At 40.4% G+C, this 144,179-nt stretch overlaps 2 protein-coding genes across 9 annotated transcripts in view; both read left to right on the top strand.

Annotated features, from left to right (window-relative positions):
* BROX (BRO1 domain and CAAX motif containing) overlaps positions 1 to 16,279 on the top strand; it is a 16,747-nt gene extending 468 nt beyond the window's left edge. For 2 of the 3 annotated variants that reach the window (XM_042051553.1, XM_042051554.1), the window contains exons 2-13: positions 1,533 to 1,663; positions 2,324 to 2,430; positions 3,927 to 4,023; positions 5,336 to 5,431; positions 6,086 to 6,158; positions 6,485 to 6,590; positions 7,151 to 7,240; positions 7,995 to 8,080; positions 9,375 to 9,456; positions 10,472 to 10,622; positions 11,275 to 11,434; positions 11,908 to 16,279. In XM_042051553.1, coding sequence (XP_041907487.1) covers positions 1,563 to 1,663; positions 2,324 to 2,430; positions 3,927 to 4,023; positions 5,336 to 5,431; positions 6,086 to 6,158; positions 6,485 to 6,590; positions 7,151 to 7,240; positions 7,995 to 8,080; positions 9,375 to 9,456; positions 10,472 to 10,622; positions 11,275 to 11,434; positions 11,908 to 11,994 — 1,236 coding nt within the window. In that variant the 5' untranslated portion in view covers positions 1,533 to 1,562 and the 3' untranslated portion in view covers positions 11,995 to 16,279. Of the gene's footprint in view, positions 97 to 1,532; positions 1,664 to 2,323; positions 2,431 to 3,926; positions 4,024 to 5,335; positions 5,432 to 6,085; positions 6,159 to 6,484; positions 6,591 to 7,150; positions 7,241 to 7,994; positions 8,081 to 9,374; positions 9,457 to 10,471; positions 10,623 to 11,274; positions 11,435 to 11,907 lie in introns of all 3 variants that reach the window. The other variant, XM_042051552.1, reaches the window with a different exon arrangement.
* A 12,075-nt stretch (positions 16,280 to 28,354) lies between these two features.
* DISP1 (dispatched RND transporter family member 1) lies at positions 28,355 to 115,589 on the top strand. 6 transcript variants are annotated; one of them, XM_042051636.1, is made up of 8 exons: positions 28,355 to 28,416; positions 82,587 to 83,123; positions 99,726 to 99,755; positions 103,325 to 103,448; positions 104,497 to 104,624; positions 105,055 to 105,152; positions 107,199 to 107,296; positions 111,934 to 115,589. In XM_042051636.1, exons 2-8 carry the CDS (start codon positions 82,618 to 82,620, stop codon positions 115,576 to 115,578), a joined length of 4,629 nt encoding a protein of 1,542 aa, XP_041907570.1. In that variant the 5' UTR covers positions 28,355 to 28,416; positions 82,587 to 82,617; the 3' UTR covers positions 115,579 to 115,589. The 6 variants fall into 6 exon arrangements, with proteins under 6 accessions (XP_041907570.1, XP_041907575.1, XP_041907571.1 ...); XM_042051641.1 differs by lacking the exon at positions 28,355 to 28,416 and adding an exon at positions 57,464 to 57,671; XM_042051637.1 differs by lacking the exon at positions 28,355 to 28,416 and adding an exon at positions 75,165 to 75,355.
* Positions 115,590 to 144,179: the final 28,590 nt, after the last annotated feature.

Raw genomic sequence — 144,179 nt, 5'->3', positions numbered from 1 at the left:
GGCCGGGCCGGGGTCCCGCGGCCTCGGGAGCCTTCAGGGAGCGCCCCGGGCCGGGCCGGGGTCCCGCGGCACAGCGGGGACGGCAGCGCCGCGCAGGTGGGTGCGCACGGCGCGACAGGCGCTGCCCGATGGACCGGCCCCGAGAGGTGCCGGCGCGATGAACAAGCCCCCTGCTCGGGCAGGAGGATCTGGACAGTGCCGGCGGGTTGCGGGCAGATCTTCTTGGTTTGTTTTTGGTTTTTTGTTTCAGCAAAGGTCCAGAGTGTTTTATGAGGATGAACTTAAGGGATTCCAAAAGGACCACGAGGTGATGGAGGTCCTGGGGGGTCTCCAGTCCAGCGTCCTGCTCAGAGCAGGGACAGCTCCGAGGTCACACCAGGGGGCTCAGGGCTTTGTCCGGCGAGGTTTGGAAAACTTTTGAGGATGGAGAGCACACAACTTGTTCCTCAGTTTTTTTGTCTTCATGGTGAAGGAGTTTCTCCCTTTATCCAGTAGGGCCTTCCCATGTTGAGGATGTGCCCATTATGTTCCATCACCATACACTGCTGTTGTAAAGCTCACTGCAATGCTTGTGTTATATTTATTTGCTGAAATTGAAGTAAAAGAAAAGAGATGGTCGGGTTTATCTCTGCTCTCCCAGCCTTCCAGGTCAGATACACTTATGTAAATAGATCCCTGTTTTCAGTCAGGGTTTGTGGTTGCAGGTTCATTTGTGCCAAAGGCCCCCAAATACGAGCTGTTCACAGATTGGCCAGACACAGTGTAATGGTCTCAATGAATTAAGATTTAGAGGAAAAGAGGAGGGAGGCTCAGGGATGACCTTACCACTCTCTACAACTCCCTGAAAGGTTGTGGCAAGTTGGGGATAGGCCTCTCCTCCCAGGTAACAAGTGACAGGAGGAGAGGAAAGAGCCTCAAGCTGTGCCAGGGGAGGTTCAGGTTGGACATTAGGAAGAATCTCTTCACAGAAGGGGTTGTTAAATGTTGGAACAGGTTGCCTAGGGAGGCGGTGGAGCTACCATCCCTGGAGGTGTTTAAGGAAAGCCTGGACATGGTGCTCAGTGCCATGGTCTAGTTGACATGGGGGTGTTCTGTCAAAGGCTGGGCTCAGTGATCTCAGGGATCTTTTCCAACCTAATTGATTCTGTGATTCTGAGATATTTCTCATGTAATTTACGGGTATATTCAGCCTTGTGCAGGAGGTAACAAATGTGGTTTTTTTCCTATGAATGTGTGTGCTCACATAGAGCTACCACAAAGTAGGTGGTAGCTTTTGCCCTAACTTGAAATAGTTGCCTCAGAAAGCATTTGTATCTCAAGAGAGTGCAAGTCTCACACTGAGCACATGGATGATGAGCACAAAGCACATGGAAGCTTGGCATTTCAAATGGGGAAAAAAAGAAGTTAATTTCAAATTAATTTCTTGCCTAGTTGGTTACATTTGGAATATCTTTTTGTGAGCAGAGGAGCATGATGTGCAGCACCTCAATTGTACCTGTTCCTGCAGCTGATCTTTCCTTTCCCCTCCTTAGATTTGGCATAAACAACATTACAGGAAGAAAATGACCCACTGGTTCCATCGCAACCCTCTGAAGGCTACAGCTCCTGTTTCATTTAATTATTATGGGGTAGCCACCACTCCAGCTGCAACAAAGGTTTGCAAGTAAGTGTACTTGGGACTGACTTCGATCTGCCTCTTACAGTTTGAGGGACATCCTTAAAAGTCATGGTTGCTCTTTGGTTTTTGAGCTCAAGGTGGCTGCAGATGTGTAGGCAGGGAGGCAGTAAGACATTGCTAACACTGAACATTTGCTTACAGACAACAAATTCTCCAGTTTTTGACTCTCTGAGTGCTCAGCAAGGCCAATTACAACAATGCAGAGGCAAAAGATGAAAACCACTTCATTGTCTTTCTGATGACTGTGCATTCCTCTGCAAAAGATTGCTTCATTTCCATAAGTGGATAAGGCCTGACTGTTCTGTTGTGGATAGGAATGTAATGAAAAGGGATCTCAGCTTATTTTGCAGATCTGTTCTTACCTCTTTATCCCATCATCCCATTCTAATGTCAAAGAATGTTCCTGTTGTTACTTCCCTTTCCTCTCTGTGCACCCAGCCTCTTGGTAGGTAAAGGCATAGTAATTTTAGTGTTAGAACAATAGATTGAGTACTGATTATCCACTGCTGTGTGTCCAGAATGGATCATACTAAAGAGTCAATTATATGTATCCAGAGGAGAAGGGAAGAATCTTCTGTATTAGTACATTTTTGAGTAGAATTTCTTAGGGTTTTTTTTGGGGTTTTTTTCTCTTCTTTCATTCAGTGACTTGAGGTTATCTCGAGCACGGCTACTGGAGCTGTTCACAGACTCGAGCTGTAATCCAGAAATGATGAAGAATGCAGCTGACTTGTACTTCTCACTCCTGCAAGGTAGGATAATTTATTAGCAGTACTACTAATTCACCAAGAGAAGCATCAGCTGAATTTTAATGGCACTTCTCAGAATGTGCATTGTGCTGATCTCCTGTAAAGAAGCTTTGCAGTTCTCAGGAAGGAGAGTGTCTTCATGGGTTCTGTGCTTGATACCAGTGGTGGCTGCTCACCAGGCCCCTTCTCCAAGTTTTCAGTGTCCTTTGTGACCCTGCCAGTACTAAGTGCTGGCAGTCCTGCCCTCCTGCTTTTAACCTCATTCTGGTGGAGGAGAAAATGTCTATTTGTCTTATGTGTTTGGTGGTGAGTTTCTCCTCAAGTATAAATTGAGTCAATTAATTAGTTGATATCATTTACAATTCAGTATAAACTGCTGGTTTGGGTAATACTAGACCATAGACTTCTGGCAAGTTTACCTTCTACTGCTGCTTGTCTTAGGTGCTCATTAGCATGGTATCTTCATTTTCAGTAGATGGTTCACCTGTGATGACACATTCCTGTTGAAACTTTCCTTCTGCCAATATTTTGATAACGCTGTCGTAGCAGTTGGGTGCTCAGCCAGGTTTCTTAGGACTGGGTTTTCAGGAATCAGCTGATTTGTGGAAAGTGGGATCTTTCAGTCTGTGGGAAGTAAACATTGGTTTAGTGAGGCCCTGGGAGAGTGTAGGCTAATGCCACATCTAGATAAAGGCAAGATAAAAATACCTGTTGCTACAGCCGAGATTTGGAGAGTTTCTCTAGGAAAATATCATGCTTGGCCACTAAAATCATCTGCATGTGAAAGGAACAAGTATTTTCTGTGCTTATAAAAATGTGACGCACCGAAAGCTGTAGCCGCAGCCGCTGCTATGGCAAGCTCTTGGCCTCTTAAAATCTGTAAGACCTGATCAGACTAAGGCCCTTCTCAAGCCTCCCTAAAAAATTCCTGGGCCTGCATATGCTAGAATTTGAACATTCCATAGCATTAGCTTCATCCCACTGACTGCTGTTTTCTGGGCTTCTGGACAAAAAGAGCCAATTTCCTGTGGCCCTGGAGATAGATGATGACTAGGTTAGTCCATGCTTAGAAGCCCTTTTCCCTCTCACTGTTGACCAGGCAAGTTCCCTGGAATTTCCAGGTTGCCACTGTGGTGGCAGAGATAGCCACTCACCTTGAACAACCTCAGCCATCCTGTACCTGGGCCAGTCCCACTCCCAACTTGTCACCATATGGGACTAGCAGACATCTGCCAGGTTTTCCTTGAGCAGTCAGGATTCTCAGGGTTGAGTTGGTAATGTGCTGGGCAAGTTGTTTCCTGGAGTAGCCAGTTGGTTTTTTCCACATTTTGTTCTCAAGATACTGAGGAATAAACACCTCAGGAAGTAACATGGGGTTTTGAGGGGTTCAGCAAGAAACATTCCTTTATCTATATCTGTATTCTTACTGATCCCTCTCCTTCATTACTCGTTTGTTTCCTACTTGAGATTGCCTTTTGGTACATTTGTTTATTCCATAGGTTTCATCCTTTCACTGGATGACTCTTCCCAAGAGTGCAAGTTGAGATATATCCAGAATTTCAAGTGGACAGACACATTACAAGGACAAGTCCCGAGGTGCGTGTGCTTCTCTGGGTGCGGGGTATGCAGCTGCTGTCTGCTGCTCTGTTACACACATGCACCTGTGCCACCCATTTGAGGGGAAACAGAAATGTAGCAAAGTCTTGAACACAAAGTAGTTTCTAAAAAGGTGTTGCTGTGTTTTTGGTAACTGCCCTACTGTGTTAGGTGTTCTGAAGTGTACGTGGCCTTTATGTAAAGCTGTGAGAATGCACAATAATTGTAGAAGGGTCTTAGTTGATCTACAAACTGAACCTGCAGTTGGCTACAGCACTACAAGGAAGAGCCTTGAGGGTATTGGTGAGTTGAGCATGGTAACAAAGCTCACTGCAGTTTAAAGCTTCTTCCTTTGGCACTATGGCCTGACCAGCAACTTCTGTGTGTTTTGGGGTTCCAGTGTTGCTGAAGATCTGATTTTGTTCTTGTCCTCTGAAGCTCTGAGTACATGTACTCTTGGTTCAAACAAACAAATCTTCTGTTCCAGTAGGAATACAGATCTGTAACCTTCTGAATTACTCACTTGTCTCTTGCTATTGGAGGTGATTGTGTTGTATAACCACACCTACCAATTTGTCAAGCTTTAGCTAGGAGTGCTTGACCTCCTCAAAGCTTTTACTCCCCTTGGAAAAAAATCTGTTGATTAGGACTTTCTTCTAATTTTCTCACGGTCACACACACTTGTACTTGTGCCAACATTACTCTTCCCTCTCCCACATCTTTCTTTTTAAAAGGTTTGCTAGTTCCTAAGCTATACTGAGCTTGTGATTGCAAGTTCAGTCTTTTCAAAGACTGTTTTTAGCTTCTGAAATATGCTGCTATTTGCACATGCTGTTTGTCTGCAGTTACATAAATACTTGAAATAACATTCATTTGAGAGAGTTGTAACAGACTCTGATTTATTAACTTAGCAGTACAACTTTAAAGTGGACATTCCAGGGCAAGGCTTTCCACAAAATGTGCCATTGAAAAAAAAAAAAAAAAAAGAGATGGAAAAATGTCAGCCACACCCAAAGCTAAACAAATCTCAAGTTACAGTTTTAAAATAAAAGTTCCCAAAAGGGAAGGGTGGGCATCTGAATGTGGGAGATTCTAATTATGAGCTCTTAAAGGGAACAAATAAAAAAATTGAAGTCTCTCTTAGGCAGTTCAGCAGCTAGGAAGTTCTGAAGTGCAGGTTGTTGACATCTTAAATGAAAAATGTTTTATAGAAAGAAATGTTGACTTCTGCTACATGAACTATCAGCAGAGAGAGATTGTCAGAACAAAACTGAATGCATTAAGATTTTGGGGGGTTTTTGTCTTTCTTCAGTGCCCAGCAGGATGCAGTGTTTGAACTGGTTTCTATGGGATTTAATGTAGCTCTATGGTACACAAAATATGCATCAAGACTCGCTGGAAAAGAAGAGTAAGTGGTTTTCTTTTCTTAATAATTCTACTCCAGCAATACTCCACCAAAGATTTAGCAGGTTCTGGGGTTTGCCTGCTGTGAGGCATGTCCAGCGGAGACAGAGGAGTTCCAGGAGGCCTTTATACACAAGCACTTCAATCCCTTCTTGCCTCTGTAAACCAAGTGGATTAGTACCACGTGATGGTGATACAGAGAAAGTGTCAGTTGTGAATAAACCCTTCATCGCCCCGCTCCAGGTACCAAACTGAGGTTCTCAAAATCACAGGTCTGCTGTCTTTTAGCCCTACAGACTTCTAAATCCTTGGCTTTTGACACTGAGGTTGCCTTTTACTTGAGAGTCATCATAGGATCTTACGCGTTTGGGTTTTTTTCACGCAAGTTCTATTTGATTCTTTAATGATGGGACACTGTAAGAACACTGTAAGAACATTGTACCCTCCTTTACTCTGAGGGTAGCACAGCAGTGGGATAGGTCACTTAGGGAATCAGTGGACTCTTGATTCTTGAAGGATTTATGATTCATCTAGACAAAGCCATAACTGACCTGATCTACTGTTGCAAATTGTGGTGCTCCAAAGCAGGAGGTGGGACTGAATGACACCTAGAGGCCCTTTCTAACTATAATTTTACTGATTCATTCTGTTTTCTCAGTATCACAGAAGATGAAGCAAAAGATGTTCACCGCAGCCTGAAAATAGCAGCTGGGATTTTTAAACACCTGAAGGTAGAAGGACTTTCTTTGCTGTCTGTTCTTCGAGGTGTCTCCAAATACTTGACTTTTTGTCTTAGAAAAGCCTTTGCTATACTCACACACCTGAGACCTCCTGAATGATACAGGAAAAAGAAGGATGTTAATATGTTTTGGTGCCTCTCAATCCCTGCAACTCGTTCCCAATGGCAGTGGAACAGTAATTTGTCTTTCTGCCCATATTGTGCTCTAGTGTGGGCAGCTGCCTTGGGACCTTCACTGAGTGTGCCAGTTAGGAACGAGGCACTTGTTTTGCACTAGTATTAAGCCTAAAGTAACTCTGAGACTTGCTTTGTATTTAGGAAAGTCACATTCCAAGATTGATTACACCTGTAGAAAAGGGAAGAGATTTAGAAGCTCGACTTATAGACTCCTACATCATACAGTGTCAAGCTGAAGCTCAAGAAGGTACCCTCAAATATACATTGGTTGGGTGTGGGAAATGACTCTTTGTGGGTCACTGATGTCTCATGAATTCTGCTTGCCAGCAGGATTTTTTATACTCCTGAAGTACTGTGGCTTAGTGGGGCAGGTTGCTTTTAAAGAAACTTAAGTTACAATTTTAGAAGGAAAATGCCAAAAATCAGTCTGGTATTACATATATAATATGGAATATCTTTCACTTTGGCAGAATTGTGTGTGGCACTCCTCCCTTTTTCTTGTTTTTTCCTTTCTTGCAACCCTTTCACTACCATGCTTGCCTAACATAAATTCCCAGTTCCTTTACTTTAAAATGTGTGCAGCTTCTGTTTATTAGCTAATCTTAAGGCTAACATTCCTTCAGTTTTTCTATTAAACTGGAATCATTATATCCAAGAAACAATCTGTCTTTATTCTGCTGTTTGCTTGACTGCACAACATCTATTTTCTGTTCATGCCGGGGTTTTAAAACCCTAAACGCCTCTGCTGATTTGATGTGATGGGACATTTCAATTAAATTTAAACTGTGGTGTGGAACTTTTTTTCAGTGACAATTGCTCGGGCTATTGAGCTGAAACACAATCCAGGCCTAATAGCTGCTCTTGCTTATGAAACAGCCAACTTCTACCAAAAAGCTGGTGAGTGTCTTGTTTTATATCCTTAGTGACTTGGTTTATGCATTCTTGCCAGCAGACATGCTTTACCCATCCATAAATTGAATATTAACACTGTTCTTGGTGGATATGGAGTGTGTATTTAGCTTCTATTTAGCACATTTAAGGCTTCAGTTATCAGCATGTATCTTGATAAGGCCTTTTGGTTTTGTGGGAATCTTTTTCTGTAGCTGATGGTAGGAAATGTTAATGACAGAAGACAGACTAGCAGCAGACAAATGGCCTGATGTAAATAGAGCATGTTCCAGCTGCCTTTGGGCAGCAGATCATGATGCAGAGCATGGAGAGTGCAGTGGGTTAATTATGTACCACCTTCCAGATGAGTAAGATGATCTTTGGGCTTACTGAGCCAAGAGGGAGGAGTGCAGAAGTATGGGGGTCAGGAGAACATTGTAACATGTGTCTCATTGTAGGTCACTCCTGGAACTTGAACTAGGAACAAGCTTTGAAATGCTGCCTAAAAATACTTAGGAGAATTAGCCATCCAAACTTAGTGGACGGTAGTTTCAGGGATTCTAGGGACAACTGCATGATAGCTGCGTATTTCTGGGGTTTTTCTCATAGTTTCTCTGTGCTTTTGCAGGAGTAATTTTTGTCCCTTGTTTCTGGATACTTTGTAGTTAGGATCTTTTGCTAAGTTTAAGAATTCTGGTCTTTTAATGTGTTTGGGGTTCTTTCTGGAGATGTGTTAAGAATAACTTTACATATCTATTCATAGATCAAACATTATCCAGTTTGGATCCAACCTATGCAGGTAAATGGAGGAAGTACTTAAACTTGAAGAGCTGTTTCTATATGGCCTACGTAAGTACTTTGGGTGGCAGTAGTCACAGCTTGTTGTCTGGCTGCCAAGGGCTGGATAGGGAATGGGGGCTAAGTACTGCCTTGGCTTTCTTTCCATCATGTGAAGAGGGATTGTGCAGTGTCAGTGGCATTTGACGTGTTTTCTTGGAGCCAAATGAAATTGCAGCAGTGTGGATTTATTGTGATCACGGATCTTTAATTGAGGCCATTCAGGCTGAGCATAATGGTCATCTCTGTTATCTTCATCACAGTCTGATCCTAGGCACAGTTCAGAGCTGAGCATCTTTTGGAAGGCTCTGAATGAAACTGCATCAAGTACCAGTAGGTACCATTCCAAGAGCTGTCCCTATTTGCCTGATGGATCTCCTAGCAAGTGCAGTGGGGCCCTTGGGATCCTCAGCTGCTTCATTTGCTGTGTATTTCTTGTAGCCTGCTACAGCCTATAATTTGTCTTTTTTATACTGTACAAAAGGCCCAAACTAAGCAGGTAACAGCATTGTCTTTCTCTTAGGGTGAATGTCTAGCTAAAAGCTGCTTGCCTTATTAGCAAGTGTGAGAGGTGAGGGAGGGTCAGAGTTGTGGTACTTCTCCTTTTTTTAATTTGTGTGATCTGGGCAATGGTAGATTTAGATAGAGTCGTACTGTGGCAACAGGCACTAAAGGAAGGGAGGCAAGGTAGGCAGTAGTTGGTAGGATTGTTCCTTTGCCTATTGTATTTACTATTTAAACTCAACTCCTGATAATAGATAACAGTTCTCACTGGAATGCAATACCACCTTCAAGCATAGATATGAAAGAATGGGACTTTTTGGGGTGGAAAAGTTATTGGAACTATGACAAAATATCTCAGACAGCAGAATACCTCATTTTTTCCAGATTCAGTGATGTTTGTCGCAGGTGGAGTTTTTGAGTGTTCACGTGGTTTTAGTTATCAGTCTTAGCTTTGCAAACTTACCTGGGGTTCATTCTGTTTCTATGCTGGTGCTTTCTATGCTACAGTGAGAGCTTGAACTGGCCTGTGTGCCAGTGCTTTTGGTCAAACACCGTTGTGCAGCTCAGTTAGACCTGAGACAGCTCGGTTCATACCAAGCGTTTATGGGTCTGGTTCATAGTGTCCATGCTGAGCTGCATCAATGGTTCAGTGAATGCTGCTTTGACTTGCATTCCCTGGCTGTCACCTACCTGCAGGGAATGGCAGCTTCAAAGAGCTGCAGCTGGTGTAGGGAGCAGGAGAAGGGAATTGGTGCAGGAAGTGCCCAGTGACGTTGGTAATGATTTTGTCCTCTCCCATCAGGCATACTGTTACCATGGCCAGACTTTGCTGGCGAGTGATAAGTGTGGGGAAGCAATCAGATCTCTGCAGGAATCAGAAAAATGTAAGTGTGGTTGAGACTGGATTACAGGGTCTGATGATGCCATGCCTGTTCTGTTTTGCTGGATCGTGTTCATTTGCTCTCCCATAAAGCTTTTATCTGCCACCTGATGGAAATTCAGCACACCTTTAAATAGAGACAGTGTATTTTTTTTTTGTCTTATCAAAGACTGTCTTTCATAACAGTGCTGCAGAAAATTTCGTCTTCACTTCTCAGCCTGGCTTAAAAAGTGGCTTTGAACTGCCTGCAATATACACTGTAAAAACCAATGGTCTGGTCATCCTGTTTTTTGGTTTCTAGAGTAGTGCAGCCATTTCTGCTTTGGAGGTTAAATAGTAAATCTAGACATGCTTGTTTATTTTTAAACAGGTTTCAGTAACTTATTTCCTTTCTCTTCATTTGAAAGGTAGATTCAGGCAAGTTTGCAGCAGTTCAAGGTCTTCTTCCCAGTCTTCTCTCTTCAAAGCTATTGCTACCACAACAGCCTGCATTGCATAACTTTACTGCAATGTATAGAAATGCTCAAATCTTCAAATTGGGAACATCAGTATTAATTGTAAAAAGAAATAAAAAATTTATTAAGAACAAACTAAGTTGGATTAGTTGGAGTAAAACAAATACTGTTCTGCTGTTCAGAGAAGAGTCCTTCTCCCACTCCATGTTGTTTATTGTTGTTTGGTTTGGGACATCAGCTGTGTGTGGACACCTTCATACCCTGTTTTTCCCTACCACATGGCACAGTTCTTGGGCTTATTGTTGCATTTGGCACCACACATAAGAATGCTTTCCTGCATCTGCCCACCCAAAAAGCTATCTTTTTCTTTTCCTGTTCCTAGTCACTTGTTGGATGCAGTAAATCTTGGCTGAAGTGCTGCCTTTGAACTAGTTTGGTTTTGTTTCTAAGAAGAAAGAGGCCTGAATGGATTCTGGTGTCTTCTAAGACTGAAGCACTGTAGAGCAGAGCCATGATTTAAGAGGGTCATGTAAATAATTTTTACTTCCTTTCTTTCTTGCGAAGTTTTTGCCAAGGCCGAAGCATTGTGCAAAGAATATGGAGAAACCAAAGGGCCTGGGACTACTGCCAAACCTTCTGGACATCTTTTCTTTAGGAAATTAGGAAGTTTGATTAAGAACACACTAGAAAAATGCCAGAGAGAGAATGGATTTATGTAAGTAATTCATGGCTGGTACAGCACTCTGTATGAAGTGTTACTACCTCCTTTGCCTTTATTTCAGAATGGGATGGTAAATTTTACTCTCCAATTGTTACATTACTTTAGGGCATGGCATGTAACTTACAGATAAATTTGAGATTCTCTAATTTTCTCTCAGCAGATTTGCAGTGGGTCTGTGCTGTCCCACTCTGTGTCCTGTTCCAGTTCAGCAGGGTGGGTTGCCCTGTAGCCAGTCTTTGGGGGGGCTGCTGTGTTGTTGCCATTATCCACTGTGGCACATTAAGACTGTTTAGGAGAAGAACTGTCCTTTTCATCTTTGGGAAGTATTTTAAATCCTCATTTGTATTTTGAAGGGGTTTTTTTTCAACAAAAGATGCTCTTCTCATTGAAGCACTGGGAATAATGGTTATTAAGTAGGAGAAAACCCACCACACTATTAGGGAACAAACAATAATACTAAGAAGGAGTTGCTTTTGTTCTTGTGAATCTTGCTGGCAAAATGCATGTTAGGCAGTGCCTTAATGAAATGGAAGAGAGCAGCAGTGATTGCCATTGTGAAAACCCAGATTGCTTAGTTTAAAATTGCAGACAAGACTTGCAGAGATGGTGCATTGTATTTTAAGTACTTTTCTGTATTCTGTTCCAGCTATTTCCAGAAGGTGCCAGCAGAGGCTCCCCAGCTGGAACTGAAAGCAAACTATGGCTTAGTAGAGCCTGTTCCTTTTGAGTTTCCTGCCTTGAACACACACTGGACTCCTGAAACAGTTGCAGCATTTGATCTCACCAAGAGGCCAAAGGATGACACTGTAAGATAATCCCATGTGCTGTTCTTTCCACTAGCTTTATTCTGTGTATCATACAGTTAGCTTTATTCTGTGTATCATACATATACATATAACACTCCCCAGCTCAGTGTAGGAAGCAGACACAAGGCTACCACTTAAGCTCATCCTTCTGCTGTGCCAGGGGCAAGTCAATTAACCTCTGCCACACTGCCAGCATCTAGAAATTCAGGTCATTTTTTACTAAGTCCTGTAACATTACAAGAGTGAATGCTAGAGAAAGATTCTTTTTTAGAAAAGGATTCATTTAAGGATGCTGAAACAGAGAATAGTTAGCTTTTCCCCCTTGCTTGAGGCTTACTCAAAGTCTTCAGCCTTGAAAAGAGAGGGGACTGTTAGATTATAACATGTCAAGTTAGCTGTGCATAAATACTGTGCAGATACAGTGGTTTGTACTTGTGGTATTAAGTTGGGGGTTTTTTTCTTCTTGTTTGCAGGCTAAACCAAAACCAGATGAAGAAGTAAAACCTCTGAAGGAACCAGATATAAAGCCTCAAAGAGACAGTGGATGCCAGATTTCTTAAATGCCATAAGTGCTTTGAATTCACTTTGAAACTCCTATTCATGGGACTCTGGGGCTTTAGTTCTGATCTCCCTTTTTTGATTCTCCTTTTTTCATTTAGAAGACTAATTTAATTTACCTTTGTTAATATGTGTCTATCTTCCTTAAGAATGTGGTAGATTTTTAGGAGGTTATTTATATCTGAATTATTTTTGGTCTTAGTGGGATATCATAGAATGAATGGGCTTAAATGTTCCTATTGTGCCTCTAGGGAGTTTCTTTTTGTGGGTTTAGTTTTACACACAAATAGCAAAGGAAGTATCATGATTGTAATGCTTGAGGATTTTTCCATTACCTTATATGCTGTATCATGTCCAGTTCTGCAAACAGAAGTTTGCATGAACAGTTATATTTATTCAAGTTTTGTCATTCAGACTTAGCACCCTGTTGTGTTCCAATTCACCTAACTGTAGTGAGGGAAGAAAATCTGGGTTTGGTTTGTAACACTCCTATGGTATTTCACAGGACTTTCACAGAACCTGGGAATCCTCAAGTTCTGCATAACTGGAGCACAATTTATGTTCTGAAACTATTAGTCTCCGTTCTTTTCTCTACAGATTAGGGTTTTTATATCAGAATTTGTAGTAAGGTACCTTAGCTTGTCTGTTCTTTAATCAAAATTCTTGAGTATCAAAGTGTATCTGAAAGTGATGCAGCAAGTAATATGAAAGTGCTTAAAAGCAATGCATCACTGTGACATTTGTTCAGAGTTTTTGAATCTTCAAAGCTTTGTTAAGTTTGGAGGCTGCAGACAGTTCAGATCTCCTGGCGCTGGAGTTCCTGAAGCTGTCATGCTAAGGTAATGGATTTGTAAGCTGTGTTTCCATCTGGGTGGTGTCTATAAGAAGCTGTCAGGAGAACAGGGAGGAAAGATGAGCTGAAGAGCTGATGGCATAACTGGGAAGCCAAGCTCTAGATTTCCTTTATGCCCTGTGTAAACAGTGCTGCTTCTCAGCTTGTGCAGTATTTCACTGAAATCAGCTCTTTCTGAAGAAAACTTGCCAAAAGCCAAGCCCAGTCAAGGCTGAGAAAGAAAGGATTTTGTAGAACTTGCTGCTTCCATTTCTGCCTGCTGTGGAAAATGTGACAGCATTCTTCAGTGCTGAGCACTGCAAAACACCCATGACAACAAAAACATCTTTCTGATTTGCTGCAAATGCAAAGGAATATGATGCATATGTTGAAGTGAGAGCCTTGCAATCCCCAGCTGCTGCACTTCTCTTTGCCTGAGAAAGAAGCTGGGCAGCCTGACAAGGTTCACCCTTTTCAGCAAATGTGATGGCATCGGCACTTACCATGATGTAAACTGTAAACACATTCCTCACTTTGTACTCTTTGTTCACCTTCCACTGTGCTGTAATTCAGTGCTTCTAAAATCTTTCATGGTGCTTGGAGTCACTTAGCTTAGAGAGCAGGTGTGTATCTCCTTGAAGGTCTGTGGCACAGAAGCTGTTGAGGATGTTAATAGGAAGCTCAAGACTCTTCCTGAGATACTAGAGCAAGCTACAGAATTTGTTGCTACAAAAGGCAAAGAGGTTTTTAATGCTGGCTGTTGTGGGTTGATCAAATGCAGACCTCCTTGCTTCCCGTGCTGGATTTTTCCTTCTGTCAGTCCTGCACATAAAAATAAGTGTAAAGTGAGCTGAATTTCTTTGGAAGAAGTTTCTGTTCCGCAGGGGCCTAGAGGATAATGAGTATCAAGAAGAATACATATCTAAAATGGCTCCATTTCTTCTGGTGCTGCACAGGGACCTGGGCTATGTTTCATGAAGAGTTACTCAAATCTGTTCATAACTTGATCAGTTGACTCAATAGACTTCTTGCATTGTTAAAAGACCAGCCTAGGTTTTGCCAGAGTGGAGTGTGGAGTTAGTTTTCTTATATAGATTTTAATTCTAAAAATGTATTCCAGCTGTAGTCATCAACATTTGCTCAGCCTGCTCCCTTTAAGGATTGAGATACAGTTAACTCCGTTTCATAATCACAATTTTTTAGTTAGTCATTGTTTCTCAGAATTCTTTGTCAATATGTACACTTCTCAACTGAATTAGTTTTCTTTCTGTAGATCCTGTTTTCCTTCCCCTCATTTTCCCTTCCATCTGCTACAAACCGTGGCACAGACTTAGCCTTGCTTGCTAGTGCACGTGTAGATCCTGGGACTCATTTCCAATGCAGCTTTTACCCATGGGTGGGTTCCAGTATAGGAATATCTTAAAATCAAATTAACAAATCATGACTAAATCGTTCCCAAACAACTTGGTAGGAGAGATTATTTTACGGACTTGGAATTCTTTGGACGCTTTCTCAAACCAAGTGGTTTGTCTGAATCAAGTTCACTGTAAATAGTTTGGGGCATAACCAAGTGAATTGTGTCAGATGATGACATTGCTTAAGCCTAGCCGTGTAACCTCTTATGCCATAGCTGTTTCAGTAAATATGATGTAGTAGTTTAAAAATAGACTAATGGAACAAACTAATTCACTTAACATGTGTTGCTTTTCAAGACAAACTTTGTTTACTTGTAGCTAAAATCCTGTGGCAAACATTGGATGGTTTTGCCAAAAAAGAAGAAACTGGAGACTGTTTAGTTTGCAAAGTAGAGAGAGCTGTGAGGCAATGAGCAGCTTTCTCTTCTGGTTTTGTTGGGTAGTAGGAATTACTGTAAATAGGATATAGATTAACTGATCAATATGCTTAAGAATGTGGGTGAATGAACTGGGAGTTTCAGTCAATCTGGAAACCCAGCAGCCATGTTCCTTCTATTATAGTTCCCTTTAGTAATTTTTAAGAGTGAGGTATTTTGAATGGTGACTTTTTAATATTCTAATGCTGCAAGAGCCTGATTTTGTGGCCTCTCTCTGGTTTTAGAGGTTCTCATGGCTAAGCCTGCAAATCTTATTGGTGTAAATAGTCTTTAAAATTCTGTGCCCCATCTGAAGCAGGACAGAACTGCAGCTGAATGAAATACAGAGTGCTGGGCCCTCTGTTTTGTGCTTTAAGAAAAGCAGTGATTGTCTTTAGTCTACTATAAACCAAACCATTAAGCTCTTTGTAGGATTTCTATTCGAATACACTTTCTCCATGTATTTAAATACACTTCCTCCATGTTCCGTGTTCCTGGGTTTTCAGTAGTTACTCTCCATCCAGCATGTGACAGCTGAGGGACTAAACCTGGCCCTTGGATGCTGATGTCTGCCTCCTGGATTTGATAGAGGAGTTTTGCCTGTCAGCCCAGGGATGGAGTTTGGTCACTTGGATGTTCAGCATGGATACGTGGTGTGTCTGTAAAGATGGTAGTGGTTCATACAATGAGCAGGAAAATGGATCCCTGTGTCTGTGTAGAATAGAGACAACTTTGCACTTTAGAATTTTCTTGTCTTGCAAATTTGGTACAATACAGTATGGTTGTAAATACTCCTTCATTTTGTTGCACTGATTTCAGTACTGTGCTATGGGTGAGGTTTTAATGGGAAACATTGCTAAAATGTATTTTTAATTGTGTATAAAACAAACTCATGAAGCATATCTCTGCCATTAGTATTGGGGAGCACAAGAGGAGGCAGTAGTTCATCTGTTTTCCATGGGAATTCCAAGAAGTGAAGACTTTCTGTCTGTTGGCTGCAGGGTGAAACATTTCATCCTACCCCTGTGTCTGGTATCTAAACTGAAGTTTCAGCATTAACATAAATCCTGTTCATGCCTATTAATTATTCCTGAAAATATTCTGTCTCTAAAGATCACTGTTAAATCACTATAGTAGTGTAAGCTGCTTTTTCCCCCCTTTTTCTGTGTTTTTTTCCTGTCACTGGCCCAGCTGAGTGAGGAATAAAGCACAGTGAGTAAGACTGGCATAGAAAAGCCCCTGCAGTGTGTACCTGTCTCCAGATTGTGAGTGCAGTGTAAAGGCCTTTCCACAGGGACCATTGGTTTCACTCAGACCTTTCCCCACTGGTGATGTTCTCAAATTCAACAAAGGTCCCATGGCAACCAAGGGCACCCTCGATTAGCTTTTTATGTAGGAAGGCCTCCCTCCTTTGGTATTGGTGCCTTCATGGATAACAACCTTCCTGAAGTCATCCTGTACTCCGAGTAATCACACTTCAATGGAATCAGCTCTGAGATCACTGACCGAGCAGCCTTACTTTGTGAAGACAGTCACCATGCAGTCTTAAGCTTCATAGTTGGAAAATTTGTATATAACCACAAATTTCAGAATACCATTTAAAATAAACAATCTTAGAGTATCACGTTTTGTTTCATTATTTAAAATTTTAGCTATAGTAGCAAGGAAAAGGCTCTGTCTTGAATGTTACTTTCTGCAATTTAATGCAACTTTATTAATTATAGGGAATGCTTAATCCTTGCTTAAAGGAGGACTTAAATAAGGAAGATACTTATGTGAAGTGGGTGCATGTGGAAGTAGTAGCTACAATGAAGCATGTCAAGTCCTGGGGCAGGAAGAGAGGAGATGGACTTCCCAAACTCCTGTTCAGAAAAAAGAAAGTAATTAGGTAGGATTTCTTATGGCTATACAAAATCCAGTACTTGCCAAGGTCTGTGATATTGTGGGATATTCTGTATACAATGTGAGGGGGGTTATTTGGGAATAACTTCTCTAATATTCTAGATGAAGCCTCACTAGCACAGTTAGTTCAGTCTTCCCTATCTGAACCAGACAAGCATCTGCTGGTGCCTCCAGGAGTCCCATCTGTCTCTCAGAGCCACGTGGTGGTCTTTAATAATTTTGCTTTGTGCCTCCAATCTTTCTGTCTGGCTTTTCCAAAGAAGGACTCACCTTCAGTTTGCAGTGTCCATATTGATGGCCTCTGGATGTAAGGCTGCCTTTGCTTTGTTGAGTTGCTGTCAAATCTGAATGTCTGAAACAGGTACCTTGTTCTCTGTGATATCTGGACTCTCTTTTGTGCTGGCCGTGCTTCCCCAATTTCTGCCAGCACAGCTTAGTCAATACCTTCTCCCCAAACATTGTCAAAAACTGCATAACAGCACAAGCAGAGCCCTCTCAAATGTATAAAAAATTCCCACTGGACTCTGCTGGAGTGATGGCCACCAAGAGTTCGTGTTTTTCCTGCAGTTTTTCCACACAGCTGCCCAGCACAGTGCACCCAGGAGTGGCACCACAGCTTTAAAGTGGGAAGAAGTGTTACAAGTTACACCTTCTACATCATTTTATGTAGGACATCTCTGTAAGGACCAGCAGGGTGGCATCCAGGAGCCCAGGTGTGCTCTGTGACCAGGAGAGCAGCTATGCCTCCATCGAGGACACTGCCAAGGCCATGGAGCAGGAGCACTGACAAACACAGACAATCCCTTGCTCTGTGTCCCAGCAGCTGCTCTGTCCCAGGGCCTGGCAGCCTCTCCAGGGCATCTGCCCTTTGGGAAGAGAGTGGTGTGATGCTGTGTACATCTGTGTGGGGTTTCTCTGGCATCATGGGCTGGGTTTCTGTGGCAAGGATTGCAGGGGAAAGGCTGCAGGGGCAGCTTCTGTGAGCAGCACCAGCAGCTGCCCCCATGTTGGCCGGAGCCCATTCCAGCCAGCCCCAAGCCAGAGCCTCTGCTGGCCAAAGCTGTGCCCATCAGCCGCCTGCTCGTGGCTGTGGGGAAAAGGCCGTGAGGTGGACAATGAGGCCCTGGGCAGCTGGAAATGTGAACCAAGGGCTTCTCTCCTCTGCACACTGCCCTGCCAGTGTGCCTCAGCGGGCTGGGGGTGCACAGGAGGCTGTGAGGGGACACAGCGGGGACAGCTGAGCCCCAGTGACCAGAAGGATTTCCCACAGCATATGATGCCATGCTCAGCAGTCAAACCACAGGGATGGAGGTTGGCAGGGGCTCCACTTGCTCAGAAACTGGCTGGGCATCAGTTTGTTGTTTTTCTTGGGTTTGGAGTTTTTCTCCCTCTCCCTCTTCCTTTTTCTTTTTTAAATTTAGTTAAACTGCCTCTATCTCAACCCACCAGTGTTTTGCCCTTCCAATTCTCTCCTCCAGGGCTAGGAAGTGAGTGAGTGGCTGTGTGGTGCTGAGCTGCCAACTGGGGATAAATCATGACAGTCCTCTGTAAAACCATAACAGCAGCACCCTGTGCACACATCATCTGAATGATGGGATACAAGGAGCATCTGCATATCAGGATTGCAGCAGGAAACAGGAACTTTAGCCTGTTTAGAAAAAATCACAAGTATGACAAGAAATCTCCACCCAGCAAAACATGAGTATTAAAAATGGAGAAAGTCACAAATACAGGAATTGTGGTATTTACAAAGACCACCAAGTGAGTCTTCCAATAGCCACATTAAGTATGACACAACTGAGGCTGATGTGAACCTTTCCTCTGGAGAGCTCAGTCATGGAGTTATGAATGTGGGGGATAAAACATGCAACTTTGCCATTTTTGTCTTGTTTGGTTTGACAGACTGGCAAACAGGATACAGGTGATGTATCTCCAAGACTTTGTTCTTTCCAAATTCAGATCTCTGTATGGCTGTTGCATACACTAACTATTCTAGCAAAACCTGCTACTCATGGTAGAATTACTTAAAGCAAATAATATATTAGCTGAATCTGGCCAGTGTGAGGAGATCAATTAGAAGAGGCTGCAGGCTTTCTTCTTTGCAAAGTAGCAGATCATACTGCAAGCTGAATGGTACAGAACTGTGTTTGGTGCAACTTCACAGATTAACTTGGTTTTATGCTCAAAATTAAAGCTTTCTTCTTGTTTCCATAGTTCACAGTATCCTTGGAGGCTGTATCTCTGGTTTGGGGCAGTTTGAGTTGCAACCACTTAATTCCTTAGCAAATTAAAGTTTTTTCTTCCCTTTTATTTTTTAATTTTAATATGATTGATTAACTTACTTGAAGGATGGATTAACTGGAATGCAATCACTACTCAAGCAACAAAGCTGGCACTTTGATATTTTTTCTCCTTCTTTTAATACTGACTGTTGTTGTCTCAAGGGATTATTACCAGGATTTAAAACCCTTGATGATTTTTAAAATTAGCTATTTTTTTTTTGTTCAAATGATATAAATTCTATCAATACAGTTCAGACTACACTGCTTAGTATAAGCCCATCAGCTTTTTCCAAAGGGTACATTTTACAATACCCACAAAGGAGCTTTTGCATGCCCAGATGCAGCCATAGTGGATGAAAACAGTAGAAAACCTTGGTTATCACAGAGGTAGACAACAATCAGTGCATGGTATGTTAGATATGGTATGAATTTTGTGCAAACTTCACAGTTAGACCCCTGTGGCAGAAAGCACTTGCAGGAAAATCAGAATAGGATGATTCTAATCAAGGGTGGACCAAGGAAGATCAAGTAATTCTTGACAGGTTTGTTAAATTTGAGCCATGTATCACTAGATTTAGTCAGCCTGACTAAGGACTTCCTTGCTCCTGTATTTCAAACTGCAGAAACTTTTACGTATTTAAGTATGAATTGACCAGAAAAAGAATCCACATAAAGCTTAAAATCAGATTACATGAATTCCTGTGAAAAGTACTGTAATACGTGGTAGATCCTTAGGAATATAAGAGGAAATTAATGAACAGAGAAAGGGGAAAATGTTGAACTCAAAGCCACATTAAAATTCAAACGATTTGCTTTTGGCAACACAGCTTTAAAAACCCCCATGCTGTAACTATCAATGGAAAATCCTTTTTACTGGCGAGGCAGATACAAAGTCTCTCTGCAGATTCCACAATGTCTTCTGTCTCCTGCTGAAAGAAAAAATCTTCTTGGTAAGAAAACACTTTCTGGACAGAATTTCAGGTAAATATGACAGAGTTACCAAGTGATTGACATGTCCAAAATGAGCCATCAAGGGCTGTCACCTCATCCCCTCCACCAGCTCAGAGAATGTCCTGACCAACTGCACATGGGCAGCACAGCCTGTGGAGGTAACCAAGGGCATCCACCTACAGCAGGAAGTCAGAGCCAGAAATAATTGTGTGTCCCTATGCTCGTGCACTTGTAGGGAGATATCATTTACAATTTACACACACTTGGCTCTTTCTACCCAACGAAAGCACTTTGCCTGTTTTTAATATCATCGGGGATAACTACAACTGACATAAGGATCAAGTAAGAGATGGGGGTTTAGGTACTTTAAGAAACAAATAGACATTGCACTTGTGGCCATGGAGGTATTGATATTCCATAGCTACAGCAATAAACTTCAGATTGCTCTTCACTGCCACATGAAGTTGGGATGTATGTGCAGGCAGGTTTCAAGGAAAAATGGTGCATCAGATTGAAATCTGCACTGGGGCTGCAGTTTTAAATGATGCTATGGGAGGAAACCTTCCCTAGGATTTTGTATGTCCATCTTTTCTTTTGGATAAGGTAAATAATGCATAGTCAGGGTGCAGGAACAACTGATTTTGCAAATTGTTAATAAATAAATACTAATAAAACATGGAAATTTTTACAGATTCTCGAATGCCAATGAAAAGCTGTTCTGAACCCAGTGCTGGGCATGAATGGAACTGCTGAGGGACCTGGCCTGAAAAAGCTCCCCCTGCATGTTGCAAAAACCAGCCTCAAACATGACTGATTTTAATCCAAATGAGCTGGTATAAATAAAGCAGATCTTTTTCTTTTCTCTTCCCTCATAATTTTATTTTTCTCACTTACAGTTAGTCCAGAACTCAGATCTAGAAGAGCATGAAAAATTTACCACTGAATGAAAAAAAAAGGTTTAAATGGAACATTTGATTCTTCCTGGCCTGATTACCAGAATACAAGTAAGAAATGATTCCATGGAAATCAATGTAGCTGTAGGAAAGTAATCTCAGTATAACCATGAAAATCTATCAGCCTGCAAGTTACAAGCTTGCCATAAATAAATGTTTGTCTATCCCACTTGTTTCCACTTTCCATGAACAACACTGAAATGTGAGGTTAGACTTGGTGTGTTCTAACCCTGCATTGCAAATAAGGCCTTCCTGGGGCTCCTGGACCCTCCGCTGTCACAGGCACCTACCCAAGTGTGTGTTGGGGGAGAGAGGCACAAAGCCACAAGGCTTCCCAGCAGGATGGTGCCCAGTAAGAGGCAGGGGTGCCATTCCTAAGCAACAGCTATGGCAAGTAACTGGATGTGGTGTGTAGAGAAAGCTAATGAGGACAACCACTCTGGCTGGGCAGAGCAGAGCACTTAAGGGTCCCTGGACACAGGGGAAAGCCGTTCTCTCTGGGGGGAAAAACAACCAGCCCAGCAGCTTTTATGATCTTATGTCAGCTGACCCTTTCAACACAAAACAGAAAATAGTTGAGCCTTTATGTGCATCTTTGCAATAGGTAACATCCCAAATTCAGCCTGATCCAAAAATGAGGTGGGGGTCACTAGCTGCATGACACTGTACAGGATTAACTTTGTCTAGCCATAAAGGCCCTTTGGGAATGTAGGTGATACAAAACTCTTCCCAAAACCTGAATCCTAGCGCATTTTTCTGACACCAGTTCTCTGAAAGTCCCCAAAGTTTGTTGTTCTGTTGCAACACTCCTGGTTCTATTAAGCGGTGATTGCCTTCTCTTAGTGGTGGTTGCTGTTAGGCAATCCAGCTGGATAATGTAAGGTAACTCCAATTATCCTTTACTAATTCCTGCCAGTAAGAAAATAACCTGCCCTGCTTTGTTATGCTGCAAGACTGGTTATTGATGGCTGCAACAATGGTGGTTGTTCAGGACATTCAGCTGATCCAAGGTAAATCCCAGGGCCTCTTGAGGAAACACCTCATTAGATATTCAACTGGGTGAAATTTTGTAACTAGGGATGAATGAAATGTGTGGTGGAGCTTTTCTAGCAATAAAATTCTACAGAAAAGATGGATTTTTTTTTTTAATGTGAAGATAACAGATTATAGACTTAGTAATTTTAAATTCAGTTTTCATTGCCTATCAATGAAGGTTTCCCAAAAGTTGGTGAAACTTGAAACTGTCTGAATCTGTATTTGAAGTCCTAGTTAGACAGTTTAACTTCAGAGAAGACTCACACATAGGCTCTTGAAATTTAAGTGCAACACAACTTCCCTGAAAGCCTGAAGTGTCAGCTTGTGCCAGTGTATGCTTTAAAGTGAATGTCTACTTTGCAAAAGCGATATCTAAAACTGGTGGTGTAGTTTTCCAAGATGTAGGTGTGATACAACTGAACTTTAAAACAGGACCTCAGCTCTGGCAGCATATACTGAGATCTTTCACTTGAGCTTGATTCTTGTCCATCAAATTCTATTCTTATTTCCCTTTAACAGACTTAAATTTGAACCTTTGATACATAAACCTATTTAACAGCAGGCTTACTTAGTTGAGGGAGTAACTTGAGAGGAAAAAGGGTAGCACAGGAGGCTTTGCAGTTGGGACTCTGTAGAAGCAGGAGCCAGAGGTGAATGAAGCCCACCCTCCCTGCTCTAACACTGACTTCTTGCAGCTCTTTGCTGCTAAAGCAAAACTGGTTCATATCTAAAATGTAACAGCAGATTTGCTGCTGGTGCTCCACACTGTTGGTGTTTAAGATTAATTTTAACTGGTTTTTGTGGCTTCTGACACTGCAAATGTCTTGTCGCTATTCACCACATCAAAAACAGCCATTAATCATGTGATGGCTTATGTGATGGAGTCTCAGTGCAAGGTAAGTAGAAGCACTGGGACAATAATCATTTTTAAAGTGATCCTAACAGAAGACACCTACATTAGTTGCCTCTTATCTCATGAATGTTCTACTGTTTTATCTTCAGGAACATGGAGATGGTGGAGAGAGCTCTGAGAGAAATGACATGGACTTTTTTGCGTGACAAAAGACACTTTGGGGTACAGGTGTTGAAGATCAGTTAAGGATACAGTGGATTTCTCACAACGTGCTTTTGCAAATAGTAATGAAGTTTCAAAATGTCACCCAAAAAGTGTCTCAACAACTAAACACTGATTGTTGCTGTTCCAATATACCTCTGATTAAAGTAATTTAATAGGCTAGGAGTGAATTGTTACCCACTTGTGGCACAACACATCTCCTCCCTTTGCCTAGCCAGCAAGATTTTAATATGCAGTAGAGAAAAAAACCACGATCACGGAAGAGAAAAGGGAGTTTTGTGAGGAAGAACATGGCCTCGGTGGCATCTACTGCTTTATTTAAGCTGAAGAGACAGCTGGAGCTTGTCATCTGATTCCCATTAACTGAGGCTCTTGGACCTGTCATTAGCTGATGATTCTGAGCATGGCAAACTTCCTTCTTGGGGCATTACAAAGGAATTCAGTGTCCTGATGTCCCTAAATCAGCCTGCAGAATCCTCTTTTGGTCTGGGCAGATGCAGATTTTTTTTTCCTAATTCATCAAAGTAACCAAATGGAAAAAAAAAAGACCTTTGGCTAATGGAAACATGTAAAATTTACCTATATTCAGCAAAGCAAGCAGTTTAACATTAATAATAGTGATCTTCTTAAATCTTGCTCTCCAAATTCCTAATTTTTGTTGCAAATTAAAGTGTTGGTCAGTATTCATAAGGAAGGTAGATTTGCTTTCTAGATCAACTAATCTAATAAAAGAAGAGACACTTATCCTAGTTGATATGCTGGTGCAGTAATCTCCTATGAGGTACTGAATATTGTCCTAAGCTACCCTTGGTTGCACATTTTTGGTTGCTAGTATGCCTGAAGAAAGTGAGGGGGACCACTGAAGAGTGGACTGTGTAAAGTACTATGCAAGACAACTTTTCTGGACAATACTTTTGAAGGGCTGTCTAAATTAGGCTTTTCCCTTATATTTTCACGGTAGTTGAGAAAAAGCATGTCCAAAATTTGGGTTTACATGGGACTGTGTGGTTTCTGGCAAGCTAAACAGAATAAACAAAACTTTCCAGTCGCTGAGCTGTCAGTTGACAATGCAAATCAGTGTTAACACTGTTGCCTCCCCTAACTCCTTCTTTTTCCTCCTTTTTTTTTTTTCTTTTTATTAAAAAGAAGTCAGTTTGAGTGCAATGGTTTAGATCATGGGAATATTTACAAGGGTAATATATTCCCCCAAAAGCTGTTTTCTCTCTCAGCTAGAGAAAACCAAGACAGACATACAATCACTGAAAGCAGACATTTCATTCATCCACATGCAAATCGCCACCATAAGCCAGCCTGAGTCTCACAGGAAAGACTGGAAGTGACACAACCTTCAAAGCAAAACCGGGAGCTCAGTCTATTTCTGCAAAACATGTGCTGTGAGTGATTGAAAGTTGTGAATTTTTCATCTCTCTCTCTCACCAGCTGCTGAGTGTCTCATTTCCTTGGCGTTTCTGGTTTTTCCTAATTTCAGAATTGGAGAGTGAATTTGTCACTGTTCAGCTCCTGCTGTATAAACCAGTGGTCACACTCAATAAGTGCTCCAGCTAAGATAGCACGCTCCACAGGCCTGTCTGCACTGCTGGATGAAATATTGAAACTTAAATTATTTCCATTACACAGAACAGTTGTCTTATGATTACTTGGTTGCATATTAAGTGTCAGGATTTGAGACAGTAATCTGTGGTCAAAGAAGTGGAATTTATTCACATAAGTCATTCCCTCTGTTTTCTTTGTTGTTGTTTTGGTTTTTTTTTTAAATTTGACTTCTCTTTAGAATCATATGCCCACTGGAGAGACAACTTTTACAGCTATGCTGTTTCTTGTTCATGTTCTGAATGACATCTTTCACTGAGGGCTCTCATTTTTTTGTTTCAGCTAAGGCTGACAGTACTGTCTAGGGGAGACTACTGTCCTGATTGTAGCACGATAAACCTTGGGAAGGAACAGCTATTTCCCTCGTTAGTTTTGATGTTTCACTGCAAGGCAGAAAATGCCCACACTGCCCCTTTGCTCACAGAGCTGGGCTTGTTGTCTTTCTCCTGATTTCATAAGGAAGCAAAGCATAACAGAACAGGCCTGTGGTCAGCCATTTCTGTCTGGGTCATATCCACAGGAGACTCCATTCCCACCTTATCCAGCTTTTGACAGACTTGGGCAGTCTTCTGCAGCTTAAGGATTGACAGGTTGTCTCTGGCTACTGCTGAAAGACGGATATTTTCTAGTTGTTGACAAAAAAGAAAGAAAAAGAAATTCTGGATCCCAGGTTATGTCCTTGTTAACCATTTAAAGTGCTTTTGCTGGAGAACACCCAGTGCTCTTCCATGAAACCTGCAACAAGGGACTCTACTGTGGCATTCCAACAAGCCTGCGCTAAGTGCTTTGACAAAAAACATGCACGCTCTGAAATGAAATCTTATTTACTGTGGTGTTATTAAAGTGCTAAATAAACAGGCAAACTCAGAAGGGCTGCTATGATGTGGGCGGGTGAATAAATAAGCTTTGATGCTAATGTCAGTCAATGCTAATTTCTATCCTTTGAAGAAAGTGTGATAAACACAGCTGTCAGAATTGTGATCTGAAATTGCTCTAATTAATTTAGATTTTTAGTAGAATGAAAGCAGCTGAGCACCTTGTTTTGTTTCCTCTTTAGCTGGATTACTTCTGAGAATAGTGACTTTCCAGTTCTTTCATGACCAGGTAGGGAAGGTAAATTACACACAAGGATCTGAATATACACAAGACTATTGTATAAAATTCTGTCTTTGTATTCCTTTTGTTGTATTTTCTACCCACTATTTGCATCTTAATTTAGAATCTGAGATCTTCAAGGGGGAATTATCTGCACTGGCCATTGAATGCTTTCTTTGCAGTAATACGGGTAGATGATGTAACTCCCTCGTGCATCTCTCAAGTTTATGTGTTGCAGTAAAAGCCAAGGGTGTGTCAAGGTTTGTGGATACAAAAATGCTGCTAGCAAGGATTTTCTTGCTATTTTCTAAGTCCGTGAGAGACTTCTCTCTCACGCAGAAGAGGTAGCAGGGAATGCAAACAACCAAGCCACCTGCAACCTTGGAAAGTCTTGTTTATGGTATAGTAGAAAAATATTTTGACAATGGATGTTTTAGGATTTTTGCCAATCACCCCAACGGGTGGCTGGTCCTTTGTCCAATTAGACTATGAAGAAAAAAGTCTATAAAAGAGTTTGTAAAATAATTAAATAAATCAATCTTGCTGCACGATTCCTGCCTGCTGGATCTTCTCTCCTCCTCCTCCCTATGGCTGCGGGACACGGTGATATACCCTAGGGCCCAGGCCGGCGGTAATAAAGGTTAAGAACTATTTAACTGCTGATGGAAATAATAACTAGCCATCACTGCAAAGAAAGGCATGAAGGGATAAAAGATAACAACCTGAAGTCAGATGATCTCTGGATAACCCTTCATTTTTTGTCTCTGCCTTGTTTCAAAAAGCACCTTGTTCCGTTCTGTAGATGGCTAGAAAGACCTGTTATTCCAAGCCTTGCAGATTTACTTTGTAAATTAAATTGCAATTTGGCTCAGATCTGGGTTGCTACTCCTTTTCAGTAGAGCTGAAAATGAAGCAAGGTAATAAATTATTTCAGTACTTTTTTTTTTTTTCTGAGACCACTATTTTCCAAAGCAATCTAATTAGTTACAGAGGACAGCACAGCCAAAAGTAAATAACTGATATATATATATGTTTGATTTGTGAGTGCTATTGATTTTAATTTAATTAATGTAAAAGAGATCTGTGTCAGAATTTAGTGCCATAAAATAAAAACATTAATTTATATGTCGCTAGATTTATATAGAGAAATATTGTGTTAATATACCTTCTACCTGTGCCATCTACCAATTTCCAAAATGTATTAATTACGGCAAATCGATCTGATTAGGAGAAATTCGATTAGTTACAGTATATCTTCCATGCGTGGGCACTAGATGGCACTGAAAGACAGGAGCTGGAGTGTGGAAAACAGGTATTTTACATTTCTTGACCTTCGTGTACTTCAGTGGAGGATCACTGCAACATAAATGATATCCTGTAATCTATTATGAAGAGAGAGAGAGAGAAAGAAAGAACTCATAGGAATTACAGAAGCTTTATTGCATGACTCAGTTGTTACTTGAGTCTATGAAATAAATCGGTACAATTAGAGATGAAGTGGCAGAACATGATATTAAGCGACCAGGGCTGGCAGCAAAGTCCCTTTGAAGATGGAGGGGGATGGAGTTTTCCCTCTCTCACTTGCTCATGTTGCTTCACAGAGTTCATGTGCTCCCTCCCAGTCACTGCGATGCTCCTTGAGCGCAGTTCTAGTCCCAGACTTGACGCTGCTAAAAACGTCAACTTCCACAGCATTTCACGCTCTGCTTCTGCCCTGTGTGACCAAAGGCAAACCCTTGGGCTGACGCAGGAGAGACAGCAATGGCTTGCGGGAGGAGGCCTGGGTCAGAACTGGAGATTACAATGAGCCCTCGATAAAAGCCACACCAAGTGAAACGCAGAGGGAGAATGAGGAGGGAAGGAGCGGATTGGAGCCTGACTCAGGCTGCAGACTCTGGCTCTCAAGCCATCCGCAGCCTGACCTGGGTGTTTCACATGCTTTAGAAGGGATTTTAGAGAGCCAATCACCCTCACCACAGGATGAAAGTGAAACAGCTCGTCATGTGCAAGGGATCACTGCAGATTATCCCATGTGCTACTACGGTTTTAAAAATTACAAAGACATACTTTTATTCCAACTGCGCTCAAAGGAAGCACTCAAAGGTTAGGAAACTCCACGTCTGTATTTCGCCCCATTCTGTGCACTAAAAGAGACAGACGCCTTTTTGGACGCAAAGCTACGCAATCACACAATTAAAAACTGAGGCCCATGAACAAGTTGGCACAACTATGGCTGGAGCAAGCTTTTCCTAGGAATTCAGCACCATATAGGTAATATTGTTTCCTATGTGCAATTTCATATGCAATATTGACATGTTTTTAGAGATGAAGGGTGGTCCGTTGCATGGACTCTGATCTGTGTCACTGCCTAGGATGAAACTGCCTGGGGGCCACTGTGGCCTTCACGGTGTAATTTCCTTAGACTAAAGGGGAATCCTTTCAACCCCAGACACGACGTTCCCACAGTTTTGATATATTTTTAAAAGTCTGTCTATTAGACTGTGGTTCTTTGGGGAGCTTTGGACACGCTCCGTTCTTCGCAGCCACCACCCCAGGAGCCGGGAGTGGGGCAGGAGGCGGGGCGGACCCTCAGGCGAGCCCCGTGCCACGCTCAAGATGGCGGCTGGCGGGAGCCGGGCCGGGAGCCGCGCTCAAGATGGCGGCGCTGGCCGTCCCGCCTTCCCCCGCCCCGCCGGCGGTGACTTCCGGAGGGAGCGGGAGAGGGCGTCCGTCCCATGGTAACTGCGCCACGGTGGGGACGCCGCGGCCGCCGCTCGCTTCCTGCCGCCGCCCGGCCCGCGACGACGGGCAGCCGCCGCCTCCGGGGCCGCGCCGCCGGCAGCCGCCAGGTCGCGAGGTGAGAAGAGCCTGCCGGGGCGGGCGGGCCCCGTGGGGCGGTCTCTCCGCGCCGCCGAGGTACCAGGTCGGGCCGGCGGCGCCGGGGAGGAGGCGGCGGCGGCCGCCCCGCGCTCGTGTAGCGGGGGAGGAACCCCCGGTCCAGGGGCAGCGCCCCGGGGAGCCGCGCCCGCGGGACAGCGGCGGCCCCTCCGTAGGGAGAGCCCTGCTGGGGGCGGAGGTGCCCTTGTGTCGGCTGAGCCGTACCTTAAAATATCTTGTAAAAATGAATTAATTTTTCACCTTCACTTCTGAAGCTTTTGTGTTTATTTTAATGGGACCTGGGGCCTTTTTTTTTTTTTTTTTCATTTATTTAAAGGTAGTTAAGCACCTAACTTTTTTCGTTCGTTACGGACTGAGATGTGAGCAGCCTTTCGTGTGCTCCTGCCCTTTGTTCAGACATACGCTGCTGGTAGTTGCCTATTTTATTTGTTAGGAGCAAAGACTCCTTGAGAGCAGGTCTACCGGCAGTGGTTTCGAAAGGGAGCTCATATGGCACCCTTTTGTCTTGGGAAATAAGGATACGGTAATTCCCGACATCTGTCTGCACAACCGATGTTGTGATAAGGTTGCTTAAGCATTGCTTCCAGTGGCGGTGGAAAATGCTGGAGGTGTGTTGGAGAGACCATTAAGGCAGAGGTCTGCCCAGAGGGATGTGGAAGCCTCTTCGGTTTCTGAATTCAGTGTGAGCAACCAGTTCCCACGTTATTTGTGGAGTTGGCACCTGCAGCCTGTGCAGGAGCTCTCGCTGTACCCCACTTTGGGAATGGGTTAGTTCCTGCATCAGGGACAGCTCACCTGCTGGATTCTTCACATCCTCATTCTAGTAGAGGTTGATAGGCTATTAGAATTAATGGAAAACTTTTCTGTGAGTAAGGCAATAGGATACTCCATCTCTTTTTCTCAGCCTCTGGAGACGATGGAAAAATACATTTTAGCAGAATGGTTGATGGTTCACGTTGTATGGATGTAAATGAGAATCAGCTCTTCAGGAGAGCGATGAAGAGCTGTAGTTACTCAAAGTGTGTCTGTAGCATGTGTGTGATTTAAGTGAACAAAACCTCTCTGATCAGAATTGCAAGTAGCTTTTTATAGAATATCTGGCTTGGTCAAACCTGTGAAATAGTAACAAACACTTAGGACAAGGCATCTGGATTGTCAGTGGGTTTATAAAAGTGCTCAGCTTTAAGAGTGTTGACTGACGGAACTACAGGCAAAAATAGGTGCCAGGAAGCAGATGGTATGAATGGAGACTGGAAGGAATAAGGGTTTTCTTAACTGGAGAGAGGAATAAGAGCCTGAAGCAAGCAGCCTGCAGGGATGGGTGTGGAAGAGATCTGGTGTCAAACAGCCAAGGTGGGGCCAGGGAGGGGTGTATTAGAAAAATATAAATACTTCAAACGTTGGCATGGCACTAAGGCTGCCAGAGTTCAAGAAGTGTTTGGACAATGCTCCTCAGGCATGTGATGTGATTCTTGGGGCTGTCCTGTGCAGGAGTTGGACTGAATGATCCTTGTGGTTCTGTCCCAACTCAGGAGATTCTGTGATTTGTAGTCTCTTGTGGCAGGTATTTAAGCTTGTAATCAAATCTCCACACTATATTATAATGTATATAACATTTACAAATTGTACTTATTTTACGTGTATTTATGATTTTCTCTGAAATGTGAAATAAATGACTTGTGCTTCTTTAGTTTTTTCGTAGCTCCCAGAAACTGCAGCTAGTACTGGGGGGCTGCTGTGCTGATTGTCCATGTAAATTGAAATACAAATTAAAGAGGCAAACAAACATCCAGATGGGGGCTTTTTTGCTTGAGTAATTAAATGTTAAAGTTTAAGTAAAAAAACAAAACGGCCTTTGACACTCATATTCTGTTTCAGAATAGAATGATTGAACTGTACCATGGTTGTAGTGTAGGACATTGTGGTGGTCATTAAATAGAAAGAAAAATCAGATTGCACAGAAAGATTTGGTTTCCTCTTCAGATTGAGGGGAGTAATATCCTGTAGTAATATCATAGCCTAGTTTGAGGACACAGTTATTTTGAGATTTGAAGCTTAAACGTGTATGTTGGTGAAAAGCAGATGGGTGTTGAAGTCAGGACCTGATACTCGAGTGGTTGGAAGTATGGAATTAGGATTTGTATGCCTTAGGATTTGAAACTTTGTGGCATGACTCAGGAGGCATTATTTCCCCTTTTAAGGGACACAGTATATATGTAGGGAATAAAACACAGTGATTGCGTTTTCCACTCTTTTAGCCTGCTTTTGAACTCATTGTAGCAAAGTTGAGGTTGCTTGTAGGTTATGTGAAGTGATAAATAAAGCCGCAGCAGTCACAACATTGCTGAGAATGTGGGGGTTTTTCTCTTCACGATTTTTTCTTCTCACTCCTTCTGTCCTAATCTGCTACCATCGCAGATTCCTGGCTCTGTTGGAGAATGCCACGTGAAGCTATTTTTGACTGCTCAGAGAATTACTGTAGCAGGAACAAAGGACAGTGATGGGGGAGAAGCAGTCCCAAGGGGCCTTGAGAAGAAAGAGATGGAATTCAGATTAGTAGCCTCCAAAAAAATCTTGCTGTAGAAGAGGTGGAAAGTAAGACTTTGAAAGAACAAAGGTAAAAACAACATGTGAAAGCACTTAGTTCTCATAATGTTACCCTTTCCCATGAGGAGGCTTTTTGAATGGCTTTCATAGTAATGTTTCTCATATGTTGACCATAGATTTATTTGGGCAGTAAGCTTGACTTTTTCTCTAAGCCTTTAACAGAGATGATTGATATACTGGCTTTGATAGAGGGATAGAATTACTTTCAAACTTTGAAATACATAATAAGCACCTCAGGTAATTAGCAACCCTACATCTATCTCTCTTTAAAGTGATCAATGGCATTAATTTGGTTTGGTAACCATGGCTATTTTCTCGTTCAGCAGCCATATGGTATTTCTGAGTTTAGTGTGATTTCCTGTAGGTGGTTTTTACAAAGTCAGCTGGGCTTTGGTGTGAAGTGCAGCAAAAATTACATACTAGGGGAAGGCGTGAAAATGTTCTTATATTAAAAGAAATAAAAGCAGGTTGCTTTAATTTTGGTGTAAGAGTAGATTGTAGCCTCTAAATCACGTGTTCAGGGAGACTAATGCTAAAGCAGTAAAAATTTGTAAATGCTGCTTGTTTGACACTGATGTTTTTTATGCAAATAATGATCAACAGATCAGTGTTTTGTTGTAAACAAAATACTTCTTAGCTTTACTGTAAAAAGGAGACCCCTCTTTCAGTATCATACCCTTTTAAGGGGTTTTCTTCTTGAGGTGTGATACATTAATGCTGTTGTTAAATGTGTCATGACATTAATAGAGCAGCCACAGGAAATTTCCATCTGAATTCTGATTTTTTGAGGCCTGCAGCAATCAAAAAAGTGTGAATTTTATCTGTCACATGAGAAGTGGCTGAGGGAACTGGGGTTGTTTAGTCTGCAGAAAAGGAGGCTCAGGGGGACGTTACTGCTTCTATGACTGCATGGAAGGATGTTGTAGACAGGTGGGAGTTGGTCTTTTCCCCCAGCTACCAAGCGATAGGACAAGAAGAAACAGCCTCAGGTTGCTCCAGAGGAGGTCTAGGTAGGATATTAGGAAAAAATGTCTTAATTAAAAGAGTGGTCAAGCATTGGAACAGGCTGCCCATGGAAGTGATGGAGTCACCATCCCTAGAAATGTCAAAAAACACATAGATGTGGTGCTTACAGATGTGGTTTAGTGGCAGACTTGGCAGTGTTTGGTTAATGGTTGGACTTGGTGATCTTAGAGGTCTTTTCCAACCATAATGTTCTAAGATTTGAAATCAAGAGCTTCTGAGAAACATTCTGGGCTTCAAGGAGCACAGTCCAGCTGAGCCGGTGAAAGCCAGGATAGCAGAGAGGAGTCTTTGGTTGGGAAGCTCTGAGCTGTATCTGAAACAGCCTTAGAAAGGTGAAAAACACTGGTTTTTTTTAACCTGACCTTTACTCTATGCTTATAAATAGCAGCTTAAATTTCTCTGTGGGAGATTCTCCAGCATGCAACATTAATTTATCTGGGAGAGTTGTGGGAAGAAGGACCAGTGTCAGATGATGATCTGGAAGTGCAAGCATTCAGGTCAGGTGAGTGGAGCAAAGAAAAGCAACGAAAGGGGTGTTGGGAAATGGAATGGGGCAAAGCCAGAGATCACAGAAGACTAAAGGTTGCTGATGGTGTAGGGTAGTGTAGACCTTGCAAGCATAAAGTTTTCTGGTTAGTAAAGGTGGCATTGAGGAGAAACAGAGAAACTGTGTGGTATAGAGGCAGGAAAGTGACATTTAAGATTAGGTAGAAATACATCTGAAAGGCACCAGAGAAAGAATTAGTGTCTGTAAGGTGCGTGTTCTTGGAGTATGTGGAAGGAAATGAGAGTAGGGGCATGTGGAGCCCATTCCTGTGAGGGGAAAACCTGAGTGCTGAGGTGGGGTACCAGAGGTCTTGTGGTATGGAGACAGCTTAAGATGTGCAGCCCAAAATGAGAGAAGCTGTATGGTAACCTCAAGAGGGGCATGTTAGTGTGCCATGCTGGATGTCCTCAGTGGTGCAGAGCCCAGAGTGTTGGTCACAGTGTGCACAGCTTACAGAAGCTGTGAAAGAAACATTCTTTCTGCCCTCCCTGTTCTGATTCCTCCCCCCATCTTTATCCTCTATGGGAGCCATGAAAACCTTGCTTTCTGATGGGTTGGTACAGCCAACATATGACTGGAAATAACATCAGCTTTCTGCATTCAAGTCTCTGAAGAAAGGTCTTGCTGTCTATCTTTATGTATAGCATTGTTGTTTTTGTAGAAACAGACAAACACAGCATGATAAAAACATTCTTGTGCTGTCTATACTACAACATAACTCTTTGTGCTATGTAACACAAATTAATAAAAATGACTGAATTAAGCCATAACTATTAGCAGATGGAAACTGTGGTTCAGTCTTGTGTAGTCTCTCCTTGTTAATGAACTTCACATGCAGATAAAATGGGAGGGAGATAGGCTTTAATAAGGGAAAATGTTTGCCTTGTCATCTGAAAACACTTATACTCCTGGGTGAAGCCTGCGTGCTCAGCAATACTCCTTTCTTGTGCAGAGCCAGAGTGTTTAGAAGTTAAACTATTGTTATTCCTGGGTTGACAAGAATATCTCCCCCTTCCAGAGCTTTAATTCTTATCTTTCGTCTTTATGTAACCAAGGTTGGTCAGGGGCTGTAAACAGCCTTGTTTTAGACTTCCTGGTATTTCTCTATGGCATTGCCATCCTTGCATGTAATAAGACATGCCTGCTGGAGCTGAACCAGGAAGTCAATCTCAAAGGCACTAAGGTTTATTGCCACAGCTAATACTGGGCTTGTGCCTTGCTTTTTAAAAGTATCCTGTTTGCTGTTTACTGAGTGTTTGGAGAGAGTCTCGAGGAGAATTGTTTCAGGTTTCAAAGTGTTAAGTACAGCATGATCTTCCTGTTACTTGTGCATGTCTGGTCAATCAATATGCTTGACAAGTAATTCAGACATAAAGTGACTGACTTAAGAAATTGTTTCTTTCAGTGCAGATCTCTTTAAGGTTTCTTTTCCAATACCAAATTTAACTGTATGCGTAACATAATTTTTCTGTGTTTTAACTTAGAGAAGATGCATTTGCCAATGAGCTGCCTTTCGTGAAGTGTTTGTCTGTGATTAAGTATTTTTAGATAGGATGGAGCATCAGTAGTGAGATTTGAGAGGACACATTTTGTAAACACAAAATCCATTCTACCTGGAATGTGAGTGAAATGGTACAGCTCAGATTACGCTTGTGCTTCGGGGTAGTGTTGGAATTAAAGCTGGGGGTTTTGGAGTTTGTTGTTTTCTTCACAAAGCCTCATTTGTGGTCTTCCGAGTTTTGCACTTTCCTATTAGTTGTTGTAGGACCTAGAGGGTGCTTGACACTTACAGGTTTAGACTGAAAATGCTTTTAGACTCGATGTGAACTTAGAAGACTTCCTTAGGAATTTTCTCCCTGTTGTGTTTACTGAAAGTAGTTGCTGTGCTCAGCAATACAGCTGATAGGATCCATTTCTAATGGTAAAAGTATTTAATATTGAAACACCCCTCTTGGGCTGCAGTTCTTGAAGTTGCATCAAAACTGGGTGATGTGGAGATATCTTTGAGTGGGAGGAAGGAAGAGGGGGATTTTGAGAACTAGGTAATTAATTAAAGATTGCTGTGGTTATCATGTTTTGGGCTTAGAAAATTACTGAGTGCTATGCCACATACTTTGAATATGCAAGTAAGTTAAAATATTTTCTTTCATATGTATGCTGTTCTAAATAATTATATAAAGCTGAAGGGAATTTTTGCCTTCTGGAATAAACTTTACCCTAGTCTTAAACATATGTTCTCACTTACTGTTGATAGCTTCTTTAATACTATAAAAAACTACAGCAGGTATTGCAAGAATTCAGTAACTTAATCTTAACCCTTTGAAGTTAAGTCATGTGAAATGTATGTCATGCTGATAGCTTTATAAAAACATAATGGAATTAAAACCAAAATCCATTATTAAAACTTAAAGTCAGATCGTTAATATAGTTTAGAACTCATTCTGTGACAGTGAAGTCTAAGATCCTGAATGGTCGTAGACACTTTTTGGGCCTGAATTAGTCATCGTGTATTTTCTGTGACAGTGAAACTTTATGAACTGAAAAAGCAAGATTTGCTTCAAGGGTTTTGGAAATGTCATTGTGTAATAATGTTCACACACCAAGACAGCTGAAGAAAGTAGTTGTGGTTGACTGTGAACTGTAACTGGGGTTTTTTTGTGTTACTGCTTAACTGTTGCATCAGTAAACTGCTTTTCTCTGCTATTTTTTGCTGTCAAGCAAAGCCAGTTTGATCTGCTGCAAACTGAGTACTTTGGCAACTTGTTCTCTGTTAAAAATGGTAGAGATGGCATTAGTGGGAAAACAATTACTTGCTTTGTAAGTAGTGCAGTTGAGTTATGACTAAGTATATTGATTTGCCTGGCCAACACAAACTCCAGACAGATTTCTTATTTTTTTTCATGGCCTTTCTGTAAGAGGGTCACATGGTTGTTTGTTATTGCCCTGTATATAGTTGAGTTCTACAAACCAAACTGCTTTCTGAAGAAATTGAAAGGGGTTTTAATTATTTTTTTTAAAATAGATTTTGATCACAGATGTGCGATATTGAATGGATTGGGGAAGGCTTGTCCCTCTCTTAGCTTTTGTTACTTTATGAAGCCCTTTAACTTCTCTTTTTTTATGGCTTTACTGGTTGCATACGCGGTAAAGTTACTGACTTCCAAAAATACATGATTTTCTACTTTTTTTTTTACTACCTAGGCAGGAGAAACTGCATCTGTTTGCTTGTGTCAAACATGATTTTGTTTTTTCTTAAATTGGCATCTTATCCTCTAACCCTCAAAGGCAATTTGAATATGCTGTTTAGAGTTCCTTGCTGATTTTAGAACTTAGGGTGCTAAGTCTGTAGAACCTACAAATTGAAGGCTGCTAAATCTATAAAACCCACAACTGAAGCCATAATAATAGGATTATGAGACTCTGTGATAACTTCTTAGTTTTGAGACCTCTCTTATCTATGGTACCTCTCATCATTGCCCTCTCTGGTTCAGGGAAGGCTCTGGTGGTCAGTGCCTTAGTGTCAAAGGTATTAAGGTAAAATTTAGACAGCTGATAATAATGGGTCCGAATGATAGCTCAAAACAGTTGTACTGCTTTACTCTTCAAGGCTTAATACCAGCTCTTCTGTTAGCCCTGTTAAGAGGATGTTCTGTGGTATCTTGTTTGTCTTTTCTGGAAATTTGTATTCATGTTTGTGTTATGAATTTTCCCCATTGTATTGCAGCTTTGAGCAGATGGAGCAGAGTAGAAAACAGAAATGCAACAAGTGAAAAGTTTGAATAAATATTTTGGTAGTTCTTAGTTGGATGTAGTTATCTCTTCTGTGAGCTGCTTCTGGGTAGCCCTCCATGGTGTGCTGTGTAGTGTAATAAACCATGGGCCAAAACAAGCACTCGTGGTTATTCCATGGAGAAGGGCAGGTGCTTTGTTCCACTACTTAAATTCTTTTTTTCTCAGAGTTACCTCCTTCCAGTGAATTTAGACATGTACAGACAGCTTCCTGAGAAGCTGTCTATAATTAACAATATCAAGTAGTTTTAGGTGTAGATGTGGCTGCCGTGTGCAGCAGCTGTGCTCATACTTAGTCCTTGTAAGGTCCTGGCACAGAATGAGCTCAAGGTGTGGTGGGATGTGCACCAGCATGGTTGATACAGCTCAACCAGGACAGGAGGCAAGAGTCCTCATTTAGCACCAAGGAGGTGTTTGGTGCTCAGTGAGACCATTTACATCTGCAACATAAGACTTTGTTATCCCAGCTTACCAAACTGGACTGTTAACTTGAATGTGAAATGCTGCTGGGTGTTTATAAATTGGGGTGCAGACAACTAATAAAAGACTCAAGTGGTGAAAATACTTTAAAAAATCAATTGGTCGCAACATTTTTGGAAAAGGTTTGAATGAACTTTCTTCCCTAGAACACATTTAAACATTCTAAACTGTATGTTTAGCACACTTGTTTCAGACATACCTTTATTGCAGGATAAGCTGTAGTTATACCTGACACCAGAAACAGAAGCATAGGAATTTTTCTTATATAAGGAAGATGAAGGACACTTACAAAAGGGCTAATTTGGAAAGCAGGTGAAACTTAAGGATAATTTGGTTCACCTGCTTCCTGGTCACAGAACCATTATCAGTTTCCATGCAGACAGCTAAAGTTCTTTAAATAGGGAGAGAAGCCAAGCCCAGCACCTGTATCTAAGTGGGTCAGGTGGAAAAGAAGCACGAGAGATCTGGAGTCCACTTGCAAAAACATTGCAACAAATGTGAACCACTGGGTAAGTTTTACAAATAGTAAGTACAAAAAGTGTTAAATAAACATAAATTTGAATTTTCTCAAACCCAAATTCACAACCAGTCAAATCTCCTTTTATGGCACGGTATCCAGTCTTTTTTGGGAGGAACAAATATGTTCTTAGTTTAGCTAGTTATTCTAATGGCTTTTTCTGTGTTATAAGCAAGGATGTTTCACTAAATACCATAAAGTTGGTGAAAAGCCTTAAATAGTTTCATGGATTGCTGTCAGACTAGAGGATGTGGAGACTGAATGGTCTCTGCAGGGTTCTGTCACTAATTTTGACTTAAGTGAAACGTTGAGGCTGTGCAGTATTAGCAGCAGATGGTATCAAGCTTGGAATTGCTGTGAGTGTGTTGGACAATGTGGATAGGGTTCAGAGTGACTTGAGGATAGAGAAGAAGCAGTCTGGGAGGGAGAAAACCATGCCTTTTGGATGAGGGCAAGATTCGAGATCCTCCATTTATCATCTCTGTACAAGAAGACTGTGGAGGAGTAGAGTAAGTTTTCTGAAAAGAGTTCTGGGGATGTTGCAATTGAAAAGCCAGATATGATTCTGTTAACGCAGCTGCTGCAAACAACTTGGATTTACTGTGATATGTAAGCAGGATGAGTTTCTACATATCACATGATAATCTTTCATGCTAGGCTTAAGCATTTCACCCCAGGAAAAGCTAGATTACAAGACAATATAGAGGAAAGTAAAGAATGAAGTATTGAAAACGTAATTGTTTTATTCACAGAAAGATTGAGAAGTGTTTCCCTTACAGAATGGAAGATTACAGAGGGAAGGAAGAGTCTTCCTCAGGTGAGATATAAATATGGAGAGCATTTTTCAGCCGAGTCACTCTGACAACAGAACCACTGGTAAAGTGCTTAAACTCCAACAGAGGGAGTGTAAATGAACACTAGAAAAGAACTGTGACCCACTGAAACAGATTGCTTGGGAAGACTGTGGTACTGCCATTTTTAGAGTGCCTCATAAGGCACAGATTAACTCTGTCTAGACCATCTTTTTCTCCCCCAGTCCTGAGAGGCAGGATTAGTTGATTTATTGAGCTCCTTTCTAACCATTAGAGTATTAGAAAATCCTAGAAGGGTTTCTAGAAAGCAGGGACATTCAAATTAAAAAGGTATCAAAGTGGTTAATAGCACTGGGCCCATGTTAATCACCTTCTCATTTTGTGATAATGGGTCTTGCTATCAAAATTGCACATCTGTACTCCCTCATTTCCATTCCCTGCTCTTCAAAGAAAGTAACATTGCACTGGGGGAGAGGGGGAAATACTTTTATAAATCTTCTGGCTCACTTCCATCTCATGTCTGTAAATATCTTCCAGTTGATACACTAAGTGTATACTGATGGCTACAAACTTCCAGAATCATCTTACTTCCCCAGCTATACGTAAAATTGCTTTGGGGATGAGGGAGAAATTAGACTCTTCAAACCCCATGGTAAGTTTGATACCAGATTCTGAGATTTCAGACTGCTTCACACATTCCTCAGGGTCAGAATTAAGATATAAAATGAACCATTCCCTCATTAGCAGATAGCAGCCTTTATCTTGCATGCCTTTTTTTTCTAAACCTGGCAATTAAATTGCATGAATAAGAGGCGGTGTACTCTGGTAGCAGGAACTTGGGCCTGGGAGACAGAACTGTCAGCATCTTAATCTTAGACATGTTGTTGAATTATGATTTGCTGAAGGGCATGTTTAATTCCTGGCCCTGTTTTCCACACACAGAGTGTAATGCTGTAAGGATTAATTTTTTTGTCTGTCGCTACAGAATTAAAACTCTCAGATGTCTTTTTGCATTAAAAGTTAGTATGTAAGCCCGAGGTTTTCATTCATGAATTCCTAGGTTGTGTTTGAATTCTTCTGCTACAGTATCCTCAGGTTAAAGAACAATAATTTAAAAATTTGATAGGTTAAAAATATCTAACCTTGTGGTATTTTCCTTAGTCTTTATTTATGGAAAATGCAAACTTTTTTTCTTCCTTTGCTTTTTTTGGTTCCACACTGTTATTGAAGGCAGCTCCTTTCTCAAAGGCTTCAGATGTATGGTATAGTTGTTTTACTTCATTCATGATTTATAAAGGTACAGAAAGATTGCAGAATTTAAATTTTATTGGAATCCCTGTTATTTTCTAAGCAAGGAGGCTGCATTGGTATAAGCTGGTTTGTCTTGGAGCATTGATACAGCAATACAGCCGAAGGACTTATTTTTTAATTTAAGTTCCTTTGGAGGCTGAGGGCAATGCTGTGTGATGTTCTAGTTCAACAGACCAGCAGTGTTGAAGAGTGAGAGGGCGTGTGGGGTCTTCAGGGCAATGAAATACCTTTTCCAAAGCTGGTAGCATCAGGTTGAAATCCCTGCAGGCTTCTTCCTGCAGGTGCTTGTTTTAAGTTAGGCCTGCACAGACATTTAAATTTATTATTACAGTGTGACCCTACAGGGTTTATAGTTCTTTCAGTGAATTCTTTGTAAAATAACTGGCATCATTTTTAAAAGGTTATGGTGAATTTTCGTTTCCACAGCACAAGTTGCCATGGATATGTCAGGTTCTTAATGTTTGTTTACAGAGGAATGAGGTAGACAAGGTTTACGGTAGCTATTTTCAAATGAATGTTCTGCTTTCAAGTGATGCTGTTCTCACTGGAGCTAACTGGCCAGTGAATGTAAATTCTACCATCTGCTTTGAGAATGGATTAAGTTCACTTTGAAAAGAGTTAATGCAGAGATGTTCACGTATATATCTTTACTTTGCACTAGCTTGTCAGTTGTTCAGGTTGCTTTATTCCCTCTGCAGTAAAATGACCCTGCTGATTTTGTGTGCCCCGTGTTGTGTGTTGGAGTCCTGTCAATCATCATTTAAATGGGGGGCAATGCACCCACCCAGAGCTACGGAATTGCTGCTGCAAAACGTGCTGCATCTCATGCACCTGCGTGGAGCAAAGAGGTCCTAGACTTGCTGTGATTGGGAAAAGGGGATGGTGAATTTTTTCTAGCTAAGAACTGGCATAACAAGGAAATCAAGCCTTAAAATTCCTGCATGCATAGATGAAGTGCCCATGAGAGAGCATTTTTATGTTATGTTACATAATACAATAGTTGAAGTATGTTTCTGGTCTGTTCTCTGCCTTCCAAGTCATCTCCTTTGCTCCTTCCTAGCTGCACACTTACTTTTCTCCCCTTCCAAAATAAAGACCACAAAGATAAATGTGTTTATGTAACCTCTCAAATCTTGATTCAGAAATACAAACTGCTGACTTTGGAGCCCAAGCAAATGACCTGCACAGCACCAGACTCTGCTATCAAGTAACCACAAGAAAAAGTATATGATTAAACCAGAAGTCAAACATTAACTTGTTCCTTTCCCAGGTCACACTGGAAGAGGTGTGGGCAGGCACATTTGAAAGCTGAGGAAAATGAACTCTGTGTTTGTCACAGTGAAGGTGTCACTAAGTGCTGCTCATGTCTCACTGTGTACTCCTTAAGGATGAGACAGACAACTGCTGCAGGACACTTGGTTCAGTCTGGGTCAAACAGCCAAAAGAGTAGCAAAAAGTCAAGAGACAACATAGTGGAAAAGAATGAAAAGGTGAACATCCTGTTGTGGAAAGCAAAAGATAAGAGAGAAACACTTGTTAAAGAAGCAGCTATTAAAAATGCGTGACCACTCCTAGTGGAGTAAAAGAATTAGCAGCAGTTTTCTTGGTAAAATTGACCTTTGTGTACATTTTGTGATGAACTTAATTGTGAAACTCCACAGCCACAATGACTCTGTGCCCTTCCACTTCATAATCAAAGGCAGTTTCTTGAGTGGGGGAGAAGCTTGGGCATGGTCAGTCTGTGCCAGTCAGTTCCCATATGAGCTGTACCATCTACCTTTTAAAGTTACTTCACATTTAAAGTTTATTAAAAGTATTTTCTTGAGAAAAGTGTGGTAGTCTTAAACCTTGTGTGTTCCAAACCCCTGAAATGTCTCTACAAAGAAGTGTCTTGTGTATTTTAAAAAGTGTAAATGAAATACCCTCAGTGTGCTAATTTCAGTGCAGTAGATCTGAGTTTCCAGGTGAAGGTGACAAGATGTTCTCTGGGTTTAGTATCCATAGCAATAGCCAGAGGTGCCTTTGTGAAGTGATGGGTACAGAGATAGCTGTGTTTGAAACTACTTGTGTTTAGTAGAAGAGCTCTTTCATTGCTTATAGAGATGTAGTGCAAAATACCTTGAGTGGTTCATGCAAGCTTAATACTACCCCCATTAAACATCTGCATTTTCCATTCAGAATGAGAAACAGTAGAGTCTGTACTTCCTGCACCTCTTTGGAGATAGAATTTAATTGGGTCCTTCCTTTTAGCCAAACATCCTCTCAGCAGTGTGTGCCAGGGAGGGAACTCTTGCAGAGCAGTGAGGCAAGCTGTAGTCTAGTTTTCTTTGACACAGGTTCAGCTTCTTTGGGAAGAAAGTGGGCATGGATTTGAAGACATGTCCAGGACTAAATGAAGTTGTGAGAATCTGTACTGGAATTGCCAAGAAGTGGATTTCTGGCTTCAGGTTGTGAGGCCTGATGTGGTATTGGCTCCATGTGCTGCTCTAATATAGCCCATATCCCACAAATGTACAAACTCAGCAGGATGTTAAAGCATGACAGTGCTTGGGGATGAATGCCTCTTTCAGTCCATGCTTATTTCATTTTATTAGATGTTGTCTTAACAATACCAATCTGTCTCTTTTGGTGATAATCATCAGTGACCAAATGCTCTTGGGCTAGAACACTTTTATGGCAGTTCAAGCCAAATTTCCAAGTAGATTTCTAAGTAAAAAGCCATCATGTTTTTGTTTAGGGTGTTGGGGTTTGGTTTTTTTGTTTTCCAACCATCCCATATGTTGATTTCCCATACCTGGAAATTGTGCTGTACACAGAAAGGCACTTGGCCCTAGTGACAGGGAAGAAAATCTAAAGTGCTGTGTACATCTGTTTGATTACCTCATTGTCCATCAATCCTCTTGGCCTGGCCCAACAGCCAGCTTCCAGAGCTGACACTACCAGCCATGAAGATCCTAAATATTCACAGAGTAATCTCTATTAAATGCTTTCAGTTTAACCCTTACTATATAGTGAGAAAATGCCCCCAATGCTGGATGTCAGGATAAAAGAAAAGATACTCCGAATTTTGTTCTCTTATTCCAAAAGGGGTGACTGTTCCTATGAGTGTGTCAGTATGAAGGAAACTGAGCAGCTGCCTTGTTCTTCAGCTCTCTTTGCTTCCATGTTACTCTTCTGGAATAGGTCTTGTGATATGGTTGTTTTGAACTAAATAGCCAATTAGATGAGGCTTTCAAGTGAGAATGCTCAATATATGGCAAGTGTCAAGTTCTGTTTTACTGGAAAATACTTACTATTTATCTGTTTTTCTTCAAGGTGTTTTCACACAAAAGATCCCTTGTCTCATGCAAGAACTGAAGCTTGTTGTACGAGCCATAAAAATTAGTCTTAATATTCTGAATTTACGAGACCTAATTCTTAAGTATTGCTGTTTCTCTGTAATCTGCTTTTGGTGTAATTATTTTCCTTTGAGAGAGGAATGAATGTGTATTACTGTTTAAAAGAGTCATATTTGAGAAGTTTGTCCCAAACCATAGGTTAGATGTAAAAGTTTTCCTTGTACGCAGATGTGATGTGGGAGTCTCCTGAGAGTTTTGTGATTTGCACTTCTATGCTGCATTGTGCAAACAGTACTTGATAGCAGGGATTTATCTCCAACTGTGTTTTTGCAGAAATTTGTTATTCTTGATCTCAGGGGGTATTTCTTGTTTGCTCCACATGCTCTTTATTAATCTTCTGTGCTGCATGCCTGAGAGAAATTGTGATAGGCAGGTATGGTCAATTTAATAAATGAAGGCATTGTTGTATCTATTTGAAACTCCATGAGAGGACCTCTTTGCTGGCTGGAGCTGTGACTGTTCTGTAAGGCTGCCAGTGTCTGACAAAATTCATACTGAGAAATGGTATTTTTGAAGTTTTTTGAAGGGTGTGGTTGAATTCATACTTCTCTTATCCACATAAGAGAAATAAACAGTATGCCTTGATTCTTTCTCAAAGTAGTAAAGAGCAGGTACATGGATTTACAAAATAAAGGGGTAAGAAATGTGAAATAAAGGAGTAAGGAATGTGGATTTACAAAGTAAAGGAATAAGAAATTATTCTCAGCTATTTTCCATTCTTATTTAAATAGCTGAACTGTTTGATCTTGTTAGCTGTTGCTTTTAGTGATAATTTAGCTGAAACTTTGAGAAAGGATTCTTTGCTTGTGGTGCTCTTGATGTGATGTCCATCATCTATAAAGTCGTGACCAGGTCAGAGACCTAAGTCCTTGGAAGCCTTTTATGTTGCATTGGGTTTTTTTGTGAAACATAAGTGTATTATTTTTAAGTATCCCTTTTTTCCTGTATTATTCCTTTCTTCTCCTTTTGGGATTAACAGGAAAGCAATTATCAGCTACTTAGTACGAGAATTGTGTATTCTAATTTCTGGGAAAGAAACCTCTTAAATAGAGAAATCAATTGAATTACTGTAAGCATGTGATTTTTTGTGAAACTCTGAATTAAGCATATAAAAAGTTACTCTTTTCAGTATCTTGCTGTGCAAGAAAGAAAGTTTTTTTAACACAAGGAGAGTTCTGCATACTTTTGAAAGCATGGCAAGAATGCCAGTGTTCCTAAGTAAACTGCTCTTTCAAATATACTGGCAATGCACTTAAAGTGGATGTTATAAAGTCTACTTACTGGCCCATCAGATATCTGTAACTTTTACTTTCTTGCTATATAGCAGTTTTTACACATTTTAGGGAATAAAAAAATTGATGATTTGAGATTGATTCATTTAAAATTTCTTTCTGGGTTGGCATTTGTGCACCTCGTGTCACCTCTGGAGCAGGCTTTTTGCTCTGTTTTCTATGTTTCTGGCTAAATAGGATGGATGTGCGTGTTAGGGATGTGTACTGGGAAGGCTCTGCTAGGGATTCCTTAGATCTGTAAAACTCTGGAAGTGTACAGGCAGCCTGCTCACCCTCCTGGCCTAGAAAGAGTTGTTGCACAGAGGCGCCGGCATTCCTGCAGACAGAAACCCTTTAACTTTAGTTATAATGGTGGTGAAGGGAGTCTGTGAAGTGCAAATACACGTTGCTGGAGTATTGTATGTGTTATAATGACTCATATTTAGCAAAAGATCGTGGCTTGCCCCAGTCCTGCATAGCTGCTGTTAAACTTTTATTTGTTTTCCCTGATATTTTAGACTTTTTAGCAGCTGTCATTAATTGTGTGGTTGAACAGTGTGAGAGCTAGTTGGAAACAGGTGGTGCATGCTCCAAATATCTTGAGATACAAATGATGGTCAACAGGATTTGTTACTGCAAATGTAGATATTTGTGCCAGCTTGTGTTGGTTTTGTTTCAGCAGACCTTCCATATTCTTTGCTGTGCAGAAGTACGTACAAAGTGTTCAAAAATGAATTAAGGGATAAAATGTTGCTGAAACATCAATTTATTTTGAATTGCTAAGGCTGTACAAAACCAGCATAGAATTTGCTGGCTTGATTGTAGAGGGTATGGATTAAAGCAACAGCAGAATGTCATGACTCTCAGCTGAAAGACAGCTTTGTATGGAGCATTTCATTTAGCACACTGCGATTCCCACCCAGAATATTCCCATGTCTGCTGAATGTGTCGTGTGTATAACTGGGAGATACACCTGCATAGCACAGTGATATCTTTCACAAGCAGACACTTTGGGAAGGCTCAAACTCCAGGCAGGATCTGTTATTTTGTACTCTACTTGGTTTGCAGTAGCCTATCCTGTAGCACAGCATTAGTTTTGGGTCTTAAATCTGTTTGCAAATTGAGCCTTGTAAAGTTGCAGCTAAAAGTGCATAGTTTTGAGCATGCTGTAATTGAAGACTTTAGAGAAGAAGAAAATTGAGGCGATTAATTTGGCCTCCTTAATTGAAACTGTGGCTGAAAGACTCTTATTAAACCTTTTAAAAATATTATCCGTATCTCTGTACAATGTTGTTTTGCTAATCTGTTCAGTCAAGTAAATGAGTGTTGATTCAGAGCTTTCTTTTAAGCGAAGTCCCTAGACCATTAAGCTGGCTAAAATAAATGTAGACATTTGGTTTTCATTAGTGTTGTAACTGAAACAAAAACATTTTAATGACTGATCCCAGAGTGTTTTGAAGTTTGTGCAACTTTGCTAGGAAGGTATTTAAACTGTAGTATCAGTTGCAAGTTGGCCATAAGCCAGGTTTTCAAAGCAAGATGTTGGGTTTCCAGAGTGTTATGAAACAGGAAAACTTTGAGAGGGGAGAAGTAGTGGAAGGTAGTTACAATAAAATTTGCACTGGTGAAATGAAATTATCTGCTGAAAGGAGAGAGTGGCAATGTTCATGCTGTACTACAGTTTGCTGCTTTGTTAAAGAGATGTTTCAGTTATTTGGAAAGAAACGTAAGTTTGAGCTTTAGTACTTACATTAACAAAGAATTAACTTTGCCCAAGAAATAGCGTGCATTTTTAGGTGGGTTTTTGGTATGTTAAACTTGCACAAAATGAGGTCCTGCTTCTAAGGGAAAGAACTTAATACATTGCTTACAAGATCTAATTTTAAAAGTACCTTTTGGGAAAATATTTAGGTTGGTCTTGATAGATGATGGCAGTGAAATCTGATAAAAATTAGAATGTGGACTTGGTCTTGGACAAATAAAATAATCTATAGCTTTACATTTGTGGGAGAAGCTGAAGATGGTTAAAGTGCTCTAAGATGAAGATTGCTTATTCTGTATCACACTGTAGTCACAATAATGTCTGGGGGCAATCCTGCAGAAATTGTTGAAATGTTCTGAGTGAGCAGGGGTCAGTTGGAGAGGCAGGGACTGGATATCAAGAGCTTCATCGTGTCCAGATTGCATTCTTGTGGCTGCTGCTTGGCTTGGGTACCAAAAGTGCTGTTTACCAGAATAATCTTAGGTTTTGGTGTCTCTGTTTTATTTTTTGTGTCCTTATGACTGGTTTGGGTCTAAGGGGCAATTAGAAAAAGGGTAGATGACTTCATTTAGGCTATTAGAAATGGCTAGTTATTTGAGCTAGGGAAAACCAGTACTTCTAGTAAATAAACCCCAGAACTTCTCAGATGGAATTACAGAACTGTCCATCTGAACACGTCTGAATTTTGATGGGTTCTTTTGCATAGTTGTAACATCTGTGGTTTATCTGTAGTTGACTAAAACCAAGTGTTCTTAGAAAAATCTCTCTGTCATAAGCAAGAAGCAGTGATCTGAGAGTTTCATCCCAGTTTTGCAGTTGGTATGTTTATACTCCATTTTATCTATTCACCTTTCAGGAATAGTTGTTCTTATGTCGAGATGTTGCATATCATGAAGGTTTTATTTGAATGCCTGAATTAAATGTTTTTACAAATGTCAAATAATGAAAAGTTGCTGCCCTTCTGGGATGGGTCTGAGAGGCAGCTTGCCTTTCCTCTTCTCGCGTATTCTGTCTCCAGGATATTTCTTTTGTGGTTTCACTATTGGAATGTTCTGGATGAATTTTCCCATCTCCTAAAGCTTGTAGAGAATAGCTGCAATTCTGAGACTGAATTAAAGGAATGGTTTATTCCTCATGTGTGTGCAGGTGCTGAAAACATTGTGTACTTACACCTTCATGTTCTGCAAATGGAAATAATGGAACAGATGCAGATGAATGTTTACTTTGGTGCCTTTAGCTACAGGTTAGAAATATATTCACATGGAAGTTGGTTTTGCTAGGCCATGTAATAGTCCTCTGACCACAAGATGATAATAGAGATAAAAATTTTTGCTGAAGATACCTTGCCTCAGCTGAAGATTTTTGGTAGTACCAGTTTTGTGTTGTTCCACACCTGAGAAGAAACAATTTGTCATAATTCAGTTTGAGAAAGATAACTTCATTTTGTGATCATAAAATGCTAGAAGCTCATATATAATTACACTTTGCTTTGAAACCACTTCAGTCAGTTTTCCTTTGAATCTTCCCCCATTCTAATAGTCATTAGAGGTTTTTTTAAAATATTACTTTTAAGTCTAATTTTAGAACTTAATTTCTTGAGAATATTTAGTGGAGATTTATTACTATTTGGTAGCACCATAATCTTGATACTGAAAGGAAATACTAACTTGGTGCTAGTACTAACATAAGAGAAACGTCTGATCTAGCCTAAGGCATTAGAAACCTTAGTAGGGGGAGAGCTATTCAGTACCTTTTTGCTGTTTCATTTATTCCCTACTTTTAAAAAATATTGTGGTAGCTTGAGGAGAGATGAGATGGAGATGGCAGAGGGCTGAATAGCTGTGAGAAGGCAAAAAGAAGCCAAGTCCTTATTGGTACAAGGCCTGTCAGAGTGCTGGGTGTGCATAGGAGCAATGATGCTTTTTGCAAGTGTGGAGGAACAGAATGAGCAGGAAGAAAGAAATTGCACCATTATTAAGCTGGAGAAAAGGCAGGTTTAGAAGGAATGTGGACTCTTACCACAAGGAATCTTACTATCTCAGAGAGTGTGAAGTTATTTGAGCCAGAGGCATGAAAAGCTTAACATCTTAAACAGCAGATATTTACCTCTCTTCCCAGTCTTTCTGTTGGCATTAATAGTATGAGCAGCTAAAAGTCCCTGACAACCATAAAAATTTGCAGTGCACTAAACTTTGCTGTATTCCATGGTTAGCATCATGTGGCAGGGAATTTTAAGGGCTGATTGATTTCAAAGACATTAAGGTGCCAAATTTAGATTTTTATTGAATGTTCCCTTGTCAGGAGCAGACAACTTGCTTTGCTTCTGTTGTATTTCTCTCCGCTGTTAGGCTGCAACTGGGAGCAATATTCTTTCTAATGAGACTCCTGAGCATGGAGCTGCAGTAAGAGCAGCAACATCTGTCTGTAATAAGGCTTTGCTCTTTCTCCTGCTTTGTTATTTCCATATGCCAAATGCCTGGTGGCTTCATGCAGCTGAATCTTGCTCAAAGCACGTGAGGTGTGGGGAAGAAAATGAAGGTGCTGTGTGCAAACCCAGGAGATGCAGGCAGCTGAGGGGGAAACAATGTAAGTTGGGAATATAAATTGCAAGCTCAGGAATGTGTGAGGCTCCTTAAGTCTTTGAGACTATGAGGACAGTGTTTCCCAATTCTGGCTAATTTCTCTGTGTGGTTATTCTCCATATAACTTTTACTACACTGCACTCTTTTTCTTTGCAAGGGAAATAACTTCTGTAACTTCAATGTCTTTTGGTATGGATGGGTTTGTTTTCCCCTCACCACCTGGTAAAGTCAGAATGACAAGACTGTTGTTTTACTAGGGAGAGTTAGGATGGAGGGTAGATGGAAATTCTGTGATTGGGAATTGTCTTCTCGATGCTGATAGAGAAGAAGAAAATCACAGACTTAGGGAAAGATGCTGCAGTACTGACAAGAACTTTGCTTTGAGAGAAGGACTTCAGGAATCAATCAATTACAATGGTGAAGAGGTCTTGGGTGGCCATTGCATTAAAGGTAAATTTTACAAGTACAGTAATTGACTTTTAAAGAAGAACTGGTCAAATGAGCCATTATTGTCTTGAAAGAACTGGAAACAGCAAAGTTGAATGTATGAGATTTAAAAGGCAATTATGTAATTGAGGATTCTTTTTACTGAATCTTTTTGTTATTTTCATTGTTCTGCTTGTAATTATTGTTATATCTGATTTGACTCTGTTAAAAAGCAGGTAGAAGAATTAAATTATTTAAAATATAGTGCAAATATAAGAGTACCCTGCTGCAGAAGCACAGACCTAATGGATGTGCTTGGGTGGGATGGAAGCTGGGCACAGGCTGTGGAGGGTGAGGTCCTGCAGTGGGGGAGGGTGTGCCACTAAAATGACATCAGTGCTTAACTTAAACATTGATCCCGTCAGTGGAAGCAAAACAATTTCTGTGTGATTCATGGAATTGTTGACTTGTTGGGGTTTTTTTTGTTTGGTTTGCCTCATTGCTTGGGTAAGTAATGAAGTCTGAAGGTGACTATAAGAATATTTACTTGAAATTCGGAATGAACCTTTTTAATTTGATGAAAGAATTGGTTTGGGTGAAGATCCTGGCATGGATTCTCTATAGAAATTGAAAATTTATAAAGTTTTTAGGCGACAGAATGGGGAGTGAAACTTGCAAATAAAACTCGCATGTGTGTGCTTTCCTGTTTCCGTGTTCACATTACCCAGTCAACATCTCTAAAGGGCCAGTGGCTGGAAATATTTACCTTCTGTATTTCCAAGCAGAACTGCACCTGTATAATAATACCTAAAGATTAGAGAGATACTGTGTGTTCATGTAAGCTGTGACAGTTTTAATCATTTAATTGCAGAGTAGTTCTATGACAGGGAAAGCAGCATCCACCATTAACTACTTGTGAAAATTTATCTGCTTTGTAGAAGTGCAGAAATTGCAGTTCTTTAGTTATGAGAGGCATAGTTTGGAGATCAGACAATTTGGCTACATGGTGCGGAATTGATGATGTAGAGATAGGGCCTCTGCCAAACCTGGAACTTAACTTAAAAATGTCATGGACTCCAAATGTGAAACATTATTCAAACAGTAAAAAAATAGTGAATAGTTATGAACTTATGGCTCAAATAACTTAATAGGGAAAGCATTCCCTGTAGAGTTGTTCATTTTGTGGTACTCATGCTTTTCTCTGGAGAATCAGATATTTTGTTGGTTTTGAGGCTTAAAAAGTTCTTATCTTGTGGATTGACTCAGCACAATCATTGCCTTATTTCAATCACAATCACAGAAATGTGAACACCTACAGTTGTATAGACTGCAGTGTGTGGTATTACAACCGCCTTCTGCAAGAGAAATGATTTCATGAGCTGCAGAAAGCAGGAATGCCTTTTCTAATCCATAAATGCATATGCTTCAGTGCCATTGCTAACTTGATAAGTATTGGAGAGAACTGTGTTATTTCTGTATTGATTTACATGTGATTTCTCCTACTAAAGGTGCATGCCTGTCTAAAAACGTGCAAATGAAGCTAACCTGTCTCTAAAATCCTCAAGAAAAGAGACTTTGGGCTCGCTTTCCTCCAGCAAGGAAATTCTTAGTTTTCTTTTTCTTACTGAATGTTCACTTTCAGTGGGCCACTACTGCCATTGATGACATTAAAGATCCAGAAGCAAAATTTTAACATGATTAACCTGAGACATTAAGCAGAGATTAAATTAGAGTTTCTTAAGCATTCTTGGTTCATGGAAAGTAGAGCAAATCAGCAGACTGTGAAATAGCAATCGGTCTGCCTTGAAGTTTTAAGCTGGGAGTGGGAGTGCTGGAATGTCAGATTTCTGCCTCCTCCCTGACTTTTACTTTTTGAGACTTTGCACTGCACTTTTTCAAAGAAAGGTCATGAGTACGAACATAGTCCTGCTATTCCTGAGTGCTCAGAGTCTTCTCTGGGAGGAGAGTGAGTGGGGTGATAAACGGCTTTCCCTCTTTCCATTACCTCATCCTTCCACCTCCTTGTTTTTTCAGTATAAGCCAATGTTGCAGACACTACTTTTTTTCATCCTCTTATGGTGACCTGATGGGCAAATTGCATGTTTTAATGGCTTGGTACAAAAAGGATAATTCGTGTTCGTACTGTGCTGTAAAATAAAAGTATGCACTTTCTGTGTTTCTGCTTAGCTTAGCAGTTACAGGAGGAAGTGGTGTTTGTATTTGTCTTTTCATTTCTCAAAGCTGGATGAGTACCTGTTCAGAGCTCATTTCAGGAGATGAGGGGGGAATGACAAACCACCTTGCTACTTGCATTTACTTTCTGTCCCATCCAGCTCTGCTGCAGTCCATAGGAGCAGGTCCTGCCTGGGGAATGGAGCAGAGTTTCTCAAATGCATTTTAGCTCTGTGAGTTATTTAGTGGCAACAGCTGCTTCCATCTGTGTCCATATGCAGGAAGAGATGTGCAGCTGAACAGGCAGCTTGCCTTTTTATTGTGGTGTGTATAATGCTCACATGTGGTCTCAGTTTGCAAAGCTACAGAATATGGCACATTTTTTCTAAAGCTCATTGAGCAAAATATGAGTGTAAAAGAGTGTGTATGTTTACATTTTAAAACAAAACAAACAGCTCCAAAAAAACACCCCATATCTCATAGTGGTAATTTGAAGATATGACTTGTTTCGTCATCTCTTCAAATAACTTTCTGTTGTAAAAGGCAGGTACATTATTTTTCTTTGTGTATTCCATGCTAAAAGCGAAATTCTGTTTTCTACCTAGGTCTCCAGAAAGAGAGCCAGGGCTTTTTGGCCTGTGTTCCCAGTTCTGACAGTGTACCTAGAATCTATTTGCAGCTGGCTGATGTTATCACAGGCAAAGTTTCAGTTCATTGAGTCTGTACACCTCAGTCTACAAAATATATTTTTGATGCAAATATATGTTTGGGCATTGGGATATGTATGAATTGCAGATTTAGTTATAAAAAACCCAAACCAGCAAACTGAAAAGTAGAAATTCTATTTTAGGATAAAGACAAGTGAATTTTCACTTTTCCTTCTAAAAAAATCTGGATGTTGTGTAACACATGGAAGTCTTCTTTTGCTAAAATAGTGGATAGTTGCCCTACTACTTGTGTTAGCTATTGTTTTGCAACATCAGCTGACTTGGAGCACAGCAGCCAGTTCTTTTCTCAGATACTGTGATTAAACACTTATTTTACTTGTGCTTGCAGACAGAAATCTACTGACAGTTTAGTTTTTGTGAAGAGGAGCTGTGACTTGGAAATCTTCTGAAGGAGTCAGTGAGCAGAGAGGAAGAGCTTATTAGAAACAATACATGTTCCAGGCAATTTAGGCATGGATTGTAATTGTACATGTATGGCAATATATATATGACCCAGTACAGTGTTTCCCCTTGATTGTCACAAAAGCTTGGAGTTTGAAAGTAGAAAATGGGCAGACAGAAGAAAGAAGCTGAGATGTTGTTACAGATCATGTATCAGCAAAGGTAGTACAGTGTGTGATGTGGAGGAGAGGCACTGGACACACACTTGTGAGTTCCAGCAGGACAAGTTGAGCTGTGATGCTGCCTAAGGTCAGCAAGAGGGAAGACAAACTGATCTGCAGTCCCCTGCAGTCTGCACAGAAGGGTTAGGAAGTATGGCTTAAATGAAGTTTAAAACCATTCTAATTATGTTAAGGTATTTGGAGCCAACAGCTAAGTTCTGGTGCTTCCAAAGAAGCTTTTGATATGGGCATAAGTAATGTTGGCTGAAAAACACGAAAAGCAGACCTGCTTAGCTATTCTCTGTCTGTTCTTATGTTTCTTGTAGAGTACAGATTTTTAAAAAAATCCATGTTTTATTCAAATGTTGATGGAAGTACTGGCTCCCCTTCTGCAATATTATGTGTGCCAGTGATCAGTATAGACATGTCCCACTTTGAAGTGGTCTATACCTAATTACCTTGTTGAAATTCCAAGCAGAGCTCCACTTAAAATTTTACACTGAGATTCCCTCATGAGGCTGATCGGTTCAGACAGTTTATTTTCAATCCAGGTACAAATGCTTTTCCACTTTTTTCCAAACTCTAAGAAAAACTGGATTTCTTAGAAAAACTATGTAGAAAGTGTGGAGTGGCATGGTATTCTGATAATGAGAAACTTTGTTCTCATCTTCCTCATAAGTATCCTTTGCAGAGATGTGATTTTCCTAAATGAGCACAAATACTTTGAACTATTTATTTTCCACCTCAAATAAAGAATAGGTAAACACAAGATCATATTCCTGATGTAAATCAGGTGTTAAAAGTATTAGAAATCTGCCATCAGTTGCACATAAATATTTACCTTTTGATTATTTGAATTACACAAATTTGTTTACATTTTGGATTTGAGTAAGGTACTTTATATTCATGTAGTAGGCAAGATCAGCAAGATGCTTACAATTCCTTGGGCTGCTAATTCATGTGGCTTTCCACACCCAGCACAAACTGCATCATAGAGGCCTTGACTGGAATATCCCTGGGAGTCTTCTGCCCCAGCGGTAATCTCTGAGGGATGCAGAAATAATGTCAGGTCATTTGTGAAGCAGGTCTGGTTCCTTCCCATCACTCCTGAGGTTTCTACTGAATAAAACTTTTTACTGTAGAGAAACTATTTTTTTTCTATTAAAAAAAAAAGGAGTCATCTTGGTGGTTTACTGCAGTAAACAGGCAACTCTGTGCCTAGAAATTCTTGACTCTTTGAGACTGTCAGTTCTGAAATCAAGTCATTCATTCATTCAATTTGCATAAGCAGTCAAAAAGTAGTCCGATAACTTTTTTAGTGGATACTGTCTGAAGCTGACTATCAAATAGCATGTTATGGATCTTCCTTTCCTACTCCTGATATCTAAGCTTTGTAGTTCTCTTCTGAACCATTTCCCATGCATATATTTCATGTTTGGTATCTGTGTGAGTTCTCAATCTTTGTTTTCAGGTTAAGGCATTTAAAATTTTCCTTGATTTTAATACTCAGCTTCTAAAATATTTAAATAGACACTTTGTTGGTAATTGTTCTGGGTCGTTGGTAATGTCCAAACTTAAATATGGAGTGTAGATGATGTCTTCTTTCACTGCGTCATTTCAGACTTGAAAATTTTTGCTTGAAGGTACTGTAGACGAAATAATAAATCCATACCAGTTACTTTGTGGAGAGAATGAGACTGCGATGATACTTCCTATAATCTTGTTGTGTGAAAATTGCATCGTGGTCTAGAAGTCCCAAGATAACACAGTTCTGACAAGAAGTCATCATCCAGAAAATGTAGAAATTACATTTTAATTGTGTCAGACAAACCGAAAGAAGGGGTTACTAGTGAAGCAGCGTGAAAGGGGAAAAAAATCTTTGTTAACCTTTTTGATAGAGGGGTCTGCAGGGCAGATTTTAGGGAGTTGTACAGATGTTGGGCTAGTAGTTGCTGGACTGCCTGTGTAATGGCAGGATGAAGCTTTGTTTGTGGACAAAACTATGGCTGACTAAAAAAGTCTACAAAAAAAAGTTTACTTTTTTCAAGATTGACAGGTAAGGAACTTGATGTGACTGTTATTTTCAGGTAATGGAAATTATCCTCACATCTTGTCACTGTAAGTGAATTCTCCAAGACAGTGGTTTTCTTTCATAACCTCCGTGATTTACAACCATTTACTTGTCTGCCGCACCCCTACTGCCATGGCTGTCACCAGCCAGTGTACATCTGTCCCATCTGTTGGGCATTCCAGCTGACACTGTGCTGCTTGAACTTAGAAAGCATCATCCCAATAGAAGAATGTTTGTACTGAGCACTTGCCAAAAGCTGAGTAGCTGAAAGCCCAAGACAGCCAAGCTGCTGTTGCCCACCTGTTCAGGTGGCAAATTTGGTTCATGTCACTGCTGTTAGAGAGAACATGGTATGAATAAAAGAGTGAGGTCAAGAGCTGCTGTTGGGATTGGATGGAAATCACGGAGTCCAAGGCAGGACATGCAGCTCTCCGAGCTCGTGGTGTAGCAGTACAGGGGAAGCAACAGATATCCTGTGTTCCATCTTTGTTGGAGTAAAATGTGTAAGTAACTGGTAACTTGGTTTATCAAAATTTTATGTACCCATGCTTCTCTGTTCTGTGTTTATTAATAGGTTTGTTTCTCTTGTCTTCTTTCCTCCCTGCTCCCTGACACGGGTTGTATGAGGAGAGGGGAGTATCTGCCCTGATCAAGGAATTTCTAAACCTCATCTTACACTTTTTCTGTCAAGAGTGGGCAAAAGTTCCTGCCAACACAAACAAGATGCTGAACTCGGACACAGAACATTGCATGTGACAGCAATCTTTGCAGCTCGTGGATGCAAACAGTGAATCAGCAGTGCCCAGATAGCAGACACCAGCAGTCTCATGGGATTTCTTAAAACTGCATGTCATGCAGTAGGATTTATGACTTAAAATATCTCAGACAGGGCATTAAGGCTGTTTCTAATGTGCAAAAAAACATGTCCAGTTTGCGTGTTCAAGTGGTCAATAAGTTCTCCATGTTAACCCTTCTCAGGACAGTGAGCTTCCATGTACAGCAGCTGAGACACACAACCTCACTCCATATTCTGATTTAACTTCTCTGTTCTGGAAACTAAGAGCAGTGTCTTTGGATGTATCTCTGTGTTCCCTCTGCCTCCTGATGTGTTGGATTTGTGCTGCTCGTAACTTTTCAAGTAAAACAGATGTGACTGGCTAAAGACCCTTAATTTTTCTGCCTGCTTGGAATCCATTTTGGATTGCCTGGGATGTAGGAGGGGAAGTCAAATATTGCAAAACATTGTTTTAAGCTGTGACGGTCAATGCCTGATTATCTTAAGTCTCCAGTGAGTGTACTGATTGAACCAGCAAAATCCTTCCACAAATACCAGTTTCTCTCAAATTGATTAAAAAGTTAACTCAGCTTCTTACCTGTGACAGGCTGCTTTGGGGATTTTGGCCTCTTTTTTGACTTTTAAGGAGGGAAGTAAGTTTTGGGATTTTATTTTTCCCTTGGGTTCCAACCTGATGATACACATGCAGTCTCTGCTCTTCTGTAATGTTTCTCTGGCTCCCAGACTGATTCACCCTCTTCAAGTCCTTTAATTTTCTTCTCAGAAAGTTTGTCCAAAAGGCCAAAAAAAGGATTTTCAGATGTTTAACACTTCAGATGCACACTTGCAGCAATGCCAGATCTTTGACCAAGCCCATCACATTAAGGACAAGTTGAAATCCTGCTTTGCCATGAATATTGTCATTTTTATTTGTCTGATCTCTACCTGCTTCTGCTTATTCCTGTGGCCATATCGAAAGGCTGTCCTGTAGTGGGCATACTAGTTTGGGTTGTTCTCCTGCTGACCTCCAGTCACAAATTCACAGTGAATGTCTGAGCTTCTGGCTGGCAAGCTGTATTTTTGATATCCATCTTAGTGTCTGTTTTGTGGGGTACTTCATTGAACCAGGTGCTCAGAATATGAGATACTTGTACACAAATAGTGGCTTGGGCCAAAATCCTCCAAGTACCTAAACATGGTGTAGTGAAGATGTGCCTGTAGCTGAAATCCTACCATTCCTTTCTTGACAAGAATCTGTTTGAATCATATCCACCATTTAGTTCCATTGATGTTTAGGGTTTTCTGTGTATCAAAACAGCAGTCCTCAATTCCACTATGAACTGTCATTGTTCAGATTGTTTCTACCTGCCTGAGACCTATTACAGAATCACAAATTCATTAGGGTTGGGAGGGGCCTCTGGAGATCACCCAGTCCAACCCCCCTGCCAAGGCAGGGTCACCTGGAACAGGTGACACAGGACTGGGTCCAGGTGGGTTTTGAGTGTCTCCAGAGAGGGAGACTCCGTCACCTCCCTGAGCACCCTGTTCCAGTGCTCTTGTTTTAAAGAATATTTTAAAAAGGAACAATTCCTATGGTACTTTAAAGCAATGTTGTCTTCGATTAGGTACTGAAAAATTAAGAGAGTTTGCTTATGTTGTCAGTAATAATATTGATACAGAAGTTGTGACATTTATTTTTTCAGTGCTAAATACACTTTTAAAAGCTGTTTCAGAATCATGTGGTGGAAAACTGCTAAGACTTATCTGTTTTCTTTTTCTTTTTTTGTAACTTTGCTGTTGGAAACACAAAACACATAGGTAGCCAAATTGCATTCCAGCACGACCTGCTAGCAGGCAAGAGGATTTCTGCTTCAGTGCTGCAGTTCATTAAAGAGTTGTAAGCAGAAATGCTGGAAAAGTTTGCTGTGGGCATGTGACGGGAGATTTCTGATAACCTCAAGGCTGCCTTCCAAATGATCTTATTAATTCTGTGAGTAATCCGGGGAAAACCAGTAGGGTTTCTTTGACTTTTGCCCTCCAAGGTTGCAGTTTTTACAGCTCAGAGCAGCTATTAGTAACAATAGCTCTTGAAGTGTAATTTTAAAAGCCCCAGGAAGTGTGTTCCTGTTTTTCTTTCTGGTGCACTTAAAACTGACAACTCCTCTTCCTTTAGCCCCTAATTCAGTGTGCTGCTGTTCCTGGAAACCTGTTTGGAATGTTCTAATGAAGTTTTTCACTTGCCTGAAGTACATCAAATGTAATACACGAGCCTGGTTTCCAGTAGAGACTTCGTTCTGTGTGCAGTCAGCTGCTTCTCAAGAGTCACACCCGTGGCTGGGTAAGGAAGGATGGGGTTGCTTTTTGCAGGCTCTGGGGAGTTCATGATTTTAATTCTGCTGTATTGAGAAGGTGCTGTTACAGTTGTCAGCTCACTTGTGTTCAAGGTAACTAATCCAGACCCAGAAGGTGACATCTTTCTTGCTTTTAGTGAGGAGTATCGATGGCAATTTCAATTGTAGGACATACAGACATAGAATGTCATGTTCTGCATTGATGATTGGAGGAAAGGGCAATAAGTATTTGCATTTCTTCTTGTGAACATGTTCTCTTTTTTATGTAGCTTGTGGTTGGATTTTTTCCAGTTTCCCTTATTTTCATTATCATTAAAATCTTCTGTTGGAGAGTGACACAAAGAGCTATTTCAAAATGCTTTTCTCCTTATGCAGCAGCTTTCAGAGTGTTATCATCCCACCTAAAACTGGGCTACTTCTTTCCAGGTGCCTTTTCTCTTCCTGTTCCCTTTTGCCTTTGCTCTCCAGAGTAACATAATCCACTCTGCACTGGAGAGGGCAAGATTCCTGAGAACAGCAGACACTAACTATTTTGAAAGGATTGTATCTGTGACCTGTTGTCTGCATGTTGTTTATAATATATACAGAACTGCTAACTCCCTCTCTAAACATTTCCCATTTTAACACTGTTCCTCACTATGCAAATTCACCTTGACTGCTCTTTAAAACTTGTTTCCAGCTGAAGGTAGGAATCTTACCTTGCTAGTCAGAGTTAGCAATGTATTTCTTTGCTGCATATCCATGTAACTTTGATGCTATTACAGTTTTCCAGTTTAGCTAGTTGTCTTATCTCTCTGCTTTTAATTCAGAGTTGGGGAAAGCATATCTTTTAAGTTAAAGTTTTCAGCTTTTAAATTTTTTCTCATAATCACTAGTTTTGAAGCCAGCAGCTGTGTTACTTGATGCACCAAACCTTCACTGTTCATCTATGAGTTTTAAATTGTAGAGGTAAAGAACTGTTCTTTTATTTTTTTTTTCTTATGACTTGTAAAGCAACTGTTATACCTATAAAAAAAAAGTTAAGAAAAATAAGTGCCTACAATTTGTCAATATCCACTGTTATTTTCTAAAGTTCTATTTTAATGATTTATATTTCCAGCACTGGTTTTCAATATTTTCTAAAGATAAGGGCTTCTGTGATAAGTAGCTATTGCTTGTTCAGTGGTCTTTCGAGAGTTTAAAGTAGTCACCTGTCTTAATCTGAAATTGGTGAAATGTAATTGTATTGTAACTTACCAATTAAGTTAGGGTTTTCTCAAGTATTTTCTTGAAGTCAGTCTGTAAAATCAAAGTCATTTTAATGACTTTGAATGTTACAGTTTCTCACTAGTCTCATGAACAAAATTTTGGATTGTGTTTTCCAGCTCTTTCCTTTAAGGGTTAAATAGCTTGGAAATAATCTTACACTAAATTGGAGAACTCAAGGAACACCTCATGAATGAGCATTATGGTGACTGGCACTTGAGTGTTGTGTGAGGTGCAAGTGCAGTGCAGGTCACTGCAATGATTAAAAGGTGAAACTGGTTAATGGAGTCTGTAGAACCTGTGTGCCCACAGCAGCTCCTTGGTTACATGGTCAAACTGTCCTGCGCATCTAAACTTCTTGCAATGATAAGTGGTGGTTGTGCAGACGGGTATTCTACACAGGGAGAAATCTGCAGGACAGAGGCAGATTTCCCCTTCCCTATCTAGACTGCTGCTTCTAGAAATTATTCTCCCAAGTTTCTGGTTCTGTTGATTTAGAAGACTTTGTAATTAGAAAAGTTCAGGATGAGAGGAGATAAAAACAGAAGCAGGAGATGAGAAAGAAGCAAAGGTCCATGTAAAGTGAGGAGCAATGGTGCAGTACCAAGAGGATAAGGAGAGATTGCTTTAGATAGACTGGTGGAACTGTGTGAAATGGGTTTGGTACTAACAGCCATTCCTTTGAAGTATTTTTGTCCTGGTTTTTTAAAAATTATGACTTGGTTATTTACTGCCTTAAACTGAAAAGCAGATTGGGACAGCCTCTGTTCTCTTTCCTCCTTTTGGATATGCCTGTGTGTTCTGAGTTCGATCCTGAGAAACTGCAGCTCCCCACGGTGCAGAAAAACACTTTTATTTTAAGTTTCTTTATATTCTTCTGTTGATTACTAAGCATTTGTATGGATTCTTAAGGAATTTGGTAATATATGGGAACCATGATCTCATTTAGATTCTTATCCCTCAAGTTTTCAGCATCCATAAGGGGGAAAAAAAATCCAACTATCAGATGGAATAGATACACAAAGAAATGTTTACTTTGATGACAAAAGAGGCTCAGTGCTCACAAAGATTTTTCTGGAAGGATTTTCTTTAGTTAGAGTGCATAATTTGACAACTTCAAAATAAAGAATAATATATTGATACTTTTACTCACAGCTTCAGCTAAAATGACACAATCAATGGCTTTAGCAAGTTTTAAATAGCTTTCTGTCTACCCTTAGCAACAGATTTCTGTTAAGTAGGACGATGTAAGTCAGTGTGTGCTTACAAAAATAGGAAATCTGCTTTTGTCTCAGATGACTCCGTAGTATCTTACATGTTTACATCTCCTTTAGATTTACTGTAGCATGACTTTTTAGACTATGGGGTTGATTTAATAAATAAACAGTGTATGGAGCATTTCTCTTGTAGGTCCCTTTGCTGAATATGTGATGCCAGCAAAGACCAAGCTGACTTCCCTCTTTGATACCAAGAACTAAGTTGCCCCTGTGGAGACTCCAAAAGATTCAGTAGAGAGAAAAATGCAGTTTTCTTTTTCATGTTGTTTATGCTTGCATTTTGTTAGTATTGCCTTCACATTTTTGATTAAGCTTTTACTGAATCCTTGTCTGTGACAGTTCAATTTTTCAGAAGATAAATTGAAGTGACATATACAGAAAAGTAATTTTTCAGTTACTTAGTGCTAAACATTTCCAGCTTTAGATGCAGTTTAATCACATCTTACACTTCATGAAAAATGTAAATCTGCAGTTCTCTAAGGAATGTCTCCTAATACCTTTAATGTTTATCGTTGTACATAAGGAAGATATACATAATCCCTCTGTGTTAGAAAGACCTTTCAATTTAAATTTATTAAAGATTACTTTACCCTGTCAGGAGCAAAGTGTCCCCTAAATCCAGTTCCCTCCCGTGAAAGCGTGAGAATTTCTCCACTGCTTGGGGTCTGTGCAAATCATCTGCACTACAAAAGAGCCCCGGCTTCTTCCATTTTAGGAATCTGGGAAGGGTAAATATTTAGAAGTGCTGGCATAACAATAGCAGAAGTAGAAGGAAATTAAAGTTTGGGATCCAGTGTGGAGACACATTTGGCTTAAACCTTGGGTGAAAAAATAAAAGCTTTTTGGTAAATTGGTGAAACATTAAAATTTTCAACTTTGGAGTGTGGAATAAGCAGAACTGTTCTATGTAGAGTAAAACACCCAGTTTTGAAAATGTGTCCTTTTTGTTCTTGTTTAGGGTTTTTTACTTTTTCTTTGGTCAGACCAGAGTGTGTTGTTGTTCAGTTCCTTTCTGATAGGTTGCAGGAACTAATATTTCACTAAGCAAATACCAGCACTGTTAAGGGAACCAGGCTCTTTATGGAACACAACTGCTGGTATGAGAACTTACTGAATATAAAGCTTAGAGGCTGTAGGTTGAATGACTATATGAAGTAAACTGAAATTAAGACCATGGCATAGAAATTGATTTCATTATAGGAACTCTGGTGTTAAGGTTGCAAAGTAATTTGCTCCATAAAAGATTTTTTGTAGACTCTCTTAGAGAATTTTCAGCATCTGTTGTTTCAACAGCTGTTCGATATTGAGCAGAAGGATTCATCTGTCTTCTGCATAGCAAGAAAAATGTATTCTTTATCTTGAGAAATTCAGTTGAGCTTGAGTAACTCTTCGGATATTAAAACCAGTTTTCCTGGTGTGTTTCACTTATCTTTGGGAGATTTTTGGCACTATGTTCAAATATCTGAACGTGTCTAAAGACTGAAGTCTGTTTCTGCCAGAATTTGCCGTGTGACTTATGAGCCTACATAAAGACCATTATAGTAACTTAAGCTGATACTTGGCTTGTGTTTATGCAAGACAACTCCAAATAATCCTTTGACTTAATTTTGAGCAGTGCTATGTTTTTCAGAAGGAGACTACATGGAATTGGCTGGATAAAGAGAACTATACTTTTGGAAGGAACTTCAGTGTTTTGAAATTAGATTTCTATTTTTTATCTCATTTAAAAGCTAAATCAAAAAAATTCTGCATTTCATTGTAGAAAGAGATAGAGTTTAATCTCCACAGGTAGGAGACTGCTTGGGTAGCCTTATCTGATGCCTCAGGGCTCTTAGCTCTCAGTCAGCTTGCTCTAAGTTGTATGGGTCTTCAGAAAAGGCAGGTTTCCAGTTAGTTCTGTTGGAAAGTTGTCAAGCTTTACCGTCACCACTGTATTATTTTAATAGTATTTTTTGTGTCCCTTCATATAACTTTTATTTTTACAGTTTCCAGATGGTCGATAATTCAGCACAGCCCCTGACAGAGTTTGTTGAATTTTAGATCATCTGATGTCTTGAAAGCTAGCAGAAGTTGCACTGCAAGAGGAGCTAGAATCCAAATATTAAATAATATTTGGAGATAGTTTAGACCACTCCAAGACTTCAATGCCTCAGTTTTCCTTGCAAATTTCTCAGCATTTTGGTTACCTACATAAATTAATATTTGTTACCTCTAAGTTTCTTTTGCAGGATGAGAAACACTTAAGTATTTAAGTGTCAGTCCTTTCTTGGCTTAATCTTGCTGAGAGTACTCTGCAAATGCTGAATACTGAGAGTATTCTGCAAATTTTGAATTGGAACAATTCAAAGAAATTCTTATTTCAGTGAGGTCATTTGATCAACCTAGACACCTGGAGAGTGTGGTCATTTTTACAATTTAGACACCCAGTGCCAGGAGGAAGTTGAATAATATGGTTTTACTCTCTACCACAAAGATACAGAGGCTAGCACAGCACAGAGCATGTTTGCCTTCCTTGTTCAGAATCAGATGTGTCCTATGCAAAAGGTGATACTGAGTCTTACAGCTGGTTAATCAAGCTCTTTTTCCAGCCTTTTGCCCCATTATCTGTTATGGGTATATCTAGTTGTTGCATGAGATATATTAGTTATTAAAACAAAACCTCTTACAGTAGTAAGCAGAAAAAAAGAAATTACAAAAGGAACTGAATTTAGACCAAGAAACCTGCACTCTGTGGTAGGTTAGTCTCTTAATTGCAAATTAGTATCAGTCTACTTCAGATTCAGGGTCTCTGGCAACTGTGGAATTTTGGTAATAGTTCCAGGGAACTCGTGACCAGGGTCAGTGGGATTCTGTGATCTTTACACAATAGTGTTCCACTGGTAAAATAAATCATAACAGAGCACATTTAAAATTTATTTAAGGCTTGTGAGACTATGGGAACTCTATTAGGTTCCTGTTCAATACTAATGAATGTGGCTCAGTTGTGACAGGTGACCCTCATTTTAGTGTAAGATTTACCATGACCATTTCATGGCGTGTTCTATTTCTTCCCCAGTAATTCAGTTATAGCACCACTTTACCTGTCAGTTCCTAATGAATCATCAGAATTCAAGGTGTTTATTTTTGCACTGTGTAAAAATAGGCATTTCAAAATGGATTTGGCTAGGATGGAATGGCATTACTTCTTGGAGTTCTTGAAGCAACCTGTGACAAAGTAGATCAGAAGTTGGGAGGGAAGGCAGGGATGAAGGCTCTCATTGTATGTGGGAGGGGTGGAGAGTTTGGTGTAAGCAAATGTAACATCCAGTCCCCCTGTGGTCCCAGCAGCTGGGCAAACTGGTGTGCTGGGCAGCAGAGCTGTGCCCAGTGCTGCTCCTGCCAAGGCCCCAGTGTCCGAGTGCCACTGCAGCAGCATCCCACCAGTGTCTCCACATGCCCTGCAAAGCTTGGATGTAATTGCTGGGCAGCTGTAGCGATAACCCTAAAAAAGGGAAGACTTGGACTTAATGCTGAAATCCAGCTGAAGGATTTGAGGCTGAGGTTTCTCACCAAGTAGCAGACTCTTAACTACTCAGCTGTTTACTGGATTGGGATGAAGGGCGTCCTTTGTACTACCAGGAATGCAAAATTTACAGGACCAGAGCGACGGAGAGCACCAGTAAGAGAAACAGGACTTTATAATCTGGTGGTGAGGTCACTTCCTTGGAAGGGGAAACACAGGCTGGACTTTGAGGATCTGTATGTACTTTACATGAAACAGTGCACAGAGTTTATTAACTGTCTTGGAAGATTAAGCAGAACTAAGTGTAGCCTGTAAAGTGGTGGGTTGAACAGTTTCTGTCTAAGGTCCTTCATCAATAATTGGGCAAAACTTCAAAATGGCAGTACTAAGCATAGAATGAAAGTAAGACTTTTGTACATGTGGTTTCTTTTTTTTCAGATTCTCAATACTGCAAAATTGATACATTTCATAACAGAATTTTACGTGGTGAAAGCTGTTGTTTAATCCTATTTTAAGCCTCTGTATAATCTTATTTTAAATGTGCTAATCAAGCTGTGTTTTGTGTACTTGCCAGAAAAATCATTCTTGATTTGTATTATAGTTCAAAGAGAAATGAACATGTTTAAAATCAATAGAAATTCTACATCCACATCTGCGGATATAAAATGTTGATGTAATAGTGGTGCATGCCAAAACTCTTGTATTTCTTAGTCTATAACTTCAAAGTGAAAAAATGAAAATGTATTGTACTACAGTGCATGACTAAATTAGGGTATTAAAGCAGGTTCTTTATTATGTTTACCTCTAATTTAGGTGGTTTCAAAAACTCAATTGTTATTAGCTAAATTTACAGTGGCAGTTTTAGGTTTCTAGGAAGCTCCAGTGACCTCTGTAAAGAGGTAATTCAGTGAACCTGTCACTAATAATTTCATTCTGCAGCTAATAGTAATGGGTTTAATCCAGAAATTATGAACTGGGCCCCCCTTCCCTGAGGGAAATATTTCTTTCCACCTTTAAATATGAGGAGTGGGCATAGGAAATTTAACAAAACCTGTTCTTTTATTTCTGAAGTCATGAGGCTTTTGTGAAGAACTGTGCAGAATCCAGTAATGCACAGCACAGTTTTCCTTGAATTAGTCCCTCTGAAGGTTTCACCCCTGCCATTTTAATGGAATACAGCTTTGTCTGTATGTTTACCTGCAAACTAGCTCCTGATGGCTGGAGTCTTTTGGGTGTGTTCTGTGCACAAGAAGTGTGACTGTTCTTTTCTCAGTCGTGCTCTGACTGATTATCTGAAGAGCCTTGATGCTCCTGCTCAGTGTTTACAGTAGCCATGCAAGTAGCTCAGTAATGCAGCACTTGTGAAGAAAGTCATAGCAGATAATGATGTTGTTGAACTGTTGACTTGTTTTTTCTGAAAGAAAAAGTGCAGTCATTCAACAAGAAACCTGGGAAAATGCCCATCAGTGCCTTTACCAATTGTACCCCACTATGTTTTAGTGTTGAATTAGAATGCTAATCGCTGACTTGTTTTCCATCTTGTCCTAATGAAAGAAAGTCCTGTATGTAGGGAACTGGAATTTCAGTTTGTAAGCATTTTGAACACAGCCCTTTGTTTCTGCTTTGTTATTTTGTGAGAATTCAAAACTAGTTCAGCAATAACTTGTTTTACAGAAAACTTAGAGCCAGAGATTGTGCATCATGCTTATTATCCCTGTGATTTGCATTTCTGCCTTTTAGTTATATTCTGTGTACTGCATACTTTTTCTTAAGCATTTTTTCTAAGTTTCTCTTTAGTCTTGTAAAGCCTATTGCTTTTGCAGTTTGTACTCTGATATACACATTATATGCACATGTTCTCCTAAGTGAACCTAAGTGGTCAATGCCACTGAGAGAAATGCATCTCCCCCATCTGGTTATCCTTGCCTGCTGTAGCCACCATCCTTATGCCAGCAAACAAGCTCGTGCAAATATGTGGGGAGTTGCATTTAGGAAATTTTTTGGGATTAAAACTAATCTCTGAAGAGGAAGTGTGTGGGTGAGCATGATGAGCACATGTTTGCGTGATAGGCACTTGCCTCTTAAAATTGCCGCCTAGCTCTGAAATTCTTTGTCCTCGGACCCTGGGCCAAGCATTCCAGGTTCCTTTCTCTCCTTTCTTCCCAGCCCCCTTCTCCTTGATACATGTGAGCAGCTTGCTCTCACCCCTAGTTTATAATGTGCCAGTAACCAAGGAGCTCGGGGTCGCTTACTGTGTACAGAGTGTTGGTCCTGCTCACACTCAGCTGTACTGGAAAGGTGGAAAGAACACTGGCTGATATTAAAGTCTCTTCTAATGCCTAGCAATAACTTTGTGTGCCTTTGAGTACTGTGACCAGATCCATATGACACTGTTTTTTGTTCACTGTGAGGAAAAACATGGATGTGTCATACAAGTATGAAGAACAAGTCATGCAAAATTCATTGGGATGGTTCCCTCAAGGTTAGATTATTTTTGGCTTTGTTTCTAAAGGAAACTCTTTGGGAAAGATTTTTTTGCTGGTAGATTTATACTTAAGTTGTTTTGGAAAGGGCATATGCAAAGATTAATATCTTCTGACAAATGGAGCAACCTTTACTGTGGCTGGTCTTATTTTTTTAATAGCTGGACTGTGAGTTCTTGCTGGGAAGGTCAGTATCTTTTGCATGTGTTGCTCTTTAAAATGATATCTGCCAGTGACTGTTAAATCTGTAGACTAAACAAGGCTGTTCTGTGAAATAAGATTTAAAATTACAAATAAAATGTTGAGGTTTTAATATCTGAACACTTGCTATAAAGGTTCAAAGGCTTGGTAGCAAACAGATTTCTCAGGTTCATTAAAATTACCAGTGCCCATGCCCTGGAACAGGTACATGGCCCAATTAAGGGAGCAGGAAGGGAGGGAATTGCAAAGGGACCAAACTTTCCTTGGAGCCTTGGAGGGGTGTGCAGCTGCTGCTGCCTGAGGCTGCCAGGAGTCTTCCACAGCTGCTGCTTCCTTGTCTCCATGTCTGATATGGAGGTGCTTTGCTGGTGTTGACTTTGTACAGCTGTGGTACTGCTGGCATATACCAGGCACTCCTCTTCATCAGGATATTAAAAAAAAAAAAAAAAAACAACAACTTCACAGTTGTAGTCTTTAAGGACCAAAGTGACTATTGTTCTCTCAATTCCCATAGCTTGGTTTCCTTTGCAGACTGGTATCAGTCTTGCTGCTTCAGAGTCCTGATCCTCAAATCCTGGGTATGGAAAGATACTGTACTCCTAAATACATTTCAGCAGCTGATCCTCTTAAGATTCCTTAATTCTTGTGCGAAGGGAGTTAATCTGATACTAGAGTTCATGTAACTAGAGAACCAAATCCTATTCCAATGAATCTCCTAGAAACTGAGCATGTGTAGCCTGTATTGTAATTGGATAAAATGGTAAAAGCAATATTGTCCAACTGAATTTTTACATGCATCACAGAATATGTAGTCTAGTCAAAGTCTGTTCTTGAATTCCATCTTTAAGTAGGTATCCAACTGTATTTATTGAATGTAAATCTCAAGAGGTACCCTTAGGTTTGAAGAGCACTGAAGTACATCACCTTAGATGTTTTGGTCAATACTGGGTCATTTTCTACATAAAAATCTGATTTGTTAAATGGACCTTATGCAGGGAAGGAATTTGTCTGGGTTTGTATTACAGCTGTAATGCAATGTTTGTGTACCTTGTCCTTTTCTAAAGGATTTCTTGATTTGAGCATTGATCAGGAAGGTATACCATTGCAGTTTTGAACTGACAGCACAAGTTTTGTACTGTACAGTCAGAACTGTGTGGCTCCAGGGAACCTGTGCACAGTAGAAAACGCCAGATCAGTTTTTTGAGAAGACATGCCTCAATACCGCTGGGCATGATACAAAAGGAATAGAGATAGCATTAAAAAAAGCAACATAGGGGAATATTATGTAGGTGTTTCATAGTTTAGACTTGTCTCAAGGTTTTGCCCATGGAGTAGCAAGTGAAACAGAAATGTGTCAAGCTTGGTGAACAGTTTTGGAAATTATGTGGCTTGCATATGATGGGCAATAACTGTATTTTAGTCAAAGTAGTGTGAAATCAGAGGCTCCCAGAGAAATCTGACATCTCCTTCTAAAGCCATGGAGACTGGGGCTCTGAACGGTCTGGTTCTTGATTTATCTGAGTGTATGAGGAATTCCCAGGCTCACATGTGTTTGCTAAGAGACAGCCAGAAAAGATTGACTTCGCATTTCAGGGGCTGTGTTTGGGTAAGCCTGTGGCAGGCAAGCAGCCTGGTGAGCAAACACTGAGGTTGTGCTCAAATACCATTTTCTCTTGCCTTGTCTGTCAGGCCTTCGTTCAGTGTGTCAGTAAAGCTCACTTCAAATAAAAGATCCTCTATGGGCTCTAGCAATGCTTGTTTACTCCAAACACTTAGATCTTTCTTTGTTTCTGGGGGGGGAAAAAAAAAAAGAAAAAGATCAGCTCTGGTGCTTGTTCCACTTTCCTAATGAAGAAAGGTGAAGGTGTGATGTTGGTTGAGCACAAAAGGACGGGGAGCTCTTTCATGTATTTGTTTGAAAGTTTAGGCAGTTAGTTTTGAAAATCTTCTAAAAAAAAATTAACAACTAAGAGGCTGGTAGGGATTTCCTCTCCTGTTTTACTAAGCCAAGGGAGCGAGGCTAGGTTGGAAGTTGAATGTGCAGTAGGTAGAAATGTTTCAGAATTACCATTGTTACCTAGTTTGCTCTTAAAAGAAGAGCAAGAACCTTCTACTTAGATGTGTAAGTGAATGAAATGAACAGCAAAATGAATAGTTTTCTGATATCTGCAACATAAAAGTTTATTTTGCACACAGCTGTTTATATTGCATAAGCATTATATTGCATAAGCATTATATGGCAATACTTATGCAGTTGCAATAAATGCAGTAGTTACAATTTTAGTTTCCCTAAATTAAGTTCAAAACAGTGGTCCCTATCTTAAAAATAATTGATATCTTCTGAAAGAATCCCATACGTTGCAAGACTTTGCTGTTTCCTGAACTAAGAATATGAATCTGAAAAAAGTGACTTTTCCTTTGCTTCCCTAACTGAAATGGAAATAGTGGTATTTGTGGTTTCCGGACTGTTGCTATATGAATTTCTCCAAATGATGGGAGAAATGCAGTTCTTTGTTATTTCTTTGATTATAGATAAGTTAATGTGGTGGTTATTAAAACAGTACTAGTAAAATACATTTTTCCTGTCGTCAGAATAAAAAAGTTACACTGCAATAGTGGCTTTCACTGCCATCAGGCTGGTGGTTGTAATTTAAGTGCTGGTGTTGTACAAGTGGTAGAATTACTGCTTTTTATGTCACTTGTTTATTTTATGTTCAGATAAAGCATTCTGTTAGTTTTTCCCCCTGGTCAGTCTGGACTATTTTACAAGTGACATTATACATGTGTGCACTTATATAAGATACACTTAAGTTCAGTTACTTCATAGTGGAAAAGGTACACCTGTGAGAAAGGAATGTGAATGAGAAAATATAACTGTGTGTAAACATGTTTATGCAGCTGCATTTTAATGTAACTTATTATTGGAGCACTCTGTTTAGAGAATGAAAGTTTTACAGCTGAAGACAAGCTATTAAAAATTCCTTCAAAACACTGTAAGCTGTAGATAAATCAATAGTATAGATATGCAATTCTGCTTCCAGATTTATTTGGTTTTTTAACAAGTGTTCTTCATATTAGTATCTGAAAACTATTTGAGATGCTAATAAAACTGCCTAATAAATTTTCCATATTAAAGCTTTTTTGCAGAGTATTAAATCTAATGCTTTCTTCTGTTTTTCATGATTAATACACAACTTTCAGTTTTATTTTAGTAATGTAAATAATTTCATCCAGTGTGGGGAATTTTAAAACTTAATAGCTTTTCAAGGCTTTTGTGTGATGTGGGACTTGAGTTACTGCGGAGCCTCAGATATGCATTTCAATTCAGAGTACGTGTGGTTTGAAAACATGGGAAATAAAAGGTTTATGTCTGTTAGATCTCCACCAAAAAAAGTCATTAAATTTATGTTAGTATTTCTGCTCTGTGAGTAGATAAAACAAGACAGTCTTATATGTCATAAAACTCAGTCTTCACATGATGTGATTTAAAATCTCAGGATCTCAATGAAAAAAAGTTAGAGAAATGCTGCTCGTGTCTTGTTTCAGTTGGGGGAGGAGGCACGGCTGTAAAATGTCATTATCATAATTTGAGAGCTTTTTAAAAAAATCAATGAAGGACAAAAAATCAATAAAGGAAATAGTTTAGAATCAGGCTGTATTTGTTTGCAGATTCATACTGAACTGACTCTTTCATTACACTTGGGACTGAGAGGACATTGTTCTAGGCACTTCATGGACAATGAAAGACCCTCTTTGCCCCCAGAAATTTATTTCTGTGCTTTGACTTTCAATGTTTTTTAAGCCAATGTGGCCTTAAATGTCCAGTTTCCAGCATATTAAAAAGAATGCATTGGTATCTGGTTTATTGAATGTAGTGTGTGGAGTTTAAATTTTCCAAATCCAAGCCAGATGTCCTTTGCATATCTTAAACCCAAACAACCAAAACAAAAAATCCAAAGCCCAAAAAACAACCACAATGAATAGAGCATGAGCAGAGAGTATGTCTTAACTTCTCCCCTGTCACTAGTGCTGGAGAAAGACTGCTTTGCAAGGCTTAAAGATTTTTCAGCCTGTAAACTCACTTAATTCTCAGCCTTTCTCCAGGTTATCAATTATGAAAGATTTTGTGATAAAGTCTGGATGAGTGGAAGCTGGAGGAGGATACTCAAATTTACTTCAGGTTCTCTATTGATCAGACAGTATTTCATCTTTGTGGAGGCAGCAGTCTGTAAGTGGAGGACTCTGCTTAAGGCTTCTGCCATAGATATATGATGATACTGAATCAGTTTTGCTTATATTACAACCTATATTTATAAGAAGGTCAGTCTTCTATACTTCAAGGGGGAGAAAAAAATGTATAGAAGAATAACAGTGTAAGAGGATGGAGATTTTAATACCTTGAATTTCAATCACTTCCTTTTCTTCATCCTGTATCTCAGATAAATAAACCTACAGACTGAAGTGCCATATTTTCATTGCTGGGTGCTTTTGTTTTTATATTTTGCAATATTTTCTTTCATCTCTGGATGGGTAACACAGGTTGTGAATTAACTGCAGTATTCAGAGGCTTCCAAATGCCAGTTTTGAGAGTTTCAAACTCCATTTCCTTATGGACACAGCCATTCTCTTTTCAGGTTCAGTTTATGCTTAGGAGCAGACAGCTCACGTTTGCGTGGCTGCAGTCTCAGGTAAGTCACTTTGTGTCTTTGCCTCGTATTTCTGGAGCCAAAAACACTTGGGAACACCGTGTAGGCTCTTGGATCTCTCTGCAGGTTGTCAGGTGTGAGGATCAGTGGCAGTCTAGACCTTGTAATCTCTGATGGATCAAGCTGACTCAGCCCAATTAACTTCCTCAATACGGTGCTGGCATGTCCCACGTGCTGCTAGAAGCTGCAGGCTCCTGGTCTGTGCTCTGTGTGCCTCTGAATAATTAAAGTAGGTGCTGCTATCTTAGTATTACCTCAAGTGTTGCACAAAAATACACTTTAGTATGAAAAGTAGTAAATGAGTGGTTGGTTCCTACCATATTTTTCCTGCTACATTGTTTATTTTAAAAGGCATTTGGTAAATTGCCTACTGTAAGTACTGTGCTATGGCATCTAAAAGGCAACAGAGACTTTTGCATCCAAGAAAAAAGAAAACACCAGCCAGGAAATTCTGTAGGTGGATAGGAATTGTAATAAAAATTCAATGTGGCTGTAATAAAATATGTGGAGAGTATATGTGCCACGTGCAGAACTCATTTTGTCATTTTAACCTCTAATTGGCTCTTTTATTCCATATTCCCTTATTCTCCCCAGTTCATTAGCAATTCACCAGAATTTCTACAGTACCTTTTGTGCCTTCTGTCTGGCTTACAAGGATTTTGGAAGCCTGTGCACTTTTTTCCTGAGCTTTTGCTTAGTCCTTCATGCCCAGAACACCCAAGACTGCCACCAGCTCTCATATTAATGTTCAGTGCTCAAAGTCTTTCAGCTTCTTCTGAATCTTTCTCTTTGAAGGAGTGACACTGTGACAAGAAATTTGATTTGTGATTAATGTCAGATTAAGCTCAGAGAGGCAGGTGAAGGCATCCAGCCAGGAAAAGGTACAAGGTGTAGTTGCACCTCCTGTGGTGGAAGGGTGGCAGCTCTGTCACAGCTCTTGATCACAGGCAGCCAAAGCTTGGAGAAGTGGCTGGCACTCAGTGGCATTGCCCGATGTCTTCAGCTTAGGAAAGGCTATGAAAGGGTCCCAGCCAAGTATTTCAGGTCTTTGTATCTTGTGTGAAGAGAGAGAAGGGTCAAGCTTCATGAATTACAACACACTGTCAGTTCTACTTCGTAAATACAAGCTTCAGGCTTTTAGGCTCATCTTACACAGACTACAGCTCTTTTGAGTCTCTGACATGGTTATCTTTGTAACAGTATTTACCTTTTTCCTGAGTATTGTATACAGAAACCTGGGAACTGTATTAGTCTTTTTACTACTACTTGATTTTACTCATGAAGTATACCATGAAAAATGTTACTTTAAAATCTCAGTTTTAAAAGTACCACTTATGATAGAAAAATGCACAAAGCATCTCTTATGATAACTAAGTTAAAGAACTTTTCTTTGGTTGGAACATGCAAAGTACTTACGAAATGTATTGGTAGATCCATAGGTAGGCAGAACTTCCTGATGCATCAAGGACCATACTGACTTAAATTAAGGCTGAATTAGTAGTGCAGATGTCCTCCAGATTCCCTGCATAGACACATTTCCAGGCAGTGAATAGAGCAGAGTGTTATTCATTTATCCTTTTGAGGCTTCCACAGATCAAATCTGACATTCCTGGTCTGCCTTGAATCACTCTAAATTCTTCCATCCTTTTTCACTTTGCCCTGGTTTTTCTGTACCTGCATTCCATAAGCTGTAGGGCTCAGTTGTATTTTCTAATCACTTGCAAGTAAAGAAGTCAGCATTTGTCTGATATTGCTGGAGATGAATGGTGGGATAAGTAGCAACAGTAGAAGTGATGCAGAAGGGGATGTTAAAGAGTGGATGATGGAAGTGTCCAAACCAGGAATATGCTGGGGGGACCCTGGGCAACCAAGGCTCTGCAGGGCTTGAGGGTAGCATAGTGAAAACTCAGCACTTAGTGTTGAGTTTGGTTTTCAGATATTGTAAAGGCAATAATCTACTACAAGTCTGTAATTCAAATACACGATACGCTATTTAAATGCCATTTGGACAAATACTTTTATCAACCGTATCTATGAACATGCATTGTTCATTTGTTTTACTGTCATCCTTGGGAACAAAGTATCTGCATTAAATTTATGTGCTAACAAACTAACACTATTTTCTGCAGTACATTCCATCTAAGAGTTTTAATGGACTGTAATCCTTCAGATTTTTATCATCCTTTTCCTCCTAGATATAAAAGCAATGAGCAAATATTATATGCCTTTTGTCACTTCTTTGAGGTGGTTAGCAAATACAAGGGATACAGTATCTGCAGTGAATTGATACACAATAATATTTACACATTTCAGAAATACTTTTATTAGTAGGTATGTTTTTCAAAAACACATGGAGCTGTGTGACTTTGGAAAAATAAGTTTGAGATTATTCTTCTGGTGCTTCCAGGCTATATTATGTGTTTCAGATATTCAGAAAGTGAATACTGTATTGCAGTCCTACTTTAATTTTGAATTATGGTTGAAAGTTACCTGCTTTGTAGTAGTGCTGTTTTGCTCAGTAAAAACACTTGAGTTTCTTAAATAAAAACTGTCCTAGATCACTAACGCTGACTGGTTCTACCTTGGATGGAAAGCAAGTTTTCTGTTATAGAATCCATTAATATTAGGAAACTGATGTTTTAGATAGGATGCTGTTGGTGTGGGGGGAGGTGGCGATGGCTGCTGATGCCAGTGAAATTTCCCAGTTGAAGCTCAGTGAGAAAGTCAAGGAAGATGGGTTTTTAAAAAAAAGTTTCCTCTTAGAGGTGAGGAAGCAGCAGAGTTTCTCACCACCTGTTAAAGACCAGATGCAATTAGCAAGAAGAGCTGCCTTGTGTAAAAACTTGGATAGCAATTGGAATGCATAATTCTAACATCACACTAACGGAAATTGAACCTCAGTGTTTCCTTTGGTTAAATCCTTTGCTTTACAAAGAGTAAAGATGCTTATAAATGAGGAATTCCTTTTGCTTCAACCAGTTCAACTTGACCCTGAAATCAGAGCTCCTGTATTTCAATAGAGAGTAAGGAAGGCACTTCTGTAAGCCAGTCAGACAGCTGTGAATTGTGATCTACTTTGGATTTACAGGCAACTGATTCACAAGATCTGATAGGAAGATGCCAGTTCTGAGGTTTGTATCTGAGATACCCAGAGCTGAGGAAAAACCAGGAGTCAGCTCCCAAAACACAAGGCTTTGTGAGCACATGAGCTTTAGAAATGAGTTTGAACATAATATAATATTCTGGTGTACCACAGATTGAGACCAGTTTATAGCACTTCCTCTGGTAGGGTTTTAAGCTCCTCACAGAACAGCTCTGCTGAGTACCACGTTTCCCACATTAGTACTGAGCTCTTTCAAAAGTCAACCTGCTGCTTTATTCTTGAGGTCCTAGAATTGAGGGTTTTAGATATCCCCAGATTTTGGTAATCCCTATTTTTTCATTTTGAGTTGTGAAGCATGAAATTTTCAGGGTTTTGCACTGTCTGTAATAATTACGTTTGTATTTATAAAGTCGTACAAAAAAATATTATCTGAGACGTATGTGGAGATGAACTACCAGATCCTCAAGTACTCATGCGTGGAAGAAGCTTTTTTAGGTACAAATATCGTAAAGTCTGGTGGGGTAAAAGCCCTTAAATCCCAGCAGGTATTTTGTTGCTGGAGACCTGTTAGAGATTTGTAGCCACGCAGCAATATTTTGTAAGAAATGCCTGACAACCAAAGGATGAAGGAAGAGCTTGGTGCTGGGGGACAAGCCCTTTGCCAGGAGCTAATGAGGGCTGAAGTGAGTTTGAAAAGCACTCCGAATGACCCCCGGTGCTGTTTTCAGTCTCCCGCCTCCCTCGGCTCTTTCCCTTTCCAAAAGGCGGTGCCAAGGTGATGCCACTCGTGCTCTCCACGTGGAAAGGCTGGCGCGGAGCCCGCGGATGGCGCAGCCCCGGTAGGCGCCGGCAGGTGAAGCTGCGGCGCTCGGCTCAGCCCCGAGCCCCGAGCCCGCTCCGCGGGGGCTGGGAGCGAGGGCGGGGAGCGGCCCGGGGCTCCCGCGGCGGCAGAAGGAGCAGGGAGGAGCCGCCGGGCGCTGCCAGAGCCCGGACCTGCCGCGGGGAGGGGCGGCCCCGGCTCCGCTCTACGCTCGGGGCCAGTGTTGGGGCGAGCGGAGCAGCGGCTCCGGCTGCGGGGAGAGCGGGCGCGGAGCCGCGGGATACCTGGATCGAGGCAGGGCTGCCGCCTCCTTCCTGCCCATCTGCCCCGGCTGGTGAGTGGCGAGAGGCTGGGTTGCTTCGGACCTGGCCGTGCCTTCGGAAAGCGTAAGGATGGAGGTTTAACTTAGTGTGTATTTACACCGCAGTGCAACTTTGTAATGCAAGTGGGCTCCTGGGCTTGTGAGAGACTTTTCAGCTGGGTAGAAATGCCGGAGAGCTTAGCGCAGGACCCTGCCAGCGCTGAAGAGCCTGGTGAGAAAGCAAAACACCCCGGGCTCGAGATCCGGCTCCTTGAGCAGATGCGCTGTGATAAAAGTGCTGTACGAGCTTTATCATTTGACCTTCAGAGCGCGGCTCATGCTTGGGAAATGAAGCGGCAAACAACAAAAAAAAATTACTTCTCCCATGTTCAGCTTTCAAAGAAAATTATTGCTGGACCAGTAGGGTAAAAGTGCTTTACTGTGTTTTCTGTAGCCAAATGCAAGGAATGCTCTGTGTTTATCAAATAGGTGTGACTGCCAATGTGTACCTGCCTGATGTGCCCTGGCATTCTCACTCTTTGCCTTCTGTAATGTACTGTAGTGGTACAATTATATTAGTACTTCTGTTAAAATAGGAAGAAAAATGCTAATATTAGTAACAATTCTTGTTACTATGTTTAAACATAGCTTTTAAATTTGGACAGAAAAAAAATTGATTCTAAGCAGATGGTGGAGAGGTTTCTAAACCTCTTATGTAACACTGATAGAGCCAGGGTGATGGTAGGTATAGCTGGGGCTGTAGCTTAAGGAGTGTTGCTTTTATGTCCCTTTACAGCTGTAATAATTTAAATGTTAATCCCACAGCATGATGAAGTAAAAACCTGTGAAACTTTCAATGCAAGTAACTCTTCTTACAGCCAGAAAGAGACATATTTTGGTTTTTCCCCCTTCTGCGTAAGCAGGATTAGAGCTATTTTGGATCAGAATATTTGCAATTACAAAAACTTTAAAGTCTTTCATATGGTAATAGAAGTCAGTAAGTAGTATGAATAAGATTTAGGGTGATGACAGTGAGGCAGTTGTAAGCAATGTTTGGGGGTTTTTTTAACAGCTTTCTGGGCTCTTAAACTGTGCTGAGGTATACCTGCTTTCCAGCACTACACACATTTTTTCTTGAAGTAGTATGGTTCCAATAATTTCTCATAGTAGCTGTGTTTCATTCCAAAATTCAGAGTATTTGAAGCTTTTTCAGGCTTTAATACTTTTTTTTTCATTTTCCCTAAATAGTTATGATTTTAAATTTTTTTTTTTAATTAAAACTTTAGAATCATACAAAACTTTGGAAGAGAATTCAGAGCTTCTTCTTGTCTTCTATCTATAGTCTAATTATATCTATTGTAGATTTTTACTTTAAAAGGACTTTGTAGTTAAAGTACTGCTATTGATATCTGTACTTGAAGCCCTGCAAATGATTTCTGGGAATGGTCTGCTGTTGTTTTGCTGTCTGTGCCAGGAGAAGTAACTTTAGCTTAAAAGCAAAGCAAAATCTGTTTCTGAGGGTCTGAAGAATCCTTGTTTTCCCACCCTTTGCAGTCTTTCCCAGCTCCATTACCCCATAGCTGTCGCTGCTGGGTCCATTCTTGTGTCAGCTTGGCGACGCTGGTTTGCCAGTGCCCATCTGTACGTGAGCTGTGGTGCTGGCATGGTGACATCTGGAAACTCCCTGTCACAGGAATTGCGGTTCCCGAGCCAGCCTGCGACACAGGAAATGAACTCATGGAGTCTCAGGTTCAGGACAGGACAGCTTCACAACCTCACAGGCTGTGGAGAGGGATGGCAGGGACAGCTGGCTCTCAAAACACTTGGAGGAGGGGAAATTTCCCTTCTACAAGCCTCTTCTGCTTCGTAATTGTCTGCTAACTACTGCCTTAGGGAACAAGGACTTAGATTGATGAAAATCTGCTTGTTAATAGGGTGACATTACTTGAGAAAATGGGTATTTATAGACTGTGCAGAAAATAAGCTGAATGTAGTGGCCTTTCTCAAAAATAGGAGTTGTGTTGTACCAATCTTCGAAGTGAAATGGCTGATAGATTAATAAATATATCAGGTAAACTTGCTTGTGGATGAAATAAGAATTTGAGACTTCCTGAAGCTGAAATGCATGTATTTAATATACTTGAAATACCTGGGGGGAAAAAGGAAAGCACAGGGATGGCTTGTTCTGGGAAGTGCCTGTGTTTTGTACAGAGAAAGCTTTTCAGGGAAGACCTAGGGGTTAACAGCTGAAATGGAAAAGAAAGAATCAAGGTATTGAGAGAAAACAAGCACCATGTATGATAGCATTGGAGTAAGAGCTGGAGAATGTGAAAAATGTCTAGCTGAGAGCCAAAATGGAGATCAACAACCATAAAACATTAAAAAGCAGTTTGACTTGGTAAAGACCATTGCAGTGATAGATAAGTAGACATCTCCCATGAAATGCAGTATCAAACACCAGGCACCACCTGTTACTCCTCTGAGCACTGAGAAAAAGCAAAGATACAAAGAATTCCGGTAATGTGAAGGAGGAGCAAACCCTCCTTAAGAGTGGCTGTGCACTGGCTGGCACAGCAGGCGAAGCCTGGAGAGGATTTAACTGAGTTTACAGACTGTAAGACCATGTAACCCATCGGCCACTTTGGAAAACTTCAGCGTCTTAAAGGACTTGCATGGCCATTATGGTATTTCATCTGCAAGGAGCCTTAACAGGTAGTGCTGGGAGTGTTAAATGTTGCTTATTTCAGAAATGCACTGCTTCTAGAATCCAGGTGGTTTAGATGAATTTTAACATGAAAAGACGTTTTTGTTACTTTGGACATCATGTTCATCTCAGAACGATGATGCTTCGTAGCTGACAGGTCTGCAAAGTCCATAAAGCCTAGACTGGCCCAGCTGGCTGAGTGATGCAATGCTGACTACAGCTGAAAAGCGTTAGATAACTTTGAAATGAAATTGGAATTTTGTCCTACCTTAAATGAAAAATATAAAGCCTGACAGCAGTTTAGTTTTTGGTTTTGTGCATGCTACATATTTTGGGTATTTTTTTTCTTATATGGTTAAAACAGCCCTCAACACTTGGCTGTTCTCTGTTGTCTTCTAAATATCTATAAATTATCTGTACTAATATACTAGGTTGTACTAAATTTCCACTACGTCATTCCTTCTTGGATTTGCACTTCTGTCATTCCCAATTGCAGGCATTATGAGTCCAGATGGGATTTGTTGAATCAATGTTTTTTAAGTCTGGTTGGGGGTTTTTTGTTGGGTTTTTTGTTGGTGGTTTTTTTTGTTTGTTTTGGATTTTTCTTTTTATGAAACTTAAAGAAAAATTCTTTCAGTTGCAGCCAAAGGAACAGGTGAGCTTAATCCAAGTTTTAAAAGAACATGCTAGTTGGAGAGCACCAAATCCTACGTAGTTTGTGTGGTACACCATTAGTTTATTTCCTGAAGGGCTTGCAATGCAGATGGCAGCTGTCTGCTGGGTGAGTTGTGTTCACTGTTAACTCTACAAATAATAGATGGATTACTCCATAAAACTGTCACGAAGGAACATCGCTGCTCAGACCATGGTACATTCCAGATATGACACTCTTCCAAGACTTGTTTTGAACTGCGTGGCTTAAGTGCTTTCTGAGCAGTTACTGCTATCAGGAGTGCAGTAATTAAAGACAATTCTGGTTTTCTTCCCTTAGCAGTCCAGCTGGCATAATTTCTAAAGAGATGATCATGTTTAAGATACCTTGTGTCTAGCTGGAGATGTGGGTACCTAAGTGGGATGTATTAAACATGTAGATTAACACTTTTTCTAATTGTATTTAATCTTCTGTTAAGTAGGGCTGCCTGCATTAAAACCTGTATTTTCTACAACTTCATTATTCAGAATACCTGTCCACTGCTTCAAAGCTTTTCAAAGCTTCAAAGCTTTTCATTGTCATAAATCTGAAAACCCCGTTCTCCTGGAGAATACCAGATCCTAAAGCAGTGTGAGGAGTGCAGCAAAAATAAACTTCAACATTGAAAGAATTCAGAATTCTCAAAGACTGAATTTTCAAAGATTCTTGTTTTTAGATTTTTTTTCATTATCAGCATGTTCTTAGATTTCCCATGCCCGTGTCATTTTAAAAATTGTACTATGCTTTTACTTGTCACATTTTAATTGGCTTATTTATTCATCCTCTAAAAAAAAGACTCAGTTAACTATTTCATTGGGACATTATTACATCTAAGTTCCCAGTCACTGCGATTACGGCAGAGGAGACAAAATGCAGCGGAGAGGTAAGAATATAATCTAAGAATATATTTTGGTGTGACAGCTGCAGGTGAAGTTTTGCTGTCAGTGGTTCATAGTCAATTCTGTAGAGAGGGACACAAATGAAGTACCACAGTACAGATTTTTTAATACCCTCAAACCCGAGTGAAACAAAACTCAGATGCCATTAGCCTTGTCAAATTCAATGACTCTCTTACATTTGTTTAAAAAATAGAAAAGCTACCAAACCAAATGAAAATGTACAGCCCCGCTCACATTCTAGACAATTGGGATGAGTCCCAGTTCTTAGCTATGACTGAATAAAATATTTAATCAGATGTCTACCTTAGCATGCAAAGTAGTCTTGGTTTAATGTGTCATTGAAAGAATTTCAAGGCAAGCAGGTGCTTCCATTGCCTCTCTCAAAGACTCCATAAAAATGGACAGAACTCAAAGAGTTCCTCGAGCCTTAAGAAAAAAGAAAGAATCAGCTCTATCTGTTAAAATTTTTAGAGTTTGAAATGGTTCATGAATTGCTTGTTCAACAGGAGAACAAAAGCAGAATTTTATCTTGTGGTACTGATGATGATCTTTTCTTCAAATGTAGTAGTTCTAAAAAGTTTCTGAACAAAAGGTACACAGGTAGATATTGTATCTGTGGGGGAAAAAAAGCATTTTATCTTAGATCGTATTAAATGGAGGCTGCTGAGCTGTGTGGACAGAAGTTACAATTCCCATGTCATTCCCTGTTCTCAAGGGGCACAGATACACTGAAGGGCCAAGTCCGTGTGTCTGTGCTGGGATTGCCCAGCTGCTGCAGGCACAAGCTTGGGCATCTGTGTTTGGCACATGTGTGCCTGGCACAGAGACGTGTGGTTTCCTTCATGAAGTGGTTGAAAACAGCTACTAAAAATTATGTTGCAAGTGTCCTAAAGCAAAAGGATGGTGTGTCTGTCTTCCTGAAATGTCAGATACTTGCAGTCTTTCCGTCCCTTCTGTTCGATTACCACAGTAGACAGTAACTTTGATCAGTCTACAGCAGTTTCAAGTGATAATATGGATGGGTCTGACTAACGTAGAAACAAGTGTAACAGCATCACTGTGCAGCCTCTTATGTGAGTGAATGTGAAAATAAGCTGCCAGAAATTCCTGAGATGTTACCAGGCACCTGGAGAGGAGCTTTCTCTGCCTTGGTGTCCGGCTCTCGCTCTGTCCACTGAGGTTTGACGTTGACTGCAGTGGGGGAGAAAACCAGACTGCTCAAACACAGTGGAATTTCACATAACTAATATGTCTCTTCAGACCAAACTGAAGCGTAGCCAGCCACTTGAATTTGCTCTCTGTGCTCAGCAGAAAGTCCTCCTTGGGCTTGAGTTGCCTGGGCCAGGGGAGGGGGTACCCAGCAAGAATGTGTGGAATTGAAGGCTGGAAAAATTTGCTTGTCAAAGCAGCATATTCTCCTGTTCTGAGTGGTTATCTAAATGCAAGTGATTTCCCAGGGCATCTGGCTCTGCACATGATCTAGAACAAATAGCAGAGGATTAATTTTCGTTTCAGAAGTGGAGGATTTAGCTCTGTCTCAGGGAGATGCTGCACGGGGGGCTGTCAGGGGGAGCATTCCAGTCAGCAAAGCACTTTCTGCTCAGAATTGGCATTCAGGCAATTAAATAGCTCAGCTGGCTGGGCAGGCTTAACTCTCTGAGCACTCAGCAAAGGTATCAGGGAAGAAAATGAGTTAGAAACTTCCTTGCTTATCTGCTTTAATCTGTATGTTGTGTCTTTCTGCAAAGTTCAGTGTCTGTAATGCGAGCCTTGCAATTTGGACTTGCAATGCTGTTAATTAAATACGGTATTAAAATGTCAAAGCAGTTGTAATTAACTGATTCTGTTTTTTCAGCAAGTGTTGATTTATTCTACTAAGTAGTACATAATTAGTGTTTTACTTCCTCTTTCTCCTCCTGCCTCCCCCAGGCCCATGTAAATTGGGTAGCAAACTCTTATCTGAGTGTGGTGTTTGACCTTTCATGTTATTTGTCAAAATAATGACCTCCAACTTACCTTTATATCTTACTAAAACAAAGTTATAGTTAAGATGGGAGAAATTGGCTGCTGTGAGCACCTCACACAAGTTTTGATCTTGAGCTGTGGTCACTTCTATGATGTTAATAGTTCTCGTTTACCTACATATTGCTTGAAAAACTTTAGGAGAAAATCTTCTAATATCCTTTATTGACAGCATAGTACATTATGTACTGCCTTTGGAATACGTGTCACTGAGAAGCAAGAGCTTCTCAATCAGCAGTAACTTAATCCTGGGTTTATTCTTTTGTCAACTTGGGAAAAACATGTGGTTGTAGTCCATCTCTTTAGTATTTATAACAGTTCATTTTGAGCTTCTGCTAAAGATCTAGTCTACTATTCAGAAACTTTGATATGTCTGCTGAAGTGGCTTGATTTATTCAAATAAGGCATTTCAAAAGAATTTCTTTATAAACATGAATATGCCTCGTTTTCAATAGAGATTGGAAAGGAGATTACTAAAAGCAGCACATTAATGGTTATTAAACAATGTCTACTGTGTGGGCCTGTCTCCTGCAGGTTTGCAAAGCACACAGGTAAATTGCAGTGCAAGGTGTGGATGGTTATGCCGTTTACACCAAAATCTGTTTTTGTATATAGTGGATATAACTCAGTCTTGTGCACAATGAGCTTGTTCTGTGCATCTCAGCCATTACTTGTTAGCTGTGACACAGACACTGTCAAATCTCTGTTCATTTGACTTACAATTTGGTTTACTCACTGGGAATTTACATAACTTCACTCTTAATATTTTGTTGAACAAATTTAAGTACTTTGAAGCATTCCTGGCAGTGTGTGTGTGACTCCTTTCTGGTCCCCTGTGTTGTGAAAGGCGAAGCTCAGAGCAGAGTTTTACTCACTTTAATCTAAAGTTATTTTTGAGCATCTGAAAATGCTGCAGCTCTCTAAACTTTGCTTTATTTGTTTCCTCAGGAACATCACGTATCCACTGAGAACTTGGAGCATGGCTATGAGCAACGTCACTGACTCTGTGGTCCTGAGCAACGGCAGCATCTTGTCAAATGCTGCTGGCCCAGGGGTTGTTGCAGCGAATGACGGAGACATCACAGTCCAACAGCTCCCATCCAAGGAAACACCAAGAACAAAACCAAGTCCAAATGGCTGCCTGCAACTTAATGGTACAATCAAACCATCCTTTCTGCCTTTAGACAACCAAAGAACTCAGCAGATGTTGTCGCAATGCTGCCACCCTTGTCCATACCATCATTCTTTAAGTAGCCATAACAGCAAGCAAGAATGTCATTCAGTGATTGGCAGCTCAGCACCATCTCCTATGACCTCGTGCTGCATGCAGCCACACACTGAGTACTCAGCCTCTATTTGCCAAAAACACACCCCTGTCTATCAGCCTGCCTGCTGTCTTCAGCCCTCCCCATCCTTCTGCCTTCACCATCAGTGGCCTGACCATTTCCAGCATCAGTCTGTGCAGCAGCACATGGCCAGGATAAGGTAAGGAGGTTGCATTATTTCTTAGTTGTCAGGATGGGTAGTCTTTCCCAGAACTATTCCATTTTCTTACAAAAGTAGAAGATCTGAAAGGAAGATGAACCAAATTTCTTCCCCAGTGATTTTACAGGTTAATCTTTGATGCATTACCAAGTTATTATTTCCTTAAGAAACCAAGTCAGATTAATTTTGCTGGGCTCCATGAATATTCCTGAAGTGAATTAGTTCTTTCTTGGGGGACAAAAAAAAGGCTGGCTTTTTTTTTTCGTATTGGGGATTGTTTGGTAGCTCATTAGCTCTTTTACAAGACACAGAGTGTACCTCTGCTGTGTAAAACAAACCAATACAGAGATAGCTAAGAATACACTGAAAGATCTGGTATGTCTGCATAGTCCAATGAAAACACGTATTTCCTTAAAAAGATACATTGAAAAACACTTGCAACAGTCCTGTTCTCAAGTGTACAGGGTGTTTTTTCTCTGTTGGGTCAGCAGGTACAGTGGGTTGCCCTCATGTCTTTTCAGTGTAGGTCATCTGCTAAACTTCAAATTCGTGTTCAGATTCAGAAATTCTGGATTGTTACAGGTTGTAATCCTTTCTCTTCTCCACTTCATATGAACCTGCCTCTTTGTTAGCTTTGGAGTTCCAGTGACAGCAGTCCTAGCTTCAAGGAACAACAAACAGAAGAAAAACCTTCTACAGCCTTCTGGTCCTGGGCAAAATCAGTCAATTAAGGGGCAGTTTCTAAAATCCAAATTCCCCATTGAAGGAAGATACTTTGAAGCTTTTAAGCAGGGTTAATTTCTTTTTTCTGAGTTGCAGCTGGGCCAAACGGGGTGGATTTTCATGGGAGCATTAAAAACTATCCTTCTCCCTGTTCTCCAACATCTGCAACCTTGTTCAAGAACTTGGAGCTACAAGTGTTTCTCAGTCAGTTATAGTGATTTTGTCTTGATGAAATATATGAACTAATTTTAAACTCCTAAAAATACCAGACTGGGAAAAGCATCTAATGTGGAAAAACTCAAAGTGAATAAAGCTTTTTTCCCCTAAGGTAAAAGCAGATGAAAATAGGGATGATGATAATACAGAGTGCAAATCAGCTTTCTCCTGCCAGTTATTCCACTTACGAATGGAAAAAATCTGAGTTGTCAGAACTGCTTACAATCAGAGATGTTTTTTCCACCCCATACTTGTTTAACTGTCAAGCAAAGATACTGTATAATTTTGTATGCAAAGGTATGCAGGAAGTTGAACTATTGTAGGATCAGCCATACTTTTCAAACTGTCGGAATGGTTGCACTGATTTCACGGTTTTTCTCCCTGTGCAGCAGGGCTGTTAAACTTCATCTGTATTCCAAAGTCATGAGGAAGGGAACAAATGCCGTCCATAGTCTGGGCTTCTGGTTTTAGTGTAGAAATAAAAACAGTGAGAATTTCTTCTGGATACGGTAAAATAATGTTTTCTGTCATGCTTCACAAATACAAAAACTGTTTGAACTGCTCTGATTGGGCTCTTGAGCCAAGATGCTGGTTTTCATCTTGCACTTCCTTGCCATACCGTACACTTCTACAAAAACATACAGAAATTATGAATAGTGACTTATGATAAATGGTTTGTCTTACTGCTAGCAGTCAAAACAGCGATGCAATAAGCTATATAAAGCTATATGTGTTAGCAAACTCTGCACATCCCTATCAAATGATTAGTGGACTGCTTCCATACCTTTTCACTCCTCGAACTGCCCATGGCTACATTAGTGGACAGTGTATACATCTCACTGTGACTTAGCATGGAACCAAAGACTTCTTTTCTCTCTCCATACTCAACAAGGTGTGTCTAAATACAGTTGTCTCTCATTGCATTGTGAAGTTATCACCCAGAGAGGCCACTGTCAGTGTAGACATGTTGAGAGATGGTAAAAACTGGGAGCAACTGCATGCAGCATTGCAGGTGGATGGATGTGCACTGAGGAAGAAGCAAACTGCCTCATTTGTAGCTACTTGGCAATGCTATAAAAGATAGGTGATAAATCTGTATTCATTTTTTACATGCTCGGGTGAGTTCCTGTAAACAGAAAAGTATCACTTAGGTGTGTGATATTTTAATGTGATCGTTGTTCCACACTCTAATTTTATTGCAGTTTGAGCTTATAATATGCACAGCAGCTTCTTCTCCAGGTATTTTTATTACAAGGTTCGTTGGAAATCATCCAGCTTTATAAAATGTGCATGTTTTAACAGAGTTATTTTAAATGCAGGTTCTGATACAATACATTAATTAAATTCAATATGTAGTCAAACAGTACTTAATTTTGCTTCCTTGTATTTTTAAAAAATGCATTCAAATATTGTTATGATTTTAAGAAGGGAGAAAAGATGTGATTAGAGAGAGGAGGATGAATGCTCTTTGCAAACTGTATCACTGATGCTTATAGCTCTGGGCAGGTAACCAATTGTTTCAGCACAACAGGTTTTGTCAGGTTTTGAAGCCCAAGGCTTAACATTTGTCAGTGACCTAATATTAAAGGAATGTGGCTCTGGTGTATCATTGCAGATTGGAGTGTGTAAAGACAGAATGAAATAATGCCACACTTGTCCTATCCTCTTAAGTTGGCTGGATCTGGAATTTTGTAGAGGGTTCAGCTTTGAAGTTTAACTAAATTACATGGAAACATCATCTATCCACCATATCTTGAGAGTCTGGACACCTGTTAATTTTTTTAGGTTGGTGAAAAAGTCCTGTAGCGTAAAAGAAAATATTTTTAATGGTTGGTGTTTTGCAGCATGATTGTGGTCAAAATTCTCTTGTAGAAGTAGGTAAAATAGTTCAACTATTCGTCGTAATGATTATGATGATCTTTAGAAGTTTTGCTGAGGTTGGAAAATCTTGAGTAAAGTTTCTTGTGTTAATGTGTGCACATATTTAAGAAGTAGTTCATGTAAACATGTTCATACCTCTTTCTTCAGTGGCCATAATATCTTGACGACACAAACACTCCCTGGGAAATTCTAGCCATCTCTCCATATCAGCATGCAGTTGTCTGGGGGTTTGATTGCTTTCTAACCATTTCTGAATTTACCTGTTTGGAGCATGGCATGTTTAGTTCTTTTCAGTAGTGTTGGATGATTTTTTTTCCCTACCTCACCCCTCTGGAGAGCTCATGCTGAAGTATCCCTTTTTGTTGGAATGCACTTATGTATCTCAAGAAACCTGGGGGCTTAGAGCTGCTGGAAGATGGGTAGTTATTGCCCTTCCTTTGCTGCCCCCTGCTTCTGTAGTCATCAGCAGCCTTCACTAGGGTGGAGTAGAAATGGGGAAAAGTAAGGCTGTGAAAGAAGCATGAAGATTGATCCACAATGACTGGAAGCATTGAGTTAGGAGTCACTAGGGAAAAGTAAAACTGTGCAGCCCAGTAGCACGCTTAGTGGATTGAAAGGAGGATAAAATAAATAGTGAACAGTTGCATAGTTCTCTAGGAGAACAGAATATTATTTTTAAAAAAGACAGAAAACTCTTAGGACCTTTCCTGGTGTTTTTCAAAACTTAATCTTCGTATAGGAATGTATGCATATAAATAGGAGTGAAAGAGGAAGGATGTGCAGAGTTCATTCAGGAAGTTGTCTCAGGATTGTGAAAGGCATGGAATAACAGTGATGTTGTCTCTGGTACCAAATTGGATTGCTTCCCTCAGACATGTATGGGAAGATTTTAATGGGAAAACACCAGTTGAAAGCTACCTGTATGCTTGTTAATCTTGACGCCAACTCTGCTGGAATCTCTCTTGGGTGATAAAGTTTAGAAAACTTCGGTCTGTGGACTCAGAGGCAAAAGGTAGGGCAGAAGAGGTCAGGGAGCTGTGGAAGAACTGCTAGTGCTGCTGCTAAGGCAAGTGCTCCAGACTGCCAGTGTGTGTAGTGCTTGCACTTTTGCAGTATCAAACCAATAAATTCAAACAAGCGCTCTTGGCTCAGGGTGAACCTGCTTTATGTCACCCACTGTTATTTACTTTTTTAGACTATACTGTTAATGCTTTTGACTAAAGCAGACAAGTAAGGAAAACTGTTCTGAAAAGCATCTGAATTATCTGTGGTAAAAAAAACAGGCCGAAAGGATATATGGGATGATCTCTCCAGGATCATGCAATCATCTCAAGCTGGAACAGGAGAATAAAATCTGTTTAACACCTCACAGAATCCTTACTTTGGCTAAAATTTAAGACTTTGGGATATATGTAAATTGTTCCTGTTCTCCACCAGCCTACTTTGGAGGTTTTAGCTCCAAAGCTTAGTTGGTTTAAATTGCTGGATTCAAAGTTTTTGCTTGCTAGACCAATTTATATTCTAAAGAAGGCAAAAAACAGCATCAGGAAACTGGTAAAGCATCCAGACTTACTGTACATCTTCCTTTCAGTTAGATTTAAACCTTCTTTTGAAGTGTTTTGGCACTGCAGATTGATGTGGTGGTTCTGGGATTCTGGGTTCTGCTGTGTCTCAGAGTTCTGTGCCACACACTGTTTAAACAGTACTGCAGATATACATGAATACGTACACTTTATTTAATACTTTAAAAAGAAGCTCTATAAAAATGAAAAAGCTGTGAAGTGAGGATAGAACACTACAGCTGCCTCTTACCCATTTTGTATTTTTCCTTCTAGTTACTTGGCATTTAGATTAGAACCAGGAAAAAAGAAAAGCTTCTGTTTTTTTCAAAAAGCAAGGGAATGTTTGCCAAATACCAATCTTAATAACAAGACTTTGTTATGAAACAGTTCCCTGCTTGATTCCAGGAAAAGGATAATTGTTATCTAGTACATTCTGCGTGGCTTGCAGAGCTGATTATGTGTATACATGAGTATAAAATATTTTCAAATATCCTCATTTCAGCAACGTGAACTGTTCACAAAAGTTTTTCCACTGAGCTTTTAAAACAGCCTATCCTGTTTTGAAAGTTGTTAGCTTCTGCTTTATTTGAGGTATTAAAATATTTTTGTTTTCACTTTTTATATGAATTGTATACTAGTGTCTTTTGTACAAAATACATATGCATATAATTACTTAAAAAGTAGTCAAGGAGACTTTCTGCCTTCCCCTAGGAAGATTAAAGATAGGAATCTTTAGGAAGAAACCTTCAGTCAGGTTTCTGAAAGTGGGATTTCTGAAATGTTTTATCAACCTTAGCAGCTAAAAGGTGAAAGCTGTTACCATCACTTCATTCAGTGTTCAGGCCGTTGCAGATCTCTTGGTTCGTGCTATAGATCATGAGTTCCTGAAACAATACAAATTCTGCCTCTATTCTCATTTAAGCCATTTATTCTATGCCAAAATAAGAGTTCTTATCTTCTTATTATGAAGCATTATCAACCCAATGGCATACTTGGGATTTTGATGGAGTTGCAGAAAAGGAAAAGGAATGCGAAGCTATCTCATGCATCCCTCTGAGTCCAGATGTGGGATTCTCTGTTGTGCACATGTGGAGAAGTAGGTTTTCCCTGTGACCAAATGAACTGGTTCTTTTTCTTTCTTTGAAATAATTTTTCATGTCAGTCTAATTTGAGCTGTGCTTCCTCATTTTTACATATTTTTATTTTAGCCCTGCATTATTTCTCAGTGTGATACCTTAAGAGTTACATTCTGGTTTTGTTAATTCATTTATTCTTCCCATGATAAATATTGTGCATTGTTGGCTGTGCAAACAACTTGCTGCACTTGCTGGAGCTGAAAGCAAAGGGCTGACACACAGAGACAAGAATACAAATAAAAATGCCATTTATAATTCGGTGGCTGACCAAATAAAAACAGCACGGTTCGGAAAGTATTGCATAGAAGTGCACTTCAAAACACCTGTCTTTCTGGGCTGTCCAAGGGATTTTTGCAGGCTTTTTAATTGTACTAATTAAACATTAGTTTGTCTAGACTTCAGGTTGTTTAGAAACAAGCATTTTTGCCATAGGAAGGAGGTGCATGGAAGGTTCCTGCTTTGGTCTGAGTGCAGCTGAGTACCTGCCTGGCCCTATTTTGCCATGGAGGTTCTGCTCCTGAGAGAATTCAGGTCCTGTGTGTGCTTGAAGATGAACTTCCCATGCCCTGTATCCTTCACCTTTCCCTGAACAACAGAAGAGCTCACTCATAACTGGCAATCTGCTGGGCCTTTGAACTGCCATCTCCAGAAGATGTAAAGCTGATAATGGGAGGGAAACCATAAAAAACACGGCTCCTTTATTTTGTACTAAATTGACTGGAAAACCAGCATCAGCTGTGCTCATTCTGGAAAAGGACTAATTGGTGTGGGGTTTGAGATGACTTTTAAAACTGAGCATTTATGTACACTTAGAGAAAAAAACCATAACATCCAAAATTATGTCAGTTTGTTGGAATGTTTTGACAATGTATAGTTGTTTTCATATACTTTTAATTTAGTAGGAGGTTGTAGTATCTTGTTGACTCCAGCAAGGGAAGACATGCAGACTGTCAATGTGATCGATAATGCAAGCTTCAGTTTATTGGAATTAGGATTCTGCTTTTATACACTCAAATATGCCTACTTGTCACTTCTCTATTGTCTATTGATGCTGGGTAAAAAGCTACATTTTACACGTATTGCTAATGTTGCGACTCACAGTTCCTCCTCATTCCTCATGGTTAGTACATGTTGTCAGCACGTCCTGTTGTTTATCTGTAACAGGATTGTCAAGAACACTGCGTTTGTGTCCTTGCCTTCTTTCTTTGTTCTCATGATTTCTGTTCTCACGATTTCCTTATTCTGCAGCTAGCAAGAGGCTTACAAAGGCCTGCTGATTTCTGCAGTTAGCAAGAGGCCTACTTATGTCAAGCTAAAAAGGTGTTTGCTTGTACAGCTCTTCCAGGGACCCGTGTCCCTGATCCTCTAACCATTCTTCAACAGTAGTAAGATTCAAATGTGGATAAGACAACACCAGACAACAAAGAACAACAGTCTAAACTATGCATGGTGAATGACCTGATTTACATTACTCTTAAAGAAATGGGTTTTGAGAGATTTGAGTATTCCAACTTAAAAGTTTTGAATCTTCCTTATGGTGGGGGAAAGTGCAGAATGATGAACACTGGCTTTGGAAAGCTCTTTATGAGTTACCATTGCTTTCTCTGTCTCTAACTCCTTCCAAAATCGTGTTCTTCCTCTCTGATATTTCAATGTTGTCTTCATCTCCTAGTGGATAATAATTGATGTGCATGCTTTTAATTAGTCAGTGGTGCTTGAACAGCAAAACAAAACTCCAAACACAGTGCAAGAGGGAAATACAGAGGGTGCCTGAGAAGTTTGGCACTGATTTTGCTACACAAAAATTGCAGTGAGATTCTTCTGAATAAAGAAGTCTCTTAAAGCCTGGACTATCAATGCAAAATAGAAATGAGTTGGTACCACTGACAGATCAGTGCAGGGTAAGGGAAGTTACAGGTAGAAATCCTGATGATATTTTAGAGAGCCTAGCCTCACTATTTGCAAATTGGGGTGTGATTTGGTTCTTTTCTACTAAAATCATAAATAGATTAATGTACTGGACTAGAAAAGCTTACTTGCATCACTTCTGCCACTTCTTCCATATATTCCAGCATGTTAATGGGATACCTTCCCTCAAAATTCTTATGTTACATTTCCAGTTTGTGGGATGTTTAGTTTGTTCTGTCAAATGGATGAACTTTTGCAAACGTTTTGCTGAACAGCTTTGGTTATGTTAAATCTGTTTCATAGTCTCTTCAATCTTAGAGTGTTTCTCTGGGGTCTTAGCTACAATACTCTAAACCTTAAGTGTTCAGTAAATATTTCCTTTTTTGCTTGCTTGTTACTGAGCATACAAAACAATTTTCATGTCAGGAGATACAGAAGATAATGTTGCATTATATATGTGCAAGTTTTCATTAGCACCAGGAAAAGCTAAAGAGCCTTCATTGTGCAGTTAAAATATTAAATCCTTTAAAATATATTGTGTTGACTATACATTTGTTTTATATCACTTGAAAGTTACGAGATTCTAAATGACTAAATTCACAGATATTGGAAGAGTTCAACACTAAAATATATGTTTGAAGAGATACTTGACTACATTTGTAACAAAGATCTTAAGTAACAGTATTTTCATTTGCTGCAAGAGATTAAATATGGAGAAAGATAAAAACTGGTGCTTATCACCATAGTTGAATGAACAATTTGGAGGACTTCTAAGTGCTTTTAGTCTATCTTTAGAAAAGCTTTCTGGTCAAAGGAGGTTTTCTGAGAGCAAAACTGAACCCCCTGGTGACTTACAATCACAAATTCTTCCATCTGCACAGGAAGGAAGACTGAAGTACCAGTTGAGGTGTGATTTCTGACAGTCCAAGTCTCCCTACTCTAGAGCCAAACTTTGTGTGCTTAATGTCAGTCATTAATGCCTGTAAGAACATGCACTTCAGCCTGTGTGGAGAGATACCATGATAAAAATAGGCACTCTTGGACATCTTTTTCATTCTCCTTGGTATCATGAGATGGGGTTTTTCTTCTGTGTATGTTGTGATTCCTTGGGTCATGTTAATTTCCTGTCTGTCAGAGAAATACAAGACGTGGCCATGACCTTGTGTTGCTCCATTCAACTGGGAAGTGTAATAAAAGCAGCTTTGAAATAAAATATTTCTAAGGAAGGGACTTTTTGCCAGTAAAAATGTTGAAAACTACTCTAGTCATCATTTAAATCCCAGAACATATCTATTAATTTCACTGTAATTACCAAGAAAAGAGAAAAGACTAATGGTTTTAGACTTGTGAAGGATCTTGAAATAATATTAGTCTGCTCCAAATTAGCTGTTGGCTTGTTTTCAAATAATGATTCATGGTGGTATTTCTCACAGAAAAGCTTTTTTTTATTCTCTTAAATAGTTCAGAACTTTTGTTTAATTTGCCAGGCACTGCTCTATGTGGTCCTGCCTGCAGTGCTTCAAAAGTTAAAGGAATATATATATAGCCTCAATTAAACCTTTTGAAGAAGTATATACTTTAAATTGTATATAAACTTTTCCATTTAAAGCAGGGAAAATCCAGTTTAAGTGTGCTTGATGGCAATTTTCTTATTGACAGTTTTGGAGCAGTGTTTAAAAGTGGCTACACTCGTTGGAGAAAAGTTTAGGGAAAGAAGAATACAAGAAAAGTGTTTGGAGGGTCTTGTATGACTTGGCTCCTTTATATGCTCTCAGATTTTCCTACAGAGATGATTTAATTCCTTTTCAAGACGAGTGAACCAAGTAGATGCTGTAAAGGAAAAGAGCCAGCTTTCCCAGTGGTTGATAATATTTAGTCAGTTCTTGAAGATGAGAGGGGAAAGACATTAGAAGTCAGTATTGCAAAAAAGCATTTCTAAGGAACCTTAAACTGAAGACTTGGTAAGTCAATCCTGCGCTCTTATGTGGATACCATCCCTATGGAGCAGTGAGGAGAAGGAGAGGGGGGGAAAAACCCAACAAACCTCCAGCCCTGGAGATTATTATAGTAGGATCATTTCAATTTTAAATCACCTGTATGTTAGAGATTTATAGAAGTTTTAATTTTAGCATATGATGAGTTATATAGGGATAGAATAAAATAGACTATTTCAATTGGAAGGGACCTGCCAAGGATCACCTAACCCAACTGCCTGACCCATTCAGGGCTGACCCAGTTAAAGCATCTTGTTAAGGGCATTGTCCGAATGCCTCTTGAACACTGACAGTACTGGGACATCAGCACCTCCCTGAGAAGGTCTGTTCAGGTTTTGACCACCTTCTAGATAAAGAAATGTCCAGTGTAAACCTCCTCTGGCTCAGCTTTGAACCATTCCCACATGTCCCAGCACTGGATCCCAGGGATAAGAGATCACCTCTCTGCTTCCCTGCCTCAAGGAACTGTAGAGAGCAATGAGGTCACTGCTCAGCTTCCTTTTCTCCAAATAAGACAAGTCCAAAGTCCTCAACCCATCTTCCTAGGACATTCCTCCCAGTGCTGTTACTAAACTTCAAATGAAAATACACACATGTAGGGTGTTAGTAGGATTGTATTGACCTTTTCCCATCTCTGGTGCCTTAATGGAAACATACTTCCCTGTTGTACTCTGGCACGAGCCTCAAGTTTTTCTGTGGGAGATGTCAAAACTATCTGTTAATTTGCAGAGTAGGTTAGTAAAGTTTAATACTGATTTCATAGCAGAAAGGAAGTGAGTGAAATTCTTAGTTAAGTCTATAGGGTTTGCCCCTTTCCATAGGATTTTATCCAGTGGGCACGCTGTAAGTCAGTAAAGCTTACACTTTTATGCTAAATCTAAATCAGACAGAGCAAGAATCACTCAGGCAACGATTTTATAGTTTTTAACACCTTCCTCACAATTGCTTTGCTCACAGAAAGGCAATGTTATTTGCTCACATTTGCTGTGAAGATAGAGCAGATGCTCAGTTGGAATTGAAGAGGTAGGTAAGAACACAGGAAAAGCAGACAAGAACCTTTATAAAGCTTGATGTCTGAACTGTAAAAATGTGAATTGACATCTGTAACACAGTTGCCAAATAGCATATTGATTTTTAGTCTGCTAAATTGCATTTTGCTTAATTTTATGCAAAGGATAGTCATATGTACAACATTAAGAAAAGCTGCAATATTGACATTTCACACATTTTAATGGGATGAAACAGCAGTTAGTTTCAGATGATTTCACCTTGATAATCTAGAGATTAAAAATATAAAATCCTTTTGGATTATTCCTTGATATTTTATGTGGGAAAAAACCCCATAAAAATTAATTGCATTCTTCTTGCTTTTAATAAAACCTTAAAAAAGCAGTTTACCAGAAAACTGGATTCTCTATCTCCTTTACAACATTATTTTGCTGTGGGTTGTCCTATTCCTTAGAGATGTAAACAAGTAAAGCTAAGTCCAGACAAATTAAATGAACACTGCATGTTTAAAAAACATCTAGATAGAGTTCATGGTTAGAATCATGGGAAACTGTTCATCGTAGCAAAAAAAATTTAATTGGGAGGCTTACAAAGACTTTTTTGGCAACTTAATCTCTTGGATTTGTTGTCTGAGTGTTGAAGTGATAAAGCACATAGGTGTTATATCCGATATAACAGCAAAAGCTAGCTGATATTTAGGAGCAATTCAAGTCGTTCTCTTGGGTCAATAACATTCTGAAAACATGAGGATTTTCTTCCTGTGCAAGGATTTAGGTTGTATTGTATGATCTGATGGAGAACGTACAATTTGATGCATATCTCATTCTATCCTGCAGGGATTTAGCTTATGCAGGCATGTAATAATGACCAAAAGCTATGTTTTATCACTTCTGGTAACCAGATCTACCAACAAAGGGAATAGTTTCCCTCTGGCAAAGTAAAGCATTGAGTGTTGAGGTTAAACACCTCATAATCCTTGGACAGGAGAGTCTCTCTCTCTCTCTCTTTTTTTTTTTTTTCAGTAAATACAGCTATTTATTGCAACTGACCATTTTTTACTCCAGTGAATCTTTAAGTGAAAAGTAAGAGTGCAAAATGAATCTGTTGTCCTGTGCGGGGCCAGGAGTTGGACTCCAATGATCCTGATGTGTTCCTTCCATCTCAGGATTCTATGTTGTATAAGGCCTTTATGATAAACATCAGTAAGGTATACATTTATTTTCTAATTTTTGTGCAGCTCAGCACCAAAATGATGGAGATCAGCTACCTGACCAGTTATCTCTGAATGACTGTTTGGAAAATTGAGCTTTTCCCAAATTTCTCTCAGCGACTATTTCCACGTTACCCTTGTGCCTGGGTTTGAGCCCTGAAATTATGGTTGGCTGTCACTGTTCATATCCAAATGTCGCTGAGCTTGGATCTCAGCTGGATTTGCTGAGGGATGGCATTTGTCCAGCAGTCAGTACTTTTTTTCTGACACTGGTTCCTGCAATTAAATAGGAAAAATGGGTCAAGGACTTTGAACCTTGCAAAGGTGTCTGTGTTTTTGAGATGCTTCTGGTCCAGTCAGCTGGAGGTTCCTAATAAAGTGTTTCATGGCAGGCAGTGGTGTAAAGAAGAGCAGAACTTCTCAGTTAGTGCTGGTTTCAGCTGGGAGATGGTCCCAGCTGCAGCAAAGCACCAGAATCAGCTGGATATCACTGCTGGGAGAGCAGCTTCTGCTTCCCCTTAGCTCCTGTCTCCCAGGAATGAAGCAGAGGAGAAGCACTCTCACTGACAGTTTTGGATTTATCCAATGCTGTTTATTGTTTCCTTACACCTGAAAATAGGGCACAACAACCCCAGGCAGTGCTTTTGTGCTGCCCCATGTCAGGCTGATAGGCATTAATTTCAGCTTAAAGTCTAACTGGCTTGTTGTTCCTCCCAGGAAAAAAGGAGGAAAAGCCCTTTTATATCTGAGTTCTAGTCTCTACCATCTACATGTGGTGAAATAAAAATTAATTGCAGTTAAGTGACATGAAATAAATCAGAAATCAAATGTTTAGCCGGGGCAATATCCAGAATTGTGATAGGAATTTTAGCAAGGTAATGTTTGGATAAGTTAGTGCGAAGATATGATTTGGAATGTGTTAATGCTTTTTAGCTGACTCAAAAAAAAGACCCCCAATGAACGTTACTGTCAGTGTAAGCAGGAATGTTCCTATTTAAAATCATATTAATATCTCTTTCAACCTCCTAGGTTATTGATAGCTGCCTTTTTAACACTTTTTTGAAATGGTGGGTGCTTCACAACAACTAGAAAACTCTTCAGAGTATGCTTCAAAACACAGCTTGTTTTCCTAGTTTTCTATTTCATGGCTACGTTCTGCAGGGTTTCTTGCACCCGCTAAGAAAGCAGCAAATACTGATTCCTTGGGGTTGCTTACTTTGGTACCTTTCTCACAGCCGAGGTTTGTGAAGAAAGCCTGGAAAAGAGTGTCTTGGAATATCTAGATACTCTTATTGTCCTCTGACACATTCAGGTTTGTGTTTCCCTGAAATACATTAGATTAATGAAACACGCTGCATGTGCAGTAAACCAGCCATAGTGTTATTATTAAGTGTTCAATTAACTTGCAACAGTCCCACGCTGAGGAACATGTTTTGAAACATTGCTTTGTGCCGTGTGATGCCCAGGTGACATGAAGGTTATAAACTAGATTTAATACTACATAGGATTTCCAAAAGCTTGTTTTCCATTATGATTCTTGAAATTAGGACCAAACTCCCCTCTCTGATATACCCTGTCCATGAGAAAACTCATTCAGTGCTGTAATCAAAAGGAGACTTTGGCTTCCCTGGGAACCCAAAGTCAGGATGTTGTCATGTGGCACAGCATGTTCCCCTCCAGGAAGCTCAAGCACTGATCATTGTCTTTCTCAGATTGAAAAATACGTAAAGCGATCCTATTTTTTATACCTGTGAACTGCCCCTATTTGAGTAGGTATGTACACAAAGGAACAAATTACCTCACTGTTCAAAATAATGGTAGAAACACTGAGGTTAAGTGCTTATTTAGGATGGAAAGGTGAATAATTAGAGCTGCAATAGTCCAGTCCAAACGTGATCAATCCTTCTGATGCTCTTTTATTTCCTGGAGTAAACTTGCTGGTGTTACAGCAGCCCTTTTTAAAGACACCGCTCCTCCTTTTCACCATGTTACACAGACGGATGCTGGTCATCCAAAATACATTTCAGGCTGAGAAACATCTGGGGGTTTTAACCAATCTATTTATCTTTTCTTTTTGTGTTTCTTAACTGTGTGATGTTCAGACAAAACTTGCCATTAGGAAAGGACAGGATGAAGCAAAGCATCTGTTGAGCAGGGTCTGACACTCACAGTGAATGGACGTAGAACAGAGCTGGTCCTTGTCTTCCTCTTTTCCTTTTCCCCTCTTGGTGCAAAGTATTTGTTAGATTTTAATCAGTGACTGCAGTTTATGTAGTAACTTGGTTGTGCTGGTCTTGTCACAAACAACTGTAATAGTCACTTTCTGCTATCAGACTTGTGAGAACTAAGTATAAAGGTAATTTAATACACAGATCAACTTGGCTTTTGTCCCAGCAAAAGAATGGAATTCACCATTTCTTTCTCATGAAAACTGATGAGGACTCTTTTGTCCACCCTTTTTTTTGGTGGCTGATGGTGTTACTTAAACTGGCTCAATGAAAGCATAATACTTAAAAAGTTAGATACAGCAACATTAATTAAGTGGGAAAGATCTGGTTTTGCCATGCATTTCTGTATTTTAGAGCATAACTAAAGAATTTTGGGGCATAGTTTTCAGGGATAACTTCTCCTATTGACCAATATAATAGAGTCATCACAACAGCTGCAAGGGATTGGTTACACTGCTGGAATTCACCCGGGTGTACCCAGGTTTTTTCAGTGCATGCTTTTCGAAACAAAACAGTTTGATAGCAGGTGTGACCTTTAACCCTCCTTAACTTTGAAGAACTTAATCATCGTAATTTGTTCAGCACTGAATATTTTTTGCAGGTGGAGGAAACAGAGGGAAATGTACTTTGGTTTTGATGGGAAAGGGGAGGATGAGGAATGATTGTGTTGGTATTTTTACCCATTTTGTGTAAACCAAATTAGGCAAATTTAATTTTAAAGTAGCCCCTGATGCCTTGAGAAACAGAGACTAGACCAGGAGTAAGGGGATAAGGTAGGTATTTATTTGAAAAAAACAATTTTACCTGCTAATATAAACCGGAATTGTCGCAGAAACCTTTATAAAGTCAGCACAAATACAAAGCCTGCATTAATCATTGTCCTTGGGTGACTTTGCTTGTGCCAAAGAGTTGTCTGATATTATTGCTCATGGCAGAGCCCATTAAAGCATAGACAAAAACAAGTGACTGAATGTATATGGAAATTCAGATCTTTACAAATGAAAGCTAGAAATCCACGTTTGGATCACAATAGTAACAGTAAATATGTCTGTTTATATTTCTCTCTCATCTGTAAACCCAGGAGTCTATGCTGCAGTTTAAAAAATTGTTATTCCCAACACTGTGGCTTTGCCCCCTTTTCCATACAGTCGGGAAGGCACATTCAGTGAGTGCTCTGTGTTGGTCCAAGTCTGTGAAAGGGACTCTTCATCCAGAGTCCTGTTACTAACTCCAGATTCAGCTTGAGTGAGTTCTGACTTCAGCACGTGGTTTCTTACCCCCCAGTCTAGCCTGAGTTGGGAAAAGTTGGGTTTGTGGTTGAGGCTGTAGATCAGACAACAAGCAGTCCCCCGAGCCTGCCTCAACTTCTTTTCAGCCTCGAGGAACTTACTGTTCAAAGTCATTTCAGAACTCAGTTTAGTTGGATTTCTCTACATTCTGGCTGCTGGTGAGTCTTTTGTAGTGGTACCAGCAGTTTTTGGGATTAGTTAGGGAATTGGGTATGTTCAGTACATCTGAAAGTGAGATTTGTGCATCTTGTGAGCGTTGGTGACACTTTATAAATTTAGTCTTAATTTTTGTGGCTGAATTTAACAGAGAATCATTGTCTGTACCTTTCCTTAATCCTTGAGTCACTGCAACTGCAGATTGGTTATTCTGCTTTTCTTCAACTTCTTCATGGCTGTAAGGAGCAAATTTTACTACTGTGTAGTAGTAAACAACTCTTACTACTTTGAAGAACAGCAAATTTCATTTCTATGTAGTGGATTAAGTTTTTCTGAAAATCTCTGAGGAGTCTGAAGTTTGAACTGTTTATCTGTGTGTGAAGGCATACAAATCTATGCTTTTGGCAACCTTGGTGTGATGTTACTAAATGGTCTGTTTTATGCAAGTACCTGCCTCTTAATTCAGGGCTTTCTGTACTTCTTTAAAGAAATAATATTAAATATGTCCTTGGTGGTAAAACAAATCCGTAACTTAACTGAAGTTGTAGTATGGTTACGCCTTTGGAGTGATTTTATGTCACATTCTTGAAAGGACTTGCAGATTCTTCATGAAGTTTTTTTTAAGTGGAATTTATGGGAAACTTTGTGGTCCAGTAGCTAACAAATTGAAGTGCCCACTGAACAGTGTCAGATAACAATAATTTTCACTTGGGTTTGCTATCTCCTCCTCAAAATAATATACTTTATATTACATTTTTAAGAAGTAACAAAACATTGCATAAAAATATTTTATAGAGGTGCCCTATGTCATTCTGTTTCCTTTATTATGGCAAGACAGAATTTATGGTCAAACTAATTCTTTTTAATGGAATTACAAAGGATAATTAAGAGGTTTTGTGAATTACAGTCAGAACATGGTGTTGTGGTTGTCTGTTCCCATCATATGCAAACTTTGTCATGATTTTCAATAGTATTGAATTTTTATCACATTAGTTTATTTGGTCTCTTGTTGAAAACTGGAAAAGCCTCTGGAGTAGTAATCCCAAAAATTAGCTGCATAAAATTCCACTTTTGAAAACCCAGCTGTCTGTAGCTGTAATTATTCTCTGAACTACTTGTTTGCAAAGACTCAATTGAATATGATTGTGGGCCTTTCAAAATAATTCATATCCTAAAATATCTGATTTTTATAATTTATATGCTTACCCATGTATGAGAATAATTAAACAAATTGATGTGTGCATGCGTATTTCATGCATTCTCAATTACTCTCTTTTTTTCCTTCTTTCAGACCAGCCAGACCATTCAAGTTACCAAAAAGGTAAGATGTAATGCTGTCACAGCTGAGGTTTGTGGAATTGTAAAGGTGGTAGATGACATGATGGCAAAGCTGTTATTCTCCATACAAAGCAAGAATAAGGAACATTCAAAGAAAATAATAAGCATTCAATTTAAAGCAGATTTTAAACGTATTTCTTTAGGCAGTGAGTAGTAAACTTCTGCAACTGCCACAGGAGACTGGGGAGGCAGGGTCCCTCTGCAATGGGTCCCTAAATCAACACTGAAACAAGGAGCCAGGGATAAGTTCCTTACCATCCCTAATAACTTATCTGTGAATCCTGGGGGAGCAGGAAGGGGATAGAACGCACAAGACAGCAAAACTCAGGCTCTATTTAGAGACAGAAAAGCAGTCTTCTCATTAATAATAGGCCAGAATTTAAAAATCTATGCAGATTTCAATGCTTCTTGTTTTCAACTATTTTATGGCATTTTTATTACAATCTCTGCCATTCTCTTTGTGTGTATGTACACTACCTCCACAAGCATGGAAACTCCATGCCTCAGTACTTTTTTGATTAAGGGTTGCTCTGAGAAGTGGCTTGGTTGTATCATCAATAGTGATAAACAGACCTGACAGACAAGTTAAGAAAATTTCATCATAGTAGTTTTTAATTCTTCCTAAAACCCCACGCAATCTAGAATGCTGGGTTTGGATTGTATAGGCTCTGTAGCGTGGCAGGGTCATAGAAAATAACAGAGCATTGCGTCTAAAACTGTTGGCGCATCAGTAATGGCAACAAGAAACCATCTCAAGTGAAATATGTTAAAAACACAATCCATCTTTAGCATTTGCTGTCAGTGAAGAGCAGGCCTGTTTGTTAAGTATCTGTTTTGAGTTACAGAAATCCGTGTGTTGATGCGATTTGGGTCACACAAATCTCTCTTGCTCAGAGTGAGCTTTTTACAATACAGAAACTGTATATGGTACATTTCTGTCTCTGTATGAGCCTGAGGAGTGGTTGAACCTGAGGACATCTGTATATAGGGGCTGAATTGAAAAGTTAACTCTAACCACACATTATACTGTAGCTTAAAATGGGAAGAAAAACTAAACACTAGCTTTTTTACCCTCTCCTTTTGAAGAAAACATCTGAGGTCTTCGATCACCTTTGGACAAACTGCTTGAAAACAGTGGTGCTTTTAGTGGTGCTAAATATAGATTGAATTACTGTATCTCCTAAGCATTTTGAATTACTTAAAACATGAAGGGAAAAAAACTAAAAACAAATCAAACCTCTTATAGGTGTGTGGAAAACATCAGGAGGAAATAAATTAATGAAAGCTATATGCGTTTTAATGGTACATAGCTAGTTAAAATTAGTACCATTCTAACAGACTGAAAACAGGGCAAAATGGCATAAAAAGTGGTATTTCACTCAGTGTCAAACTTACATGAGTTCAGCATTCAGTACTGGAATAGTTTGGATGAAAAAGAAAGAAGAAAGGTATCAGTGTGGATATATGTCTAGGTCACTGCACAGCCAAAAAACAGTTTTAATGAGGCATCCAAAAGTGGGAGGTTTTATCCTGATTTAGGAAGGATGTGCTTAGCACTAAGGATATCCTTTCTGAATGTGATTCCTCCACTGAGGAATTGATTTAAGCGTTTTCCCCTTAAAGTCAGGCATTTTGAGGCAAGTGGTCATTTATGCTGAATCTATCAGGGCAGTGGCTTCCTCTTCAGAGGAAAGAAAAAGTAACTAAATTCATGTAATGGCTTTTTAATGGGTAAAAAATTTAAAAACCTGCCATCTCTTTAGCCATGTATGGTGGAATGGGATTGAGGCTGCTTTTTAGGCAACTTGGTGGGAGCCAGAGCCCTCAGCAGCACTAAATGATGCTCAGACAGGTAAAATTAAACATGGAGTGGTCAGTCCTTTTGTCAGCCCAGGTCAGCTTCGCTTATCAGAATTTCAGTATGTGGTATAAGAAACAGAAGAAATTTGCAGGTGTAAACAAGCACTTACTGTGTTCTGTATGTGGCTTATTATCACATTAGACACTTAGGACAGAATTTCTTTTACAGCTGATAGAATTTACCCAATTTAAGACTGTTCAACTGAGAATGGAAGTGTAGAGACAACATGTCAAAGTGGTAAATCTGGCACTAGTGATGAATAAGAAAATAAAACTTTGGGGTATAACTTTTATGACTTCAGAGCAAATGTCTGTAATGGCTAGTCAGTCTAGCTTGGTGTTTATAAAAACATTTAGTCCTATAAATAGGAAAATTCTATTAGGTCATTTACTTCCCTTCACTTCTACTTTGTACAATTGCTCATTTGGCAAGCTGCCCCTTTGTGACTGACTTTAATGAAAACTTTGACTTCAGATTGCTTTTCAAGCTTTTGCTAATTAACCTCTTGTGTGAACATGTCAGAGTTTACCATGTTTACCTAATTGGAAATGGAGAAACACCCAGTGCTTTGGATTTCCTTGCTCCCTAAAGCTCTACTTGGACCCCTAGAGGTGCCTATTTCCACATGCTATGGAAAAACAGGAATAAGCTTGCTCATGCCATGGATTTTGCAGTCAGAATGTTGGGAAACCACTGCTGGGGTGTGGAAATGGACAATCCCTCTCTTCTTAGCAGCAGGACAGAAAATTTCTGTCGAGCTGACAATTGTAATGTGATTAATTAGGAAGTTGCTCTTAAAACTGAAAAAGAGCCATAATCTTTTAAGACAGTAGAAGTAAGTAAAGGAGCTTTCTGCTATAAACTTTCATGTTATGCTGCTTGTTAAGTTGAGGAAATAAGAGTGGAGATCTTCTTAATCAATATTTAGTGTGTACAGAGACCATTTGTATAGAAGGATTCATAGCCTGTAGTTTCTTTTCTAATGCCTCTGTGAGACTTCCTGTACTCTCTCTGCTCCCAATATTAGACAATATTGCTTTTGAAACATAAACTCTATGAATTCCAGTCTTTATTGGAAGAAAAATAATTTAGAAATTAAGATTTCTTGGTTTCACTTAATTTTCTGAATTTTGCTGTTGAATTAACAAAAATAAGAATATTTTTTAAAAATAATAAAAATTGGGTTTGTATTTTTAGAATACAAAAATTCCTCCACTCAAAATTTAGAATGAACTAGGTGTTAAAATCCAAGGATGGATGTTATGCTGTAAAACTAGACAATTAATGTTGATCAGTTTATGCATCATGTTGCCAATCCCTTGCATCTTTGAACTACAAAAGATTTCATGGATCATAAGTATGTGAGGTTTGAATTTTTTTTAATGGCTGTTTCAAAAATAGAGGAAATGTTTTCTTTGGGTTCTACTTTAAAAGTGATCTTTTTCTTTCTTTGATTTTTTTTCTTTAAAATACTTAAGTTCGTAAAAAAAAGAACTAAGGATGTTTTTTCTCATTAAATTTCTAACAAAGCATCTTTTTCTAGTGGTCTGCAATAATGGATAAGCTTGCATTTTTGTCAGAATCCTGGGGAAAATTAATAGTCTGCTATGAAAAGCTCTTTAGAGAAGTATGGATTAGTTTTGTGTGTGGCTTTCGTTGCTGTAGCACCTGTCCCTGCTCCTCTCCCGTAGCTACGCCGCGCTCATTGCCGACTGGCCCGTGGTGGTCCTGGGCATGTGCACTGTGCTCATAGTGGTGTGTGCTCTCGTGGGAATATTAGTTCCAGATCTTCCAGATTTCTCTGATCCACTGCTGGTAAGTCAATATTAATCAGTTGTACTTTCAAATAAGTATTTTTTGTTTGCTGTTTTTTCAGTGGAACCAGTAAACAGCAAATGCAAGTACAGCAGCTGACACAGTGTTGACAATTGCCCAACCTTGACATCGGAGCAGCAAATGATAACACAAAGCTGCAGTTGCCATCAGAGAATGTTATCCACTAGTTTCAATTCCCTCTGCATTTTTCTAAGGTCATGTGTCCTTCAACAGAACTGCTTCAGACTGAATAATGTAAATTCATCTGAGTTGTAGATGTACAGCACAGACCGTACATTTTAACTCAGGTTTCAAAGAGTGAAGGCCAGGAGCTGTTAAAGGAGAAGGGGATTCTAAGGGCCTTCTGGGGATGAAGTGATAGCCATATTGAAAGACTAAAAGTAATTTTTATCAGATTCTATCAAATACTGCACTTATTTTTCACTTTCCATGAATGCTCTTAAGCATGAGTAACTTTCAGGACTTTTTTATTGAAAATGTGGCATTTAATTATTATCCTCAAATAAAAATAAACTGTTTCTGTAAGTTACTGTTATAGTATAGTATGTGTATCTGTACATATCCATATGTAATGGATATTTCTTGAAAACAGCCAAGTTAAAATTGTTTCAAAGTCACTTTCAAAATTATTTAAAGATTTGCCTTATTCTTGGAGAAATAGAGAAGATACACTTGAGAGTTTTTAATCATATTTAATCAATAGAGAGTGATAATTGAGATACAGAAGAGGACTTTGTAAAATGCCCTTCCTCTGAAAACCAAGTATTGAACATTTGATGGACTAAATCATCATCTCTTCTCAGAGAGAGCAGTAGGACGTGCAAGAATTCTTAATCCCTCGTCACTCTTTACAGTCGGTCATTATTTTGTCTGACCTGTCATAAAGCATTTTACCTCTAAAAGTAGATGCCTGGAGTAATTATGCTTCATAATGAAAACTATCCATCACTTTGATCGTGTTTCCGCTCTCCCGTTGGAGCCGAAGAATGAAAAGCATCAATGGAATTTTGTGCTTCTCTCCCCTTAGGGTTTTGAACCGAGAGGGACGGCCATAGGACAGAGATTGGTCACATGGAACAACATGGTGAAAAACACAGGGTACAAAGCAACACTTGCAAACTATCCTTTCAAATATGCAGATGAGCAAGCTAAAAGGTAAGACTTTGTAGTAAAAATGCACTTTCTTTTATTGGTGGTTTTTGTAGGTACATTGTGCTTTCACCAGGGCTTGCTGAAGTTAATATATATACTGCCACTGATTTCAATAAATACACAATCTAATAGTCTACAGTTCTTAAGGCCTTGCATATCAGGCTAGATATTTCCCATTGCAAGCTCTTTTAAAAAATGTTTAATTTTACTTTTCTCTATGGATATTTTCAGTACTGGACTCAATGTCCTTTCATTTGAAGTCTCTTAATTTAAACAAAAAATTAAATTACTGTATCAGTTATTGTATGCCAAAATCACATCGGTAAAAATATGTTTTCTCATGTCTAAGAGCTGTTAAGGTGTGACTTGTTTGGATGGTGCTTCTTTTAATAATTTCTTTGCTAAGGTAAAGTAAAACTTTGTTTTGGTTTAGTCATCAAGATGACAGATGGTCAGATGATCACTATGAAAGAGAGAAGAGGCAAGCAGACTGGAACTTCCACAAGGATACCTTTTTCTGTGATATTCCAAGTAAGTGGAGAAATGATGGAAGGAAGACTAAAAACTTCTGCCAGTTCAATGTTTCCTGAACTGTTCTGTATATTGTAGGCCATATTAGGAAGATAATTTTACTTAATATATACACACAATAAGCACCTTCTTTCTGTGTGCAGAAATCTTGAGAAAATTGGGCTGAAATGTTGTGTTCTATTGGTTCTTTCTCAAAATAAACTGTGTTTACCTTAAAGTGCTTCCTTTAAGCGTTTCCATTTCCTGTAAGGAATTTTACTAGTTCTTGGTAGTGCTGAACATTGTAAAATCAGTGTTTTGTGTGTGACTAGAGAGGTAGTGCTTAATTCACATTAGGGAAGAAGTTGTATTTTATCTGGGCCGTTAGCTGAATTCTAAAAAACCTAAATCAAAATACTTTTCCTGTATATGTCCTAAAAGGCATCCACTGGTTTTATTTTGTACAGAATTTAGGGGTTTGTTTAGGGAAAAAAAAATACACACCAAAAAAAACAACAAAGAAAACATCCCCCTCAAAGAAACAAAAGTAAAAATTGAAAATCCCCACCTTAAGGCACTGTAGGCTTATGAAGCTGACTAAGTTAAACTTGAGGACAAAAAAGACAAAGTCTTTTGACTTTTTACAAGGCACACTGCAGAACTTTGATAAGTGCTATTCTGGCAGAAAGTGCATTTGAGATGTAGATCTTGCCTCTATTCGTAGAATGACCTGAGCTCTTTTGTGGCTACTTCCACATGTGAGGACTGATAACAGAGCACAAAAACACAATTGTGAAATTATTTGTTTAGATTACTTGGTCTAAGAGAGCAATGACCAGGGGAAACTGGGGTGAAGAACAGATTTTTATTCTTTTTTTCAATTACAGTATGGTCTTGAGGAGGATGGGAGCAAGGTCATCATTTCTGCTCCTGTGAAAAGAACCAAATTAGACTGAGCATATCATGAGTAAGGAAGAGGAAATGTTCTGGGAACTCTGCTGAGCATTAACTTGAAGTGGAATTAGCTCCTCTTATCCAGGCCACTGTTCCTGCACAGTCTCACTATCATTCTTTCCTCTAGTGTTTCTGTGTAGTCTCAGTTGCAACAGTCATGAAGGAATCGTGCTTTTATGGGAAAATTTGCCAGTCCATTATGTAAAGAAAACAGTTGATTTCCTCTTGACCCACTTTTGTCATTCCTGGTATCTTTCTTTGTCTGCTCCAGGATCTCTACATTTCAGTTCCCTTGATCCTAAGGCATGGCTGGAGATCATAAAGCACTATCCCTGAGTCTTTTCATTGCTGTCTTGTGAAAGGCCAAAATTCTGCAGCTTCACAGCAGTGGGAAAAATTCAGCTTTTTGGGGTTTTGGAATATTTTAATTAATGTGATAATATTTCCTATCCTAAAGTACCATACTGCATTAGGCAGTACTATATATTTGTGTATTTGTTTCTCTTGTGAGCTCTGCAGACAGATCTCACTGCCACTAAGTAATTATTTCCTTTCCTAAATCTGTCTGCTGATAAATGCGATTTAATTTGTAATTTAAGCTCCATGTGTCTGAACTGTGGAATTCTTGAAAATGGCCTCAAGGATATCACAACAATTTCCACTCCACTCATTTGCTTCTAAAGCAAAAACATTCTTGTAGAAACAGCTTTATAATTATTATTTATATTCCCAAATGACTTACTAAATCAGCCTTTGATTACTATTATCAGTGTACTGCCATTATGCTGTGCCAAGAATTTCATAGTTTGCTGATTAGATCTTTTGATTTTTGTTTGTCATATTTCAGAAGATAGTTTGCTTGAATAGAAGTCTGTAGAGCTTCTGAGTGGTATATAGTATTGAAGATGCCATATTTACTATAAGCACTTTAAGGAAATAGAACCTTTCATGTGGAGTGAGTCTTACAGATAAACAGCTCATGTAGAAAAGGAGGTGAATTCCCATGACTTGACGAAGATTTCGTGCGTGTCATTGGAGTGATGGGATTTTGCCTCAGCCTTTGATACCAGGCCCGCCCAAACAATCAGTGAAAACCCCCTCCTGTAATTTCAGGTGATCGCTATTCACGAGTGGTGTTTACATCAACAGAAGGAGAGAATTTATGGAATTTGAATGCAATTAAGTCAATGTGCAATGTAGACAACTTGAGGGTAAGTAAATACAGCATTGGTTTAACTTGCAGATACAGGGTGTGTATTTGAAACTTTTTTTCCCTGCCCACTGCCATCCAGTAGCATTTGAGAGGTCTTTATGTGGTTCACCTCCTGCCAAATGGTCATGCACATGAAGTTAGAAAACAACTTTCAATTTGTAAATCCGATTATATAGGGGGATTTCTGTGGATTTTCTACTCCTAGCATCCAGAATGGGGTAGAAGAGGGTTGCCTCAGGAAAGGACTGTCTTAATTTTTACTGTGTGTTTCCTCATAGAATATTACTCCATGGAGTTTTGTTCTTGTTTTCCAGCAAATAATTGATTTTTATTGCTTTTTCACCTTCAGGTGAAGTAGCTATAACCTCATAGTATATGCAGTTTTCTCTGACACCCAGTGGGTCACTCAAATTAGTTGGGTTTTTTTTGTTAGTTTAGGTTGCAAATGGACAGCAAGGGAACATAGGTACAGTAGCTAGAAATACAGCCCAGTTAACTATATGTGGATAATGATATTTAAAGAGTAATAATAATTTTCTATTTAAACTTTATTTGTAAAATACAAGCTTGTCACTTGCTGGAGTCCTTTGAACCTCTGAGTATGAAGCAATATGTTTTTCTTCTGTTAATACTGAATGATTTATTTCCATTTTGCTCTCCTCCAAAGCAAAAAAATCGTAAACAATTTAATTCATATTATACAACATTTATTTAATGAGAAATATCTTCACTATTAGATTGATCATTTTCTTTTTGACAACTGTATTAATTGAGCAAATTCCCAAACTGTTTTCTCTACAACAGCCATCGTTCGCTTGCTTAAAACATTGAGGTGTAGTGGAACATTGTATAATGAATCTTCCTTGGCAGTCTGCTGACAGGCATTCTGTCCTGGTTGGCCTCCCTTGGTGGAAGTGGGTTTTGTCCTCACACGCTCATGAAATGTTCCTTATTTCCCCATCAGAGATGATTGCACTGACAGGATGGCTCATGTGGTTATCCCTTATCTCTTGCAATCAGAACGAGCCAGGTGAGCAAAGTCCAGTATCTGAAGCAGCCCAGCTCAGTTTTGAATGAGTCCTCACATCACCAGTTCCATCAGGAGATCCAGGGGAGAGTAACCTTTAACAAGGGTAAAAATTGGGACTGAGGGAGGAGATGCTAATCTGTGCATTTAACTGTAGAGGTTTAGTCACACAGGCAGCTGATGCAGCTGAATCCCAGGCAGTGTAGGTCATTGCAAAGCAATGCAGTCTGAATTAAAAGACATCATTCTGTTTACCAGAAGACAGTTCATTACCTCTGAAGAATATCTCTGCAATGATTGCATTACTCCTGAGGAATTTTTCTTTTGTTCCTCCCCATCTGCTCACCTTGATAATAATGTGTTATTTCAAATACTGCTATACTTTGTGAGGTAAGGATGAAACTACTTTACTGCAACAAACAAGCCCCATAAAACCAGCTCTTCCTTCGAAATAAGAGCACTTCAGAAAATGAAATGTTTGCTGCATCACCTACACCCACAGTTGTGTAGATTTTTATAGAGAATGTTGTTGTAAATAATGTTTTTGTAGATCTTTATTTGTAATTTACTTAAGAATAAAGTAATTGAACACCTCCGCTGGGTAGAACAACAGTGCATCATGGTAGCAGCATTGATTTTTAGCTAGTTAGTATAGAAAACAATATGGTTAGGTTTTGCTATTACTACTGGTCTGTGCATGTAAATTTATTATAAAAATTAGGTATTCAGGGCTCAGAAAGGGATGAAGTTTTTATCATGGTTTACTTTTTAAATGCTTGTTACTTACAAATAACATTTTGAATTATTTTAACACTTTCTAGCAGTTTTTTAGTACTTCTAACACTTCTTAGAACTCACAAAGTGCTGTGCCATGTCCCACTTCTGAATGCTAAGTTCTGGTAGCAGCCAGTCCCTAGGGAGGGAGAGGATGCTGACTTGCACTGCAGCCATAGGAAGAAATCCATGACTTTGGTGACCTCCTGAACTTACAAACTCTTTTCTGGCCGTAGTTATTTTTGGTTTTGAGTTCATGCTTGCTTAGGGCCACAGTTCTGGTGAATTAAGTGGCAAAACTTTCTGTATTCGAAGACAGGAAAATCAGGCACTGCTTTCTGGAAAGTCAAACCTTAGAATTTAAGTATTTTCCTGGTGATAAGCAGGATATCAGTGCCAACTACTATTTAGTATGGAACAAACAGCATATCCTCTTATGTGTTTAATTGTATTCCCATCTGCTTGTAACTACTTTAACTATAGGTTTTACTGACACTTAGGGGCTCTATCCTGCAGCTGCTCAGCATATGCTAGTTCTAAAATCTTCATGGAAACTTTATATACAAAATAGTTATAGGAGGTGTTCTCATTTTTTACTACTTGGATAAGAAGGCTTGGGGTTTTTTTTAACCTGTTAATTGCAGAATGTTTTCCCTATAAACTGTAAACAGTTATTTTATAAACTTCAAAGACTGTATATTATGTCTTCAGAGTGCTTCCCCAAAGCAGTGGATTTGTGATTTTCTGTTACTGCAGAGACCCATTTGGGCAGATCTGCCCACAGATGTATGCAGGTTGCACAGTTTAGTTTCCTTACTTGTTCCAAAATAAATTAAAATGGTGCCAGTGGCAGACCAGGTCTGGAAACACCAGAATGACCTTTCCAGTTCCTTTGGATCACCAACAAAGCCCAATGCTACAATCTATTAACATTTTACGTAGTATTTTAATGAGCTATCAGGAGCTAAGTTTTGTATTTTACTTTCTAATTTCCAGCTGCCAGCTCATGTTACTTTATCTTTGGCAGCAGTTATTTTGCCAGTGAATGTTTATGGCCTGCAGCAAGTGTAGAAGAACAGTATATAAACCTCATTGTCCCATCTTGAACCTGAATACATCGAGAAGACAATACAATCCTCTCCTCCCAGTTTGCCTATTATATCCTCATAGGGCTAACCTGGAGATGTGCCATGAAAAACACCCATATGCTATTCCAGTGCTTCCTTTTATTTAGTGGGTTGTTCCGTTTTTCCTGAGTTTGCATGTGTGAGTGTTTTTATCTGGAAACAATCAAATGTGAATTATCCTGTTTTTTTGGAATGCCAGTTTGTTATTGTTCAGAAACTGGTTGACAAAATTTGGTCCATATTAAAGCTTTTATAACTGCTGAGAGAATCTCCGAGTGAATTTTTTTTGTCTGCATTATGAAGGATTGCTAATAATAAACCTGTGCAATTTTGCTGAAGAAAAAAAAAGTAAAAAGAGGCTAAGTGGTTTCTTACAGATCACCTAAATTTAAAGCATACGTGGACAACTGTTTCAGGGCCCAGTCCTATAAAATCTGAAGCACATGGCTTTATTAATGTGACTGTATTAATATGTGTTCATTCTGTGTAACTTGATTAAAACAGAACTTCTACATATGTAACTATAATATTTGAAGGACTAATTCTACTTTGTCACGTATAACAGAAGTTCTGTTTTTTGAGACTTTTATTCCTTGTGCTTTCCAAAGATTGAGTTTTCTCAGCTTGAGAAGATTTCCCTGATCTAACCTTGTTACTTAAGAGTTTCGCTTCCGGTTTACAGTTACTTTCAGTTTGCGTAGAAGTGTCTTGTGGCGATTTAGCGAAGTTGTGCTCTTACTGTCTTTGACTAAATCTGGAGTATTCTAGAAGCGAAAGAAAAATATCCCCATAAGGGATTAAGACTCATTTAGTTCAGGAGAATCTTTAACCAGAATGTTAAAATTGCTATCATTTCTCTAAAGTTCTGGGCTTTGGGCAGTTGCTTGAGCTGACAACAGCAGTTCTCCCCCATGTCCCAGCTCCGTCCCCTCTGCGCTTGCCACTGTTGCCTGCTCATCCCTTTGACTTCTCTGGCCTTGCTGCTGCAGCTGCCTCCACTCCACTCCTGAGTCAACTCTTGGGACTTTGTCCCACTGTGGGTGCAGCATTCAGAGGCGTGACCTGTTATTCTGGGGTGCTTTATGACAGTGAATTATCCTGTGCTTGCGCTTTGGAAATCCTGCATGACTTAGGGACGTGCAGTGCCTGGGCGGCAGGCAGAGCTGTTCGGGAACAGTGCCTGTCACTGTACAAGACCTAAAAGAGACTCACAAAATCAGGGGTGTAGAAGAGAGGAGAGGTGATGGAAGTCATTGTAAAGCTATCACATCCTTCTTTTCTGGATGGTAAGTTCCTACCTCTCCTAGGAGCTTCAGGATATGATTCCAAGCAGAATGAAACTTCATTCATGTATGGCTGATTGTTTATTCTCACGAGTATAGCTTGAGATAATAGAAGAGAGTTAACAGTCCTCAGTCTGGAAAGAAACAAAACACCTCAGTGGATCTTCAAATAACGCTCTTAACGCTTCTGCCAATTCTGTGCCACTGTGACAAGTCTGTATACTGACTGGTATAGTCTCCTGCATGTTAGAGGATACTGATCAAAAGGAGTGTGTGTGGAAGTAAGAATTTAAAATGTTGACACTCAAAGGACTGTAAACTGAATTTTCATAATTTTAAGTCATTTTTTGGGTTGGCTTTTTTTTTTGTTACTGAATGTTTCAGACTTTAAATTGGATTTTTCTCCCTGCCTGTCTTTATATAGATCAGATCCCATTCCCAGTTTGGTGATCTCTGCCAGAGAGCCACTGCTGCTTCGTGCTGTCCCAGCTGGACACTGGGCAACTATATTGCTATTCTAAACAACAGGTCATCGTGTCAGAAAATTGTCGAACGGGATGTCTCTCACACCCTAAAGCTGCTTCGCACATGTGCCAAATACTACTACAATGGGACCCTGGGGCCGGACTGCTGGGATATGAATGCCAAAAGGAAGGACCAACTCAAGTGTACTAACGTGCCTCGCAAATGTACCAAGTACAACGCTGTTTACCAGATCCTTCACTACCTAGTGGACAAGGATTTCCTAAGCCCAAAGACAGCTGACTATGTCTTACCAGCTTTAAAATACAGCATGCTCTTCTCCCCGACCGAGAAAGGGGAAAGCATGATGAGTATTTACCTAGATAACTTTGAGAACTGGAACGCTTCCGATGGTGTAACAACCATCACAGGGATTGAGTTTGGAATAAAACATAGGTTGTTTCAGGATTACCTGTTGATGGATACTGTGTATCCTGCCATAGCCATTGTAATTGTTCTGTTAGTTATGTGTGTGTACACCAAGTCCATGTTTATCACGCTGATGACTATGTTTGCAATAATTAGTTCCTTGATTATTTCTTATTTTCTCTATCGGGTAGTATTTAATTTTGAGTTCTTTCCGTTCATGAATCTCACAGCATTGATTATCCTCGTTGGGATTGGAGCAGATGATGCTTTTGTTTTATGTGATGTGTGGAACTACACAAAGTTTGATAAACCTCATGCTGGAACCTTGGAGACAGTGAGCATCACATTGCAACATGCTGCTCTTTCCATGTTTGTCACGAGTTTTACAACCGCTGCTGCCTTCTATGCTAATTATGTCAGCAATATCACAGCAATCAGGTGTTTTGGTGTTTATGCTGGCACTGCCATTCTGGTGAATTATGTTTTGATGGTTACATGGCTGCCTGCTGTAGTTGTATTACATGAACGATATCTTCTCAATATTTTCAGTTGCTTTAAGAAACCTCAGCAGAGGGTATACAACAACAAAAACTGCTGGACAGTGTTGTGCCAAATGTTCCACAAGATTATTTTTGCAGTCTCAGAAGCATCCAGGATATTTTTTGAGAAAGTTTTGCCATGCATTGTTATCAAATTTCGGTATATTTGGCTTTTCTGGTTCCTTGCCTTAACAATTGGTGGAGCATATATTGTGTGTGTAAATCCAAAGATGAAACTGCCGTCACTGGAGCTCTCTGAGTTTCAAGTTTTTAGGTCTTCTCACCCATTTGAACGATATGATGCAGAATACAAAAAACTTTTTATGTTTGAACGTGTCCACCATGGAGAAGAGCTCCACATGCCGATTACAGTAATTTGGGGTGTCACACCTGAGGATAATGGTGACCCTTTAAACCCTAAAAGCAAAGGAAAGCTGCAGCTGGATACAAGTTTTAATATCGCTAGCCCAGCCTCACAGGTTTGGATTTTACGTTTCTGTCAGAAGTTAAGAAATCAAACCTTTTTTTATCAGACAGAAGAGCAAGACTTCACAAGCTGCTTCATTGAAACATTTAAGCAGTGGATGGAAAATCAAGACTGTGATGAGCCATCTCTTTACCCCTGCTGCAGCCACTGGAGCTTTCCATACAAACAAGAAGTTTTTGAATTATGTATCAAGAGAGCTATAATGGAGCTAGAAAGAAGCACAGGGTACCATTTAGATAGCAAAACCCCAGGGCCTCGCTTTGACCTTAATGACACCATCAGGGCAGTGGTGTTGGAGTTCCAAAGCACCTACCTCTTCACACTGGCTTACGAGAAAATGCATCAGTTCTACAAAGAGGTGGACTCGTGGATTTCAAGTGAGCTTAGTTCTGCTCCTGAAGGTCTTAGCAATGGTTGGTTTGTGAGTAACCTTGAATTTTATGATCTTCAGGACAGTCTTTCTGATGGTACTCTGATTGCCATGGGCCTTTCAGTTGCCGTTGCATTTAGCGTAATGCTTCTTACAACTTGGAACATAATCATAAGCCTTTATGCAATAGTTTCAATAGCTGGAACTATTTTTGTCACTGTAGGTTCTCTGGTTCTTCTTGGGTGGGAGCTGAACGTGTTGGAATCTGTCACAATCTCGGTGGCTGTTGGCTTGTCGGTGGACTTTGCTGTTCATTATGGAGTGGCTTATCGCTTAGCCCCTGACCCTGACCGAGAGGGGAAGGTCATTTTTTCTCTAAGCCGTATGGGTTCTGCTATTGCAATGGCTGCCTTGACTACATTTGTAGCTGGGGCAATGATGATGCCCTCAACAGTGTTGGCATACACGCAGCTTGGCACTTTCATGATGCTTATAATGTGCATTAGTTGGGCTTTCGCAACGTTCTTCTTCCAGTGCATGTGCCGATGCCTTGGGCCCCAGGGCACTTGTGGTCAGATCCCACTACCAAAAAAACTGCAATGTAATGCCTTCTCTCAGGCCTTTTCAGGAGCCCAAGGGGGCAGAAGTCAAAACAAATCACATCCTGTTAGCAAGTATCAGCTGGACTCCAGAAATCAGAAACCAGAAATGGAGCATGAGCACTATGAGCTTGAGCCTCTGGCGTCACAAACCGGCATCTGTAACCCTGCAGAGAAAGTGACGTACGAAGAAACTCATATCTGCTCAGAGCTCTTCAGCAGCAGGCCCCAAAACTCATGTATGCCTATGCATCCAGCCTATAATAGTGAAGTCAGTAAAGGCATCAAAAATGTTGCTAGTTCAGCTGTGCTGCAGACATCTATTGACCAACCCACCATATGCCCAATTTTCTCTCAAAACAGGCAGTGTAGCTGTCCTGATGCATACAAGCAGGTGGCAGTGAAGTGGAGTCCGCACTCCTGTCAGCAGTTAAGCGACACCTTCTGTTACCAGTGTTCTCCTTCCCCGGGCACCATGCAGATCCAAAGCTCTGTAGCTCCGATAAATGCTTTACAGCAAGCTGCTGAGGGTTACGTGCATCCAGTCCAGCACGTCCTCCATTGCAGCTGCCTTCAAGGAAGGCTGAAAAGAACGATGACACAAAACTCTCTGCCTAAAAATTTTTTCCTCCAGTCCATGCAACAGTTCCAGGCACATCAAAGAATAAACAGGACAGATACACACGCTCATCAAAACCCAGAGGAAAACGTAAGAACTGTTCCAAAGGTGATGAGCTCCTCGCAGTTCCTCTGCCGAAACGCAGCACCTCTAATAGTGCGTTGCTCTGAATGTGAGAACAGTGTCTCAAATAACCAAAAGGGATTCTGTCAGCAGACAGACAAGTGTGATGAAAAGGGTGGTACAGAAGCGAACGGGGTGGAAAGCAAGAAAGCCTCTGTGTCAAAGCAGAAAAAGAAAGCTGAGAGCAAGATAGATCAGCATTCTTTGCAGAATGAGCGAGTTTTGAAGGCTGACCAAAACGATAAAAAGCACCTGCTGACCAGGTCAGGGAGAGAGGCTCGCTCCGAGGGTTGCCATGAAAGTTCAAACTGTTGTGGCAAGGCTATCGCAGTGAAGTGCAATTCTGTTGACTGTCAAATGCCAAACATCGAAGCCAATGTGCCTCCTATGTTAATGCGCCCAGAACTTTCCAATGAAAGTTTGTTAATAAAAACACTATAATAAACCTTTAATTTGGCAATCCTGCGTCTTTCTTTTAAAAGTAAGTTTAAAGCACTAGAAAGGAAAGTCCTGAATAAATATGAATTATAATTTGCCTCTTGGAATGAAAAATGTATTTTATAGAACAATAACATTTATACATTTCATAAAGCCATTACATGTAGTAAAACCTGATGTTGTCCAGAATGTTTTTTTGCTATAACTCATAAGGTGGATTATGCTTCATTTAGGTTTTGTTCCAGGGCATTAGTGTTTGATTTCTCCTTATAAACCATCTCAAGAAATAAAGCATTACAAAGAAACTCTCCCTGTTCTGAAGCCAGGGCTCGTGAGATCAATATCGTTTGGGGCAGACTGAGATTGCCGCATTTTCTGAGTACATAATTTACCTTTATTCTACTGCTGCCTTGGCAGGCTTCTGCACACCTTGGAACAGCAGCAGGACTGTGACTGTGTTCTTTCAGGATTGTTTGACAGACCAGCTCTGCAGGGTAGCCTGTTTGGGGAATATTTTTAACTATTAATCCTAACAAAATCTTAAGCTCCTGGAGGTCTGCAGCATTTACACTGCCCTTGTTGCATTTCTGTGTGTCTAGTGCAGTAAAACATTTTAAACTGCCTTTCTGGCAGTTACTGTATAGACTTTACCATTAAATACCAGAGAATACAGGTGGAAACAATAGTCAGTGAACATTACTGACTTCTCAGTGATGACAACAGAAATACAGTTTGTACAGCTGACAGATGTATGTAAAATCAAGAGTTATAAAATTGGGCATGAAGTGGCTTGCAATACTAAACTTTTTCCCACAGAGTTAATCTGCTGTGGAGAAAGGCATAGTTAATGCACAGGTTCTAGATTTACTGCCAACAGTATCAGATTAAGTCAACTCAGAGGGCTCAGAAACATAAATTAAAGTATTGTGTTCTGAGTGTTCCTATCTGGAGAAGTTCCAAGATGAGTTACAAATACTGAGCTAAACCATGTAACCAAGACATTGGATTTCAGATGATGTATCTGTGTAAGGACGGGGTTTAGTCACATGATAGCTGTGGCTAGTCGTGGGAATACTTGCTGGTCTTACCATTCAGGGAGAGTGGATTTGAGAGCTGGAAGTGTGTAGCGTGTCATCATTGCTATGTACCTTAATGACAAATCTCTCTTCATTTCATCGCTTGGTTGTGCTGATGACGTTGATTTATGAAACACAGAAGGTAGATTTCATGGGTTGATGTGATATCAGGTACTTGGCGTGTAATGAATCACTGGAGGGAAATCCTGGCTAATTCTGTCCTGGTGTTCATGTTGAAGGCATGCAGAAGGTTCACATCATACCAAATCACTTTGGTTTGGCTGGGGGTAGTGATGTTTGTGCTTCCATGTCCCAGGGACTGGAAGAGGCTGAAATCTACAGAAAAGCCTAAAATAGTTTTACATGGTTTAAGAGGAGTATCATTCTTTCTTAGTTATGAAATAAAACTTGGATTTAGTTACCTTGGAACTTGTCACTCAGTTTAGAGCCTGATTCTTATGTTTGTAATGAGACCAATGCAAGGCTTTTCTGTGCACTAGAGTCTCCATTAATTGTAAGCTAAGATTTGCAGTGCTAGCAATCTAAAGAAATTTGAGGGAATAAGAAATAAACTGGGCTCTTGCTGTTGTCCAGCTTTTTTTCTGTCCGCCACATCTGCTTGCGTGCAGTCTGTCAGACTTGTCAAATGTAATGCTTACATAGTGCCTGTCACATGAGCTGTCATTCACAGCTTTGAGACAGGGGCCTTCAGGGAGGTCCCCAGCCAATGCATCTCAGAACACAGGACTTTCTCAGCTGATGGGCTCAAAATTAGATTTTTTTCCTAAACCAGTTTTCCATCCTGTGTCCTGCATAAGGAAACCACCTTTGACTGCTTGTATTAATAACTGGTTTTGTAATGGTGATGTAAGTGACAGATTAATGTTACGCTTCCATTATGATTTATATGTTCTTAAAGGCTGATACAGTGAGAAAAATGGGGCAGATAAGGAGTTGGGGTGTAATGTGCTCTTAGGAAAGATGAAAATTAACTAATGTGCTTGGCTAGTGAGCAGGATCACTGCTGTATCTGCCTTTTGTGACTTTGCCATTTCCTCCCTGCAAACTGCTTTATCTTTCCCAAATCAGTTAGCTGACAAGGAGCAATCACTGACTTAGATAAGTTTGATACTTATGGATGTAGCACCAGGTGTATGTGTGTTGCATCTGTGTCAGTTCATGTGTAGACTCTCAAATGCAAGCCACTGCAACTCCTGGGGAGTGGAAGAGATGTGGAGTTGGTTCCAGTGACAGGTGAAGGCTGATGAGGCTATGCATTACTCTATCACCAGAAAACTCAGGAGAGAAATAAATAAATACTAATAATTAAGTTCTTATATGCTGTTGGGAGCAAGTGAGGATAGGTGGAATTCTGTTCCATTCCAGGAAATCTCAACAAGAACCATTACATCCTCCTGAGACATCTCTCAAAGACTTGCCAGTGATGGCCAAGTCCCAAGGGAAGCTGATGAGCCTAAAATACTCAAATTTCCATTAAGTAATTTGCTGTCACTGAGGTCCTCCCTTGCTTTGGGGCTGCATAGGGGATGTGGATGTGCACACACCACACAGGTTGGCTCAGTGAGGTGCTTCTCTTACAGGCTGCCCAGGTAGGGGGAGGGCCCTGCCACTGGCTCGTGCTTCCTCCAGGAAGCAACGTGGTCCTGGCTTTAGAAGGTGCAGAGCTTTATTTCTATGGATAATCCATGCTGGGGTGTTTGGGAATTGTTCTGCCAGTGATGACACGTGTAGCTTGAGACATGACAGGTGAGCTTTCTGCCTTTCCAAAGTCTAGGAAAGACTTGACAGTAACTTGTACAGGTAGAGAGTCTTTAAAGTGACATCTCTTTGCTTATTCAAGGAAGGAAAGAGACTTTATGTGAGAAGACAGTGGTAATTTTGTGGCTTTTAAGTTGCTGGTATGCTTTCTTCAGGAATAAAGACTACAAGCCAGAATTTTCCCTAGAGTGGGGCTTCTATCTTAGACCAACTCACTCAAATTTGCTTCACCCAGGGGGAAAAAAAATTATGTTTAACATAATAGATACCTTAGTTGTCTGTCTTGTCCTTAGGGTTTGTGTTTTTCAGGTCATAATCACATTTATAGTGTGGGTAATACATTGATTAGTTTAACAAAAAAGATTAAAAAATTTACATTAAGTCCCTTAAAATATTAAACCCGGCTCAATAGATAGTCACTGGAAGTACAGCGCCTCATACAAAGAATTGGTGGGTGGATAGGTAGCTGACAGAGTAACATAAAGGAGTTTTAAATTACTGTTTCATTGTTTGTGTTTTTAAAGAAAATTAAAATTCATCTTATTACAGTCACCCATAATCACTTTAATTTGATCTCTTTGAACTGATGTGGGAGAATTCCTTTGAAGTGCTGTGAATTAGAAACACCCCTCATTTTGCCAGATGGAGTCCTGGCAGTTAGTCCAAGAGAGTTCTAAAAATACAGGTTGACAAATGATAAAAATTTTAGCACTGTAAGAAATGTCAAACGTGATAAAAATTGAATATATTTTATTTATATAAAGAATGTTATACTACTTAATATAGGTAGTAGATGGGTGATTCAGGCCAGAATCACACTGACTTCATTGAATTGGACCTTAAATTTTTTCCACATGCTGGCAAGGTGTATTAAATTTTACTTCTGCCAATAAGATCTGAAGTGCCTATACATGCAGCATTTGATTTATGACGGTGAGCTGGGACACCGTCCTACGGAGTGTTGCATATTCCCACAGTGTGAAACAAGGCTTGCCTTTGCAGTAGAAAGCTCAGCCTGTAGGAGTTACAGTCTGGAAGAAAGGTAAGAGCTTCTCCGAGTTCACAACGGATCTCTGCAGACTCATGAATTTGGATGTGGTGTCACCATTGCACAACTACCCTCACTTTAATGGTGTTATCCTTTGACTATTTATTCACTCAGATTATCAGAAAAAGGTCTCTGAGGTCTGCAGAGCCTGTGGCATAGATCATGCAGAGCTTAGAGAGGCTGCATGCTTCAGGCACTGCTGTTTGAGCACTAGGTCGTCTGACACACCAAGGACTGTTGGCTTTGCTGTTTCCCTTTACTTGGCAGCCTGTATTCCAAGAGTTTTTCCTAAGATCCCCACTTCAGAACGTTCCATGGAGTCAGGTGTTTCCTGGAGACATGTAATTTTGGGTATTTTGGTACACCTGAAATGTATTGAAGGTAATATGTCGAGCTTGGGTTTGGATTCAGTTATTTTAGGTTTTGATCAATGTCACCGTACCTGCAAATGGATAGACATATTCCAGAGGAGCAGCTGCTTGTTGCTTTTATTTAGGTTCTGTTAGTTAGAAATGTATGTTGAGTCTAGTTCCCAAGCTGTTAATTTAAAACTGATGCCCATCTGTCTTCTTAAAAGCAGCAGGATAATACTTGCTCTCTTGCTGAGGGCTGGCCACAATGGTGGCAGTGTTCAAAGCTGAACCCTTCCAGCAGTGAGTCTTTAGAGCAGAGGGATGGCTTTGCTTTGAGGCCTAAACAAACTTTCTTAAACCCTTGTAAAGCCTTAACCAAAATTGTCTGTAGATTAATCTTAATAGCAATTCTAGCATGTTTCTCCATGGCTTAGGAAAGGAGCAGATCATTCATGGCTGACTAGTTAGTAATGCTGGCTTTATTACAGTGCCCTGATCCTTGGAAAACAGTGGGACTAAAATACACACTCAGTAATGGCAGACCCTTAAAAATGTGACCTAAGCTATGTCTTCTGCGTACAATAATATTTTTACAGTATTATTCAGTAATTGGAAATGTTGTAGTTTACGCTGTAAGATGGATGGCGTACTGAAATTATTACTGAGTTTCTGCGAATTTGAAGTCATTTTCAGGACAAGTGAAGGACAGGTGAGGACAGCTTGTCTGATGACGTGGCCCCTCTGGTTGTCTGCCCTCACTCAACCCTCGGAGCAGGTCACCTGAGATCGCCTGGGTGAGGTGGCAGTGTTCAGGAGCTGACAGAGGAGCAGCCAGGTACCTGCAGCGTGGTGGGGAGCAGAGGGGCAGCGCCTGCATCAGCTGCCTCTTCTCCCCTTCCCTTGCTGGCGAAGTTCTCTATTTGGTAATAAAAACCCCTTCAGTGTGTTGTGTGCTGGAGCAATAATTCACCTCTTGCTTTAGTGGTATAAATCAGAGGTAAGTTAATTGGAGTTATTTGAGCTGTGTTAGTGTAAGAAAGAGAGGTATCACAACTGCTGAGTTACTGGCTCTCGTAAAAATTCCAAAGTGTTTGGCCCAAAATCCACTTTTCAGGGGAGATGTTTATGTGCAAAAGCAGAGCCCATCGAAGTTCCTACAGTCCAGGTAAAAATGAACAGAAGTTGGGAACTGAAGGCATGTGAACTCACTCCTGGAAAGGTTTGACAGCACAGAAAAGCAGGTTTAGCATTGCTTTGAGTGGAGAGATTTGTTGGAGCCATCCTGCAGTACAAAATGAGATACTCTCCTTCACTCTTTCTTACAAAAACAGTCTGTTTCAATATATATTTTTAAATCTATGTTTTTAAAATGTATGTTTTAAGTATCTCTTTTATAACATATGATAGTATTGTCCCAGAATTTTCCAAGTGGCCTGATATGCCATGGTTGAACATCAGACCTTTTCCCTAAAAAATGCTCTTTTCAATCTGATGGACCTTGAACTCATGGCTGTCACATCAGCAAGGTTGTCCAAGTCTATTACCCACCTTTTCTTCTGTTCTGTGTTCTTATGGACCCTAAAATTTTGGGCCTTTCTTAGATGCCCTGAACAGCTTGGTTTGTTTCCTGACATGGTACTGAATCTGTTAAGTGCCAAATGGAGCTCGTTCTGGCACTGGTGTACATTACAGGGAACCAATTTGCCCTGTATTCCGTGCACTCATGAAACTGCCCTCTCTCCTTTTGTTGATTCTTTTTGTCTCGAGCTCCTGAAATACAGCTTCTGTAGTGGTGTAGCATAATCTCTTTGAGCCTCTCTTATTAGAGAAGCTTTATTTACCTTCGGGGAGTATGATATGTCAGCTTTTTAAGACTTCACAGCAGTACTGCTCCACAGAATAGGGCAGAAATAGAGAGGGCTGTGTTAACACTGACACTGGTTTCAATACTTGGAGCAGTAGGTAGTTACATTACATGGAGGTGTTTTATTTGGCATAGCACTGAAAGGATATAATCCTCACAAAGACAGGCATTATGAGTCTTGTAACGTAAATGACAGATAATAACTTACTCTCACCTTCTTTTGTGTAGCATAACCTTCACACAAAGAAACTTAAAAGAAGTAATTCAGGAAGTATTAAGCAAAACAACATAAAATTTAGAAGTGCTTGGATTACAGTGGCTTGCCAGGAGGTAAACTCTGCTGCTTTTTCAATTCTGTAAGGACTTTTTAAACCACCTTGCTTAATATGTCCCAGGTGAACAACATGCTGTTGTTGAATGAGAATTCAAGAAACTTTCCTCTGATAACTCTAGAGAGCATCACTTTCCAGACAAGTTTGAGTATGTGAAATAAAAGGACTGGGGAAAGATACCTTACCAAAATAAGGTGTCGTAATGAAACTATCATTCAAGTGTTAATCTGGTTTTTTCATCATTTGCAGCTGAGAAGTATTATGGGACTCGAGCCAATACATTTTGACTGCAAGGTACTCAAGCCTGTATGCAAGAATTTGAGACAGCTCTGTAGGTGCACTGGATAACTTAGATATATTACCTTCAAGTAGCTTAGAGCAGGGGAGAGAGGGAGAGAGAATCCCAGATCCTTATTTGTATGGAAATACTCTTGTACACAACACAGAGGGACAAAATGTCTTGAAAATGTGTGTAAGCCACAATATTTGAGATGACAATAACTTTATGATTTCAGAGTAATAAGCATGAAACAGTTACAAACAATAGCATGTGTAATATGGTTTAATTAGGGAACTGTAAATGCCTGTGCATTCGAAAACACCAGTATTTGAAAAGGGAGTATTCTATGAACCTGCAGTAAATCATAGAATCCTGTAGGTTGGAAAAGACCTTTATGATTGTTGAGTCCAAGTGTTAACCCAGCGCTGCCAAACCACCACTAAACCATGTCCCCAGGTGCTGTATCTACATGTCTTTTAAATACCTCTAGGGATGGTGACTCAACCACTTCCCCAGGAGCTTGTTCCAGTGCTTGACAACCTTTTCTGTGAAAAACATTTTCCTAATATCCAATCTAAACCTCCTGTAGTGCAATTTGAGGCCATTTCCTCCTGTCCTATTACTCATTACCTGGGAGAAGAGACCATCCCCCACCAGGCTACAAGCTCCTGTCAGGCAGTTGTAGAGAGAGATAAGGTCTCCCTGAGCCTCCTTTTCTCCAGGATAAACACCCCCAGCTCCCTCAGCTGCTCCTCACAGGACTTGTGCTCCAGACCCTTTGGCAGCTCCACAGCCCTCCTCTGGACACACCCCAGCACCTCAGTGTCTTCCCTGTAACGAGGGGCCCAGAACTGGACGCAACATTTGAGGACTTACTCCCCTCATCCAGACCAAAGATAGAGGCAATAAACAGGGCTGGCCTCCAATACAGAGCCCTGGGAAACCCCCCCAGTGACCGGCCACCTGCTGGATATGACTCCAGTCACCACCACTCTCTGGGCCCAGCCATCCAGCGGGGTTTTACCTGGTGAACAGTGCACCCATCCAAACCATGAGCAGCTGGTTTCTCCAGGAGAATGCTGTGGGAAATGATGCCAGAGGCTTTTCTGGTAAGTACATCCACTGCCTTCCCCTCATCCACTAAGTGGGTCACCTCATCACAGAAAGAGATCAGGTTGGCCAAGCAGGACCTGCCTTTCATCAACCCATGCTGGCTGGGACTGATCCTCTTTGTCCTGCATGTGCCATGTGATGGTAACCCAGCTGATCAGCTTCATGATTTCCCTGGCACTGAGTTCAGACTTCAGGTCTGTAGTTCTCTGGAGACTCCTTCAGCCCTTCTCGGTGATGGGCTTAGTCACATTTGCCAACTTCCAGAAAACTGGGACCTCCTCAGTTAGCCAGGATTGCTGGTAAATGGTAGAAAGTGGCTTGGAGAGCATGCCCACCAGCTCCTTCAGTACCCTTGGAGCGATCTCATCCAACCCCACAAACCTGTGTGTGTCTAAGTGGTGTAGCAGGTCTCATTGGTGCTTGTTCAGGTACATCCAAATAGCTTTTAGTGCTGTAACTTTGATGTACTTCACTTGGCATCTGTTACACAGGTTCATAGGTCATCAGTGCAGTGAATTTGGCTGTCACCATGGGGAAGTGGATGTGTCCATGGATGGAAATGGATCCCCATGAGGAGGGGGACTGAAGTGCTTCCTGCATGAGCAGCTCAAAGCTGAGACCACCTCTGAAAGCAGAATGTGAGTATGCCTCTTTGGCTTATGCCAGACACTGGTTTATTATGGGCAATGGAGAAGGGAGGTTGAAATCTTTACTTCTGTTCGTCCCCTCAATACAGGAACTGATAACTTTGCCCATCATAGATATTTCAAAACTCAAAAGATGAATCAATGAAGTCCTTGTGGTGCTGTATGGCTGAAACTATGTGTATGGCTGGGATTCTTTGGTTGTTCCAAATAAATACTTAGACTTTTGTAGCTAAGAAGTTACTAATGTTCAAGCTTACTTATTTTTCACTTCATCCTGTTAAAGTGTAAAAGGTGGCCCAATCTATTTCTGCTTTGGTGCTGTCAAAGAAACACTATGCCCTTATGTTTCAATTCATATTTATTTTAAATATATAAAAGCTAGAATAACGTGCCTGACTTAAACTCCTATTATTATAACTGATGTTTAATGTTATTATTACTTCCGTATTTTTATAAATGGGCAAGACCAGTAGAGACATATAAGCTCTGCTTTAATTTACCAGTTTTAGTACTTTGTGATTGTATTTCAGGAGGCCTTTAAAATAATGAATTCAAAAGGCTAGGCCTGGATGCATAAATGATTCAAAGCACCTGAACTTGCATCCTAAAGGACAAGAGCTGGTTATGATGCTGCAAGGGCCCAACCAATTCCAAGGGGCTGCACTCACACCAGTGTGTGCCTGCTTTTTAAGCGTGTTTCCAGACACGGAGCTTGAATAGGACCTGCTATTATATCTCTCCTGGTGCTTTGAGCAGAGGGAGGGGTTGCTCTCAAGCAGCAGAGCAGGTGGTGTGGCCTGTGCAGCAGGGGGGCACTGGGCCATGCAATCCCTGAGGATTAGAACTCTCAGCAATTTATCTGTCTGATACTAGGACTAAATTTGCCTTTTGTCCATTGCCATTGTGCTACTCTGCAAGTTACTCCCCTTCCTTTGGGCAGTTGAGAGCGACTCCCTCCTGGTGCTCACGTTCCTCAAATCCCTGCAGTTGCTGCTGCCTGCAAAGAGGCCCTGCTGAGCAAGAATCCCTGCTGCTCTCAACATTGTGTGCAGCCTTGTTAAGTGGAGGACGAGCTGGTGGCATTCATTTATTTCAGTGGCCTTGCCCCAAAGGTAGCTGTTGTTTGTACAGTCACCTCCTCTGCCACCTGGGGTCTGGCAATAGAGCAGGGGTGGTGTGAGCTCCTGAGGTGGACTGCAAATGTTAGGGCTGTGGATTTAAACCTCCTGTGTCTTCTGATCTCAGAAATCGTCCTGACATCTCACATTTGCTGTCTCGCTCCGGGGTTTTGATACACTTTAGCCTGGAAAGCCTGATTGATGTGAAACCCTGCTGGAGTTTTCAGTTTCTGCACTTGCTCTGGTTTCACATTATATTTTAAGATCAGGAGAGCACAGATTCATGTCAGATGTTGTTGCTTCTGGTGTTTTCCCACTTCCCTCCACCCAAGCCCATGCTATCTGGAAATGGGTCCGCCCTTCCTTAAGAAACCCAGACAGCAAGGAAGCCACGGCCTCTTCATGTTTTTAAATTTAGGTGTGCCTGGCTGAATATAGATTTCCTCAAAGCTATCGCAGTTCTCAGACTGGTTTTTTTTTTACTTCACAGGGCCTGAAGTCGTATTTCAGTGTATTGAACCAGATGCAACTCTTGTTTGTAACCTCTCCTACAGCAGGAGGGGAGATGGGAAAGACAGAAACTGTGTAAAAAGACCCAGTCCTTCCATCCCTTCTCTATAGAACAGTGGCTGATCTGTAGCTGATGGTCTGAACTGAGAATTTGACTCCCAGCTACCAAATTTTGCCATATAGTGAATTAGTTAAGGGAGATCTTGGAGCTCCAGCCTGCCTGGGTATGGATGCAGCACCTAGAGCTGATTGTTGACATAAGGAAAAGGATGTGCATCCTGGGCTGTGCTGTCCTGCCTGAAATCCCTGTTCTTACTACAAAGTACTCCAAATTAAATGTGGGACAGGAAGCTACTGACTATGGAGTAGTAACTTGAGATGTACCCCTGCTGTCTTCTGCAGCCAACCAATCCAGGTGCAACCCTCTGGAAGCACACGTGTCTTCTCACAGAGACTGTCCAGAGAGCCCAAGATCCTAATTCAGGAGCAGCAAATCATACCTAACTTGGAACATCACCCTCTGAAGGTTTTCAGAGGTTGCAGTGTCATTTTTTTTGCTAACATTGCAGCAAAGGCTCTTTTCTATTAATTCGCACACAAGCGGATTGAGACCTGAAACTGGAATAACATGGGAAAGTTACAAAAGCACAGGAACAGGTGACACACTTCTATCCTCTTTGAGGTTGCAAGTATGGGAAAGGGGCTTCCATAAATCATTCTGTTTGACCAGGCAAAGGAAAAGGCAGACAGCCTCACCTGAGATAAGTGCTCTGCTCCCCTTAGCCACCAAAGGAATCCAGCTGGGACAACACAAGCTCTGGCCTGGTTTATTTACCCTGCCTTCAGTACTCAGCTCCCACAGGTATCTCTGTGCTGCAGAAATTAAACCATAAGCCAATGTTGGCTTCTGTGGGAAGTCATCCTATGCAATGGTCTTTAGGAATTGTCTTTTAGGGACAGATCATCTCCTTTTCAGGGTAACTGGTTACTGGTGTCACAATAGGGTTGAATCAATGGTTTTGGTAGTCCCTGGCTCTGGGCCCAGCTCTTGTCTCTTGTCTTTCCTGTGTTGATGCTTCAAATCCAGTTCATCTGCCTCCCAATAGTTAGCCCTCAGCCATGTGCTGGCTTGGGAAAGCTTGACTCAGTTGGCCAATCTATTGTTCCCATTTGTTTGTGTGTGTAGTTTTTAACAGGAAAAGGCGTGGGGTTTATCTATGGCATCAGAGAGCGCTCACCCAGGACAGCTGGTAGTGCTGCTCTGTGTCCAATGTCCATATTAATAAAAACTTTATAAATCTTGTGTGCTCTTTGTAAACTAAAACATCTTTCAGTGTGTAAATACAGATGTTAGGATATACAGGTGATCTACTCTTGTTCTTAGGAATGAGCACTTTCCCTGCCCACCTCTGTACTTTTATGTCAGAGCCATCATTTGATTTAGATTTTGAACAGAACCTCTCTGACTCTGGAATTTACAGTCATCCTTTCCTGTGAGGAGAAATTAAATGGGAAACAGTTTTTCTGATAACGTTCTATCCTTATATACACATATGTAAATGTGTGTATAAAAATAAAAGCTAAATAAGCAGGCAAACCCTGGATTTCTTTAATTGTTAGATCTGGTCATGACAGTTGAGAATGTTTTAAAATAATAATTAAAAAATCTTCTTCTCACAGTGTTTACTTACAGTGTTTAGGCCAGCTGAAGTTTTGAGACACATCAGCATACTTACTTGAGGAAGTGAAGGTTTACATTAGTTTCTAAAATTGTAATTTTTCACTCCCAACTTTCTAAGAAAGAAGGCACTACATGGTATCTGCTTAATTTCTGCAATATTACAGATAGGGCAGTATTGAAAAAATGCCAAAATAAGACAGATAGTTTGGTTGTCCAGCATTTTTAGTTCTGTGTTGCTTCTGCAGCCTTTTGTGTATGTTCCAGGATTTACAGATAAATATAAGGTCAACTCTGGAAGGAAAGGTTATTACCAGAGGAGTAGATGAAAGAATTAGGGAGAGCCAGGTGACTAATATTCATGTTAGCTACTCCTGATTCAGAACTTGCAGAGATCCAGGAGAAGGCAGCATCTCATAAATTACATCTCCACTGTGATTGAATGATTATAGTTATTAAAAACCATGTATGAAATAAAAAGGCAAGCCTGATTCTCAGATAATGGGTTAAATCTATAGCACTGGCAGCCAGATAAATCCTTCTGCCTGGTAAATAAAGTAGAGACAGAAGTGGCTCCTCAGAGGTGTATTTAATAGCGACTGAAGGAATAAAAGGGGCACATGTAGAGACAGAGGAGGAGAGCCCGAGTTGTAGATTTGCCTCTGAGAGTGTGTATTGCTGTCCTGTTGGGTAGGGGCCTTTAATGTGTTGAGTTAGGAAGAACTGCCAGACTTTATGAAGGCAGCCTGACCTTGCAGGACCAGTGATTGGAACAAGTGGAGTTAAGCAGTGTGTGCAGGACTGTGACATGGGGCCCTGGTGGATGTGCAGACAATGTGCTGCAAAATAGCTGGAGTGCTTTCACAGACACCCATTCCTGTGTTGGCATGAATTGCAGCAAGCAGCCATCTGTGGCTCATCTGCCAGCATTTCAAGTGGAAAGGAAAAATTCTTTCATTATGTTGGTCTGGACTGTTCTGCCTGGTTTTTGCGCTGCTATACGTACAGAAGGGGTGAGTGAGTTGTCTGGTCAAGATTTTTCCTGACACTGCTCCCAAGTGTGGCTGTTTCAGGAAAGGTTTAAGTGCTGATTTTGTTCCCACTGTAATCACACTGAAGTGTTGTATGGCTGAGGATGGGGTAGCTGGTTTTTTATCCCCTTGAAGCATGACAATCAATATCTGGCCATTTTTCATTAGCCAGTGTAAATACTATTCTTATTCCTACCAATGCCTAATCCAGCTTTTGTTCCCTGAGCTGGCTCTGCCAGAGGATATTTGTGCAGAAGGGAGAAGAAGAAGGAGGAAGACACTGTACTGATGTGGTGTGACTGATGTTACTGGGAATGCACAACAGTAATTGCAGGGTTTTCCTGCTGTAGCTTCCTTTTCCTGTTGGTACTGAAGCTAACGAGGATTTGAAATAATTCTTCAATCTTGTGCTTGCATAATAATTATTGGTATTACAAACCATGAAGGCAACAGATTGATGTGCCATCAGGATATGCTAAGTTTCTGGGGGGCTGAGAGGGTCACACAAAATACAGTGCAAACAATATTTCTGCAAGTGAGGCAGGAAGTCAAAACCTTCCCCAAGCCTTTATAGCTCAAGAATTTGTTCTAAATTTTGCCAAGAGAACAACTTGTCTAAGAAAGCAGTTTCTGGAATAAATCAAAGTCCTTGTTGCCCTTAGGGCCTCACTGAGATGTTCTTCTCAGATATCAGCTGCATGAGAGATGAAAATAAGTGTGTCTTTCTGACTGGCTGCTGTTCTACCTTGTCCTTCCGGCAGCCTGGATAGAATTAAGAGAGTCACAGGCCTGGAGTGAGTGGGGTTGTCAGAAACTGCAATATTTGTGAGTCTTGATCTTTGAGCAAAAACCTCAGAGCATGGCTGAACTGGAAAACTCTAAAGAAAAACAGAAATACAAGATATTTAGCCATTTAATGAAATAAACTCTGTTTATCAGCTCTGGAAATTTTGTCTATAGCTGTGTCTGGCCATGGATTGGCAGTAGCAAGTGTTTTGTTCTGCTTGCCATTCAGTGTGGGGCACTAGGCAGGAATAAGAAACAGCGAGCCCTGTACCACCCTGAATGTCATTTTTAAAAAGAGAAGCTGGAAAGAAAATAAGAAATAAACAATCATGTTTTGCTCTTTGTTTTCAAACTGATGCTGAGTGATACCTGAATCCGGGGACTCAGACCTCCAGGATTATTGTTTGTTTCAAATGTTATTGCTATGATTTCATTCAAGTGCAGTTTGGACAATTTTGAAATGTCAGAAATGCTTCATAAAACTCAGAGTGTTATTACAGGGCTTGTGGAGTGCTGAGGATAGAAAAATGATCTTTAAAAATGTTTTTGTTTTGAAGGCCTTTACATACAGCATAAACATTATTAATTCAAAGTATTTCACCAGCATTTATACAGAAAATGTCCACATTTCTTTGTGGCTGCTTGGCATTTTCTCTTTTTATCTCTAAGTCTTTCCATTTTGCCACTGAAAAAGTGAAAGAAGACAAAAAGGAGATAAAGGAAATCATTCAAACAAAACAAAAAGACAAGAAAACTGAAGCTTCTTTAATCCAGGGTTCATTTTTTTTCAGAAGATGATTCTGAATGTATGATTTTTGCTGGAAATTAATATTTTAAATGTTTTCTGAAATGAAAAAGCACCTCAATCTGATAAGAAAAGCTTGTTTTGTTTAAGACTTTGATCTCTTTCCTGCCCCTGGCCTTTGTGCAGCTTTGTCTTCTCTTTTATAAATCACAGGCTGGTCTTTTCACTCAATTTGGGAAGAATGTCAGGTATGCCTGTGTCAAATTGCCCACATAACCTTTTCTGCTTTAAGGCACACACTGAAATTAAGTTGTCTCTGTGTAACAGTGCCCAAGGTACCTGCTTTATCTCTGTCACCTCAAGGTGAAGTCACCTTCCACACTTTCAGGTAACAATTAAAACCAGTAACTGCCCAGACTTCTCTGGCTCTGCCATGTGTGCCTGATGCTTGGCAAAGCGAGTCCCTGTGAGTAGAAGCTACAGAGGAAATCTAGCTCCAGTGAAGTCTGGGTTCCTGGTCATTTTAGCACCAGAGGATTTGAAAAAAAATGCATTTCTTTCTCCTATATTGCTGATCTTTCGATGTGAAGATGCCTGGATCTTCAGAGCCTTTCACTTTCTTTCTTTCTTTTCTCTTAGGAAAAGTTGCATCTTCGTTCAGGTGCTGGCATCCACACAGTTTATCAGTTCTAAAAAATATCTGAGCTCCCTCTGGTTTCAGTGAATTTTTTGGGGCAGTTGTGATTCTTATCAAGATGTCCATACAGCATTGTACCAATGCCCCTTGCTGTATTCCCTCATTTCTGTTTGAGTTTCCCTCCCATCTCAAATTAGTCTATCCCAGTAATTCTTAGTTCTGCTTCTTTGCTTATTTCCATGTTTCACAAAAAACCCATTTATTATATTTTCCTTGGCAAAGGCACTTGGAAATTAGGGGTGTTTTAAGAATAATTGTGCAATGCAATGACTTTTTTTAATCTTGACCAAACCTCCCTCCCTATGAAGCAAAAGCTTTTACAAGTTGAAACGAGACTGGTCATCAAGACTGTACAGTGAAACTGCAATCACAGAAAGTTACTTGTGTTTCCTGCTGAGGTGTTCGGTGTGTCCAACCAGTCACTGGGCAAAACCTGAGTTCAATGACTCAGCTGAGAAAAACTGGAACTATTCCCTTATTCTTTGAAAAGATTTTGGATGGTCCAAGTGGTGGTTAAAGCAAGAAACATAAGGATTGTGATTACAGCCCAGACTCTGTCTTTTCCAATGATGTGTACTATTCAATTTCTCTGTGCTCTCAAGTCTGAGCAGTGGAGGGAGGATAATGCTGATCCTTCAGAGAACAGAGGGAAGTTTACAACGTGCTCAGGAGCTGCAGCCTGCTGTTACATGGCACAAATTGTCAGACATTCCTAATCTGCTCCTGGAAGAGACTACCTGAAGCCGTCTTCCCTAGAATCCCAACTGAAAAATATCAGTGGGATGATATGGCCATGAAAAAATGGAGAGAAAATGTGCACACACATGAGCAGAATTTCGTCTTGTCCTTGCACAGCTCTGCTTCCAGAGCCAGCAGGACTAAGTTTGGGTCTTGTCTGTGTCTTGGATTTGTCTTTTTTGGAGCACTGATTCAAAAAATAGCCTGAATTTTTGAGGTGGGATTTTTTTTTCCCCCTGTATGAACTCTTTAATTATTCCCCAAAGTTTTGTAGCTGATTCCATTTCACGCCTCGCACTTTGCAGCTCTTCAAGAGCTCTGTACAGTGTTGTCATGCTTGGAGAGACTTCACCTTAGATACATCCCATATGTCAGATATTGCTTGGAAATGAGACAGAAAGCAATGGGCTGGAGTGTGATGACTTCCACATGACATATAAACCTTATATAAATTTTATATAGCACATGATAATAATGCTATATAAAAAGTTATCATAGATGCTGAAAAACTTCCATGGCCTAACTGAACTCTCAAGGTACTGCCACTTAAATATCTACTTTGGTATTCCAGTGGATACTCTGTCCAAGGTCAGTTGTAGATGTGCTTAGGTTTTGGAAGAAATTCTGGTTTGTAGCATATCACAGAAGCCACCTGTGTATAATCCAAAGCCAAATGCTGTACTCAAAAAACTGTTAAGAATTTTGCCTTTAAAGTGCCCTTTATCGATTACCTAGTTCTTCCTGTCCCAATAATAGCTTTTCTGATTCTTTCTCTGAAAAGTGAAATCACATTATGAAATTACATTAGTGTATCTCATCTGACATTTTATGTATTGATTGAAATGCTGAGAGACAAGGAAGTCATGATTTATAAGAGTACAGTGAAAAACTGAGAAACAGGTGAGGGAAGGTCACAAAACATGAGCAGTAAATGGGATCTTAGCACACTCAGACGAGTCTGACAGGGCTATTCCATGATGGGAAGGAAGGAATTTGGGGGGGCTCTTATTCCCCAATCCAAGTTCGGTTTGCTTAGCTGTTTTATTTTTCTAGGTAGTCTTACCAATCTGTATGGAACAAACCCCACTGATCGTAAGAATATATACTAATACCTGATGCAGAACTTCTTATTTACAGGTCTCAAAAATAGTTCAGAAAGTAGAGAGATGCCCCAAGGTTATTACCTTCCAGGCTGCTGGGGAAGCCAGGACAGCCCCCAGCACTCATGAACCCCAGTCAAGAAGTCTGTCCTTTTGGTTGAATTGCCTCTAATCGTGAGACCAAGAAAGAGTGACATCAGGGTTGTGTTGTCATCTGCAGCCTGAAATAGCTGGGAAAGTCACATTTAACTTGAGCTGGTTTGTGGAGCATGCTTGGCTTTGTCAGCCCGCCTGCCTCGGCCACTGGGGAAGAGCACAGAGTATCTTTTAGGGGAGGGTTTTTTAAAAACAAGATTTTTGCTTTAATTGCTATTTACATGTTCCACCCTTCACCCTTTTTCAGCTGCAGGGAGATCTTGTTCTATTTTAAAAGCTGGGGCAGGAACTTGAGACTAGAGACTGCAGCCAAATCAAACAGGAATCTCACCAACCCAATAGAGGGTTGGCTGATAATAAAGGCTATCTTCCCAAGCCTTTAAAGCTCTCTTCTTCCAAAGACACTCCCTTATCTGAAGCCTCTGGCTTCCCATGAGAGGGTATAAACATCTTCCTATGCGGCAGGGTACCCTTTGACATTAAGAGGAAAGCACAACTCGAGATAAGTTGAAGAGGCTTTTATGTTTAATCTCAGTAAGCATTCAGAGGCCGTGAATGTCTTTTTATCCTGAGTTGTTGAGGTTTGTTTTGGTTTTTTGGCTGGGAGCACATTTTGCTTGGAGTTTTATTACATCCCTCATGGCATTTTTTTTCTTTTTCCAGATGAGCTGTCAGTGCAGTACTTGTTTGGTCAAGACTTGTGTGTTTACTTGGCATCTTCAGTACATAAACCCAGTGCTGTTCGCATGGCTTCCATGCAGCCAGTTCCGCTAATATTTTAAGGCTCTGACTAATGTGGCTTGAGGGTAAATGTTTTCTGACTTTAACATTGTGTCTTGCTCACCAGAGCAAAGTCTGATGACTTCTTTTCATTGGCAAAGGTTGCAACTTTGTTAATTCACTGCTATTCCTCATTAGAGGTTTTTTTAGAAGGTGTCAAAGATTTTCCTCTTTTTTTTTCCCATAGATGTTGGGATCTCATCATTGAACAGCTCATAGAAAACCCAACTCACTTCTTAGAAATGCACCAGGGTATCTGTGTGACCGCTGAAGGCAAGACCCCTGTACTCCCCTTGCAATAACAGTCTCCTCTTCCAGGAGTGCTGATCTCCAGTGTGCTCTCCAGGACCTCTTCACTGATCCTTGTTTTATGTCCATTCCCAGCCCTTGCATCCCAACGACCCTTCTCCTGGCTAAGGCAGAGCAAATGAGGTCTCATTCAGAGCCTGGCTGAAGTGGCCCCACTGCTGTCCTGAAGGACGGGGGCTGAAGGGTTTGTGAGGTGCTTCGTGCCAGCCCAGGGCTGTACACTCTCCTTCTGCTGCCCTCCAGACTTGTCTGGCTGGGAAGATTCTGGAACTGGCCTTCTCCTCCCAGCAGCAGTACCAAAGGCCTCTCTTCTGTTTGCTGGGAGCCAGCTAGAGAGAAAGCAAAGACATTTCAGCATAAGATTCACCCCTGTGACTTACCAGCTGTGGTGGCTTCACTCAAAGGCCATCTTGAGCCTTCTCCTGTCCCATGAATAGAAGGGAGTGCCTCACATGTTCCCAGTAACCACTACAGCCTTCCACACTGGATGTACCCTCACGTTCCAGCCACTTTCATTTCTTTCAAAAGGAAAACATCCCTCGAGGCTCATGGTGGGAACGTGTTTTTAGATTAAGAACATGTATCCAGCCACCATAATTAACCTTCCATTTTAAAACCAACAGTTCCAGATCAGCTCCCTACAGCCCAATTTTTCTGTTTGCAGGAATGCATGAGTGATGCACAGATGCTCTGTCAGGACACTTTACCTATTCATTAGGCTTGATTAGATAGCATCTGCACTCTGCCATCTAAGAGTGTGCCACTTTCTGATATAATTAGTGTTCTTCCAATTAGGATAAATGGCTGTTTCATTACTTTTAAGTGGATTATTAAAGTGCCATTCCTGTCTCCTCCTGTCAGCCTCTGGAGCTGACAAGGATACCTGCACACTCCTTTTTGCAAAGTCAAACCTAATTTCAGGAGGCTGATGTACCAGGGCAGATGTTGCTCAGGGCTCCTGCTTAGAGCAGTTCCTGAGTAGTTGATTTTCCCGTGTGCTTATACTCTGACTTGTGAAACAGAAGTGCCTGATTGCTAAGACACCTTTTGAAGAAGTTCCTAGAGGCATCAAAACCTGGGAATTATTTAAAATATGTATTAATAAGCTTCTGTTGTCAAATGAATTCCTGCTATGACTGTGGAAGTCTGTTGTTGTCACGGGGAAAATACAGAGATTGTGCCTTGTCAAGAGCAATCCTTGTATCTTTGTTTTCCCATCCCACATTCATCCACAAGGATGTCTTCTCCCCAGGGGTCATGCAGTTTGGTTGGAACCTGGGTGTAGCAGCCCTTTTTGTTTCTCCAAGAGGCCTTGCAATTCCTTAATCACTAGATACTGCTGTGTTAAAAACACCATTATCTGAGAACTAGAGGGCAGGTTTCTGGCCCATGTCAGAGAATTGTGACTCACATTTTGGGAAGGGACAGAGACATCTCTTTTTTTAAGGGGGATTTGAGTTGTGAGTCACTGTGTTGGTCCCTTTCTGTAATTTTTTCGTTCTTATATGTGGAATTCATAGACAGCTGTATATTTTAAAAATGCTTAAGGCCACATGTGCAGAAGAATAATCTTGATAATTTTGAATGCTGTAAGTCAGAAGCTGGTCCAGCTCTGAGATCATCTGATTTGCCCCATCAAGATCTAATACTGTTTTATAAAATTTCTCAATAAGGGCTAAGATTTTGGAAAACAAAGATTATACTTCTTGTTGTAGGATTAATCTACTCAAGATGTAGTAAAAATGCATTTTTAAAAAAACCTAAGGTATCTGTGGATTTCCCTGGGTATCTTTCTATTGATGAAGCTGGGTCAGATCTTAGATTGCTTAAAATCTAAAAAGCCTATTTGTTTTTCTCTGTGTTTTTTTGTTTTTCTCTAGTTTTCTCTGATTTTCAAGCCCTTTTGTTCTCTTCTGACTTGTGGTCCCTGGTTCTCTTTTTACCACAACATAATTGTGTAAGACTTATCCTCCCCAGTTCATCCAGCTTACAAGCATCCAGATATTTCTCAGGTTCACATCTCAGATGACTCATCAAAGCCAAAACATTCATTAACCAGTCACCAACTTACTGACTGGGTTTATTTCTCATAAATCTGAAAGCAAATATCAGTCAAAGATGTTTTTCCCATCCTCCTCAAAGTCAGTGGATATCACCCAGGCAGGTGGGCTGCAACCTTTATCCCCTTCAATGACTTCTCAGTGGGTAGATTGAAACATGCAGAGAAGTCACAAAAGCCAAGTGGGAGCTAGGCAGGAGGGATTAGATCTTGAGGAATTTTATTTAATTAATCTTTCTGCTAAAGTAATCACATCTCACTTCTCAGACTCTTACCCTTCTAGGTCATGTTTTCTCTATCAAACTGTGAAGTAACACACAGAATTATATAGCCTTCTTGGTATCTTTGATTTAAAATAAAAACATAAATAATTCTGAAGTGACATGAAAGTATAAATAGATGGAGTAAGAAAATATTTACTGCTGTGTAAACAGCTATCAGTCTGTCAGAGATGCTTGCAGCTGCTGGATCTCAGTGGGAGGCAGCCTGAGCCTTGCACCTTGAGCCACTTGTGACAAAGGTTTGCATTGATCCCAGACGCTACTTTGAAAACTGAGGCTCGATACATGTCTAGTCTTTGCAGGAAGTCAGAATAAACCCAGCAGCTCCCGTCTGAAATCTGTGCTGGTTTTGCTGTGCAGGGTGTTTGGTGGTGTAGCAGCTCTAAGTGAGGATTCTGGCTCCAGACGCACATTCCAGGAGAACAGAGCGATATTTTGCAGTGCTGCATTTCAGTGACTACGGCACCAAACACATTGGGGTAGATCATCAGGCATTATTAATGCATGTATCCTGGAGCTCTCAAGATGAGGCCTGGCCTCGGGTTCATAGGTTCAGGCAGGATGTGCTGCTTTGTCATGCCAAGGAGGCACAGTCAACAGGATATGGGGAGATCTCCAACCTCAGTAAGGGCTACCAAAGGGTCGCTGGAAGAAAAGCTGCTTCTTCTCTATGTGAAGTACAAGTGGATCCCTTCAGAGTGTCTCCTGCTAAGCTTTTCCTTCAAAGGGGTAAAACCAAGGTCAGGGAGCAGTAAGTTACTGAATTAAAAACTTGGATTCTGAGGCCGTTTGGGAAGTCTACAGCACAGCAATAGTGAGGGTGAGGCTTTGCTGAGAAGAGCTGCTGTTGTGCTGCTGTTGATGCAGGTCTGTTCAGTGAATTTCATCACCCATTGCTGTGTCTCATGAATGTGAAGCACGAACCAGTTTCTGGATATATGTCCTGCTCCCGTGGGAGAACAGACATCCGAGAAATACCACATTCCTCTGAAAATTGGGACGGCAGAACAGCCCAGCCATAATGGTTACTTGCAGTAACCTACTTTGCAAAATATTTTTTCCTCCAGGTATTCCTGATAGGTCCCTAATTTGTAGTGTCAGGCCTCTTTCCTAAGGGCTTGCAAATACTGAGTACATGCAAACCTGAGGTGAGTCATGGATCCTTCCTAAACCATAGACCCTGCAAGGAGCCTATGGAGAGTAACTTGAGTGGCAGAAATGATTGTTTGCTGAGAGTGTCCCTGGTGCAGTTCTCTGAGGTCAGTCAGTGGTGTCTGTGCAGGTGTCCCCGGCTGCCTGTTGAATGAGAAGGATAAAGCTTGTAGAGTGTCGCTGCTGCCTCCTCACCACAGGATCAGCAGGATGGACTACAAAGGTGCATCTCTGGTGCCTCTGCAGCTCCCAACAAGTATGTTGGAGCTCTGTAGAAAACTGCAATTATTGTTCTTATTCCTCGGGCTTGAAACAACTGGGCAGCCCTTTTATCTGTCAGTGATTTTAGGACTGTAGCACATGTGTCGGCCTGGTGGAGTTGTGCAGAGGAGGTGGCGGGCTTTGTAGCTGTGTGCTCTGTAGTGCTGTAACATGAACAAGATAGTTTAATTCTGTCCCTTCAGCTAACTCCAAACTGTGTTATAACCCATCCTCAGGCAGGACCACCTTTCCTGGGTGCCCTCCCTCCTCGTAGGGCACGGATGTGTCCCCAGCGTGTGTACCATGGTTGGCCACCTGCAGCCTGGCCTGCCTCTCTCTTCGGGGTCAGGCTGTTGGCTGACTGGGTCAGTCTTCCCCAAATCATTTACTACAGCCACTCTTAAGCATTTTATAGGCCTTCTCTTCATGGCTCAGCTTGCAGGTAGCTTATTCCTCTCTCATGAGGCGTACATTCTGCATTCTGTCGGCACACGTGGCCTGGTGTGGAAACAGTCACGGTGCCAAATCCTCTAAATATTGTAAAATTCCAAGACCCAGTCCAGGTCTCCTAAAATAGCATGTCTGAGCAAACTTCCTGGGGCTTTTTAAACAGCCTTCTGATGTGTGTGCTGGGGTATGAATGGAACTGCGGATTTCTGAAGTGTCAAGGGGGCAAATGTGTGTGTACCCAAATGAGAATATTATGAATGAGTCTCTTCAGAGAAGAACACTGATGAAAAGGACACTGTTAGCAAAAACGACCACAGAAGTATGAGCAAATACTCGAAAGGAAGAACACCCAGGGGGAGTGGGTTCCCACTTTCTAGTGAACTACATGATTTTCTTTTCAGAAGTCATGCTAAATAGGAAAGATTTTCCAGTTTTAGCAAAAACCTGAAATAATGTCTGTCCTTAGAGTTAAGTTCTTCTGGGTGTGAAGACGAGTCCCAGTATACTTCCACAGCCATAGGATAAGCCTATGGATTCGTCTCTTAAGAGGAGTTGAGTAAATTAAAAAAGGCCAAGCTCTTATCTGTCTTCTGTGTTTACATTGCTTCATCAGCATGTTGTTTAATTGTCTGTCAGTTTTAATATCTCTACAATTACAGCACCCTTATGATACAGGGCTTGTGCTGTCTTCTCACGAAAAAGATGAAAAAGTGAGGCATTTTTGCACAAGATTCTTTAGAAGTTGAATTTGTCTCCATTATTTCAGGTTATTGGCCTCTCATACCATTCTTTGTCTTTCATATGGTCATCTACAATATGAATAGACAGTGAGCTGACAGGGACGGTGCCCTCTGTAGTAGTGCAGCTCCTCTTCTTTCACACTGAAAACATCTGTTGACTTCAGATATACCTTTCCTGCAGCTGTTGTTGGTACTCCTGCTTCTCTGGGTTCTTCAGCTCTTTCAGACTAAAGATCTTTTCTAATCTTTCTTTTCTTTCATGAAGTGATTTGTTTCCATCTTCAGCAAGGAGGTGAGGAAAATTGCACAAAAATAGAAAACAGGGCAGAAAACTGCTTGGGCTTTTCTAAAGCATATCTCAAGTTTAGGAACAAAAAAAGAAGGAATTCCCCCTTTATTTAAACTAACCAAGCTCTGTCACTCCCAGCTCGGGTCTGTTCTCCATCAAGTCACATTCCAAAATTGCTCCTGATAAAGAATTGTAAAGACAGAACTGAGTGAAATACCACTGGCTTTGTACTAACTGACAGCCAACATTTTTCCTCTTGCTGGATGTGTCCCTGAAAGGTATCAAGGGATTTGGCAAAGGTGATGTGTGTTCTGGATTTCTCTTTGTTCCACACCAGCCTGTATTTTGCCTCGTGCCATGAGGTCTGTCAGGGGCAGCACTGGCTGCTACAGCTGAAGACTGAGCTGGCGTCTTCTTAAAAGGTCTTGCCTCTGGCAGGAGAAGTGCAGCCCAGACTTCAGAGACATGAGGAAGGGCTTTGATTAATCCATGGCTTTTCTCTGAAGCCTGGGTAGTGAGTATGGTGGACATACCTCGGTAAATGGTTTGCACATCTTCCCTAACTTGTATTTAATCACACAGACGTTCATGGTACCTCTCAGCTGCTCTTAGTCCTCCCTTACTGCACAGGATGGGCTTTTCCTGGGTGGCTGCACATCCGTTTGTAACAAAAGATGGTCCAGGGATGTTTGACGGTGTGGAGCAAGGGAGATTACAAAAAGGAGATGCGAATCAGTTAAAGTTTGAAATTAAGAAAGCTGACACTGAAAAGTGCAAGATTGCTTCCAAGAGGCAGCTGGAATGCAGCTTGAAGGCTGTTCTCCCTAGGAGAGGAGTGAGAAATTCAAGGCCTGCTTTTTGGGAGTGTTGAATGTTTATGTCAGGAGGGCTGCAGGTGCTAAGGCTCTTACACAAAGCAAGTGGCATTTCTCACCATCCCAAAGGGAAAGCTGGGTATATGGGCCTGGGGTTTCCCTTTCAGATGAGTGAAAGGGAATAAAGTCCAGAACATCAGTTCTTTGGAAAAAAGGAGGTTATAGTTAGGATAGTTTTGTTCATTTCTCATACTTTGTACAATTTATTGTTTAACCTTTTTCTTCTTATTGACGTTAAATTCTTAGGCTTCATTGTTTTGAAGCAACATATCCAAATGGCCCATTCCAAAGATTTTTCATGATCATGGATGAATTTTAGTATCTGAGAGTTCTCAAAATAGAGTTCATGTATTTCAAATTACCTTGCCTTCTTCCTATTCTCCCTACTCCATTGCTCACGTTCCCACAGGTCCATCTTCATGAGGACAGTGTGCTTATGGTGCCATATGTCTTCCATGGTTTTTCCTATCATTCATAATTTGCAAACCCTCATCAGAAATATCAGACCATGTGGGTACCAGAAAAGTGTTAGCAACTCCCAGTGAAATGCCCAGTGGGTTCTTGCTCCCATCCTGAATAGGCTCAGATCAAGTTGGTGATGCTCAGTGACTCCTCAGCTGCCTTCTCCTCCCTGTAAAAGCAGTTCTGTCCCACATGGGCAGACTGGTAGCACACTAAGTGGAGGCCTTACACTGTTAATTAGTTCTGCAGATAAATAGAAGACTTTAATTTCCAAGGTAATAAAAATACCTGTTGTAAAACTCCTACTAAACCGAGCAAACCGACCTAAGAGCCTTGACAAACCTGAGCTCTCTTCCCAGTGCTGCCCGTGACCAAAGGTACGTAACTTCATTCTCTCTGCCTCAATTCCTCCATCTTTAGAGAGGAGATAATAACATGCACTCATCTTTGTACAACACTTCGAGGTTCACTGCTACATGGTCCCACATGTGCCAAATATGTTTTGATACTGCACCTGATCTCTATGCTGAAATTACATTGCCAATCCAATTTTTAGGAACAGTGTCAAGAGACTTCACGACTTGAAGTACTTAGCTTTAGGTAGCAGCATGAACAGCCTGGTAGATACAACCCTGATTCAACACTCCCCCCAAATCTGCAAATCTGCCATCTCAAAGTGTTGTTTTGCATGAGGATTCTCCATTTGCTCCACTCCTGTTCATCACTGCCCTCCATGCAGGCTTGAGGCAGCCTGATTTCTTACACTGCGGGATCTTGTACATGGTGATCAAACCAGTGCAATGACTGCTCATAAATCCAGCTTTGGAAGAGACTGGTGAATTGGTAAAAATACTCTAAACAGTATTTGGGACACACTGAATTGAGTGAACCTTTCTTTGATACTTACTGATGTTTACATACCATGTAATTATTATTATCATTGAAAATCCCAACTTCCTCTCTTTGAACATAATGTCTAAACAGGAAAAAGCTAACCTTCCTGTTTGGAGAATTGTTAGTTTCAGAAGAAATATATATTTTTTTTCTCTCTTGCTTGCAGGTCTCAAAGATTTTATTTTTAATACAAATGAAAAAGACAAACAATAGACTATCTAAAAGGAAGGAAAACCACATGTCTGAAGCAAACAGAGTCTGCTATGAATAGATAGTCTTTGCACTATGAAATAAATCATGTCATACCTACATTCTGACTTTTGCATATTGGGAAAGGAAATGTAGACTTAGCTTTGGCACCCACTGCACTGTATATACACAATACAGAAAGCAAAGTTAAGGTTAGAGAGGGAAGAGAAGCCTCCTGTCAATCTGTACAAACAGAGAGGAGGAATCATGTAGGGAGTCGGCCTGGCCCAACAGTAATTTCTAGATGTGATGCAAGGCTGAATTTAGAACTTCTGGTACCTGCTTGGCATACAGCATTCTCTGGTTCAAGTCAGTGCTGACAGTGGCCTTTTTGGGTAAATCTCAGCTCCTAAACTTTGCTTTTGCAGCTTTTGTTTAGTTAAAGGAAATACTGGTGGAGCAGCACCTGCAGCTCTGTTCCAGATGTGTGTGGAATCTTTGATGGCTGCCAGGAGCAGCACAATGAGACTGAAGACCGAGATGCTCAGCTCATCTTTGGGAGGCAGAAATCAGAAAACAGGTAACTGAAAGGTGAGTATGAAAAAGTGCTCGTACCAAAGGCAGAACGAGCTGTTTGGCATTCCAAAAGGGTTTTGTACCTTCCCAGAGTCTGACAGGCAGCCTAATGGAACAGCCACCAGGAGAGGCCTTGTGAAGACTGCTGATGTGAATTTGTCAGTATGGGAAGTGTTCATATTGTCACTTCTCCTTCACGTTATTTCATTGTGGTCAAGGCTCTAGTCTTGCTGATCCTATTTAACAGCAACTACTAAACATCTTGCATGAATGATATATGATGTAAGATCACTGCCCACAGATGGCTGGGAAGCTGGAAAGGCCTGTCTTTCCTCCATCATCTTCCTAAAGTTCTTTATTCCAGGCCTGACTAATTCAGATCTTCTTCACAGCTAAGCAGAAGTCCTGAAATAACTGGGTGATTTCTTGGCTCTTATATTCACAGACTGCATGAATACCCACCATCTTTTGATCATGTAGAAAGTGTGAAAATGTGGTCTTACAGGGTCAAATACAAGACATTTACAATTGTTTTCTATTCTCTGGAGTTTTTTTACATCAGTCTCTGATTTTGGAAGCCTTATTTTACAGGACTGCCTGCTTACTGTTGGCAGTACTGTATAAGGGCAAAGAAACCCTGCCAGTATTTGCTCGAGCTATTTTCAGGTGAACCTCCTTACTCCATTAGGGCATTATACCTGCTCATGTTTTTAGAGTCAAACCCTAAAGATCTATCTTGATCTTCGTCTGTCTTTTCTCGCTTCATCTTTCCACTTCTCGTGGAACCCAAGTGTGCACCCTTCCCAACTTTGTGCTTTCCCAGAGATTCTCATGTGAGGCTTCTGCTCCATTTGCAACCACTGACTCCTGCCACTCAGCTGTGTCCTGCTCTTCATCTGTATTTTCCCAGGCATGGGCCTTGCTTTGTGATTTACCTGGACTGGAGCTCCAGCAAGAAGAGAACGTGTTAAACACGTTGTAAAATAATGGGCACCACACGAAATCGAGAAGGTGGGATTCAGTGACCTGAAATGCAGATGGTCACTGGCAGGGAGAAGAAGAGCTGTCATGCTGAAAAAAAGACCCAGAAGTCAGCAAATGAGCTGAGTTAATGATGTGACACAAGAAAATTAAAGGCAGAGTTTTCACTGGGTTTCTGGGCAATGTGTGTAGGAGTGTCCCACTCAAGATTGAGTTCTCTGTAGTCTTATCTATGCTCCTATTCTCCCATATTGGGGTGGGAGCAATGCTGGATACCAACTGTTAGTAGTTAGATCTATCACCTTGTTAATTAACAACATGATATATCTACCAGCAGGTGGAACAGTCTCTCTGATTGAGATTAACAAATATAATTGGACTTCACTGAGACTACCATGCATGTCAGATAGGAGGGGATGCTTGATTTCACTGTGTGTGAAATAGTAATAATGTAAAATGTGAAATAATAAGTGGGCACACAGTTATTTGATTCTGTTAATCTCCACAGGGATATGTTTGTAGAATCTGGGCTCTGGTCCTGAGTGCCTGGACTTCAAGGAGGAGCCCATGCAATCCTTGGACTCTGACAGGCTGGCTAGACGTCACTGTTGAACAACAGTGCCCACTTGACCAATTGGTGCTTATAATATACATTGCAATGGCAGGAGTGGGCTTTTGCTATTGAATATCTGAGCTGATACCATAGGGCACTGAGTTACTGTCCTCCCCTGTGCTGCTACTGCAAATAAAGTCACCAGCTTCCATCTTAATATCTTGCTTTAGAGCCAGTGCCACACTTCACACCCTATTATGGACCCTCTCCAACAAGTTAATGTTTTTCACTGAGGAAGGTGAATAAAACTGATGAGAGTATCCTTGACTAAGGAGCCATAAAATTCTAATAGAGCAGTAATGTTCCCAGTGAGCCTGAAGGAAATCGGATCAATAGTTACGAGGTTGAGGCTCAATTTATGGCCTTAATTCATCAAGCATAATCATTCTCCATTTTTGTACAGGATGCTTTTGTGGTTCCTGCTGAGCAGAGGGGTATAAAGTCAGCACAAGCCCTTTCTCAACAATTGCCCAGGTTTTGTCATTTTAAGAGAGGTGACTTTAGAGAGGTGGTGGTCAGGGTCTTATGATCTATTTGAAGGCAATTTTTCATCATATAGGACAGACTGTATCAACTGTTTGTGTTCTGAGAGTCTCAGGCTTGGAATGGTTTCACGGAGAGCGAAAAAGAAAGTTATTTTGG

The sequence above is a fragment of the Corvus kubaryi genome, unplaced genomic scaffold (genome assembly GCF_017639235.1).
Source record: "Corvus kubaryi isolate FWS band 111438036 unplaced genomic scaffold, C.kubaryi_AGA036_p1.0 76, whole genome shotgun sequence".
Lineage (NCBI taxonomy): Eukaryota > Metazoa > Chordata > Aves > Passeriformes > Corvidae > Corvus > Corvus kubaryi.
This window is presented reverse-complemented; position numbering and strand designations above follow the sequence as displayed.

Coding starts and splice junctions, on each gene's coding strand:
- DISP1 (XM_042051636.1), top strand. CDS start 82,618: ATGGCTATGAGCAACGTCACTGACTCTGTGGTCCTGAGCAACGGCAGC. Junction 103,449..104,496: donor ATTTCTCTGATCCACTGCTG/GTAAGTCAATAT, acceptor CTCTCCCCTTAG/GGTTTTGAACCGAGAGGGAC. Junction 105,153..107,198: donor CTTTTTCTGTGATATTCCAA/GTAAGTGGAGAA, acceptor CTGTAATTTCAG/GTGATCGCTATTCACGAGTG.